The 113,044-nt window shown below is 40.6% G+C and overlaps 1 long non-coding RNA gene across 2 annotated transcripts; it reads left to right on the top strand.

Moving 5' to 3' along the window:
* The first annotated feature begins 669 nt into the window (after positions 1-669).
* On the top strand, positions 670-112,799 carry LOC113972760. 2 transcript variants are annotated; one of them, XR_003535997.1, is made up of 6 exons: positions 670-783; positions 1,781-2,019; positions 35,472-35,713; positions 97,949-98,023; positions 111,617-111,712; positions 112,618-112,799. It is a non-coding gene; the product is annotated as an uncharacterized LOC113972760 (long non-coding RNA). The 2 variants fall into 2 exon arrangements; XR_003535998.1 differs by lacking the exons at positions 111,617-111,712; positions 112,618-112,799 and adding an exon at positions 99,294-99,454.
* Positions 112,800-113,044: the final 245 nt, after the last annotated feature.

The following is a 113,044-nucleotide window of genomic DNA, read 5'->3' as shown; positions in this document are numbered from 1 at the left end:
CCTTTGGCAAAAGTACTTGGGAGATAAAACCCAGAAAAGCTGTTTAAAAACTCAGTTTCTCTTCCAATCCCTTAATCTTTGTGAAGAGAAAAATACACTAGCACAATGTTTCAAAAAATTTGTTTTTAGTAGGTCTACAGAGTTAGCTAACTATTTTTTTTAACCTGCAGGGAATTCTACACCCTGTAAAGTGCAGCAACTGGGAGAGCTCAGCAAGTGTTCTGTTCTGCAGCCTGTCAGTCCCACAGTCCCAAGGTAACAGGGTGTCACTGCACTTCTCACAGGTATTGTTTTCAAAGCCAGGATTGCAGAGGGCAGTAGAGTGAAAAAATTATTGCAGTGGTGTGCAAGTCCAAGAAGTCACATATCAAGGAATGGGAAAATCAGTGGAAATCCAAAATACTTTGTTTAACCCCAGTTCCACCTCTTTACCATCACTAGAGGAAGAGCAAAGCTCTTCTGCCAATAGAACTTCTTTTGTCAGAGCCCAAGTGATTTATCATAGATTTGACACTTCCCCCTCAGTTGAAGTTGTTTGGTGTTAAATATTTCTGGGTGAAACATTTAAGTGATGCTTAGAACACTTTTATGCAATACTTCTTCATTGAGAAGTCATTTAAAATAATATGATGAAACATAATTGTCCATTTTTTTATTCTCTAGGAAGAGGTGACAGAGTATTTAATTTTGAATTTTGAAAAAAACAAGTTGTTTCACTTAAAATCTCAGATTGCCCTGCCCCTCGTCACCCCCCTGCAATTTCCCTACATGTATCTGCTAAAGGTAAGTGAATCTCATTGTTTCTAAAATTAAACAAGAAGATTTGTTTTTGGGCAAGCACTGGGGGAAAAAACAGAACATGCCAATGAAGGAACTGTTAACTGCTTTGTTCCAAACAGAGCTTCCCCCTCTCCAAATAATAATACTTAATTTGCAAGCAGGTTTTAAACAAGGTTGTGTATAAATTAGACCTCATAGAGCTGGGACCAATTTGTTCCCCTTAATTTGATTTACTCTTTAAATTTGAGAGAGATTGAAGCGGTGACCACATACTGGTTAAGCAACGTGGAAAAGACCATGCCTGAAATGGAGAACTCTGTGGTTTCACAGGGGTTGCTTCTTAAAACTATGCTCTTTAAAATACATTACTTTAGTTAAACAAACACTATTATTAGCACTGCTGATAAGCACAGTCATGAAGATAGATGAAAATACCTCTGCCACTCAATTGAATTTTAGTAAAATTGATTGTATTTGAAGGTTCTTTAATCCTGTGCTACATTCTCTCAAATGATAAACAACACCCTTTTGGGCTGTTGCTGGTTTATGGAGTTATAGATAATCAGTTCCTTGACTGGAATTGCAGCTCTGTCTGTTTGAACAGGATCTGAGCTGGTCACTGTGTGGGCATGGCAGCACTGCTCAGGATACTGAGGACTTGGTGCTTCAGGAAAAGGACATATGATGCTCAGGAAATGATTTGGGGTTTTTACCTGAAAGAACTTGCATTGGAAGCAAAAGCTCTGTGAGTGTATTTGTATGTGCATGTATCTGTTAGGTGGAGAAGTGCCTTGCTTCCCACATATCTGAGAATATAAAGATTATTTTTCCCCCCCTTGATACCAAGCATAAGTACTTTAAAAACATGGAGGTGGAGGGGTGAGTGGAGGTCTGACAGACTGTATCTAAGGTCCAGAAAGGTTCTCTGTTGTGAAAATCTGTTGAAAAGCATTGATGGTAACAAGTGGCAAAATATTTCTTGCTTTTTTTATTTTTGCAGGGGTTATACTCGTGCCTTTCTGCTACTCAGCATTTGTTTAGATTAAAATTAGAATTACTAAAATACCATGGAGACTCTTATTCCAGTAAAAATATTTTTAACTGGACAAAAAGTGTATTCCAGTCACAGTTGCAGCAATATCTTTAAGATCCTGGCCTTGCTATAGGTGTTCATTGAGTTTAGCCACGCTTCAAGTATTTTGTTCCACAGAATCATCACCTACAGTATTTCTGATTTTGGTAAGTTATATTATTGTGCTGATTCTGTATATTGCATTGTCTTTTACACAGAGGAAAAATAGCTTTTTTAAAGAAAGAAATCTGCTTAACTTTTGTCACCCACAATAATCACTGAAGTATTCATTCTGCTCTTGATAAAGGAATGCCAAGCCCCCAAACCAGGATTTTAATTAACTCATGGAGAGTTTCTGAAGACCTGAACATCTCTGTCTTGGTGTTTCGTTACCCTTGTTTCTACAGTTCTAATTGGGTCACTGTAGACAATTGGTGATGGTGGTATTAAATAAACTTTCAAAGTTGCTGGCTAGTGATTTGAGTGATTAAATATGGATTAGATTCAGAATAAGCTGATAGAAAGATATTTTGTTTTCTGACATGCTTAAGTTTATGAAGATGTTATGTCACATTGTATCTTATCACATTATGTTAATTTAGCACTGTGCAGGCTTTTGATGTGATGTGCTCATTAGAATGTTTTCCAACTTTAGAGAAGTTTGTTACCAAGAGGCACAAGACTTGGCTCATTTGACAAAGCTATTACAGACTAATGGAGTGGCAACATTTTAAAAGCTACCCCGATAAAATACATTATGTGTCTGTGTGTGTGTTTACAACTATATAGCTTTAAAAGTAATTGCAGGAATGGACTTTATACTTCCCAGTAAAAAAGTCACTGACTATTCTGGTTTCCAGACTGGACCTTAAAAAGACAGGTCAATCTTACCAGACTTCTGCAGAGGTCAGGTAAGGTATCTGAAGTGGAAAAGTCAGCTGTTTCTTTTTTCAAGTCTAAGGTAATCTATTCTTTTCTCATGTCCTCAGTGCACATATTTTTTGTCTGAGTCATTGGCAACCAGAATTATTTGATATTCAATTGACAGGCATCTTGCAGGAATGGCCTTTGGAGCCAGTCCTTATTTGTTTAGTTTTAGCTAATATCCGTGTGTATGCACAATTTAAGAAAAACAACAGTAATTTAAGTGACAGAAAAGGGGAATTAATTCAGAGCCTGAAGCAAGAACAGTCCTTTCTTTTGATTACAGTTCTGGTGTCTGAATCTGAATCCAGCATGCCCTGGATCTTTCTCTATTAGTGTGCTGTCAGACATCTCAGGGTGAAATTCATCTCCCTTCTTGTTACAATGCTGGCAAACAGCAGAGCTAGGAGAAAGGTATTGTATAAAAAAGGAATTATTTTCTCTTGAGTATTCCTTTGTAGCATAAACCCAGCTTTCTCTTCAATTCTTCTTCCTCCAAAACCCCCGTTCTCCTGCGTTTTCTGTTGTCATGTTTTTCCTACCTGTAATCCCTCTTGAGGCACGAGATCCTTGGCAGTTGTGTTCCCACACACAGCAGTCTGCGTGGAGGTGTCTGGATTAAATACATACTGCAAAAAGCAGAAAATCTTGCAACAGAAGAGCAGATTTTTGGGGGGCAGTACTCAGAAGCAAGTTTGTTTTGTCGTGTGCTGGTGGTGTGGGCAGCACCATTGTATGAACCAAAGAAGAGCAGGTCCTGCCCTGAGGGCAGATGCTCTGAAGCTGCAGTGCTGCAGCACAGAGCCTGTGTATCCATGCAGGAATCACCTCCTTTATGCTTCCTTTCAGGACCCTGACAAGGCATTTCATAGCACTTCACTAAAAAGTAGCAGGGTGACTAAGTACAAGAGGCTTGACTGTAAAGCAGCATCAGTGGAGCTTGGGTTGGGCTGACCTCCGAAAAAATTGTGCAGAGCAAAATCTCTTAATGGATGTTGCTTTGTGTTTTGACATTTGTAATCAACTGATATGAAATAAAGAACTGCTTCGCTGTCTTACCTTTGTTGAGAGAACTTGTACAGGTTGCAAAGAACATTTGAATGTTTACAGGTGAACAGGACTGTAGTGAAAGGAGAAAATCTTTTGCCCAGAAAAGTGAACTGGCTGTGCATCCAGCAAAGGTTCCCTTTTTGTGAAATTTAAGCACTTCAGCCAACTGACAAGGGCGTGTGTGCCTTCTCTGCCACTGGCAGAGCTCTTTTCCCAGTGAAAATGAGGGTTGTGTGGAATCACATGTGAATGTTGAGCTGGGAGAATTGACTGAACCGAATCCATCCAGTGAGGATGTACAACTGTGTGTGTTTGAGGTTTATATGCTTTCTGAAAGTAATGTCTGATACATTCATGGGGTTATTAGGATTCTTCCCAAGAAGATTGCAATATTATCACAGGAAAATAAAAGCAATTTACTAGAAAATATTGGAATTGTTTTTAAATCAATATTTCTTGTTATTACCATAGACAATGGGAATAGAATGAATTCTAGAACTTTCCCTCCCCATCCCTGCCATGTTTGCATCATGTCCATCCTCCTGCTAATCCCAGGTATTTTCCTTTACCTCTTAGAGAAAATGACAGTAGAGACTATTTTTCTGGGATTTTTGTTATGCTTTGCTGTCCTTTTCAGTTTATTTACATCATCAACTTCTCTTTAACTTCTCTTTGTGAGCCAGCTGAGCTCAGAGAACACTCAACATGCACCATGAATGGCAGATTGTCTGTCAGCACAAGTAAGTCTGGAGTCAATAGTAACCAGAGGAAACAGAAACTGAGTATCCACAGGTAAACAGAAGTTCTTTAGTGCTCAATTGCTGCTCAATGCCAAGAACAGCCAATAAAAAGTGACATGAAAATGTTAGACATGAAAAAAGGAGTAAAATATAATCTCTTAAATTAATTCATAGCATTTATAGGGGAAAATAAGGAAACCTAACAATAGTTTTCAAGGTGAATTCATAACTGTTCTTCTTTCTCTCGGTATATATAGGGTTGAACCCAGAAAATTTTGTGCATGTGTTGTTGAGATGGCAATAAATCGTAAAAATAAAATTTGTGGCAGATTTATAGTTCCTTATGAAACATACCCTTTGAAGAACACAACTCATGGTCTAAGTTTGGCTTCCTGTTGTATGACTTTGCCTTCTTCTTACATCTTCATGCTTCCAGTGTGAGCCTGAAAACTGCACTACAAAGAGAGGGATGTTGAGATAGTGAGAGATTCCTTTTCTTTTACACTGTGCTTTATATGGTTTATTTCCCTGCTTTTGGCATAGTACGCTTATTCCTGGGAGTTTTGTGCCAATGTTATGCCTAAGTTGTTTCACCTTCATTGTAACTAATTCCTGTCTTGTCAGGTTTTGATTTATATTGGTTCATATTTTCTGTCTTTTTAGCTAAATGTATTTTCAGCTTTTTTGAAAATGGCAGGGCTGGTCTTTTGTTCCAGTTTGGGACTGGCCTGTAAGGAACCTGTACCCTGGATATATGTTCTTTCTGCTGCCTGTACTTTGCAGTCTTTCGTGCCTGAGGAGCTAATTTATAAGAAGTTTTGAAGCCAGAAACCAGGCCACAGGATGCCTTAAAGACAAAAATTGAGCCTGCTCTAAGGGTCTGTAGGAAGCCAAAGAAGAGAGCAGAAATGTTGTTCCTTCTGAAGTTTTCAAAGGGCTGATGGATGCATGCCAGAAATGTTGGATTCCTAAATAAAAGAAACCAAAAGGTCACAGCTGAGGGCAGATTGTTGGTCACCAGGGGGATGTTCCCAGTTAGTGCCAGCAGCACGGTCAATATTGGGTTTGGATGTTGCTGTTCTGAGAGTCTGATTTCGACAGTAAGTCCAAGAGCTCCTTTTCTCAATGAATTTGTGTCATGGAAACAGAATGCATTGCTATGTCCTGCTCTGCATTGCAGCCTTCTTTCTTCACCTGAATTCAGCTCCTGTCAGGTAAACATGCCCACAAGTGTTGTGTTAATGTATGGTCCTGTAGGGCATGTTTCACTGATGGACTTACAGCTGCTCCTGTGAGCCTTTGAGAGTGGGCAGCTTGATTAACCGTGTCAAAAGGTTAAGAGAGGTCTGGGAGGGTGAGAGCGGTGTTTGCTTATCATCTGCTGACATGAGGAGACTTCTGCTAATCCTGTGCCTGCCCAGAGCCACTCCTGGATCCGGACTGTGGTGAGGACAGTACCTGGATTCAGCTGCCAGCCCTTCATTAGCTTTTAGCTTGTTTTCCTATGACCTTTAATCAGAATGATAGTAAGGGACAGTTTGGCTGTGATTCATGTACTCTTGCTTTTTATGAGGGAAAAACTCTCACTTTTTGGAAATGTGTTTTTGAAGGATGAAAGTAAGATTTCTTCTCCAAGTCAGACATTGGCAGTTGTGACCAGCTAGGAGTGGAAAGGCAGGTGGGATCTTCTTGGGTGCACTCTCTGAGCCCAGGGCCATGGGCTTAGGACCTTTCTGAGCATAAGGTGCTGTCTTTGAGTTTTCCCAGTGGATTTTTCCAGTTCTTTTTGAATCACTGTACACCTACAAACACTTCCACAGTAGAACTATGTATTTGGGAAATAACTTTGTTCCTGCTAATTTTACAAGGCTCTTCGTTCTTGTTTTGGAATAGAAAGTGAATAATCATTCCCTCTCACATTCTGCACATTATTCAACACTTTAGTCTGTGAATTGAAGATTTTTTTACTTTTGTTTCTGAAGTTTTCTACTGATAGAGAAGAATTAACGTCTCACTTAAGGCACACCATTTACATTTCGTATTCCAAGAGAAAGGCAGTATAACATCTTATTTTTAGTGTCTACTTAGGCTCATGGTGGGTGAGAAACTCCACTGGCAGAATAAAGCAACTTATCAGAGGTTTTTGATGTCAGATCTTAAAAATGCTGTTTCTGGCTCTGTTATATTCCACACCTCTTCATAAATATGGCTTGTTTTAGTCATGAGAGTTGTTTATTCTGAGTTCCAAAACTCTGTAATCCCGCAGAACTGGCTCAGCTTTACCAGCTGTCCAACAGTGGGACTGGCTCTAGCAAGGCTTTCGTACAGAACTGGGAAGATATCTGAATTTCTGTGAGGAAAGGATGAATGTTCTCTTTCAGAAATGAGAAACTGTCATTTTCTAAAGAAAAAAAATTTAAAAAAATACTAGTATTTAAACTTTTCAACCTTTCACCCAACTTCTTCATAATGTCCCAACTTAATTTTTTTTTCAAGTATACAAATGCATAAACAGTTAATTTTCCTGAAGACACACACACATACCCCAAAGCAAACCTTAAACCAAACCTTATTTGTTATTCATGCAGATTGGAGATTGCTACAGGTCTCCCAGTGAACAAGGGATTAACTTACCTGCTTACATACAGGACTTAAAAATGTTATATCCTGATCAGTGATCCCTTTCTCCATAGCTATCCTGTGAATTTAGATCCAGAGGTTAGCTTTTGCATTTGGAAGTGGACACGAAAGGCTGACTGAACAAGGAATGTCGAGCCTCAGAAACCTGCAGTGCCCTTATTTTTCTTAAGCAGGGACGGGGGGGAGATGAGATTTACGGTGTGAGAGAAAATTATGGCTCAGGAGCTTTACCTCCACTTCGCTTAAGCAGTAAATGCCAGGGCCGTGGTTGTGAGAGGGTGGGACTGAGGTGGCTGTGAGCAGTAGTGGAGTGCTTAGTCTGCTTATTTTAACTTTTTAAAGTGACTCCTCTAATGCCTTTCAGATGCCTTTTCTCTTACTGCAGAAATGGCTTACTGTGCTCTTTTGATACGCTGCTTTTAGAGGGGCAGAGCCATCCCTCAGAAGCTGTTTTTGGAAGTGGTGCTTGTGGCACCACTAAGGGCTTGGAGCAATCCCTCTGGACCACAGCAAATGGGATGCACAGCACCTGACAGCAAAATCAGCTTGTACACAAATGCAAAGTGGTAGCAGGGTAAAGCCTGGTAAACAATGACACTTAAAGCACTACAATTAATTTACAATTTATAGATATATGAAACCCCAGCACAGTTAAATTTCTTAATCTGAATTCAGGTAGGACAGATGTTCCTTTATAATATTCAAATCTGTTCATAAAGACTGGGTGGGTGAAATTAGTGAGAGGGTGCGGAGCTTTATTTTGTTTTTATAATGATCAGTTTCCCTTTAATATCACCTTTTTTTTAAAATTCCTGTGTAAAAATTACAACAGAAAATAATTATTTATTCAAGAAACAAATTGAGGTAATATAGAGCACCTCTTTATGTTGCTGAAGACATTGAGAACTTCCTGTGTGACAGAACAGTTGTTGAACATGGTAAGCTCTCAGAGGGCTCTCCCTGTGTTATTTGATATCAAGGATCTTGTTGTACAAGGTGATTTTCCAGAAATTTAAAAAGAAACACCGGAGTTTGTGTATTCACTTCCGAGCTGTAGTTGCTGAACACATTTGCAGTTCAAACAGCTATACTTGGCAAGTCCCTGGATTTTGGATTCTACTTCCACTGCTCTTTTTTTCCCCAATGAAAACACCAAGGGAAGAACTGATGTAGAGCAATTGAGGATGGCCAATATAAACTATTTCTAGTGTGCCAGTTGTGAGAATGCTCTTTTGCTTGACATATTGTGATTTTTACTTTCTCTTCCTCCATACACTGCATAAAATGTAAAGGAAAAAAAGTGGAGAATATCAGAGAGGGAATATATTCTTTCTTTTCCTAAACTTCAGAAGGAGGAAGGAAGATAATAAAAAGAAAATATTTTACACGTTGTATTTTCATTTCAAACTCTCCAATGCAAATATAGTTGGCAATGGAAATTATTTTTTGTTTACCTGACATTTATGTTAGAGTTGCATTTATTACAACTTCTGAAAATCTTAATTTAATATACTGTGATGAAAACTTCCAGAGAGTTTGAGTTTGTCAAACAAGTTTTTATTTAAAATTTAAAACTAAGTAATGTCTCTCTCTCTGAAATTGATTTAGATGGAAGGAAAATTGGGTTTAACAAAAACCTATCAAATTTGTAAAACCTGTTGGAAATCTGAGGGCTCAAGAAATTAGGCTCTGGATTAACTAAATCACTCTATTAAAGATTTTAAATTTAAATTCACTTTCTATCTTCTGTTTTGTCTTATTAACTCTAACAGTGTCTTTTGACAAATTTATCTTTACATAAATCCAACAAAAAGAATATAAAATGCAATACGAGATCCTCTATCTTGGAGATCCTGGTACAGACGGGGGGTGGCAGGTGTGAGTCTTTCCAAGGGCAGCTTCCCAGAGAGGGGAAAAGGAACTTTATTTCAGCAGGCAGAGGAGGCTCTGATGGATCCTGCACCCCTGGTGTCAGGAGGAGGGTTGGGAAGGTGCGAGTTTTGTTTTTGTAGAGCTGACAATCTTTACTGTTAACAACATGGTTCTGTACAAAGGGGATGGAGCACCAGGGAAGTAGATGGTGCTTTATGTCCTTTCTGTTTGTTGGTTTTCTTCTTACCTTTACTGGTTGAGAGGCCAGAAATGCACAGAAATTATGGGTTAATGAGAACATCTGCTGGTTTTTTTCCAGAATTAAATTTCAGCTGGAACCAAATTTGATGTGATAAAGACGATTTGTTTTGCAATATGAGGTCAAATTATCCCTGTGGTGTCTGGTGCTGTAACACTGCAGAAAGTGTGGAATCCTTTCAGTCTGTGCTTCAGATAGTCAAAGGCTTGCAGACAAGACTATAAAGATGATGGAAAATCTTGTCTGAAATCATGTTGAATCGTACACCTGCTAGCTCTTATGTGGCCTGGCTTTTTCCTCCCTTTTTTTTCCTGATCTCCCCACTCTCCCTTTTATAAGATTTAGTGTCTTTTAAAATTTAGTTACTCACTCAAAGCTCGAGGAAAAAGAAAAGGCCAAATGTAGTTTGAAAAGCCAGTGAATTTTAGATCACATTTAATTTTCAATAATAGACCAAAGGATCAAAAATCCCCCTTTTCTACATTGAAGTTAGTCTGTGCTCCTGTGGTTTTTACCTTGTTTCACAAGCCACAATAATTTTGGTGGGTTTTTTTTAATGGCAACAAAAATATTTTTTCTGTGTGACAGTGGTGTGCTAGATGTATCAAAAGGCAAGTGCAAAACTCTTTGTCAGGGAAAGCTGCTTTTAATACCAGCTGAAATTTAGTTTGTTGTATTCCAGAGAGATTTATAAATTACTACCATTTGATATGGGCAGGTGTCCTTAGGAAGATCAGCATTACATTTCAGGCAAAGAAAAGGGGTATTTACATGGTGTGTGCAATGGGACCAGCAACCATGTTGTGTTTTGGCAGAGCTTCAGTTTGCCCAGTCTCACAGCTTTCCCTATTAATGTTTAATAGGAAAAGCAGCAGGACCCAGCACATTAATGCTCCAGCACTGCAAAACGGGTTTGGAAACTGCACTGTGGTTGCTGGCAAATTTTTTTCAAATACCTGGATAATTACTGTTAATAAGTCAGTACTGAGAACCAGTTGTAGGATAACAAAGTGTTATTTGACTGTAAATGTTCAGGTAGGGAGCAGTTGTGCAGTCCCAGTCAAACTCTTCTTCTGCAAAATGAAAGAGGACGGAATCCTGCTTCTGCAGAAACAGCTCCTTGGGATCCCCACGCCTGTCTGTGTGTCTGTTAGAAGTTGTGTGCTGAGGTGCTGCTAATTTAGCTCAAGTTTTGGCACTCCTAGGGATGATGAGAATATGGGCTGAGGAAGTGGGGAGAGCTGCATTTCCAAGGTTTGTCTCTTGCCATTCCGGACTTTTGCTGCCTGGAGCAGTCCATGAGCTGGTCCATCAGGTGCTGTTATTCCAGGGCAGTAAAGCTTGAGTCAGGCTGTTTTATCACTATAGTGTAGTAGAGTCTTTTAATAGAACAGTCTTTCCACAGGATGCATTTTTCCCAAAATGGCCACTGCAATGTACATCCAATGCAGTAATGTCAGTCTGCTTGTTTTTCTGCTGTCACTGATTTTACTGCTGTGGGGAGGGGGATTCTGATGCCATTTACAGTACCTGATTTAATTTTTTTTATAGGCTAGGACTGTTTCATTGACTTGAATTCTCTCCCTTCTCAGTTACTCCTGCTTTGCCCTATTTAGTATAATACCTTCCAATGTTTTGGTTGGGGTTTTGCTTGGTTGGCTTGGTTGTTTATTTTTGTGGTGGTTTGTTTGCTTTTTCCCATGTGTTTGATGCGTCCATTTCAATGAGATTGAATCAGTGGCACTGTATTTATGTTCAACTTTTTGACAGCATGTGAAACTGCAATAAGAGTTAGATCTGCATAACCCTTGATGTTGTAAACCATTGATTTTGTGTCCTGAAGTGAGACTAGATTTGTGCCTAAATCATCTGAAGTTTGAATCATTCATGTTTCTGTGCTTCTGTACTTGGTAGTCCACTGGCTTCATAGGTCACTGGCAATAATACCATGTAAATGAGATCTCTCTAGGTAGAGAGAGCATCCACACAGGCTTGACACCACTGAAACCATCCCAGAACCTGCCTGTGTTGTAAATTAAATGAATCTTGTGAAGAAATTCATAGTGTTGGCAAAATATTTGAAGAGTTCACGGAGTGAATGTGGCCTGCAGTTCTACATGAAGATTCAAAAAATAGAGAATAGATGGTGTAATTCAATTTCCTGGATTTCAGTAAACACACCGAGATGCAGTGGATGTATTCAACAAATGCATTAGTTTTAAAAATACAGCTGTGCATTGTAAGTGGTCAATAAAACTATGTGATCCCAGTTCGGGGGTAGAAACTGGAATATTTATTGAACACGCAAAACACAATTTAAGGGACTTGGGAGCAGGACATGTTAATGAGGAGGATGGGTTGTGCTAACTAGGGGATGGACTATGTTAACTAGGGGATTACACAAGTTTCTGCTACAGTTACACAATTGGTTAATATTTCCCGTAACAAGGATTACATGGAGGGAAGAGAACAAAGGGGTTTTTACATGGTCTGATAACATAATCACAAAGTTTTTCCGTATCTTGCTGGAGGAGACAGGACAATCAACAAAGCTAAATATTAGCAGGTCTTGTGTTGAAGGTCCTCAGAGTAAGGAGTTTCTCCCAGCTCCTGCTGTCCATGGCCTGCTACATAATCTCATCAGCTCCTTCTCTGCTGATAGCTGAGCCCCAGATCCCAACACTGCATCACAAGTTCCAGCAGTGATAAGGGATAGCATCTGGCAACAAATCAGGCCTCATCAATTCTTAGCCTAAGAAAGAAGAGAAATATGTAAAGCAAACAAATAAGCTGTGTGATTAAATATCTGTACAATTTGTGATGCATTCCCCTTTGGGATAACTATGGGGAAATACAGTATTTCAAATTACCTTGCAAAGAAGCAGATGTGTTGTTTGGAATCTACTGCATGCATCAAACAGCAGTGTGAACTGCTGGCAGTTGTTGCTAACATATGAGTATTCCTGTTCTTTGTCTTGAGCTTAATAATTCTGAGGGTTTTCCATTCTATCCAATGGGAGCTGACACCTATACAAAGAGTGTCATCAACAAGTTAAAAATCTCTATAAGCCTAGGAACTCCATGCAGATTATAGAATTTAGTGACGTTTCAGGCTGTAAGAAAACAAGGCCGTCTTTATGCCCCTTAACTGTACCACTGCTGAAGGTCACAAATATCATCAGCTCCTACTGAAACTGGTGGCACCAACTCAGCTTCCATCACCCAGTGTGTGTTCAGCACGTGTCATGTGCCAATAATCAAACGTGAGCTGGGAAACTGTCCCCACAAAATATACCTTGGAGCTTGGGAAATACAACTGCCTGGTCTTGCTAAATCAGAGACTCTGTTTGCTGTAATAGTGGCTGCAAGTGCACACACAGGTTATCTGTGAACTCCCGTCTTGTACCGACCAAAAGTTTCCCCACAAAAAGTAGGCTGGCATGAAGGGCCATTTTCAGGGGATCCTGAGGGAGAGGAACAGCTCATTTTAAATGTCATTACTTTCTACTGCTTTGCCATTATCTGATGACACAACTAATTATTCTCGGAAAATGCTGTTTATTTAAACAGTAATTCTTTAGTACCCTATGTTCAGAATATTCTCAATGGGATCAAATAATTCCTTATAATATTAATCATCATAGCATGGAATCATCCTCAAGAGTGTAATTATTGGTAGCACAACTAGCATGCAGCAGAAGTTCTTGTCAGGTCTACGGGTAAGGCAGATATGGATGTCTTCAAAAGGCATCATTAAAAGCAGCCATTTCAGCAGAAGAAGCTGAAATTTATGATCTTGGTTTAGCGACTTTGAACTGAAAGCAGTGAAGTCACTGAGCAAGTGGCAAATCATCCATGAATTTACGACTTGCAGCTCCCTTGCTCACCAAAGTCTAATTGTGTGGAAGAGTCCCAAATGTTGACTTGTTTTGATGTTCAGCTGAAAAAGCAACTTGCTAATCAGGAGTTGCAGTGCTGTTCGCCATCCAGAGGTCTTGACATGCTCAGTGAAAGGGAAGGGACAAGGTACAGAGAGAAGTTATTTTGGGTTCAGTCAGTTCTGCCCTGTACAAGAGATTGGGAGAGAGGTCTCTGAGAGGGAAAACCCAGCTCAGTCCCCCAGCATGAGCATGAAAGGCAGGTGTTCCTGCTTCCTCACTCCAGTCATCACCTTAAGTGCTAATGATTCTGCTTTTCAGAGTAATAACTAAAGCAGTTTCTTCCATCCCTATATTAACAAACTTAGTAAATCACATCCAGCATGATCTTTAGTGGGAAGTTTCGCAATTTATACCGGTACTTACAAGCCCAGTGAGCTCTGGGATATGTGCTCTCTACTTATAGTACAGTGGAGATTTCCTTGGCAGTATAAAAAGCGGTCCAGACAAATAACAGCTATGTTTTGGTTTTGTTACACCTCAGCATGTATCACTTCACAGTGACAAATATAAATCCCAGTTCTGATTTTGGATTCCTGGCCAAAAGCAGTAGTAAGTTTTGTTCTCTCATACAATTTGGTATGTCTCTTTTGAGATACATTTCCCCATAAGATGCCAGGTGCCTTGTGAGTGAGACAAGTTCTAGAGGCACTTGAGCTCTATGGGCACTTCAGCACAGCACTAAAAGCTGTAACAGCTGACAGGTCCTTATTTTCAGCTCATCTTCCCTTCTCGCTGGTGCATTGTGCTCTCCAGTGCTTTTCTGTAGCTGCTGCTTTATCCTTCTCAGCTGCCACGGGAAGGGCAACTTTTCACTGATCACCTTTGGAGCTAAAACTTGGGAAGGGACCTTGTTTCTTCTGAAGAAATGTATGTTGAGCATCCCAGTTGTTCGCTCTGCAGTACAGTTATTTTGTTCACTTTGCTTGTGAACACATTTGCTCAACCTTAGCTTTCAAGTGCATATATAAATACAGAACTTACTGAAGTGTTTGAAATGTGTTGGTAGTTATCTGTCAGTTGGCTGCTGAAGCTGCTGAAATCTGCAAATAATAGGGTCAGCATTTTCACCGTTAAGGCAAAAAGCAGTTTTTAAGGATGTGTTGAGTAGTTCTTTGCTCAGTATTAAACTGTTAGTTTTTCAATAGGGAGACAAGGCTCTAGCTGCATCAAGCTTAATGTAGAAATTACTGTATAGTTTTATGACCTGTATTATTCAGAAAGCCTGACAAGATGATACTAATGCTCTCTCCTGGCTGTAAATTCTCTAAGATGCTTAGATACCACATGGTTACAGCATTGGCATAAATATGCTGATTGATACAGATGTAATTAATTTTTAGATCTTTCTTGCAATTATTCTGGTGATAGATGTCTAAATTTGTCCATAACCTATTAGATAAAATGTCCCACTCTATTACTGCTACTTGTAAAATTTAATGTTTGCAAGGATTGAGGTTGTGGTTCTGCTGTTACTTTTTTGTTCTACAACTGTACTTGTGGATCCAGTAAAATTATGAGCTGAACTGCACACTGAAGTGTGGAGTTAGCTCCCAGGAACTGCAGAGAAGGGCTCTCTGGCTGAGGGAAAGGGATGACCAGTGGGGCTAATCCTGGGTCTGCAGGGCCCCAGGTGGGAGCAGTGGAAGAGTGAGGAGGTAGAAATTCAGTTTTGAGGCTGAGCATTGTTTCTTGAAGGTCTGCTTCTGAATTTTGGGAGGATACACAACTTCTCCTGTCCTCACTGAGAAGTTGCTTGTGCTGCTGTTCTACAGTAGGTTTTAACTTCCAGTGCATTCCGATGGTTTTCAAAGGAAGGAATGGAGACCTCATGACAAGTAAGTGTTGGCCTAGTTTTCTTTTTTAGTTGAAAAAAGCTATGATGTTTATCCTTTATTAAATTTGTTGTGGCGTCAAAAATATCTTTGGAGATGAAAGGAATAAAACAATATATGGTCAACTTAGTTATACATTTTTATTTTGCTGCAGCTCTTGATAAAGCCAGGATATCATCAGGGCAATACCACTTCAGTTGCTTTTCATTTACTTTGATATACTCTGTAGGTGCCAACAGCTTTTAAAAGTAGTACTGCTCCAGCAAGGGGGTTTGGCAGGAACAGGTCTGTATGTGTAGCCTGTGGATTCCTACCAGGTGCTGCTGTTGTACCTGAGAAAGGAAGTAAAGAAATAAGATGATGGTGGTGAACTTTGTCCATGTGGGGATACAATTGAACCTTGTATAATTTAAACTCCTGCTGGACTGAATGGATGAAGTTCAGAGGATGAATACGGGCCATGTCCTTAAATGTATTTTCCCAGCTGAGAGAATAACAGGAAATACACTATGAAAAGGGATCAGCCATCTGAGAGCCTTTGACCCATGGTGGGATTTTTATCATGTATATCTTGGCAGTCTGATACTCATTCAGTCTATCTGATTGCTGCATGGTAAAGATGAATTAAATATTTCCAATTTTTAAAGCATGGAAAAGACCTGAATGTTCTATGAGGAGCTTTGTGTAAGTATTACTGTTTCTTTAGCAAATAATGCATCACTCACATTTATCGTGGCCATAAATGAGTAACTATTTAAAGCCAAGAATTTATCGTTATTTGAAACAATGTTTTAATAATCTAATATTTAAAATTATCACTCTAGTTAAAATATACTCATAGTTCATGTTAACATAGAAAGCTTCAATAGTCAGATGTAGTTTCCTACAGGTGTTAGGGATGTCTAAACTGAGAGGGTGATTGGAGTTTGGAGGCTGAGTGCCAGGACGTGTTAAATTGTTTCACCTGGGTGTGTGCAGGTGCTCAAACTGCTGTTTGTTAGCAGCACCCTCAGAAACGGGGAGGCCTCTTTACAGGCATTAAGGCTTCTGGGCTTCAAAAGGTGAGTTTTTACTCTGGGCACAAATGAGAAAGGAAAAGGCCCCAATTCCAAATGTTTCCTTCTTCTTGAGAAGAGAGAGGAAAACTTCAGTCTCTAAAGCTTCCCCTTTAATTTTAACGTGCTAACCTGGTTTCGTGTCAGTAGGAACCTCCAACTATGTACTCTTGTACGTGTTGTTTTAAGACATTGACTTGAGACACTTAAATATTCTTGTTGTTGAACAGTTTATAGTGTATAAACCATGTCAATTTGCAAGGAGTTTTTTTCTAGGGTGATGATGACCCCTGAGAAAGCCTCCACTTCATAGGAGAAGCAAAAAATCTGTGTAAATTCAAGTCTTAATCATTAGGCAGGAGACTTTAATTAGGGTGTCTCTGTGAGGATGCAGGTGGGGAGCAGCTGTTGGCAGTGTTGGTTCCTTGCTCTGTGGTGGCTCCCTCTGTGTTACTGGTGTTTTATGGCAATCACCTTTGGCACTTGGGATCTGCTCTCTTTCTCTTCTGCCCTTCAACCAAAAGGACTTGAAATCTGCTACTTTTAATGAAAACTTGAATACAGAAGCATTGAGTAGCTGGAGATTAGCAAAGCAGTAAATGTTAGACAGTTATGTACTCTTCAGTGTGCAGTGTTTGCCAAAGCTTTCTCTTTGTCAATACAATGCTGTGTCTGAAGATGCACTTGCCTTGGAATTTGGAAAACAAATACTGATTTGTGCTTTTGAGCAAGTAGTAAGCCCTGGAGAAAAGCACTTGCCCATCTTTCTTGCTGATGCTCACCTTCATAGGATGTATATTTATAACCTTACTGTTCTAATAATCTTAAACAACTAGCCCTGAAGATAACTGAAGCGTGACTTTGTTGCAATTTATCCTTCTTGCTGAAAGGGATTAAATAATATAAATCAAGGGTTAGTGAAAGCATTGCCTTGAATTCTAGATGCTTTTCAGTGCATCTTTTAGAAGGGTCTCTTTGAATTTCTTTGTTAAAAATACTCTGTAGGAGGAAAAATATCGCTTGGGATCCATATATTATTCTGTGAATGTTGTGCTGGTAGCAACAGGAGACAGTGGATGTCAAAAGAACCAGGTGCAAGAATTGCTTTCTAGATGCATAGAGATACTCTGTGCACAAGATCAGGTCCGTGTGCTATATAATGCTTGGTGAGACTGGTGCCAGTCAGAGTTTTATATAACTTGAGTACTGGAGAGAATTGCAACTCACCTGCAATTAAAAGCCCTGTCTGTTGGACAAGAGAATGTTCAACAGATTGTAACATTTTCTTGGAAAACACCATAATTACACCTTGCTCTATTTGGTTACCTCGACTCTCCTGAGGCGAGCTGTGCTCTCTGTGCAGTGCAGCTGTGCTGCAGGTGACCCAGAGTGCTGGTTGAGAAAGGCTACTCCATAGATTCTCAAAAGTTTTGATGGGCAGCAAACTTTGGTGTGTCTGGGTTGCCCATGCAACTGGCTCCTGGGACTGCAGCTGGTACTCTTCCCTCTTAGACCATTCCTCTGGTGCTGTTCGGGTCGGGAATCTGATCACTCTGTCTCCAAAGCCAGGCTTCCTTCACGGGTGGAAGGCCTAACCAACTTAGAAGGGCTGTCCATGCTTCATTATTTGTAACAAACAAAGGTTTATTTTCTTCTTTTTTGTCATTGTTTTTTTGCTTAGCTGCTGACCTTAAAATAGACATCTGAGTGATAATGGAGATGAGTTGGAATGTAAACTGTCTTAAAAAGACAAATGCCACCAGAACCTTAAAAAACTGTCTTAATCAAATTCTGTTTTCATTATCTGTTTGAAGGATTTTTTGTTACTGCAAAATAAACTGCAAAGGGTGTTCATGGATCTCCTGGTATAGCCAAATGCATTAGTCCTATTGGAGAGCTTAATGCACACCATGGGTTGGTGGTGCCTGATCTTTCTGGCTGGGATGGACACTTAATTTAATCTTGAACCAGAGGAGCACCCTTCATACGTCCCTGCTAGGTGGAGTGGCAGTGGGATGGGAAGAGTTCTCACTGTCAATGTGAAAACTTGGAGAGTACTACTGCCATTTGTTTGGCTGCTGTCTGCTCCCTCCTTGGTGAATGGAAAAAGAGAGACCAGCGGAGTGGATGGCTCTTATAGGAGCTCAGGGTTTGTGCCTTTGGATTTTTAGGCTTACCCTGCACCTCTCAGTTCCCAGAGGAGAAGCATTTACCTATTGGATTTTACCTGCACAGTCAGGGGCTCAAATCAGGATCTCCAGGATACAGCTGTCTTGTCACTTGCTATAATTAAGGCCCGACTTCAGGCCAGAATCTGGAGTTCTTTTTAAGCACCATGACAGACCTACACTGGAACAGGGTTTTGCATCACAGTCCTACTTGTTTTAAACCGGAAGCATGTTATAAAGCAGTAATTCTCTACAGGTTTCAAAGCTTAGGGTATTAAAAAAAGTTAGTTACCTGCTGGAGTGCTGTGCTTTTTCACTTCTCAGGTTTATCAGGTTTTTGTTTTAAGATGAGTCTCCCTGTGTCCTCATACCAGTTCAGCTAAGAACAGTCCTGCTCATGCAGTGTATTGCTTCCTTTATTTCATGGCTTCACATTAGAATACAGAATTACTCAGAAAGCCAGAGGCTTTCTCAAGGCCTGCTTGTTAATTATTCCTCCTCTATAGACACAGCCAGCCTGGATTTTTCTGTTAGGTGATACAGACTCCATGTGAAGAGGCTGAACAGCTCAAATACCTGCTGCATTTGGCAGACCTCTGGGGTTTGAGGCTTCCGTGGTTTGTGTCTGTCGTGATTCCTTTCATTCCCTCTGGAAGTGAGGGAAGGAGCTCACAATGCGAAGGCAGTCTGAGTTCCAGATGAGTCTCATGCGATGCCCTTTTTGGGGTAGACTTTCTAGTAACTGGGAAACAATGATACAATTCTAATTACTCTTTCTAAAATGTAAAATAAAGGTTTTCTGAAGTTTGACAGCATTGAGCTGACTCGTGCATTTCTGCCAGTCATTCCATATTTCACTCACTAAAGACTTTTTTTCTTTTTAGTGAAAAGTACTTTATTTAAAATAAAGGTTGTGTGCATTTTTCATTTGTCACACCTTAAAACTTGAATTTGAGCTGGTGGCAGAGAAAACGTTCTTTTGATGTGTTTTAGGGGACAAAATAGTTGTCTTTTTCACGTACTTTTTTTCAGTAAAGGAAGGTGGTTTTGTTGTTAAAAATACATTGTATTAATTGTACACATATGTAGGAATCGATCTCTTTCCTAGAGGGATGGTAAAGAGGCTCCAGAACTCATGGATGAAGTGTTAGGAAGCTGTAGGTGTGGGTGAAAGTATGAACCAGATTTCTTGTGCCAGATCCACCTGCTTACAAAGGCCTCCAGCTGTGCAGGCAGGGATGTTTAGCACAGGGATTGCCTTGCTCCAAGTCATCCAGCTGTCCCTAAAAATGGCCCTTCTGTATGTGCAGAGAGTGAGGTGCATCCATGTGATGGTTTGGACATGTTGGATGTCCCATGCCCTGCTGCCTTCAGGCTGGCCAGACATGGGAGGTTTGCTCCAAACCAAGACCACTGCTGATCTCTGTGGAGGCTTGCAGGATATAACCCTCCCTGGTCCTGACTTACAAATATGCCTGAAATAATTGCTGCTTTTCAAACTGCCCTGGAGGGCCATGAGCAACTACAGTTCAAAGGAGTGAGCTGATGGCTGTTGAAAATGGTTCTGATTCTGAGGTTCTGCACTGCAGGACTGGCTTGCAGAAGGGTCTTTAATACTGAAGCACTTATGCTCTCCTGCAGGGAGTTTTATTTTTTTTTTATGCCAGCAGGATTATCTGGTTGCTGGTGCTATAAATGTTGCCCATGTGAATGTCCTGAGGAATCCTGCAAGACACCTTCCCTACTTAGTAATTTTGCATGGGATGGAGCTGGAACTGAAGCCTGGGATAACTTTCTTATGCCAGTGAACTGCTTAAAGAAGTTGTGCAAGGGTGTCAATAACTGTACAGGACAGGACTAAAAAAGAGGCTTTTTGGTGTTTGGTATATTGTGTTGGGGTCCAGAGACTTCCTATGTGAATTCACTCCCTGTATATCACCTAGTTCTTAGATTTACTGGGGATCCTGGCTGAGGGCTGACAGGGATTAAAATGTACCCCATGAAATGCTGGTCAGTGCAAACGGCAGAGCTGTAAGCAATTTATATTCTCTAATTATTAAAGATTCAGACATGCAATATGAGCTTACATCTTTGCAATTATCTAGTAAGGTAGAAGAAAATAAATTTAATTAAGCAAGTATATCTTGGAAACATAGAGTAGTGATTCCAGCTTGTTACTAATTTCAGAGTGTGCTTGAAATACTTTATTAGTAGAAAGACAATTTCCTGTCCTGCGGTAACCCTCAGCTGATGTGAAACGAACCCCAGACCATTTCTTGCCTACTGCTCTCATCACCAAGCTCAGCTGCTTTTCCCAAGCTGAAGATGCCTCTAACATATGTCCAAGAAGAGAAGCATGTTCCAAAGTGGAGTGTGCACTGGAAATGCCACGTTGCAGTGGAAGTGGTAGGAGAGTGCCTTGGTTATAACAGTGGGAATTGGAGCAGCTGCCTTGTTTTGGCTCACTGAGAGCTGCCCAGGGGAGGCCAGGCAGTGCCCTTGCCACGTGCTCCACTGGCCCTTGGAGCTCTAGGCTGGGCCTGGATATCCTCCACAGAGGCAGAAGGAAAGAGGCTCCAGCTGCTCCCCGCTGAGCTGGGCTCTCCTATTTCACAGTGGTGTAAAGGAAGGGGATTGCCTGGCAAAGGAACAGTCAGCTGCTGTGCACAGGAGAGTGGGGATTTCTTTACCAGAGTAAAGACAGAAAAGCTTGTTTTGCACACACCAACCTCTTTGCTTGAGCTGCAGAGATTGAAGCCGTGGCTCTCAACTTAGGAAGGAGGGAAAAGGGATGTTTAAGTAGTCAAGTCACCAATTCTGGATATATAAGCCTCAAAAATCACAGGAGTTGTAAAAACCCAGCCAAATCAAGCTTTGTAGTGCTATACAGCAAATTCTTATGTGCACAGTTGTGGATAGGTTTTCCAGCTCTAACGAAAATGTTTGTAAATTTAGATTTTATGAAAATTGAGTAAAAAATACTGATGGGACTGTTTATACATAGTACAACTTCTTTCACCAGGAACAATTTTCCATGCTTAGTCAGAAAGGTTAATTCTGGCTTTGCCATTTTATTTTTGTTTCTCCTCTATGGTCTCCTTTAGTCTTTCCCAGATTCTGCCCAGGTTGATGGATCCAGTGCTGGCAAAGCCCTCGGCATCACTCTGTGGTGGCTGAGGGGTGACACTGGTGGGGCTGGTCCCTGGCTGTGTCAGACCAGTGTGTGCAGGAGATATTCAAGCCAATCCATAAAATAAACTGCATTTCCCCTGCCTTGAATGGCAAAAAGTTGGCACGTTTGTAAACTTTAATAAGTTTAAGAAAACAAACATTTGACTGTAAAAAAAAAAAGGCTTTTAATAATTTTTTTAATAGAGAATTTGTTCTAAGTATCAGACACTGGCTCTCTGCTTCCAAGTCAGGATATCTGTGCAGTGGAATGGCATGTAATAGATGAGATTAACTCCATGTGACCTCAATGTCACCTTTTCAAAATTTGCAATAATTATATACAGCAGAAACCAAGCAGGGATGTCTGCATCTGGAGCTGTAGAAAATAATCAGTGGTCATTTATCATCTTGGTCCCTAAACAAGAAGCAGAAAAATTCTCAAGAATCTTTAAAAAAATATTTTCAAACAAAATTTAATTTCATATGATCTCAGAATGATTTTTCTTTTTTTCCTCAATAGAAGTAGTCAACACATGAAAAGCACAGTTGTATGAAAACAGCAGCATGTGAACAGCAGCTGAGAAGCTTGATAGTTTCTTAGGCAACTTAAGTGCTTTTAAGACTATTTCTTTGGAATATTTGTCTATGGTAAAGATTAACCATAGGCCAAATGGATGTACAGTGCCTTTTCAGTTGTAACAGAAGAGAATTTTTCTCCCACTGTTTGGCTTACTTTAGCTATGGGCATTGTTATGTTAGTTTGCAAATACACAATATTTTCAGTCTCTTGTCAGTAAAGAAACAGTTCTCTTGGCCTGAAAGCAAAACTGTGGGGTTTTTTTTCTTTATGGAGCATAAAGTTGAAGTACTATGTTTTTAATTTTTGCAAAGAGAAAGTTCTGTAAGAGTATTTGTTAATGTCATGTGATTAGAAACTTGCTCAGCACATATTTTTGGGAAATACACCTGGTATGCACATGCACAGCTGTTCTTAAATATGGAACAAGTGGGAGCTTAAAAGCCCTGGGCTTACATGGTTGATCCACTGTTGGTTTGAGATTTATTCTGTATTATTTAGAAGGTGTGACTTGGGAAGCAATTACACGGTTTTTTCCTTTCCTTTCATGCCCACTCTGCATTGGCCAACGAATAATTTCCTATATTTTAAAACTGGAGATGCAGTTTTTCCTGTCTCTGAGCTTAAACACCTCATTTGCATATGTAAATGATGTTTGGAAAAGGTAAGGTGCCTAATGCTAGATTAAAGAGCAAAATAGCTAATAGGTTGTCAAGTGGTAATTTTTCAGTTAATGTCCTAAAAACAGCAATTTTGTGTACCTTAGATATGAGTGCCATGGGCTCCTAAACTGTTTCAACTAAAACCCCCAGTATTTAGATACTGTTCATATTTACTTATTTTCTTCAATTACTCTCTGACATTTTATTTGCTTTTTGAAGAGGCAGAAAACAAATCTGTCAGCTATATCCATATTAGTTATCTGTTACTTAAAATGTAGACTCAATAATCTAGTTTTAGGAAATGTCTTTTTAACCCTTTAACACTTTTCTATGGCTTTAAACCATATTTCAATTATAAAGTAAATTTGTTATTTTTCAGCAAAAAATAAACGGAACGCACGTCTTGCCTTGTAAGTAAGGAGATAGGGAAGGAAATGTCCAAAGCAATCAAATCTGTTCCTTATTAAGACCATTATCTGCCTTAATGTAATCATGTTCAAGTCCAGACATCCCTTAATCAATGCAGTCTGGACAGATATCACTACAGCTCTTCAGAAAGTACAGATAACACCAGTGTCAGTTGTCTGACTTGGGGAGAGGCTTAAATGTGCATCCAGAAAGCAATGAAACCAAGAGATAAGAGAGAGCTCTGAACTGTGTCTCTGGTGACACAAGTAATATAGTTCCAGTGGTAATTTTTTGATAGATGACTGTACATTTTTCATCAATAAAGGCAGAATGACCAGAATGAAAAGTACCTGCTGCAAAGGCAAGGCTGAAATCTGTTCTGGGAGACTTAACAGTTAGTGGAGAGACCTTTAGGTGTTTCTGAGTAGCTTTGTTTGGGGGGCCAACATTTTTAACATTCTAGCAAAAGAAGAGTTAATTTTTTTCCCCTCCTTCAACTTTTTATATTTATTTAACATGATTTTCTCAGAGAACCCAGGATTCTGGACAACTAGGCTGTTGTGTGCTCTAAAGGAGTTCTGTTGACAACACTGAGGGGTCAGGAGGCCTGTGTATTTTAGAGTGTAGAAGTGAAAGATCTTACAACGGGCCAAGGAATGTACAGTGTTCTGAGTGGTGGTGTGACCAACAAATGGCACCTGACTTTGGGGTTGCCCCTGTGCCTTACACCTGCTGATTATGTGAGCCACGAGGAGAGCGAAGGAGCTTGTCCAGTGTAGGAGTGAGTGAGTGAGTGCCTCCCAGGACGTGCTGCAGTGTTTGGCCTTAGGTGTTCATTGGTTTGATTTTTTTCTTTTTAAGTCAGAAATTGGGCCAGTTGCACTGAAAGGAACAAGAAGGCTTCTGCAAGTGCAGGAAATCTCATTCATGTGGAGCTCTGAGGGTAACGACCTCCAAGGGGAATCCTTAAATGATAGGATGGGCCCCTGAGAGAATTGCAGGTGTTCAGGAAAGGATCTTGCCAACACCACCCCAAAATGAAATACTTTATTTGGAAGAAGTACAACTAAAATGATGCAGAAGAGGAGTCAAAATGGGAGAGTCTCTTCTAGTTGGCAGAAGAGCAAGCCAGCTGTTGGCTTGGGACTCCTTCCTGCCAGATCCCAAAGGGAGCGTGGGCCTCCCATCTTTGCACTGCTCCTGTCAGACATGCTCTAAAAAGCCAGATGAAACCTTTATTCTCAGTTCTTGTGCTGGATGTCAGGAGTTTTTAAAATAATGCATATGAAATGGATGTTGTTAATATAGGTGCTGCTTTGTGCGTCCAGCTGTCTTAACACTAATCCTGGAAATTTTTATCCTATGGAATAGGACTAGTGCCTAGATCTGCATTTCTAATCACAGTAATGAGAGTAGTCACATGCAAAATCCTGCAGGGTTACAAGCAAAGCCCTGAATATGTTGCATCTGAAATGCTGGTGAGACTGCCTTCTGCAGTTATTTATGCTTGGTTTTCCAGGGCTCACCAAGGCAGAAAGTGGCTATAGAGCAGCTATTACTTCTGCTTTTCCCTTTCTTCTTACCACCCCTTAAGTTAGACCTCTTCCTAGACCAGCAAGATTGATCAAGAGCCTGTTGTTGTGTATACGATATTCCAGAATGCTCTCTGTGATCCCCATTACAGTTTGTGCTCCTAGAACCTCCCGGAGGAGTAAATTTTTGATGCAGAATTCTTAGTTAGAATAAAAGATGATTTTGAGTTTCTTAAAAAGGATGAATAATTTCCTCTGTGACCTAATAGACCCAAGGCAATGAATGAATGTTTTCCCCCTTTACAAATGAAAAATATGAAAACTCCTGTGCGATGTTAGAGTGAGAGTCTTGGACAGTAGATACATTTACTATTTGTGCAAGACTTTCCTCTTGTCCTAACACCAATGGTGGAAAGAGAAAGAACTTTTTGACCTGACTCTTATTTTATTCTGTACGTTGATAATAATTCTACTGGAACAAAGATCCTGTATGAGGATGTCCAAGAGAGAACGTCTGTCATTTCCCTCTACTGAGTTTTTCTGCCTTCCTCTCTGAATCAGGTTTTTTTCTCTGTTGAGAAATTATGAGTGTAATTCCTGACAGCCCTGTTTGTTTTTCTCCTGTGATCTGGAGGAAGCACAGAGCATGACCATGGCAATAGCTGTGGAAGAAAACTTAACTACATCCCTTGTACCCTGGTATTTGAATGATCCCTCAGTGCTTTTGCTGCTGTGCAGGTTTAATGCCCACCTTGTGAGAAATCATTCTGTCTGGTTCTCCTCTGAGCTCTTACTCAAGTAGGATTGCCACTGCAGGGCTTGGTCCTTTGGATCCATTTGCTTTTCTGTGCCTGACATGATTTGTTCGGGGTCGGAAAGGAACCAGCTTCATGAAGTAGGAGTTGCACTGTGAATTTTAATAACTTATCTTCTGGCACTTTCTGGCTGCAGAAGGATGATAAAAACATTGCCTCAAGAAGTCTTCACCACTGACTCCTGGTTTCTGAAAGAAGTTCAGACTTTTCACCTCTTTTTCCTGGGGAAAGAGGATTGGCTTGGCTAAATTTAAAGGTACAGCACTGCTGGATCAGCAAGGGCAAGGAGGTTAATGCAGGGTTCTTGTTATTATTGTTTCCAACCACTGCTTAACCAGAGGAGTGTAGGTACTACACTGTATTTTATGAATTTGCTGAAGTGCACAGGGGTGATGCTTAATTAAACCTTCGTGATTATAGACACTGGCCTCAAGCACAAACAAAGCTGCAGCTGTTTGGGGTGATGTGGGTTGTGAGATCTCTACTGCATAGACCACACTCACTGCCAGAGGGGAGTGAAGGGGAGAAATAAATCACTGCCAGAGCACGATGCACCTTGCATGGGCCTGGAGAGGAGAGCAGTTCATTCCACAGCTTTCACTGGAGTGCTTTGTAACAGCCAGCTTTGGAAGGGTGCACATAGGAAATTGAGATGTAGCCAGCAGACCAAGATATTTTTGCTTTTTACTACTTGGATGTTGGTTGTTTATGTTCTTCTTTTGTAATTGCTTTTTTGTCTTGTATGCTAAGTTATTTAGGAAGCAGCCTACTTATTAGGTGCATCTCAGAAAAGGATTAAATTGTGGTTTAGCTCTCTCTTTAGAGAGTGATCAGCGTGAGCACGTGACTGGATAGCCTAAAATATTAATGGATTTCAAGAGTTTAGGATGAGAGGAAATAAGTCAGGACAGATCAAGGACACGTTGTGACAGAGGAGAAACAGACTGAATAAAGGAATTTAAAATACCAACCCAGTGCAAATATTAAAAAAAACATAATAGCAAATGGAATTTGATAAGGAGTTGATAGGGAAAGTAGGATTAATGGGGAAGCTGAAATAGCTGTCATAATGATACCAGTATGAAGGCACGGATGTGTTTCCATATAACAATCTCTTTGTAAGCAGCAATTTTTGTCTTTACTTAAAATAAATATTGTCTATTACTACATAAATATAGAACGTACATGACAAGCTGGAAAACGAAATTATCCTGATGAAGTTCTCCAACTTCTGAATTTATCTGCAAAATTGAAAAAGCATTAGTATCACTAGTGTACCCCAGTAAAGCTAAATCTGGCAGGTAAGCTGGAGCAAGGCTTGGGTTGGATTCTTAGTGTGTATGGCAAAGAACTGGGCCTTTGGTGCTTCTTCTGTTGTTTTATTTACTTTGCTATAAGATTCGTAAACTTGCTTAGTTTTCCTGTACCTTTGTTTACCCATCTTTACTTAATGAAAGGAAGATTCATGCTGAAAAAAACAGACAAACAAAAAACCAAACAAAAAAGATTGTGAAATTCACGGGCATGCGTTTTAACTTCTAATGTTTTCTTATCACTAAAACTTGTTTTAACTGCAGGTATGCCTTCAAATTATTTTTTATTAGAGAATTGCTTTATCACCTTTAAAAATTCTTAAAATCATAACATTTGAAACCCAAGGATTTACGTCTCACAATCTTTCAGGGTTGCCTACTTTGCTCTTAAGTCTCCAGGTAAGCAGTTTTAGATTTCTGTGCATTAGTTAAAAACCAGTGCACCAAAGATCAGTATTCTCTTGCTGCTTTATCACTGAGATAGTGTTTACTTTGTGCAAGTTACTTCTGCCTCTTTTTTCCCTCTGTTATATGGGATGAAATATTTTGTTCAGGGCAATGCTGTCTTCAAACCCTCTGCCCTAGTGAGAGACATTCAAATATTATAGGGACAGAACATGGGAAGACTGATACAGGCAATGCCATGAGTTAATGTTTGGTTCCCATCTCCTGTAAAAACCCAACCAGTTGAGACAGTAATTTAACATTGGAGACTTCTGCAGAGATTTGTTCAGATGTGCTTTGTTTACATTTCATTCAGGCTTGTGTGGTTTGAAATAACAGCAGCTGAACATGGATTGACTGAGGACTCAGGAATGTGAAAGCCTCTGGAAAGGGCAAGGCACAGGCCGTAGGTTCAGAGCTACTTGAGAGAAGAGCAATAACTATTCAGAGCAGAACCTGAACTAAAAACAAATATCCTTTTCCTTCCTCTTGTCTCCTCCCTCTCGCCTGGAATTTTGGTTAAAGGGGTGGGAAGGGGGTCATCAAAACCCATGGCAATATTTCTTTGTAAGTGTTCACTGGCTTTGGATGCTCTTTGAAAAATTTTTTTTTCTTTTAAAGCAATGAACTTTTCCCCCATGTATGTGCAAAGAAGATTGTCTTCCTGTCTCCTTTGCTTGTTTGGCAAGATACTGAGGAAGTGTGAAGATGGCATCTCCTGAGGACAGGTTAACAATAGAAATGAAGAGTGTTTTCCCAAAAATCTGATCTTTTCCTAGCCAGCAACAGGAAATGAAATTTTGAGAGATAAGTTAAGAAAAACATAAAGAGGAAAGTTTTTATTTCCTTGCTGATTCCAGACTTTTATAGTCAGAAAGCAAGGGAAAAGAAACATAGTGGGTTAGGGATGACCTAGGAAAATGGATGCAAGGAATATATTATTTGTGTGTGTGTTTTTCCCAGATTTTCAAACAAAGTAAAATGTGGGTTTGAAATGTTCTGTGAAGAATCACCTGGCAAATGCTTTTAAATGAACAAAACTATTATTTCCACATACTCCTACAGCTTAGAAAGCAACTGAGAATACACTAAGTCTGTTTGTGTCTGAATAGGAAAGCCTCTGTCATTTTAGTAGTGCTTCTTTTAATTTTTACATATATTACAGCACTAAGATCATGTCTTTTATTATAGTAAAACATTAAAACACGACTGGTAACTATGCTTTAGCAGTAAACCTTTGTATAACCCGAAAAGCAAGACATTTTTAGTGTGGTTTCATCATTCCTTATTAATACTATAAATGGGGACTATAAATTTCTCTCTTCTACAATATATGAAATAAAATACTTAATGGATTGTGAATGACATGTTATAAAACTTGGCATTAGGTACTACAATTTATATTTAAATGCATCTCAGGCATAAATACATGCTCTATAAATAGCAAACTCTTTGAATTCAGAATACATATAACCACTCATTTAGGTGTAGCAGTTTGGATGATGAAATCATCAGATAGTAATTTATTTCTGCAGGAACAGGTATTTGTTGTATTCTGAGGGGAGCTCCCCCAACTGCCCTGAGTAAACACTTCCAGGTAGGAAAAGATTTTATAAAAACTAGAGGTGTTGTATATATTCCTAGCAGGATTTTGGTAACCTATAAACAGAATCCATAATTTCAAAAGGACCAAAGCGACCTAACTGCTGCAAGTTAAACAATAATCACAGGGAACTTCTTCCAGGAGGAACCAGAAGAATCAGAGTAGGAGCAAACAGTTTTGCAAACACGTTAAACTTCTCATTCAGCCATGAAGTGAGGGCTGAAGGCTCTGAAGGACAAGTATGGGTGAAAGTGGCCTTATGCTGTGTTTCCAACATGCAGAGGACTGAAGCAGCAGTTGGAAAAAGGCCACTGAGTACATTCTAGATCATTCCCTTCAGGATTTTCAAGTGAAGACAGCCAAGGTATTTGGATGGGTTCAGGTTTGAGCCCTTCTTCCTCTTGTGAGAGAGATTAGTAGCCATACCCCTAAAACAAACCACACAGAATATCTACAGCACGGCTCAGACATGAATGAGATCATTGACCTGCCTTACTGCCCTCACTCTCTGTCTGCCTCTCCTTGCCAGCTGTGCTCTGGGGCTGTATCCTCCTACGTCTTCTGCAAAGGCTAGAAAACAGTGCTTGTAAATTAATGTAAGTTTGGGGCAACAACTGGAAACAAAAGAGGTTCTTGTACAGAACAGGTCTCCTGCATTGATTCTTCCAATTTTTGCAGGCCCTCAGTCTTGCTGCTGCTCAAGATAGGGAATTCAGGAAGTAGCTCTTTCAGTAGCTTGGGGCACAGAAAGGCTACTAAACAATTGTTTAGTGTTTCTGTGTTTTCTGGTGATATTTTTCCTGGGTGTGTGCAATGTGTGGTGCAGAACACGGAGAGCAGCTGCATTGCAGAAGGTTCCTAATGCTTAAAGCTTCTGTGATGTGTTTTGTGTTGGGCTGAACTTGTTCCTTGGGGAGCCAAGATTTGGGGAAGAAAATATACATTAAAAAAAGCAGCAGGGAGGCAGAGAAGACAGAAGGGCTGATTTCAGAGTTATCTGAGTGGGTGTTTCTGCCCTGCAGAGTGTGGGTGCAGTATACAGAGATAAGGTGTGAGCTCTTGGGCATGGGGAAGATCTCTTTTGTGAGATCATTATAAGGGGTTTTCTCCCTTGCCAGACTTATTTTCTTTAATGAAACTGGGCAAAGATTAATGTATTACCACTGCAGATGTTACCCCTCAGATACTACCTCTACCAGCAGCAGCAGTGTAAAGGAACATGAGGAAACTATTGGGTGATTTTCAGGAGCCAAAAAAAAAAAAAAAAAAAAAAAGAACAAATCCAGCAAAATGCTGGCCAGAAAGGCATTTTCCTTTCACCTCTGTCCTGTAAGAGAAAGTTAGAGGAGACGTAATTTATCTGGTCTGTGGCTCTAACTCTTTGTTGTATAAACCTGTTGTGTGGTTTTAGCCAGCAATACCTCTAAACACTAAACCCACTGGTACTGACTCTGCCACTGCAAAGATACTGAAAGAAGATGTGAAGGGTTTGAATATTTTCATTTTCATCAGATTGCAAGTACTTCTCTTGAGCATCAGTAATAACTAAATGTCTTTTTGAAAGGGCTCTCCAGAGGGTGAAAGTTAGTCTTCTGTGAATTTCCACTTTAGTGTATTAAAGACCTCTATTTCCTTTTTACAATTACTTCAACTTGAATAAATTGAGGATTTCTTTTTGAGATGAAGATCATTCTTGAGCACAGAGATTAATGTTAAATCTTTGATCCTGCAGGTCACCTGATGTCTGAGGCATTTGCAGTAAAAGTTATGTCCCTTGCATGCCTGGGTAGAATCCTCAGGATTTCTACACACAAGGTAGAACCTGTATGGCACCAGTCCTGTGAACTCTTGTGGTACCACTGAGATAATCTCTTTGGTATGTCTCCATTCCTTTATTTTTCAGACTTTCATTATGAGGAGTAGTGTGAGATGTCATTCAGTCCCCAGCAATGCCTGTGTGGACATATCTGAGTGCATCAGTAACCTCACGCTCAAATGGAAGACCACAGTACTTTGATCTGGATCTAATAAACTTTCCAGTATTTCTGCAGGACTCAGGGAAGACTCCATCTGTACTGGTAGGAGTTCAGCTGGTCTGACTTTGTCCAACGCTTGTCCCTGCAAGAGGACAACGGTTAAACCAGCTGTGAGATTTCAGTGCAAAGGTAGATCTCGAGCAGAATTTCTGTCCCATTTCCTTCAGCGGAGGAGGCTGTGGGAGAGAAGCTGCTGTTTGACTGATGTAGGTAAATTTGAAGACGAGTGGCTGCTACCCTTTCTGTTTGCATCTTTTCCCAGATGCTTTTTTTGTGTTCCCTGATTCTCTTATTCTGTAGGGCTAACACACAATTACTTATTTGATGGTCTTACTGCCTGTAAGGTAACTGGATTGGTTGGACTCCCTTTCCTTTAGGGGGAAGGAGTGCAACCAAGCAGGCCCTCCCAGCAGCACCCTTCATGGCTCAAGAGGCATGCAAGCACCAGAATTGAATTAATTCCAGATAACCCATCTTAAGGCCAAAACAAAAACTTGTCAAAACAAACCAAAAAAGCAAGTACTTTTCCTTTCATTAATGCTGCATTTCCCCTGCTTGGAGCTGGTTCATTAAACTGAAAATTGCTCAAAACAGGCATCTCTGTAAAGAATGCTTGGAGCAAAATTAATTAGTTCTGCTAGGTTAGTAATGCACCTTGCTTGGACCGAAATTGAAATTATTTTTTCAATAAAGCCACGACACTTTTTATCAGAATTGTCATTAGTTGTAGGAAATAGGAGTGTGAGGGAAGAATTTGTCAAGTCTAATTTATTTATACAGTGACCCTAAAAATTACTCATTTGCCTCATGAGATGCAGCAGGATTTAAAGTAATATCTGAACATCACCTGAGCAGTGCTGATGTCCTGATGTCTGTATCCAGTCTGAGGAATTTTAAAGCCATCCTTTCATCTTGTTAAGCAATAGATGGGTAAATCATGCCTAAGGGCATTCATAAGATGTTGAAAAAAATCTTAATCTGACCATGGTCATGTTTGCTGTTCTTTTTTTTTAATCTAGATTCATGTCCATTTTTAAGTTGCAGTACAGTTTGGAGAAGAGCTTTATTTTGTAAGAACTGTTTGTGAGGAGTGATCCACTGAGAAATTTTAATTCTGCAGCTGTTTCTTTGGTACTTTAAGTGGCTGGGTTTGATACTTTTGAGTGGCTAAGGCAAAACACAACTGCAAGGTCGGATGAGTAAATCTTCTTAAGAATTGTTTTTTTGTTCCGGCAGTGGATACTCTCAGAAAACTCTGAGTGCCACAGAATTGCCCATCACAGAAACTAGGTTACAGGGAGCTCATGGAGACAACACCCTGCTAGGTATTTAAAGCAGTTCATAAGTTTCCAGCTGATGTACTGAGAATTTTGGCTGGAATTTCCAAATAGATTCACTTAATGGTCAGTGCTTGCTTCTGGTAGCATTCCTAAGTATTTTTTTTTAAATGAAAAATGAGGATATATGGAACATATAATGTGTGATAACATCACTTTAGTGTCATCCCGTGAGAATATTGTCAAATTTCTAATTCTGACTGCAGTTCAGCCTTATCCTGGTTGTCTGGTTCCCTCTGTGAATAATTGAGATGTTGCTGTTGCATTTTCAACAGAAACAGCATGGTTTGGGTTTTGGGGGGAGGGGTTTTTTTTGTTTTTCTGAAAGACAGCTTTTCATGATTTCTTCCAATCAACTCTCATGGCATCCTGACTGTGTCTTCCTGCTTTGTTTGGTTTTTTGTAATCCTCTCCTTTTAGGTAGATCCTGGTGCTGAATTATCCTTTTCTTGCATGGCATTCTGCCAAACACAGAAATATGGGAATAATAGGGACAGTAAGTATCCAAAGTATTTATCACTTTGGACAATTTTATTCCAGCTGGAGTCCCTAATTTCCTCTTTTTTCCCATCTTACTGCTAATCTCTTATTTTGTTGATTGATATGTTCATTAGACTATGGTGAGGCTGTCCCCCTTTTTTACTTCCTCCTGCACAGAGAACATTTCTGCTGCAATATGTTATTTTTATGCTGTTGATCTCTCTCTCAGTAACTAATGTCTTTTTAATGTATTTAGATTTCTTTCATGGTACCAGATCCATGAAAGGAATAAACACTGTTTCCTCATTCCACTTTTACTATCACACTTCTGAAATTATTCACCCAGTTGAAAGTATCAAATTCCTTAACTTAAAAATCATGTTCACTGTGTAGGTTTAGATGTCCCATCAGTCTGACAGGATATTTCTCTTCATGGGTGACTCCATGGGACCAAAGGTACGGCCTGAGCCATGTCTGCGCAGCCTGAACTTTGTGGGAAAAGTGTTTTTCCTGTGTTTTCTGTCCACAGAGGTGGAGGAATTACCATCCAGAATTCCCTATGTACCTGTCTAATCACACAGTAGCTGAGGAGTTACAGGTGATGTGATAACAGTCAGTATAAAGATATTCCAAGGGTTTTTCTGGTGATTGCTGTTCCCTTCTCCTGCTCCAGCTTGGCAGCACCACATGCATGAAATGGAACACTTGTTTTAGTGTGATAGGAGACCTATCCCAGGGTTTATCTGCTGTATTAAAGCCAGTGTGTCCAGCCTGGTGTCTGAGCTCAGGGTACAGCTAACACAAGGGAGGGAACAGTTTGTTTGGGGTTCAAGGGCTGGCTGCAGGAAGGGGCAGAACTGTGTGAGGAGCTGATTTTGGGAGGGAGCATGGGTACTTTGGATGAGCTGAGTGATTTCTGATTTAAAGATTTTGAAAAGTCTGTTTTCTCATTTAAAGGATTTACTACCAGTGGTGCTAATTTTCAGTATTATTTTTCCTGAAATGGAGTTTAATTCAGTAGTTCTGAAGGTATGCGGACAAGACTCTGCTACATCTCTATCAAGTGACTTCTAATTTTCTGTAAACATTTTACAGCTATATTCTCACCCAATCTGTCCAGTTGCTGTGGTGCCAACACCTTGCCTCGTGGTGCAGCAGGTGTTTCGTGAGGCAGGCAGCAATTTCAACCTGCTCCCACTTCACACCACAGGCCCTGACAGCCCTGCTCCTCCTTTGTCACAGCAGGCTCTCTTCTTGTCTCCAGATTGATGTATCCATTTAATTAATGGCTTTGGGAGGGTGTTTGGGTCCACAGATGATGACAGGAAATAGGAATTTGAGGGGGGGCACTATGTGGGAGCTCCTCTGCTCTTGTCCCACTCGCCGTTTGTTGCAAAGCGGTTATAACTGATGTTAATTTAAGGCACTTGGCACAGGATTTGAAAAGGGAATACGTGCACTTGGCAAGCACTAGTTCTTGGAAATCTTGCTGCAGAGTAAAAGAAACAGTAACTCTGAGACAAATCTATTTATTTGACACAAACTGCCTCCATGAGAATTTTCTTAATACAATCTCTTCAGCAAATGCCGTTTTGTTTGTTTTATAGTATTTTGCCTTTGAATGGCTTAGTGTCTTTTGCAGAAGTGTATTGTGTTTAGGACTGCTTGACAGAGGTTAATCCTGGAGGAAGATATCAGGTCTGCTTTTCCTGTGGGTTGGGGAGGCGATAGAAACGAGAAAGGAATTAAAAGTCTTTAAAAACAGGGCATAAACTAAAAGAAAATAGTCTGACATAAAAAGTTGTGCTAACTAGGGAAACTGGGAAACATCAGAAACTATGATCCCTTGTATCATATGGGTCAGAAATGTAGAACATTTTTGTCAAATCAAATGTAATATTAATTGTTACTTTTAATTGTTACTTTGACAGTGAAGGTAAATAAATTGCTTATGACTCATTACTCACTTGCTAGAAAATGTACTGATTGTGGAAAAAATCTTAGGTGATGAGTGGGGGGATTGTTGAAAATGTTTCCATGTTGGGGGTGATTGACATCCTTCAAAAACTGAGCCTTTTTAAATGGACTTTTGCACTGGGAGTATTAAGTGAATAATTAATTAAGTGGATAATTCACATTTACTCCTAATAAACTGTAATTGATGTGTAACATGTGAAGTATGTGTTCTAAATATCAAGCAAGAATAATAGCAAGCCAAAGTTATCACAAGTAACTAGCCAAGCTCTGTGTTTGAGGAAGGAGAGCTAAAAAGGTTAACAAAAACCTGTAAATGCAGTTTTGCCTTTACAGTGGGAACTGAGCAACATTACTTGGTAAATGGTGAGTTCTAGCTGTTCCTATTGGGAAAATATGTATATGTAGACTAACCAAAAAATCCTAGCTATCAACAGGTAATTCTGAACTTCTAGTCTGACTTCAACCACTGCCAATTGCTGTAGCCAGGGGGAATCAATCATTCAACATTCATTGCTCACAAATGGCATTTAGACCCCTCAAAGAGATAATGAAAGTCAGTGGCATCTTAGAGTATTTTCAAGAGCATAGAAAAGGGGGGTAGTGGTGCTGATACAGAAGAGTAAAAGTGAATGAAATCAATACAGGAGACTGGGAGTTCAACAGCATCCAGAAAAAGCACATTCATGTGAACCAGTACATTGCTGAACACAAAGAGCTCTGAGAATCTGTTGGAGTGTTTATTTACAAAATTCAATATATCTGTGTTACATTTATCCTTGACAGGTATTGTTTTAAGCATGTGGTACCTTACTGCCTACTTCTGATCAGGATCGTCTTGGAAACTCAGCAGAAAAGCTCAGCGTTTGTCAGGGAGGAGTAAGAAAGTATACAGGATCATCTCGGCTCCAGCAGGGGTCACCTGCTCTTTGTTCTGGGCATCGTTCTCACAAAAGCTCCTTTGCACTGGGTTTTCCTCATGCTTCTCCATGCAGGAAAGTGTCCGTGGAGCAGCACATCCTGGGCCAGTAATAAGTTTCCTTACAATACTGAGCAAACATGCCAGGTTCTGTCAAATCACCATAAACTGATTACCTTGGCTTTGCACACTGTTTTGGCATAAAGAGTACTCCACACTGTTTTTCACATAGATTGTTCTTGCTGACAAAGTACCATGGAAAATTACTATTTACCCCATTGTCTGTCAACTGATAGGTATGAAAAAGAAACTACAGATCAATGTTCCTCCACTACTCAGTATTCCTCTGTAGTGCTGCTTAGGGATGTCGTTTTACTGTGTGTTGATGATGGTTGAAGTCAAGAACCAAATACTTAATAAGGATTTAATTACAGTAGTTAGTTATTTAAACATTTCTGGGACGCATTATTATAATTAATTACAGTTATTAATTACAGGGCTCGGTGCTTGGCTTGGAAAGCTGTGTGCTGCTAAGGTCTCCAGACCTTCTCCATCAGCCTGTGAGTTCTGGGGTTTTAGGGATGATGGGCTCTCCTGGGACAAGCACTGTCTCCCTACTGCCCTTTGTGATTGCTTGCTGTCGTGTCTTCCTATTCCCAGGGTGGCTTGTGCAACCCCTGGGGAAAGGAGAGGGAGTGGGGCAGGAGGCAAAAGGGCTTGTTTGCCCTCCAAGGCGAGCTGAATGCCCAGGGCAAGGCAGAAGGAATGCACGTCTGCCAAATTTACAGGGCTGTTCCAGCACATGGAAGTTCTTGGGAGGCTTCAGTGAGAAGTACTAAGACCACCAAACAAACTGGTTTTCTCAATTCATTTTTTCAGTGCACAATAGTTCTGATATTCCCTTTGGAGCCCAGTTGTAATGAAACTGTAACCTGTAACTTAAAGAGTATTAAATATGCCAGAATTCACTTTTAATCTACTTTGATTGCTGTTGGAAGGATATTCTACATCCTACTAGATATATGAAAGTGTTTGTTAGCTTACTATCAAGTAGTTGTTTCTGTGGAGTAAAATCAGCTCTTTAAAACTTGAGCTTAACCCTGGTCCCATTTCTTGAAATGAGAAAGTTTTCATGATCTTGTTTTCAAACCTACCTTTTTAAAATCATTTGTACTCCTAAGAAAAGGATGGAGATACTTTGACAGTCTACTTTTACTTCATGCAATCACTATAGTTTTTGAGATAGAATTTTTTTTGATGAAGAATCTTTTCTGGACAAAAATTGTTTTCAGACAGACAAGCTTTTCACGCTCTAGAGGTCCTCCAAATCGTACCTTGTTTCCCAAGATTTTAAATGTTTTTCTTTAAACAGTGTCAATATCTCGCACAGTTGATATTTTTAAGACCAATCAGAGCTATTTGGGCAGAGTTTGGGCACATAATACCTTGTGAAAGCCCCATGCCAGCCTTGCTGGGGTTTCATAGTTGTTTTCTAGGAGCAAATGACCTGTTGTTGTGATATCCCAAACTTGGGATTCATTCATTTACTAACAGAGGTTCACAGTGCTGTGCTGTGATCCTACAAAGACACAGGCACCGCTGATATTTCTAAAAAGTCATTCCTGTTGTGTTTCGTAGGAAATTAATTTTGATTGACAGCTTTAAGAAGGTCACATTCACTTAATTAGGAGTTGTATTCAGGCCTTCTACTGTTGTTTTATAAAGATTACTCACATTTTTGTGCAGTTTAAAGGTTTCTGTTTTCTCAGAAAACTTAAGATGCAGCAAAAAGACAGAACCAATTATCTATCAAGCACTTGCATAATCCTAAAATATTCCTCTCTGTAAGTATATAATGACAGTGTGCACTTTTAAATAAATTCTTCTAGCAGTAACAAAGCTGGGGATTTGATAAGTCTCACAGGCCAATTTCAAGTGAGCAGAAAGAGACAATTTGTCACAGTCAAGTGATCTTAGGACCTGCTGTCTTTATTTTTTTAAAATATGAAATATAAAAATTTAATGCTGTAATTTTATGGAGATGTTCCTAACTCAATTCATAGGGATTTAAAAACAGTAAAGTAGCAGTGTATAATCGTTTTTGTGAGAACAGTTTTGAAGTCAACCCACCTACATCTAAATAACTACCAGTCTGTAGAAGTTAGGGGAAAACATAGACATAAGTGCATGAAAAAAAATCTTTGGTTATTTTATACATCTGAGCTCAAAGTTCTTGAATTTTTTTTTCTCCCTCTTCTCTCTATATAATGGACTCTGGGTTGCACCTGGTTTACTCGTATCAAACTCACAAGAATTTGGGTTGTAGAGGATGATTTTTGGCTTCCCATTGGACTTTTTAAGTTGCTTTTTCCAGTCTCCCAACTTCATTTGTATGCTTTGCACAGGGACACCAAGCGTGGTCTGAGTAGGATTTTTGACAGAGTTAATGAACATGGTTGTCCTGCTCTTTATGCCTTTTAGGCAGTGGAAATGTTCTGCAACTGCTAAGCCACTATAAATAATGCAGGCAGTAAATAAATGGCAAATAAAGATTTTGGAGTAAATATAGTAGCATGATTAACCTTTTACATTTGCTGATACAGACGGTGAAAATGGGCAAATTGAATTTGAAGCAAACCTGTGCTCCCCTGTCAGATCCCTGATCCTCCCTTCCTGAGGCTGGGATTTGGGGGGACACTCACCCCCCTCACCTGCCAGCACCTGCATGCATCCCTTGGCTCTACAACTCCCACAAACCTTCGTGACATATTTCTGTGGTTCTTTTCAGTGGCCCTGAAATGAGTCACAGGATGTAAAGCCTGAGTGGTGTTGGGGGAGAGGGAGTGTTTATTTTCATGGATAAAAGGGAAGTATGTTCTGTAGAAGTGATTTGGCCTGAATAGGAAAGTGCAAAGTTTCTACTTAGAAGTGATTTGTTTTTCCTCCTATTGATGTACTTTTGTCCTAAACTTTTAACCTTAATTTATAGCAAGAAAAGTGACTTCTTATATTCCTGTAGTTCTTCCAGTCCAGCTTGCATGCTGGCAAGTGAGCCATGGCACCCATATATCCTAAGCAATTGGGTTTCCTTGTCCAGCGTAGCACTTCCAGTAAAAGCCCTCTACAAGAACTGGGTGCTGATCATGTCACCCAGTGCTTTACAAGGCTCTGTATTTTCTGTGTCTAAGCAAGTATTCAAATGTTGTCTTACTAAGTGGTTTTTTAATCATAGTATCTGGTGTGGAAACCACTATTAGGACCTGGCTGTGTTGCTTTGCCCGTTCCTTATTGACAGCAGCAAGCATGAGTGGGCAAACTTTGGTTTCTGGAATGATTTAGCATTACTGCATCATACTGTGCAATATCTTTATCTGCTTCAAGTAAATGAAGAGTGGCTTCAGTGAAGCTTCTAGATTTGATACTGTAGAGAAATGTCAACAGTTACAGTGCAGTGTGGCCAGATGTCATTTGTTTGACATAATGGTATTGCACTGATGACTCACTTATTACCTGCAGCTACTTACAGCTGAAAGAGAGAGGACTCATAATGTCTTTTCATTATATGATGAGAGAAAAGGTGAGTCTTGTGTCAGGTTGTTGACTTTCCTCAAAGAAATGGAGTGCAAAAATCCAGCATGAGCTGATGAAAGACAAAGTATTCTATAGGAGAAAAAAAAGGTAAAGTGTGAAAAATACCTAACTATCCTGAAATTGGGTGAAATGGAAGAAGATAGTTTCATGTGGATTTCTTTAACTATGTTTTATGTGGATTTCTTCACCTTTCCTTAAAAAACCAAAGAAGCCTCTCTCTCACTCTCTGTTCACAGCAGCACAGTAGCAATGTTACAGTGAGTAGTGTGTTATTTATGGCTTTCCTGGTAGGCAAACAGTGCACATTCTGCTGCTTTTATGTAGTCCCTTCTATTGCAGTTTATGAAGAAATGGAATTATCTTGGGAGTCAGAAATGGATAATTAGCATCAACAACAAAATGCAATTATACTTGGAAAATTAAGCTATTTGGAGAAGATTGGGTTCTTTAAGTCATGGACTAATTTCAACCAAAAGAGGGCTACAGAATGTGGATTCCAATCTTATATTAGTTATCCTTTTCCCGACTTCCCAGAGCAATTGATGGTAGCTGCAAAATTTACATATAGCCTTTGAATTCTTGCCAAGCAGAATTGTCTGCATACAGAAATTAAATGAGGCTCCATTTCTGTGTTAAAATACTGACTAAACGTGGAAAGGAATTTATTGAATTAATCCATGTCAAGCCTTTGGTTTAGTCTTTTCTGTTTTCACATTTCATTATTCTTGAAAGCTTTTTCACCCCCTTTATTACTCTGTTCCAGATTATCTGCAATTCCTTTCTATGTGAAGTCTTCCACCAAATGCCTGTTTTTTGCATTAGTACATTGTCCAAATCACTAATGGAAATATTAAATAGCGTTGACTACAGGTGGAGTTGCACCTGAACTGCACTTGATTAACACTTGCAGAGGGTAGGCTTCCAGTTGGGTGTGTGCAGCTGCATTCTCACGGTGACATTGATAGTGTCCCTTGGTATTTATGAGAACATCACGTTGGGGTAACATTGAGGAGCAGGGGGGGACTTTAGGCTGGGCACCATGAAACTGAGAGCTCCTTCCAGGAAAGAAAATGGGACTGATTTGGTGTTACACAGCTGCTTGTTCGTAGCTGCCTTAAAGCAGTGTGCAAAGGCCTGCAACTTCAAAATATTCTGGAAAGTTAAGCTTACTCACCTTATTTATTTTGGGATGTGGCTGGTGAAGTTAGGGAGTTAAAGATGAAGAGAAAGTTTCATGTAGTGTTTTATATCAAGTGCAGCGGCTTAGAGCAGGACCATCAGGTGACTTGGACAAAACTAACTTAGTAAATATTCTTCAAATGATTCTTCTTGTGCAGGTGAGTAAAGCAACACAATCAGACCCTGTCCTTCCATGGGTGAGGGTCTTTATCCCTGATCCAGCACAGCATTTTAACTGTCCCTAGTGAATATCCCTCTGAAGTTAGAGAAGCTTTATCCTGCTAGAGGTGAATGCAGTCCTTGTGCACCACTGCCAGTCCTAGAATTATGAAAGGTGTTGGGTTTGAAAACAAAATGCTTGCTTTAGCTATTGTAGAGGCAGCTGTGCCCTAAGGGTGAATCAGTGCTTTGGAAGCCAGGCAAAGTTTATCATGTGATTTCCTCAGGAGTTACCCAGGAGTGTCCATTTAATCTTGATCAGTGGCTTCAGAGGAGCCTTGTTATTAGATGCAGCCTTGGAATGTGCCCTGCAGGCAGAAATGGATGCTGCTGCTTGGGAAAACTGCCAGATTCTTTTAAATATTTAAGCAGAAATAATAAAAATCTTTGGAATGTCTCATGTATTCTAAATAATGTTAAATAATTTGAGTTGCAAAACTGGAAGAAGAAACGAGGAGGAGCTTTTCCTTCAGCTAGGTAATTTGCTGATAGGAAAAGTCCTATATGAAATGATCAGTCAGCTTATGTACAAGCCTGTTGCTTAGCAACTGCACGAGTAAACTTTCACTTCTCACTACATTTTCCAGATTTCATTAGATTCAACAAATAAAATTAACTTTAGTTTCAAAATACAGAATAAAACCTCGCAGTGTAGAAAATGCAGTCTTCCTCTCATGTTATATATTTAAATTTACATCTTAGGAGCAACAGGTATAGCAGAAATGAATTTGTAATCTTCATACAAACTGCTAGGATAGTGGCAGTTCACATCAGTAAATATTAGCTAACTGTGTTTTCTAAAATAACATTTTTAGGTGGAAAAACATTTACTCCTTGTCCTGATTTCACCCCAGCCAGCAGCTCAGCCCCACACAGCCACTCACTCATTCCCTTCTGGTGGGATGGGGAGAGAATTGGAGGCGTAACAGTGAGAAAACCCATGGGTTGAGATAGACAGTTTAATAAGAAAAGCAAAAGTAGCACATGGAAGGAAAGCAAAACGAGGAATTCATTTCCCTCTTCCCATGTGCAGGCAGGTGTTCAGCCATCCCCAGGACAGCAGGGCTCCATCACATGCAATGGTGACTTGGGAAGACAAATGTCATCACTCTGAACATCCCCCCTTCCTTCATCCCCCAGCTGTATGTGCTGAGCATGACCCCCTGTGGTCTGGGATGTCCCTTGGGTCGGTTGGGATCAGCTGTCTCGGCTGTGTCCCCTCCCAAATTCTTGCTGGCAGGGTGGGGTGAGAGGAAGAAAAGGTCTTGGCTGTGAAGCACAGCTCAGCAGTAATGAAAACAGCCCTGCATTATTCACACTGATCCCAGCACAAATCCAAAACACAGCCCATACTGGCTACTGTGAAGAAATGTAGCTCTACTCCAGCCAAAGCCAGCACATCCTTAACTGTTGATCATTTCACAGAACCACAGACTTGTGAAGGTTGGAAGGGACCTCTGGAGATCATCCACTGCTCTGCCACCCTAAACATACAGAAGTTCTACCGCATGTTGAGGTGGAACTTCTTGTGTTTTATTTTCTGGCCGTTTACTCATTTGGTTTCACATGCACTCCTTTGATTGGTATTGGACCAGACCCATACAGGAGCTGTTAACTGCACTCAAAGGTTTAAGCACAACGATAATTTGCAAAAGTATGTGTATCTTGCATTGTATGGTTTTGAAGTCCTCTCTTCACAGCTTTGGATCTCTCTTACCTTCTGAGGGCTGCAAGTTTACAGGCCTTTGAGTACAACCATGTTGCCAGCTGGTGAAAGTCCATTGCATGTTTCTGAGATGTTAAAAGCAGTTTAGGTGCAGATAATTTTGTATTTCTTTCTAACTGGCTGTGTACTGTTTAGAAGGGCTGGAGATCCTTACCGTCATCATGTTACACTTCACTGAAAGGGAAAGCCTCAAATGTGCCCTGCTTTTTTGTTTTCCTTTTCATTTTTCTTTAATATTGTGTGTTCAAAGGAGGTAGTAAACCCTCTTCAGGTGACTGTTAAATGGGGTGACAGCGTTGTGGAAGTGCTGTTGAAGAATTCAGGTTTTGCAGTGTTGTTGCTGGGTAAGCACTGCAGTAGAGACCCTTTGTTACACATCACTGTTGGTTTGCATCTGTGCCAACACCGGGACACTTTCAGTATCTGTGTGGTTCAAAAACCTTAAAGTTTTTTAAGAGGTCTTCTCTTGTTATGGCCAAGGATTTATCTTCAGCTCACAAACTGATGCCTTCATGTTAGGCAAATTAACACGTGAAATGGCATTGAAAAAGAAAGTTGGACAGGAGGGGAGGAACAGGAGAGTCCTGCTGTGGGGATGGGGCTCCATCGCAGAAAGCTGCTGTTCTTTACTGAAGCGTGATGGAAATACTAAAAAATGCAAACTGTGCTAAGGGTCATGGAGCAGGGTGAATCTAAGCCTTGCTTCACTCTACAGGTCATTGTCAGGTAGGAACAAAACAAATCTTGCTGCATAAAAACATGTGAAAACTAAGAAATAGCTCAGTAAACCTATACTTAGTATCTATATTTATAGATATACTGGTATGAATGTGATGTGTTTTCATTACACTCTGGTGAAATGATGCTGTAGGGTTCAGTCAGCAGGCTACACCTATGAAGTTAAGACAGTCCTGGACAATCACTTCATATTAATTAAAATCCACTTGTCTCTTGGAAGAGTTAGTACTGAGTTCTTCTAAAACTAACCTTTGATTCTTGCTGAATAAAAACACACTTCTGGTATATGCAGCTGGTGGAGACCAGTTAATGGCTAAGTTATAGAGATTTCTCTAGGTGGTGATAAGAATATTCCTAAATAGCATTTTCGAAACCTAGGTTTATAAAGTGAAGGTTGCACTGCAACTAAAGTTGTTTTTTTTTTTTTAACCTGTGCTTGAAGAACAAATCTTTGGATGGTCTGGAAATTTCTATTTTGCACAGAAACATAATGAAATAAGTCTTCAGAAAGTATCTGAAAGATATATGAAAGTTGCTAGTGTTTTACTCTGCAAGCGTTTGAAGCATTTTAAAAAGCAAAATGTGGTACATTCCTGTTTGAGGATTAGGGAACTGCCTGCCACAGAAACAGTGATGCCTGACACACCGTAAGAGGAGATGTCCGAAATCTAACAGGTTTGGCAAACCAGCATCATCAATTACAGTTAAGGTTAACAGTATGTTTCTATGTAGACAGCTATTAAATTGGTCACATTTAACTGGTTGAAGCTAATCTGCTTTACTTAGCAATTACATCAGGGACATGGCCTGTGTTTGGGAAGCCTAGGCTGAAAATCAGATCTTCTCAGAGCAAAGATCCAGAACTATTTAACATCTGGTACAACTGGAGAGGTTTAAGGTGGGTGTAGTGGGCTCTGAATCTGTAGCAAAGAGCGGCTGGTGACCTGGACAGGTCCTCATCCTCCTTGATGATTTCCTCCCCCCTCAGTAGGGCTATTCCTTTCCTCTTCTTTGGGAAGGTAGAGCCACTGTGGCTGTTTGTGCGTCTCTTCCATGGTGAAGATGCTATGGAGCTACAGTACTTAAGCTAAATTTACAGTTCCTGCATTTTACACTTCAGTGACTTTAATTTAATCTTAAAATTAAGCAACTCTTTAGAGAACAATTAAATTTTTCATAATACTAATTTGCTAAGACATTTACCAACACTTGCACGGGGTACAGTTTACAAACAGTTCCTTCAGGAAAGGTTTTTAGGCTATTTCTCAAGCCATTTTCACGTTGTGCACTTAAAGGGAATTATTTCCTTTATCAAGTAATGATCCTAAGATCTGAATGCGACATCACAAGGGGAAGTGGCTGGAATTGCTGAGATTTACCAGCTACTTAGGCTCAGATAAGGCTGCCGTGGCTTGCTAGATTTTCTAACTTCTCTTTCCCTTTTGTTGCTGTTATCCCAGATCCAAGGAATCCTGCTGGGGCCGGGGGCAGACTTTCTCTGTTGCACAATGTGACTGGTCAATGTGTTGCATCTGCTGGGCTGGTGGGATTTGTGCCTCTACCTGCTCATAAGAAGCGTGGCAGAGCTGAGCCTGAAGCTGAGGGTGTATTTGAATACATGCCTGGAGAAACATGAGCTCTGCTGTCTCTCCTGAGAGACTGAGGCATCAGACGTGGGTTTGATCAGCAGGAAAATGGGTGGTGTGGAGAACTGCTACCCACTGCTGAACAGTAGTGTGCTGATGTGGTGATTCCATCCTGGGTGACTGTGGTTTGAGCCACTTTGTAACTGTGCTTTATCCCTGACTGGACATGTTGAGTGAGTTTTAAGTGAACCTAATGGCAACATGTGAAGGCAGAGTTGTTACACTTCCCTTTGCTCAAAACAAATGGCCCACACAGTAGAGCTGTGCATTTTGTTTATGGAAGGTTTTCATAGATATTACTGCTCAGGTTAGTCACATCTTTTTTACAATCAATATAATATATTTATAATCAATATAAATAATAATTTATAATCAATATAAAGTACAGTAGGTGCTTCTCAGCGAGGCAGACCTGATGGGGTGTTTGCATTTCTACTGAGGCTTTGGACTATGAGTGCAGAGTAGTGGGAAGACTCAAAGGAGACAATATAATCACCTCCTAATAACATCTCTGCCTCATGGGAACAGAGTCCTGAAAAGATCATCGAGTTCCTACATCTTCCTCTTGTTAGCAATGAAGTCAGAATATCAATATTTGGTGTGATCATGTTTGTACAGATAATTGCATTTAAGAGCTTTTATTTATGTAAGTCTCAAGGAAGAACTTCGTTGTATTTGAGTAATTTCTTTCCCCTGTTTGTCTGAGACCAATCAGGCAGATAGAAATGTGCTTTCGTTCTTTCCCATCCTAATTTATCTTCTCTACTTTTTATCTTCTCCACCAGTTTCAATTTATTTCTTTCTTGGCTACAGAGGACTGTGATGAGCTTTTAGTGAAAAATCTGAAACCAGAGACAGTATTTAATCAAAACATTTGTACATTGAACTTCATTTCCCCGATTTTATTTATTTCCTTAGATACCCGATATAGGAGTTTAAGTGATAGCACTTAGTAAAAGCAAATGCTCACAGGGAGAGTTCTACTGGTTCTCATAGCTCTTGTCTTGGTTGATAGTATTTCATTAATTTCATTTGAGATCCTATATGACAGCATAATTATGATATAATAAGACTTAGCTAGGTGGCATAAAATTATCTGCCAGTAAAGTCTCAAAGACAAGGTCACACAGAGTACAAGTAGTCTTCAAAATTATGTTTCTAGAACTAGCTGTTCTAGCTACAAAAAAAATAAAACAAGTAACGTAATTTTTGACACTACTTATAGTGGCTGCAAAGCAGTTCACCAAAATGGTTTCTCTAAAGCACTTTAAAAAGCCATTAATGTTAATTTAGAGTTCATTTTTGTTTATGCAGGGCTATATTAAAAATGAGGTTTGTTGATATGAAGCTGGGAGTTAAGACAGCAGTAAACAGTTCTTCAATCTACTACATTCGGCAGGGCAGCTTTAAATTTGCTGTTCCTGGAAAACAAAACAATGCTCTGATCCTTTTTATGGGATCAATATACAGAAGTGCTTAGCACAGGTGCCTGTGGATAGTAATGTACCTTATGTAGGCTTTGCTGTTTCTAGATTGTTTCCCCAAATATTTTGTTTACTTTTAGTAATTAGGATAGTCCTATTACAGCTTCTGCATAGGGCCACCCTGTCAATCCCTATATGAATAGAGCTCCTGATGTAAAGACCGGAGTTTTATTCATCCCCATTACACAGCAAAGAAAGAAGTCCCCCTTAGGACTTCATGGCCATCAAATGCATTTGGCAAGACAGCCAGTAAAACCATTAGGATATTTGACATGTATTTAAGTTCTCTTCCAAGCAGTGCAGCAAGATGGGTCTTGTGACTAAAGCAGACCTGGAGCCAGATTTCTGTGACCTTGAGGAGGTCCCTCACAGCAGAGCTCCCCGGGGAGTGCTCTGGGAACAGCCCCCCACGGGGCTCTACTGAGGTGCTGGGCAGCCCTGGCTGGCGGTGATGTGAGTCGCCAGGTTAATGACAGGTGGAGTCATTTAGGTGTTCAAACAGAAAGGCTGCCCCGTGCCACCTTCTCCATCCCTTCCCTTGCCAATTAAATGAGAGCCCGATTCACTGCCTGCAGCCAGGGCTTGATCAACTGTGCCTTTTTATGAAGTGCCTGGAGATGCTCGGATGTGTTCTGTGGCATTGCAAGGGATTTGATGCTTCTAGAAAATGAAATAAATTTTAATTTTTTTTAAAATTGCTAGAAGAGTTTTTAAATTAAAAGAAATATTTGTGCCCGTTTTCTGACGCTGAGGTATGTTGTTGGATCTCTTGCCTTGTTGCAGGAGATAATGTGTTCTTATTTTGATCAAGAATAATTCTGTGATAAGATCTTCCTGATCACCTTGTACATATGTTTCTGTTTATATGGCTGTTTGTGTTTTCATATACATTTATTTTGTGGTTTATAGCATCAACTGAATTAACTCTGGAACTAGGTGGTTTCTGAGGTTTTTGTTTGTCACTGCTTTAAAAGCAATCCTAACTACTGTTCTATAGCAGTAATGTAATTCTTCTTTCCTTTGCTGTTTTTGCCTCTTCATTTAAAATTTAATTCGCTTTAAATTTTATATTACTCCGTCCTCCTTTGGGTGCAGCGTTTTCTTTAGTCTTTGCACTTTGACACTTCCCATGTGAACCTGCACTTACTGGTTTCTGCTCCTGCCTTATATGACATGAAAGGTAAACACATGTAACAGAGGTAACTCCAAGTACTTTGCTGATGGGGAAAGACTGACTTTGACAATTAAAAGCTTTAGATGGCTCTTTATCATCAAGTTGTTCACCACAATCAAGAGTGATTATTGCTCTGGGGTGATGCTGCCATTGTGTGTTCACTGCTTAGGAGAAAAGCCATCAGGGTACAAGTGGAACACGTCAGTCTGAAGGAGGTAATGGTTTCTCCTTCTGAGCTTTCTGACTTTATTTTGTTCTTTTTGTTTGGCCTTCTGCACGTCACTGAGAAACTTTAAAAATGTAATCACTTGTAATTAATGAATTAAATAATTGTGCAATGTTTGATTATTTTAGTTAATAGTGTCTTCGAAATGGAGCAAGCCTGTCTTGCTGTAAATAGTGAAGAATTCAAGGCAAAGAGGTGACCTCCTTTCTGTTCTGTGCCAGAGCCAGGAATAATACTTCTGCATTGCCTTGTAATTCCTCTTTACTGATCCTGAACTGAGAGCAGTTTTGTGTAGGGATGGAAAAAGTTACATGGTGGGGATCTTTCAGTGCACGCAGAGTTAGTAATGTTATCCTGAAAAAGGCAAAAGCCTTCCAAAAAATGGGACCTGGTTTGCCTTGATTCTTGCCATGGTTTAGTTTTACAGATGGCTACAGTCTGGCTGAAGGTTTGGGGTGTAAACAGTCTTTTCAATATGAACTTCTAACTTTTAAATATGATGATTGCCTAGAGTTGATGTAGGAAAGTGGAACAATTTGATCACAACCCCCCCCTCCCCTTTCAGTGCCCCATAAGCCCTCCAAAACAAAAGAATACAAGCGCCCTGCCCCCAGTTGTCCAGGCAGTGTAAGACTCAATCTGTTGAAAGAGCGAGGGTGTCTTTTCTCATTAATGCCACAGGGGAAGGGAGCTGATTTCTTCAGCTTTAAGTTTATTTCTACGCTTTATGGCCAATTCTGTGTTCAATTATTATTTGCTTTCATTTTTATTAATAATGATCTCTAAACAACGAGAAAAGACTAGTAATGTGAGGAATCAGTTTATTTGTGCTTGTGATCTTTTTATTTTAATTGGAATTATGTTCCTAACTCTAATTGTGAATCCTAGTTTAAGGATATTATATCCTTTTTCCTTATTTGCATACAAATTGCATTCTAACAAGCAGCCAGGTTTTCACGCTCTGCATATTTAAATGAAAGTTTATTTTAAAAATTTAAGCCAGTGTGCTTTTCCCCTCCCAAGATTTGATTCAGTTCACTAAGGGTATGGGGTCTGCTCTCTGATGGACTCCAGCACGTTTTAACAGGAGTTCTTTAAAAAGGAGGAAAGCAAGAAATAAACTTGGAGCTTCATTTATGTGTAAATGTCAGGGCTGTGATATTTTTATTCCTTCTTAGTCTAAACTTAGCCCAGTGTGATTTAGGGCCAGTGTGATTTAGGGCCAATGCTGGAAAGACAATGAGCTGTTGTTTTGGTTCCATGTTGACCATGAAGGCTCAGTCCAGCACTGAGAACCAGCAATGAGCATCCCCCAAGGAATCTGGCTGTCTGGTGTGCGGGATTGGACTTGTACATCTCATTGCCAGCTCAGAGCTTTTAATGCCAGAAGAAATCTTGTCCCTAATGGATCAAAGCAAGAATTATTTTGCTCAGTGTTCCATTTGCAACAGTGACAAGGAAGAGTGAAAGCATAGCAAGCAAATGCCTATTTCCAGCCTTCAGCTCCATTCATCTCTGTGGCCTTCCCGGGCTGGACGTGATTGAGGTCTCTTTGCTAACTCCTAACAGGAGTGTTTTCCATCACCGTGAGCCTTTGTAGCTTTTAGCATCTACCAACAATTTTCTCAGCATGTACTACAGTGTTTTTACCCAAGGTGTGCTGAACCAAGACCTCCTTGGTTCTAACCTGTGTCACTGCCTGTTTCTCCTAATTTTGTCGGTAGATACAAGGATTGTAATTCCCTCAATTCTGCCTTCTATCCCAGCTCCTATTTTTATATCTAATATAGGCACCTCCCACCCTCTGGTACATACCAGCATGATTAAAGCATGTGGCTACCTACAGAGCACATCAGATTCTCTACTTCACCTGACTGCTACGTTTTAGTGCTGGTGGGTTTGTTGTTCATTTTGCCCACTTACTCTATATCTCATCCCATAGTCGCTTTAACTCCAGACTTATCCTTTCAGTTTCTTCCACAGTGAACATTAATGAAAAAAATTAGTCAGCTTCCCTGTGGCAGCCCTGTTCTTTGAGTGCTCTTTGTGTCCTAGATGTTGGGTGTCTTTACTGAGCCTTGGTACTTCTGATGAGGATGGATTTCGTTATAGTTTTGGTTCCTTTTTGCTCGGCTGAATTTTTGCCTGTCTTGCTGTGGTTTTGCATTTGGTGTACCGTTAAATGGTACTATGTACTATGCACCATTTAATGCTTTCCTCATTTTGATACAATTTCAGCTTTTTAAGTCTGTCCTCTTGCTTCTAGTGACCCCTCAGTGCACTGTTCAGCTACTCTATTGGTTTCTTTCTACTTGTCCTCCAGCTCCTCTCCACGGGCAGCCAGTGTGCTGTCCTTCAGCAGCCTTCACAACTGAATCTCAGCACTCAAATCTTTAAAATGTCATTTTTAGCTGAATTTTAATACGTTTCTTAATTTTTACATAATCTGCCTTCCTGAAGTTGAGTATCACCAAAGGATTTTATTTCCATATTTTCTTTTTTTTTCTTTTTTTCTTTTTGTTACTCCTGCAGGGGATACCTCTAACTATTTTATGGTCACTTCCTCCATGGTCATTTCTAGTTGTGTGATTCTGATTGATCTGTCTTTCTTAGGACCAAATAAGGTTTTGCATCCTGCTTGTGAGCTCCCACTCACACTGTTACTGGAGAACATGAGCTCTTTTTCCTGTCTTTTCTGGTTTTGGGTGTTTGGGCTGGTTTTTTTTGCTTTTTATAATTGATTCTTTATTCCTGATATTAAAATGCCTTGCTTACTGTCTTCCTTCCTCCAAATTCCCTGCATGCTTTGTTTGTCAATGCCTTCATTTAGCACTAGACATTGCAGTTCTTCAGTCACTTATTTAAGATAAGAGAAACTATTAAACTGGATATTTTATTAAGCAACTCAAAGTAAGTTCATTTGTTATTAATTACTTCCATTGTGCACTGAAAAAATTTGTGCTACATCTGCATAGACTCAGAGGTTGAGTCTATGTCCTTTGTAACTCTGATGGATTTCACAGCATTTCTGTTTTTCTTTGACACTTGGGCTCCTTTTTTGTGCTCTGACTTTGCACTCAGGCTTTTCAAAATGCACGAAGATTATTTTTTGGACTCCTTTAAATTTTCAGAATGTTGTATTTGATTTTAATTGATCTATGGAAATTTAAATCCTTTGACCAGACCCAAGGCATTTCAAGCTTGGCTCTAAAATCCATAGACACGTCGAAAATATTGGCAGTTCCCCATTAGTGACTGGCTCTCAGCAGCCAATGCTCTGCTTCTGGCAGGAAGAGCCAGACAAACAGGGATACAGCTGCTCTCTCCAGAGTTTCTGCCCTCTTTCCCTCAAGAGGTATGTTCATATCTAACATCAAAAGGTGCAAAAGAGATGGTGGTAGTAACTTAGCACACACTTTCATATCTACCCACTTTTATTTCCAGCCAAGGAAGAATGGAGAAACATTCTTATGCTAATCTAGGTTCTGCAGTGCTTCAGATCTTGGTACAAATATATTTTAAATTACAAAACATAATGGTGTTTGCCATTAGTAAAATTCCAAAGCCCATATACATAGGTGCCACTGGTTGTCTGTGGAAAGGTTTGTCAAGTTGATTCCTTTCAGCACCATCAATGCTACTGTTTTAATGGGATATCTTCCAAATATATTCCCATTTTAAAGCTTAACTGTTGTCTTTCAGTTCTTTATAACTGAATGGGAAGTAGTTTTGTATCAGGAGATTTAGGTTATGGTCTGTAGTAATGGAACTGCCTTTTTTTTCAATTTAGCAAAATACCATTAAGAATTAATTTATGACCCAGCTACATTATTGAATCATAGAGGTATGTAGGAGCATTACAGTCTGGGTATTCTTTCCAACAAAGTTCTAAAGATAATTTTTAAAGTACAGACACTTTCCTCTTTCATTGAACGTATATATAAATATGATTTAGGGAACATGTTTTTACTGGAGATGCTGAGGTAGTAAAATGTACAGTTACAGATAACACTCAACAGTGTGACTGTGTGTGTATGGATGCAATTTTGCATTTCACAAGCAGGAAATGGAACAAAGGATGATTACTTTAAAGTAGTCTGAGTAAAATCCTGCCATCCCTTAGTGCAAATATCAAATCCTGGGAGGTAATTCTGCTTGATTATAGATTAGAAATAAGTGAAGGGGGCCAAAAGAAATATATAAGATCCATGAGGAACAATGATGGACTATACTGGAAAGGTTTCATTTGTGAAGGTGAAGGTTTTGTTTAGCAGTAATGTCACATTTATTTAAGTTCTTTATTTTTTTATACTTCATGACCATATAAATGGGATATGGGAGCTCCTTCAGGGGTTCCAGCAGGTATCTTAGAGCTGGGGCAGAGGCAATGCCTCCCTCCTCTGCACTGTTGGGCTGTTTTTGGAGAAAGGAGCCCTTTTGCCTTCACATTCTACTGAGAAGGAAATATTCCCTGGAGTGCTTTGTCCATTCTAAAAGATAAATCCATGTTTGTAAGTCTCTGTTCCCTTCTTCATTTGCCCTGAGACTTGTCATTTCATGCGTGCAAGGTGTCTGTGAAGTGCTGCATAGTGGAAATAGTAGTGCTTTACCTAGAGGTGTGAACAGCTCCTTGGGTGTCAGACAGTGGCTTATACTGTATTTAACTCAAGAGTAATTTATAATGGAAGCATTTCTGCCTAGTACCTACTGGCTCCTGATGCCCAAGAATCTGGGCTGATTTATGTTCAGAACCTGGCCCCATGCTGCTGTTTCAAGCTCTTTCTGGTGTGGATTGTGATCTGGATGTTAATTTATCAAAGTTGGGATTCACAGGTTGCCGTGTTCCAGCCAAGCTTAAGAGAGTCTCATAAAGAAGGGTACATTCATCTTGTGACTGCATGTAAATATTCTGCCTTCCTGTAGCTTTAGCTGGGTGACTGTATTATCTCATTAATCATTTTGTGAGGACTTCTGTGTTGTTGTTGTCTCTTCTCAAGGATAGACAGACATTTACCACTTCTGTGATCAATAAATGAGTTATTGGAAACTAGTACCTATAAACTGAAGTAGCAGCATTGCTGTCTGCTGCTTTTGTTGGCTGACTTGTACAGGATCTGCAGGTGGAAAGAAAAGGCCAGGATATAAGAGCTACCCCAAAAGCAACTTGCTGCATTTGAGAAATCTAATTTCAAAAATAAATTGAGTTTGGACTTAATGTCTTAGTGGCTCTAAGCAGTGATTTTTCTGTCCTTTCTTTTAACCTCTCTGGGTATTGATTCTTTGCAGGACCATATTTAACACCTGCTGTACAGGGCACCCAGCTCTTTGAGCTGTGGAGTCCTGCTCCGGCATTCCTGCTTTGGCATTCCTGCCCTAGTGTGGGAAATATCCCTCTCTTTAAATTTAGAAAGATGGCATAAACTTAGGGAGCAAAGAAACAAGGAAGAATTTATTCAATGCATTGGGTCTTTCTCTCACCGAGTTTCTGGGGAAAAAGACACCTTCGGTTTAAATTCCATACATTTTATAGTTTCACAAAATCCCACCCTTTTCAGATAAGTTTTAATGTATTCATTTTTACCTAAAAAGGTTTCTTTTCTCTGAAAAGGGGCTTTCCCTTTTTCCCAATTGGCTGCAAGCCATCTCCTCTCAAAGGTGATGAATCTTCCTTTGTTCTTAGCCCAAAGAGAAAAGAAACCTCGTGTACAAAATGGCCCTAAAAGATTTAATTTTTAAGAATTTTCTCATTTCCCTTATCCCGCCAAAAGAGACCCTGATACCCAAGTTCAGATCTTGGAACTTGGATATCTTACAACTTCACTATACGCCTATTTATATAAAAACCTGTATTTTTATTTCTCATACCAGCATTCCTGTCCCGGCATTCCTGCCCCCCGGGGTGTGCTGGAGCAAGGCTGTGGTGTGGGAAGGGCTGATACCCCGTGCAGCACCTTGCTCGTGGTGGGTAGATGTCTTTCACACCTCTCATCTCTCCTTACAATTTTAAAAGAAAACACAAACTGTCAAAATGACCTTACAGTTCTCAGAAAATGCTAATGAAATTTTTCTCATAAAAACAACAGAGAAAATCATAGTTACAAAATAAATGCCAGTCAGATATCATTAATATCCTCAAAAATTAAAAAGAACACTTATACTGACAAAGGAAAAATGCTACAATTAAGTTTGAGTAAACTGATCTATAGTGAATACAGGCAGAAACCTTGGGAAATCTCTGAGAAATAACTGACACTGTGTAGTAGTTCCTGCTCTCTAATGTAGATTTAAACTGTTTCTGACATAGATGGTTTTTCTACTGAAAATTTAGTGGTCTGGGACAATGATTTTTGGTAATGGTAGTGGATGTTCAGTGTAGCCTTTCAAAATGGACAATATGTACTTTTTTTGTTGAGCTGAAGAGACATGACTTGTGCCTTTGCTTTATTTATTTATTTATTTTTAAGTATTAAGGAACGTCTGTATTATGTGTTGAATTTAGCAATGACAAAGTTGTCTAGTCATCTGTATTCTTTATGCTGAGGGATTTTTGGTGATTTGGTTTGGGTTTTTTTTATGAGTTGAGTTTTTTTGTGGGTTTGGTTTTTTTTTCCTTCTTCCTTTCCCAGCAGTTTATATAAATAAATAAATATAAAAAATTCAGAAGAGTAAGGTGCTGGAGAAGGTGCTCCACTTCGCTATCCCAGCAAGAAGTTAATTGTGTCCACACAAAATAAAACTTAAAGGATAAATGCATTGTGTTTGTAGGGCACCTGTTTATGGCCACTGAATTATTCCTACTCTGAAATCAGATCCCGGGGCTATGACCAAAGCTGAATGAAAAGGAGAGTATTTCTCTCAATCATTTCTGGCCACAGAGGTGACTCCAGTTTGTAGAGCTGCTCAGGTGCAAGTGGTTGGGCCCGTGGGGATGGAGGGACTCTGCCTGTTCTCATCCAGCTCAGCACGAAGTGGGAACTTCGCTTACAATCCGCAGCTCCAAAGTGTGTGCGACAACTTAATTAAATGTGGAGAGCGGCTGTAAAGAATCCAGCCAGCTCTTGCAGCTCTTGGACAGAGCTTCCCTGCAGGGCAAACTCTCACTTGGCCTAATCCATCAGCCAAGGGATTAGTCCTAATCACCATGCCCATCAGAGCTGGAATACCTCGTTCTGCATATGCAAGCTATTCATTTGAAAGAAATCATTACAAAATTTGAAGTGCATTGTCATTAGGCAGCTGTCTGCCCTTTCCAGGTGGGAAGGAACCACCCTGCCATATGTTGGTGGCTTCCTAAGTTAGGAGAGGGCTACGGTGGCTTTAGGGACTGTAGTTCCTTTTCTTTTATTTTGGGAGCTCATTTTAATTTAACTTTCCTGGGTCATTTTAGCCTCAAAAATGTGTGTCTAGAACATGGGTCCTCGTAGCTCTGTGCCTGCAATGGAGGGAGAGGAGAGTGATTTGGTGGGCTTGCCACTCTCTGCCCAGTGTTTTTAAGGATAGCTTTCAGATTTATTAAAAACCCTTTTTTCCCCGTGTACTTGTGATTTGACATTTAAAGGCCATATTGGGTGAATTAGGGAAATCAGTGGGTACTGGAATGAGAAATGAGCTGAAAGAAAAATTGATCAGTAATTAGGAAGGTTAATCCACTCATGGCAGAGAGCCTGAGATTTATCCTGATGTACTGCCATTCAGTTAGTGTAGATATAAATAAAGCAAGTTGGAAAAAAGAATCTCAGAAATCCTAGTTACTATGGCATGGGTTGGGATCACAGGAAGAGATATTTAAGCGGAATACAGGTTTTATTCATTATATACATTCTCTGATTTTATGTCATTCTTATTTTTCAACTGCTGAGTGTTTGCTGTTTGAGTTGTATCTGCATCTTCCAAACCATAAGCCCACAAAAAAACCCCCACAACATTTTGAAGAGCTAAAAATGGGACGGAGAGAATATCAAAGACACCCACCTTCCCTGTCCTCATCAAGGAACTATTTCTATTGCTGAGATTAGATTTCAAGCAGGAATGTAGGCATAAATTTTTTTTAATAATTATTTTCTACAGTTTGGCGTGCTAAATATAAATGCAGAGATGCATTATGACAAGAATATTTCTCATAAGTATGTCAGAAGTGTATGGTTCTGTATTTGAAATTAAAGTAGCCTTTGGCAAACCGTCTGCACGGCTGTGATAAGGAAACACATGGAAATCATAGCTGGGTTTACATAGTGTGGTCAGCTCTACAAGAAGACTCAACTGTCCACAGACAGTGCCTTTTGCTCTCTTATTGTTGGTCATTTACTGTAAAGTTAAAACCAAAATGAAACATTTAATTTGAACATAAAGGATAGCAGAGAAAGGCGCCACAGGCAGTGGATTTTATCCCGTTCAGTGCCCGTGTCGTTAGCAGGACACCCATGGCACAAACTGGACCATGAGTGGTGCCTCTGCTGGGCCCCTGTCACCCCATGCCTGCTGTGCCCCTGGTCCCCCCATCCTGGGGACAGTGCTCAGGCTGCCTGCTGGGCTGTGGGGCTGCTGCCAGAGGTGGTTGTCACCTGACACTCTGAAAACTAAGCTCTGATACATTAATGCTTCTGCTTGTTCTCTGCCAGTCTCTTTGTTTTCTGACCAGGGAACAGGGGTTTTTTTAGGTCCTCTGTTTATTCTCAGACCAGAAACAACTTTTATATTCAGGGCCAGGAACTGTTACAAGATTTCCGCCCCATTTTTTTCCTTTCTTTGTTCCACGTTTCATCTGCAGCTAAATTTGAGCAAACTTAAGGTTTAGTTGGTAACTGAGCAGTAAATATAAGTTGGAAAATGCTGATAAGCTTAAGTTGGAAAATTATTGTAAACTTCGCTACTTATTTGAGCAAAATGATAGTTTGGCATTGCCAAACCCCGTAGATGGAGAGAAGAAAGAAAAGGAAGGGAGGGAAGAAGGCATGGAAAAAACCCAAAGGGTCTTGGACTCAAACAGAAGTTCCTGGCCTGAAAATTTCTAGGGGTATTACTGACTCATACATGTTTTATGAAGTAAGTACAATTCCTCTGTTCAGATTTTTGAAAGGTATTTTTGTTTTTCCTTTCTGTTAAGATCTTACTATCTTATGTTGCTTTGGACAGCTAGATATTAGCCATGAGGTGGTATATCTCATTTGGTAATAATGATCCTTTTAACAACCCCTAGAGGATGTAAGAGGATGAAATATCCCACTTGGGATATTCATTTTACTTGTGCTTAAAAAAGACTGTGACACAGGGTGAGAACTGGCACAACACAGAGCTTTTTATAGTCCAGGTTCCATGGAAAAGTAATGAAAAATGGGGCTGTGCTCTAAGTGCTCATTCCCAGAGGTGCAGCCTTGGGGTGGGACGAGCAGGGGGTGCCCTGTGACCTCACAGGTGCTGAAGTGTTGGCACCTTGGCAGAGCTCTTTGGGGTGAGGCATTTTGCAGACCCACCGGGAAGGAAAGAGAGGGTGTCCAGGGCAGCTGCCTACCTACCACCCCTCACTGTGGGCTTTATTTCAGGGTGGGCTGGGAGGCAGAAAAGGCCTTGGCTCTGTGTTACCTCTGCTCAGCGATAACGAAAACATCTCTATGTTATCAACACTGTTTCCAGCACAAATCCAAACCACAGCCCAGACCAGCCATTGTGAAGGAAATGAACTCTACCCCAGCCAAAAGCAGCACTGGTGTGTATGTATATAAGGCTCTTTCTGTGACGATCTCAGCCAGCAAGAGAGCTAGAAGGAGTATCAAGGAAATCTGCAGAGACACAATGATGAGCAGGCCAGCAGGTGGAGAATACAGGAGCTGGAAGATAATACCTGTACCTGGAAAGAAAGCACAGCAGAAAGAGTAGATATTCTCAAGGCTGGCAGATCAGCAGCCACAGGGAACAGCGTGTTTGCCATAGTGTGGAGGGATGGAGGGCTCACCAGGGACCAGCTCGAGAAAACAGCAGTATAACCTGGCAGTCACACCTGTAGCCAATGCCACGAATGTGAGTAACCATGATCCCAGTCCCTGTGAAGGGAACTCTAGTAGAAAAATCTCTCTGGCACAGGCTGGATTACTCCTTTCAGCCACTTCTCCAGCCTCCTGAACTAGCTGAAGTCTCAAGTAGAATAACTACTTGCAGAAGGATGCACAGATGGAGACAAAGCAAAGGACAGACCTTCAGGTGGAGTGGACTGCATGGAAAACACATGGAGCATCAAAGAGGAGGCTTCCACTGCTCCACAGACTTCAGGAGGCAGGAGGATGTGCCAGAAAAGGACAGTGCTGGCAAACCATGGTGAGGGGAACACAAGTCCTCTGAGCAAAAGCGTAAAAGGAAAACAAGAACACAATCCTCAGAGTGTCATTTTGGTGACTGTACACACACTTAAGGTAACCCTGGAATGCCTTCTCTCATCTTTGCCCTTAAACTTTAATGGGATGGCATTGTTGCTCTCAATTAAATTTGGTATTTGTGCTTTGCACAGTCTGCAGTGGTGTCACTTTGATAGACTGAAACTGGTGTAAGGAGAGACAAGCCTGCAATTTTGCATCACTTAGGAATCCTCTCAGGAGGCAGAGAGGAAGCAAGGCAACAGGAACGAGAAATCTTCAGACAAGAAGTTTACATCAAAGTGAAGAAATCCAAATGAATGATTCTGTTCAATTACCTCACAGATACCAAAACAGGACAGCAAATACAAGAATATAGAATTGTCCTAGTAGCAAAACTTGACCATTTGTGGAAATCTTAGACCTTGGGAAGTTGGTATCATCAGTGTCTCTTTATAGACATGAAATCTGCAGTAGAAGCCATGGAGTGAAGAGTTCAAGCCCTTAAGTTCAAAATGTTTTCCAGAGACTTTGCACAGACTGTTCTGGCAACTGAAAACTAAGATTTGGAGTAGAAAAAAGCATAGTCATTTTGTCTGGTGGATGTGTACTGACAGCACTAGAAGGTGGAAACTGAAAACAGCTTGGCCATAGGATCAGAGTTAACAGGCCAGGCAAGCACTCAGCTGCAGGGAGCAATCAAAGTGAAAAGGTTTCCAAGGTTAAAAATAAATAAATACATAAATCAGTCCTTGAGGGTAATTGCAAGCTAAATACCAGTCAGTACTTATAAGTCACAATCAGTGCTTCTAAATGCCACCTTAAGACAGTCAAGAGCAGGAAGATGAAGAAAGGTCTCAAAAATTCCCTCAATAACTAGTTCAAAAGACTTCTGTTTACAGGGCATGCATTCGTCTTGCACAGTAGGTAAGCTGATTTTATTTGCATTAAAGTCTGGTGTAAATACAGCAAAAGACAAATGTGACTTCTAAGTTAAGCAGAGAAAAGGGAGAGAAGCTCACAGCACTTGAAATGCCAGAGGAATGTTACAGGAGACTAATTCTGTTTTTAAAGCTTAAGTAAAAGAAAGAACAGATCAATCTTGATTCATTCTTCACTTCACCCCCACCCACTGCTGGTGTAGGAACTGGTTCAGCTCAGATGGGTCTTGTGCAGGTGTGCAGGAACAGCTTTGATTTCCATCTGTGTCCATGACCTGGGAGTGGGGTGGGAATGTCTTTGGGTGTAGCCTGTCTGTACTGGCAGTTTCTCCAACACTCAGTGCTTAGGATAAAGTGATGTGATGCCTAAGCTCCTCTTACTAGGCATTGAAAGTGGATAGAGGCAGAGGAAATTACTGCTTTTGAAGCAAACATCATACAGAAACTGGTGAAACACAGAGAGTTTAGTTGGGATGAATATATAAATATATGTGCATAAAACTGTCTTATTGCTTTATAGTTGGACTACTACCAGAAAGTTTCTCAACTTCTTTGGAGCAGGGGAAGTAAAAAGCATTTTAGAAATGATGAAACTCAGTGTTTCCAAGTAAAATATCTCACCAGGACCTGCTGCTCCTTGGTGAAATGAATGCTGTGTGTTGGAACACAAGTTTGTGGAACACAGGAGGTTTCAAAAGAAATCCTTCAGCCTTGGAAAAGCAGCACTTCGGACCCTCTTGGCTTTGGGGATCTTGCTGCAAGCTCCCTCTGAGAGCAGGGGATGCTGTGCTGCATCCTCTGGGAAGTACAATTTCACCCCTCTGCTGACACTTGGGTTCACTTGCTAGTAGCTGTCTTTCATTCTGCAAAGGTAATTGAAGGTAATTAATAAGGAATTCTGCTTAGCTGGATGATAATGAACCTAGTGGCTGTATCAAAATGACAATAATGGGCATTTTTGCTGCAGCATATAGTAGAAAACAATGGAAAAACTGGAACTGCCGTGAACTGTCACTGACAGAGTTGGTTTACAACAGTAGTTATAACTGGAAACTGTATTTATTTTTTCCTTAACTTCTTCCTTTCAAAGAGCATTATATTTTTGCTTTATCAGAAATGTGCTAGCATGCTACAAAGTCGAATGCAAGAATGACTGGAACAGTTATGACAAATGCAGTTTACTTGATAAGGACCCCGATGGTTAAGAGCCACAGAAGGCATCATTGGCTTAGAAAATTGGCATTATGAGGTTGTTAATCCTTCACTTGTAGACAGTGCAGCCTAACAGAAAGCACACTTGAGAAACCTGGCCTCTGTTTTTGGCTCTGCCCATTGCCTTCTGGTTATGTGTCTCATTTCTGCTTCTTTATCTGAAACAAGCCCTGGCCTCAGCCTGCTGCACTGGCGGGATGCTTATATTGCAAAGTATTTTGGGCACTGTTAGTGATCAGATGGTCTTATCTTCCTGGGGTGGGAGTCTGGTGAGTCTGAAGATGGAAAAGGAGCAGCCCCTGGCGTGTTGCAGTGTGGGAGGGTGGTGGCATTGCCAGCTCGTGGTGCAGACACTGCCCTGCACTGGCCATTAGCAAATGTAGTGATGTGTCTCCTCATCTCCAACTTCCAAGAGTGGCAGCAAACTAAGGATAGCACAAGCCACGAGCTATTTGGAGAATAACTGCACCAGTTAAAGGACTGTTGATAAAGTAGCTGGTATTTTCAGATGTTTCAGCCAACTTTAGAGCACTGCAATTAAGGGTGAGATCAGACCAGATTTCAGAGGTTGTGTTAGGAGATCTTGCATGTTCTAAGCTAGAACCTCCTGCATCTTTCTCATTTGACATTTCTTTCAACTTCTTATAAATTCACTCTTTCATTTAGTCTCAGCATGTGTGCAAGGCTGTCCCTGAAATGACTGTTATCCCGTGATTTTAGCTTCTGCAAAGAATTCCTGATGGTTTGTCCCCTGTTGCTAATAGCACTCCATGAGCAAAGAGGTGTTTCTAGGTCTGCTTGATGAAAGCAAGGTGACAGGACCCCCCTGAGAAGTCTAAGTTGGAAAAGGTGAATGAAAATTAAAGTAAAACTCTTAGTGGAACCTTTATCTACCAACTACATTGGTAGGATTGTATCAGAAATTACAGCTGTTCTGTTCTTTCCATGACATTTATGGCTCTGTCAGCATTTAAGCTTTCTTTCCCATACTTTCTGGACTTGCTATAGAAGTTCACACTGAGCTGAAACTTACTGCACATGTGCTAAACCTCAGTGTACAAGGAGTCTTACTAAAACTAAAAAAAAAAAAAAAAAAAAAAAAAAAAATTCTAGTAGTCTCTTTTAAAGTTATTAGAGAAGAATGAAGATTTTATGGTTTGAGATGCATGCTGTCCTGCTTACTGTCAGAGAAAAGCAGTAGTTGGAAAAGATGTGTCTCTCTAGTGCTCAAAATGTATGGAAAATGGAGGGAATGAATTTTTTTTTTAACCATTCAGTATATATTTACAGGTAAGTACTCCTGTAAGGAAGAATAACAAGATTAAAAGTAGCAGATGGACATCAAGGGTGTACTGATGGCTTTGGATGGAGGTGGTAACCATACCCTATTTTGTAACTCAAACCACTGGTAGCCAAGTGCAGAGCTGTGCAACACCTGACATTTCTATTCTGTAGAAAAATGAGATATTTCAGCATTTTTTCTTCCTATCAAATAGTTAAGATATTTAAAAACCTGATTTGGGAAAAATTAAAGTATTGACTTCCTTGGCTTTGCTTATGGCTAAATTAAAACTCCTTCAGCCAAGCTGTCAGCTCTGGTAGCAGCAGTGTGGGTGAACTTATCACTGCTTGTCATGACACAGACATGATGGCAGCCAAGGGAAGAAGTACTGGGTGAAGTTTTTGGTCAGCTCTAGGAGCCCATCCTGTGGGTGTGACAGGAGGATGTGGCTGTCCCAGTCTGCAGCGTGTGAGAAGCAGCACTTCACGGCTGAGCTGACTCAAAGCAGAATTTCTTCCTCACATCCCACCCACCAGAAACAATTTGATTTGATTCAAACAACTCGAAACAAGATATCTCGGTCTTGCTCTTCCATAAAAATGCACATTAAAAAATTAATGTTGTCCTGAAACTGTATTTTTCATGTAGGAATGGATTTGGTAGTTGCAAAAAAATGAAATAACAGTGTCTTGGTAGAGGCTTGCAATTTTCCTGCCTCCTGTGTGTTAATTCTCCAAATGTTTTAGTCTTACCTCCAAATGTTTAAAGACAATTTAATTAACAGCAAGGGCTTCTACTGTCTAGGAAAATCCCATGCAATTTTATAACGGGGAAAAATGGAAAAGGATAAAGATCAGGACTATAATTTTTAATTCGGTATCGCACTCTCCAGTGTCTCATTATCCTCTTTGTAAATGATTCATAGCCAATAATTGTCTGTGAAGAACAAATGACTCTCTTATTCCCAGATCTCCCACACTTATCCTTGAGATACCTTTATTCTGGATTAAGACTTTCCTCTACAAAGTCTACACAAATGTCTCTTTCCCCTTTGGCTGTCACCAGGCAGAAGACAGGGAGCTGAGGATGTTACCTCTGCTTCTTTCCTCAGGCTGGTGTGTGTCAGGGTTTGCACTCAGCAAAGTCCTTGACAGGCCACAAAGATCAGCCTGGGAGCAGATGCCAAAGCACATCATGGGGAGTTGTCTCCTGTTTTAGCACCTGTGGAATTCAAACCATGGTGTAAGCTCCTAAACTCAGCCAGGAAAGAGAGGCTGTGCTTGACACTTCCTTCCCATGCAGGGACACTGAGGAAAATTTCCCAGCGGGCACTTGACATCTTGAAAAAGGCTTTCTTTGGAGCACGAAGGATCCTTCCTCTGCCTGGCCCATGGATGCCTAAAATAAATCCTGCTACTTAATCCTTAGATTCAGACACTGTGAGGCAAATTTGCTGTGCCCTGGCTTAGTGACAGTTGATGAGTGTAGTGTGAGAACAGATGGAAACCCTTCCCTAAGTCCAACCACAAGACTTTTAATGAAGAGTCTTAGTCTGTGCCAGGGCTGTTTGTGTCCTGCTTGTTACAAATCACTGTAGGCAGGAGCTGCTGCCTGTTGCTCACCTGACACAGCTTTTCTGGCCGGTGATGCTTAAAGGAGGGTGATGTGGGTATGTCTCCAGTTGCTTCAGCACGACACTGCAGGGAATGGGGTGGCGTGAGGAGCCGTCTGCTCTTAAAATAGCTTTGTAAAGTGTCAGCGTGGCAGAAGGAGCTGCAGCCACTCTGCAGTGCTACTCTGCTCCCTTAAGGTTCACTCAGTGCTTTTTGATCTTCTCACATGCTCCCACCCTCTGAGATGGCTTTTCTGCATGATAAATTGCACATCATAAATATTTCTCCATTTGCCATCTCACTGGAAACTGTTTATTTCATGCTCTCTTTTCCACATGAATACCAGTGGATACCTCCTCACCCTAACTCTCATGTCATCCAACTTTTAGTCTCTCCTCACGAGAAACTGTTTTCTTGCTTGTTCATAGACCCTAATTTTAGTTATATATATATATATATATATACACACACACACACATTATCATATATATATATTACATATGTATTATATTTTCTGTATATTTCTATATTATTTTCTGTATATATGTCTAACCATGCTTCAGGTTTCATGGTCTAATGCTGTGACCAGAGTGGTCCCAGTGGTCTCCCCTGGGAGAGAAAGGGGTGCTGAGCTGGCACCTGTTCTTCTGCCCTTTGGAGTTCCCTGACTGCAGTGCTGCTTTGGGTGCCCTGCTCTCCCTATGTGTGGGTGCTGAAATGCACTTGTTCAGGTGGGCCCTCGGAGCTCGTATTTACAGACTCCTGTCTTTCTGTGCAAGTTCAAGGTTGCAGATGAAGAGCAGGGTGGGAAAAGTGATAAATATACTTTCTAGGGCTGGCAGGATCCAAGATGTGCATAGAAAGCTTTAAGAATTCCTCCAGGTCTCCTGGAGTAGGCAGGCAAATTACTGCCTCAGACAAATGTCTGGACTGCTGGATAACTCTTTGTTGAACAGGCAAGTCTGAATGGACTGGTAGTGTCTCAGATGTACGGAGGGGTTTTCCCTCCTAAAACATTGCCATTCTGTTAAACTGCGTAGTCTCCTTCTGTTGCTCAAAACCACGTGTTACTCTTTCTTTATTGGAAGTTGCAATGAACTTATATAAAGTATATTTCCTTAGGGGTAGGAAACATACTCGAATTACCTTAAATTTTTGAATACCAGCTTGTTATTTCTCTCAGCTTTACTTGTTATCATGCTGTCTTCATGTTTGCCTTCCCAGCCCTGGCAGCAGGTCTGTGTGTGTTGTTCTTGAGTGCTACCTTCTCCTGCGGCAAGGTAGATTATAGAGATGTAGAGAGATGATTATGTGTGTGAATCAATAAAATCTCCGCTGAAAGTTTTTGTCTGGAATTAAATAGTCCCATTTAAAATGAAATCTAAGTTTCCAAATGGATATACGGTTGCTCAGTGTGTGAGCTTGAGTCCATGGTATGTAGTATATCCCATATAGAGCTAACTCACTCTCTCAAGACAGTGAATGAAAAAATTTCAATTACAACTCCATTTCTTTCCAATAGGAATCATAAATGTATTTTAAGTCCGTCTGTGATGTTCATGCTTAGCTTAATAAATTGGTCCTCAATGGATTAATTTATTTTACTTGGAGAGCCTCAAATAATTATATCAATGGCCTTGGGGAAATACATTGCAGTAGAAGGGTTCACTTGGGAACTTTATGTGATAGAATAAGGTTGTAGAAGAGAAATTCATGTACTTCAGGTGCATCTCTCATACGCGAGTGTTATCCATGAGTGCACACCTGACTCCATGGAACCAGGAAACTGCTGTGATAAGGAAGCTGCCTTGGTGCCTCAACAGGGTGTTAGACATCAAAAGAAATACCTTCAGGATGATCCACACATTGTCTTGGCTGTTTCTAATCCTCTAATTATAGTGAGTCTGTGCCTGGATCCCACACACTCCCTGGACAGAACTGCCTGTTGACTGAGCTCATCAGTACTCCTCTCTTAGCTCTGTTATCATGCCACTCAACATGTGCACTGAAGATGAGGTCCAGGAGCAAAATGACCTCAATTAACAGATGAAAGGTGTACTAGTGCAAGGGCCTTCCTGGCTTTGCAACTGAAATGATCTTAAAAGCACAAATTTGCATCCTGTAATTACTGACCAAAACCGTAATTCCATAATTAGCGATGCAGCTCACTCTTTAAGATGGTAGTTGCCAAATCCCTGTCTCTGAGCACTCATCCAGGTCTCCTCCTGCCCTCCTGCACCAGCTTTGGTATTCCAGGAGCTCCTGCAGGACCTCCCTGAAGCTGCAGGACCCTTATTTTAAAAGCAGCTCAGAAGCAGGGGCGTGGCAGTAGCCTTGGCCCTTGCACTCACTGAATCACCTTTTGTTTCTGCCCAGTGTGTGATTTCTAATTTCAAATGTATTGGATGCATTGCAAAATTAATTCCTTTTTAATCAGAAATGCAAACTTTACTAGACAACAATAAAAAGCTGTTTCAAATAGAGGTATTAGGGATCATTAAAAATATTGGATCTCAGTATTTCATGCCAATATTTCTGTATTTCATTGTAATCAGATTGTGATTGTAGAGCTGTCATAATTGTCAAGTGTGGTGAATTTTAATTGTGCCTCATAAAATAGTATTTATTTTATTATAAGAGTTGGCCTGAAAATATGAGTTGTAATTTGTAGATTTTTGGAGATAGGTAATGCTTTAACAGCAATATCCTAACAATGAGTGTTTTAAATGTATCATTGTAAGCAGACACAACCTAAAAAACAGATGCATGAAAAGAACCACCTTTGACATTGTGAAGTCAAGCACATAAAAATCTGGAAAATGCTGCAGCTAAACCATTTGTGTAAACTACATTTCTGCTTTTTTAGGCAGATGGAAAGGAGCAGGTAAATAGGAGGAAGCTCCAGGATAGTATTTAAGGTTGTAGTAATTTCCACAGCTGCCAAACAATGTGTGGTTTGCTTGGCCTATAGAGCACTGACCAGTTAATGGAGCAAGGAAGGCTGTGTGTTAAATAAATAATTTAATTTCGAAATAGGGTGTTTGCCTTGTTTATTGCAGGATGTGAAGGGTGGATATGGAGTGAGAAGGTGCAGGACAAGGCAGGTGTGAGCCCTCAGCCAGCTGGATGCTGCACAAGGAAAAGGCCTCATTGCCTGGCCTTCTCCCCTGAGCTCCTCAACAACGGTGAGTTCAGTCACTTAACCTAAATTTTCTCATAAGCTTTTTGCTGAACCACTCTCACTTTCTGGACACTTGTAGTCGTGACTCAAACCAGGGCCTGCTTTAAAAATATGATTTTTTAATGATAAGTATTCTAAGGAGACATGGGGGAATGACTGTAGGTGCCCCAGATTATTCTGATGGGTATTGGAACCAGATGATCTTCAAGGTCCTCTTCCAGCCCAAACCATTCTATGATTTTCTGATTCTAGAGACTGCTGCCATGAAGGTACAATAAATTTGAGACACAATTGGAAAAGAAAGCTTGAGTGCAGTTGGCATGGAATGTATTTGTCCAGTTTAGGAGCAGCTGCAGTACTTCAGATAATGCATTCTTTTCCCTCATTTCCTTATCAGCTTCTTAATTTCCATATGCTGAAAGCTGTGTCATCTCATCCTAGTGGAATGGATCATGCAGTGATCTTTTACGCTTCATTGCAAAGTCACCTAAGTCAAATTAAGGAGGCTTTATGTTAAACAGCCACAAATTAACCCAGATGACTTTGTACTGAAGTGGTTGCATTAAGGAGTACTTTCTGCAAAAATTATTTGCGATGGTTGTCTTAAATTCTAACCTGAAAAGCACTCAGAAGAAGCTCAGACTTCTAGAGCAGTATTTAAATTGTACAGATTGGATAAGCAAAAGGAAACAGAAAATTGACTAGGTCTTCATTAGGTCCTCATTAGTTGAATCCAGTTTAATCTATGTAAAGGATGAAGTAGACTTTGAGTCAGGATGGCACAGCTCTGTCAGTCAAAACTATATCATAAATCACCTTTGTTAGCGGACTAAACTGGTGCTGTGTGTGTAATCTTGATCCTGGTCTTTCAAAAAGGGGTTTGGGTTGCACCTTTATGTTATTTTAGAACAGCTGAAAACTTGCATCAAAAAGTTTCTATTATTTATGAAAGGGGCGTTAACATTTCAGGCCTTCAGCCTTAAAGAAGTCTCCTCTGTGCTGGTGTGGAGAGCACGTTGTCGCTTACCCCCTCGCCTAATGCAGTCTGCAAACGGGATTTTAGGCTTGGGTGTAGCCTGGGCTGGAATATTGTTAAAGCTCTGTTGCATGTGGGAGTCTGAGGTGAAAGTGTATTCTTTTCCAGTGAAAACATTGCGATGCCTTGACAGGTGCATTTGGAAATCTCCCTTGTTGCTCAAGTTGGACAAACCAGTGGGGTTCACAAACATCCATAAAAGCAGTCAGGCAGCAGTCAACCCTCTTGTTAGCAAATTTGGCAGGAGGATCAAAGCTTAAACTGGTATAGGTCTTCCCTGCTTCTGCAGAGCACTGGTATCTGGACTGGGATTGAACTGTGTAGGAAGTTTGCAAAACTGCTGGATACTGTGAACATAAAAGGAGATTTTACCTCTGGTATTCTCTGTTTTGAACAGCCATTCCTTAGGCTGCACCACAGGAAAGAGACCTCTGTGCAAGAGTCATTTGAATACATTGGAAAACAGATTCCTGCACATTCCTGTTGCAAAGAAAAATCAAAACACGTTTCACAAACCCTTTTTGTTGGACAGCACTGTCCACAATGCCCCAGTGCAATGTTAGAGGGACGCTTCTGTGTACAGTTCCTCTACTGGGTTTTGGCACTGGAGTTGTGGGTGTTTCAAGCTGCCACTTCAATGGCAAGATTTTCATCATGTTCTGCAGCACAAAGCTCATTTCTTTTTCTTGTCCTCCTTTATTCCCCTTCCTGTCCCTTTCCCCCCCTCCATGCTAATTTTTGTTGTTGTTTTAAGATTTGAATCTCAGCTGCCCTGAGAGTGTTAATAAGGTTCAAAGACATATTCTGTTCATCTTTTTAACAAGCACAACCCCCTCCAACTCAGCTAAATTTAAGCCCAGTTCAAGTACAAAGAGGTATAATGCACAGATTTCAATCATTTTGCAGTGGATGCATAAAGGCATGGCACAGTACTGGTAATTCCTGGGGAGTGCTCAGGAACTTACTTGGAGCATGGCAGCCCTACCAGGTCTCCTGGGGGCTGGTGGCTTGGTTCATTTTCACATGCTGTCACACAGGGAATTAGATATTCACTCAGAAAGTGCATTTGTTCCCTTGTTAAACAGTAGTAATGTACTCAAGTATGAAAATCACTTTTAAGCCTGTAACAAGACAACCCTTTTAGCCTTTCAGATGCTGTCGCATTTGAAAAACAGTTATTCTGATAAAGCAATGGGAAGCTGTGTTTTGGAGGGTTTTTTGTAACCTTTTCAAATGGTCTGAAATGGAAGATTGAAAGAAAAGGAGGTACAATTTCTTGTCTGTTACAATTTTTGGTCATTTATATGTTTTTCTCATTACCAGAGTGTTGCATGTCAAGCATGTGGCCATTTTATATTTTGAGTTTGGAAAGGTTTTATTGTGGAGAGGAGAATCCTGCTGTGGTTACTGCTATATGCACAAAGATGTGAATTTATGGTTGCTTCCATTCCTGTGGCTACAATAAATCGAAGTGTAAGGGAGAACTCTCACCATGCCAGTCAAGAAATAGAAAAATGTGAGGAGGGAAAAGAAAGTTTAAGCAAGTTGGAAATCCCAAGGAAAAAGAACTTCCCTCTGCTTTTTGCAGAGGAGGAGCTTTCCTTGGATCTCTGTTAAACCACAGTGATCTTGTGCAATAGTGCTGTGCTTGTCCTGATCAAATGGTCTTCACACACATTCCCCTCTGTCACTGTGCATTTTTAAAGACTGTCTGATCAAAGCAACTCTTCTGAATGCTACATTTCTTAGAAATTGATTTACATCTTCTTGGTTCAGTAAAGTTCAGCGTGCTGGAAAAACTAAAAACCTATTTTTCATACACTGGTTTCTTAAAACGTATTTCCACCTCAGCTGTGAATGTTGTTTAGTTTATCTTAAGGACTGTATGACCTGGTGGGGTTTGTGCTGAAGTAAACCTACTGCAGTCAGAGCTCCCTGGAAGTGGGTCCTCCGTGGTCTGTGTGGGTTGTAGGTGTCGTGGTGGGGGTTGCTGTGGGGTTGGAGTTGAAGAACAGCCTGGGAGCCTGTGGCTTATTCCACTGTAGCATCCCCCTGCAGAGATGCAGTGGGGGCTCACTCTCTCCCTTGTGATCTTTTTTCTTTAGTGTCACGACAGGTAAGCTAGCCAACATCAAAGCCTCATTCCAGTTAAGCTCTGATGTATATTTCTCATTAACCACCTCTTAGGAATATTACACCTGCTACAAAGGCTCCTTTTATGTATGAAATAATTGGGTCAGGGTTTTTAATGGTATTTTTTCGTTCAAGATAGATAAATGAAACGAGAGCTAGTTAATTGAACTTGGTGCTTTTCACAGCTGTTCTGTTCAAAGAAGTAACTCAAGCCAATCCTGGGATAGCTCAGCAGCCCAGTGTACAGAGTGGCCTGTGGGGAGGTAAAGTACCAGTGTGGGTCAAAATCCTGCTGTTCCTTGGAGTGCAGACTGGGCTCTGCTTTCCTCTACTTCAAAAACAGACCCAGCCTTCTGGCTACTTTTCTCTTTGTCTGCAGAAGATATGTGTATGAACAACTATGTGGGTATTTATACATAATGAAACAGTTCCAGTGGGAAAGGTGGATGAATCAGAATATTTGAATTTTGCAAATAAATTTCCTGACAGGTATTTCTGGTGGCAGTCAACCTGCCTGTTAAAAACAGCCTCTGTTACACGTACCTTCTCCTTTGAAGGTGGAAGATGGTGTGTCCTCCCCCTGCCCCCTCTGATCTGGAATCAGAAAGACCTGCCTTCCACACTTCACAGCCCCTCTATCTGGGCAAAGGGCAGTTTGCTCATTTGTGGCTGGAGGAGAATTCTTCCAAACTTTTGTCTTTGATGCAAAATTTTCGACATAATAAAGATATAATTCCAAAAGACTGGTTGATTGTGTCATGCTAAGTGCCATGAGGAAGTGCAGAGTACATGGAGTACTAGACACAGCTAATGGTCCTTATGGTCTAATGTTCTGTGATGTCACCCAAATATCTCTCCTTCCAGGAGAAGCGTGGTTTGGGCTGTATGTGCCATTCTAACTTCAGTTCACACCTGGGTGGTACTAGGGAGGTTTCAGGGCAGGGTATTTAATGAAGACTGGTGAAATGTTCAGAACCACCTCAGCTCCTAAACTGGGCTGGTGGGGAGTGGTTTATTTCATCAATTGTTTGCTTGCTTTCCACCTGGCTCTGAAGTGACCAAGACAGATGCTTGTGCTGACCCCAAAGACCAGGGTGTGAAGGGACAATGTGACAGGCCTGAGTAAAGGGCAGGGGGGTGGCAGGTGGAATTGTGAATTCTTATGCTGGAATTGTGACAGCAGCTCTCTGGGGAGACCGTGGAAGGCTTTGCTTCTGGCACCAGCAGTGACCTCAGCAGGCAGTGGTTTCTGGGTTAATTCATCCTGGGCTTAGCTCCCAGGCTCTTCTGCCCTCTCCTGAGCTGGCTGCAGAGGATGGACTTCCAAACTTCATGTCTACCTCCCCTTTTCTTTTGGCTTGCTGCAAAGAAAAGCTCCTCAAGCTTGAGTTCTCCTCCTAAACCACTCCTAGGCAGCATGTTTTCTACCTTTATTAGTCTCATTTAAATAAGAAAGAGATTACTCGTGGCAGTGAGCACAGCTTATAGTAAACAGCTTTTGCTTTAATGCTTTGTTGAACAAGAAACAACGTAATTATTAGCTTATAGAGAAACATGCATGTGTGCTGTATTGAATCACTCCATGTACTGGTGATGGGAGCAGGTTCATGCACTCAGATCGTTCTCTGAATACTGATAAAACAGGAAAGTACGTACCAGAAGTGAAATTCCCATGGGGTTTTTGGAAATTTGTTGTAAAAAGGGATGACTGAAAAAAACCCGGCAAAAGGCTTTTTGAGAATTACTGCTTTATCCTTTTTATGAAAGGACGGATTAAAGCATTCAAATTAAAAATCATTAAAGATTAATAAAGAAGAGAGGCAACAGGAATCATTTTAATTTCCTTCGTTACCGTATGTAATGATAGCCTTAGGGTAGAATGGGAAAAACATGGAATGGGTGAATAGAAATGTACCCATTAGAACTGTACTATTTTTGCTTCCCTTGACATGAATACATAGCTAAAAAAAATACTGTTACAGTACAAGTGCTCACTCTGTAAATAATTCAACTGTTAGCTGTCATAATGTACAGACCATAAAATGGCTGTGGGAGGGGTTCTCTTTCTGGGTTTTAGCTATTTGAACACCATGTTCATTGTCAGCTTAAGCACCTGCACCAGGCTCATCCCTGTAATGGAACCAGGAATGGATTTGGCTCCCTGACCTGCTGCCAACATATCACAGCACTTTTGTATCTGCATAAACAAAGGTGAGGGTGAGCAGGGCATGGTTTGGGGGTGAGAGCAGGCTCTGCAGCACAGGGGCCCCAGTGTCAGGGCAGGGGCAGAGCATGCTTTTTAAGGTTTTTGTATTACTACATTTTACAGCCCACAGAAAAGCACAGTTAAGCCCTGTGGATGGAAGGAGAAGCAGAGCCAACTGACTGGTACCTTTGTCTTTAATGAAATCCACTGTGCAGGAGGAGAGTGATGCCAAGGTGACGGTGGTAATGAATGGTTACTACACTGAGCTCTCTCTTCACTGACAACCCTCTGCTTTGGTAGGCTCAAGTCCCCTTGGTTGTGGGCATATTTACAGTGAAAATTCCTTTTTTCTTGATGTAGGTCTTGTACTCTGTTTGCTCTAAAGGTGCTTACTTGCAGCAGGCTAATTGCATGCTTCAAAGTCATTAGTGTTTATGACACTGAGGAGCTGTAATGCTCTCGGGGCCGTGCTCATGACTGTTTGTACATGTATTTCCTGGCCTGTGTCATAATATATCCGGGTTTATGATTGCTAATGAACACAGAAGGCCAATTTGCAAAGCAGAGCAGATGGACACATAATCAGTCTAATGACTTAATGTCACAAATGAGATGACCTTGCAGCCACCTGTAATTCATTTCTGCCAAGACTGTTTCCGAAACCTTAATACAGACTCTAAAGGCTGCTGCTCCTTCCCTCCTCACAGCAAATGCTGCAGCTGTACCACCCTCGTCACATGGGTGCATTTCAGAGTCCTGACCTGTGGCAACAGGAGGATGGGGTTTGCCTAAGAAACCTCCTGCTGCATTATGCCAACCTGCTGTTTTGTATTATCACTATGCCACACAGATGATCACTTTTTTCCTTGGAAGTTTAAAATCTTTCCTGAACACCTTGCTGTTGTGCAGTTGTCTTTGTGTGTGCCACGTGTTCTGGCATTTGTTTTTGATTTTAGCACCTTTACTCCTCCTTTTCCTCAAATGTGTGTCACATCCTGTTGTGTAATTTTATTCACAAAAATCGTCCTTGTCTTATCCCTTTCCCCTTTAATATAGGACAACATTTAGACCTGTGATGGAGTCCTCATTAAATCAGTAGGACTTGGAGAGATGTTTAGTTTTTATGTTGTTTTGCAGCAATTTGAAAAGTTAGGGGCTCAGAAACCACCATGACCTTGCTCATTCCTTCTGAGTGACCAATTTTTTTTTTATTTATTTATTTTAAATCCCTCAAAGTATCTTATTATTAAAATAGTTGCTTTTATGTAGCTTTTCAAAGAAGCATACTCGTATGTGCCTGTTGGTTTGCAGGGAGAAGTCAGGTCTCAGTTTCTATGGTGCTTTCCAGTGGATTTGTGAGAAGGCACGAAAGGGCCTCAGTCATTCTGGCCTGAGGAGTGTTTGTTGATGTTTGTAAAAATGAATAGCTTTTCAGCTGGTATTTTCAGACCTATGAGCTTCTGCCATTCCTGTGTGGCAAAAATGTTCCTATTTTCCCTGTCGAAAAGAAAGAATCAATCACCACAAAAAGTAATTGCTCATTAGTGCAGAGGGGAGTGGGGTAATCATGTGGCAACAATTACTTAATGAGTTTCTGGTCTATTAATGTTGTCCTTAGTAGGTGCATTACTGAAAGAAAAGACATGAGGAACTAAAACTCCTTTCTAGGTCTCTATTTTATCTTTGCAGTTTTTCAGAAAGTTATAAATTAGGTTGTTAACTAACTGATTTATGGGATATGCTTATTGTGCCAGTAATTTTCTGCATCAGTTGTAAATTACCTTCTTTTATTTTGCCATCTGCATAATTATATTTTACCCTTTTGCCTGTGTGCATAATTTGTTACCCTGACAACCTTTATCATTTCAACATTTTTGTGGGTTTTGTCAATTTTTTCTCATGTGAATGGGATACTGAAAAATAGATATATAACCCAGTGATACGAAATTTTAAGTGACAGCACTTTCTCCATCATGGCTGGGCTTTGTGAATGAAGATTTGGGGAGGGCTCTACCCACATTTGTTACAAGCGCATTGGTGGCTAAAAAGGCCAATACGAGATAGACACGTCCGGTTGCAAAAGGCACAGCAGAAAGACTCCTTAGGTGGTATATTCTGCAAGGCTCGATTCTTTCTGCGTTGTCTTTTCTCCTCAAGAGTGATCCTGCGTGCTTTCTCAAAGCATCAGCAGCATTATAGGTGGTGTGTCTCCAGACCTCCCAATTGGAGGCCAGAGCAGACCAGTTATGTTGATCAATGTGGCTGAGGCTGGGATGTTGCTTCAGGGAGTCCTTGTACCTTCTCTTTGGGGCTCCTCTCATGCGGCAGCCGGTGGCAAGTTCACCATAAAGCAGGATCTTAGAGAGGTGGTGATCCTTCATCCTAGAGATGTGCCCTGCCCATCGCAGCTGTGTTCTCAGCAACATGGCCTCAATACTTGTGACTGCTGCTTGTTCTAGAACAGATGTATTGGTCACACAATCTGACCAGTGGATGTTTAGGATTGTACGGAGGCAGCGTTGATGGAAGCGTTCTAGGAGTCGCAGGTGGTGGCGGTAGATGACCCATGATTCAGATCCGTATAAGAGAGCAGACAGCACTATGGCTCTGTAAACACTGATCTTGGTACTTTTCTTCAGGTGTTTATTTCGCTAAACTCTTTTATGGAGTTTTCCGAAGGCACTGTATGCCTTTGCTAACCTGTTGTCTATCTCCCCATCAATCTTACCATCCAAGGAGATGAGGCTGCCTAGGTAATTAAACTGCTGGACTGATTTGAGCTCTGATTGGCCAATGGTGATATGGGGATGATGGAAGACTTCCTGAGGTGCAGGTTGATAGAGAACTTCTGTCTTCTTTAAGCTGACTTCCAGCCCAAAGAGCTCAGCAGCGTCTGCAAAGCAGGATGTTAAACGCTGCAGAGCTGCTTCTGTGTGGGCAACAAGGGCGGCGTCATCAGCGTAAAGCAGCTCCCGGACAAGATGGTTTAAGGTCTTGGTGTGGGCCTTCAGTCGCCTTAGGTTGAATAGGCTTCCATCAGTACGGTATCGGATGTAGAGACCGTCCTGATCCTCGAGGTCTGCCGTGGCCCTTTGGAGCATCATGCTGAAAAAGACTGTGAATAGAGTTGGTGCAAGAACGCAGCCTTGTTTCATACCATTGGTAATTAGAAAGGGCTCAGAAAGTGTGTTGCCATATCTGACTTGGCCGTGCTGATCCTTGTGGAATGAGATGATCATTTTAAGGAACTTGGGGGTACAACCTAAACGTTCCAAAATCTGCCAAAGACCTTTTCTGCTCACAGTATCGAAAGCCTTAGTGAGATCAACAAAGGTTACATAGAGACCTTTATTCTGTTCCCTACACTTCTCTTGCAGTTGTCTGAGAACAAATACCATGTCTGTGGTGCTCCTGTTGGCTCTGAAACCACACTGACTTTCAGGTAGAATTCCTTCTGCTATAGCGGGTATTAATCTGTTCAAGAGTATTCTTGCCAGGATTTTGCCAGCAATGGAGAGCAGACTAATACCATGGTAATTTGAACAGTCTGCTTTAACTCCTTTCTTCTTATACAAAGTGATGATGACTGCATCACAAAGGTCGGATGGTAGTTTGCCTAGATCCCAACAGCGCACCACAAACTCGTGAAATTTAGCATGGAGTGCAAGGCCCCCATGTTTCCAGACTTCAGGTGGAATTCCATCAACCCCAGCTGCTTTGCCAATTTTCACCTGCTGAATGGCCTTGAGGGTTTCTCCTAAAGTGGGGGCAGTATCCAATCCAGGAGCCAGCCCCCTCCCCGGCGTGGCTGGCTGGGTCTGCGACAGCATTTTCTAAGGCTAAAATTAGTTAACATGCCTGATTAAAATAAATGGAAAAATTGTTCTGTAACTGCACAAAGCTACAGGTAAAGTAGCCTTTTTATAAACTGGAGTTCATATGAAAAAATTGGCACTAGCAGTTTTTTTTTTTAATAGATTCACCCAGTTGAATTAGTTTGACTTATGGAAATGTGGGCAACTGTAGTCATTGTAGCATTATGTAGATGAGTGATAATATTGCCATTGATCATCTCTTTTTAAACCAATCTCTTTATAAAAATATCCATGGGGATCTCTGGTACAGGTTGGCTTTTTTCAAAATAAGTTGCAAGACATCATTTCACATTTACTTTAATTTCTGCACAACTCCTGTATAGCCTGTTGTAGGAGTGGAAGGATAGAAATTTGCCTCTTGTGTATATCTCTAGATATTACCCTCTCTCTCCCTTGAGATATGTCTGTACATAGTGAGACAATAAACTGAAACAAAACCAAAACCAAAAGTGTCTCTGTTTTCCAGTATCAGAGGAGCTCATATAGCTTTACTGGAATTAAAATTAAATTACATGTAGGGGGCTTTGTTTGTAATTTTACTGGATAAATGCTGTCCCACATGAGGCATTGCCACATAAAGTCCATTGATATGATGTAATGAAATAGGCAATGATAATGTCCTAGGGCAAAAATGAGAAGATGCTCTCTAAAACCTGATGTGTTATATAGAATTATTCTTTTTAGCATCAAGTTACGCCACCAGAGAAAGCAAGATAGTATAAGAAAATAGACCTTAAAACCTGCTTATAAATTTTATTTCTTAAACATGCTACATTTAGAGGAATTATTTTAAACTAACTTATTGAAGATGTAATCTTGTCAGAGAGAGCAATTTGATTGTCTGTCTCCTCTGGTGGTCTGTTGGCTGAGAGGGCCAAGACCATGTAGGTCCATATTAGAGGGTATAGATGGGTGTTCCTGTCCCTGTATGTGGGTATGAAGCTGCCTGGGCCTGACCAAGTTTAGAAAGCCCTAAATATGATCCCATAAGAAAAAAACATTAGCATGGGCTTGGAAGTACAGTAGGAGGCACATTTATATATTTAACAGACATTTCAACGCCTCTGTGACTCTGGCTGGATTTACTGTATGCTGTGTTTTCTTGCACCAGTCTATGATGAGATTGTGTAAGACACATTTAACTCCAAAGTAGTGATTTATTCATTGGGTAATAACTCATTTTCCAAATATCTTGCTGTTGTCATGGTAAAGATTATATTTGTTGAATTTTTAAAACGACAGTTTTATAACTAAACACACTGCAATTTCTGCAGATAGATTCTTTTAAATGCAGCACATCAGTGGTTTTGTTCTTTTTAAATTCAGTGTTTTAATTGGTTTTGAGGGCAAACTTGCAGTTAGACTAACTTCCAATATCTTCTAATTTCAGTTAGATATTTGTATCGTCTTGCCTGTGTACAGCTCTCCTTCGTTAAGTGGTGTGTTATGGTTAAGGGCTCATCTCTGTGTTTTGGTGCTCGTTTGGGTTTGGTTTTGTTTGTGTAGCAACTGGATTAACAGGTCACCTTATGGCAGCTTGTTTCTGTTAGTCATAAACATGGATCCCAAATGTCTAATCTGGATGGAATCCAGCTGGTCCATCCATGACCTTGGCCAGTTCCCTGTAATTATCTTCACAGCGAGTTATTCTTTATTCCTCTAAACCTTCCTTGGCCTTAGACTATTTAACATGTCAAAACACTAAAACTGTTGTTCTTTCACACTCTGTTTTCTGTGAATGTGTCTCATTTGACGTCTTTAAATGTTGCAGATTTCCAGCCTAACATAATGTCAGCAACTGTCAACAATGCATTTTGGAATCAATGCATTACTGATTTGGAAAGTTGGCAGGAAGTCCTGGATTTGGAGATACTCAGGTTGAGTGTGTTTACTTAGCTGGAAGAAAGGGCAGGATGAATTTTACCAGTGTTCCATAAACCATATATATCAGATTTTTTTTTTCTTTTATACCAGAACTCCACTAATCTGGAGTTTACAATCTATTAATGGGATGTAAGAAAAAAAATTTAGCTCTTCATATTGATTTAATAATGAATTATAAAACCGTAGCTGAAAGAGACTGGGTGGGTGCACTATTAATCTTTTAGGTCTTGTTTACTAAAGCTTCAGAGATGGGATAAGAAATGAAGAAGCAAAGTTCACTTACAAAAATAACTTCTGGCAGGCAGGATCTTAGAAATTTTGTCAGCTGGTGATTTTGGAAGGTAGTTGCATCAATATTGCCAGGATGTGAGAATCACTTGCTAGACCTGAAGTTCAAACAATTGTGAAGTATCAAGGAAAAACCAGCAAGCACAATTAACATTAAATGCCCTCATGCATTTCTTTCACCTCCTGAAAAGTTACTATGAGTTGTCTTTTCTTGCATGTATCTGGTAGGATTTAGAACAACTTCACTGATCTGTGATCTGAGCATTGGTCTGTAGTGTTTAAATATAATCCTGACATGGGTGACAAGATCCTTTGAGATACACAGCTTAACATTTCCATTTAATGCCACAGATTGTAGATTTTACCATCAGCAAATTACTGTGAAAGAATACATGTTGCTTCACACACAAAATAGTAACTAATGATGGTAGATAATAGATTAAAGAACCAGACCTGCAATTAAAAAAAGTACTAACGTTCACAAACTGGAGGTATTTCAGAAGCTGATGCAAACGGGCACCTCTTGGACTAACGTGCTTGTTTGTTTGTATATAACATGGAAGGGACTCCTGCACCCGGTTCTCCAACATCAGAGTAAAACCTTTGTTTAAGTGTTTGTGCCTCGGAGATGTAGATAAGTGAACTTGCAGGGTTGTGGATTAGAATTACTTAGTTGAGTGTGCAGTAGCATAGGAAAGAGGAGAAACAAGAGCTGCTAAAGACTTGGCATTTGGATAATGCCAGGCCAGTTGGCAGCTACCAAACCTAAATTATTAGAAACAAACAATCCCTTTCTTCCTAAACGAATCTGTTGACTTCCAGTTAACCTTTATGCTTTGGTGACTACAGCATAGCACTTACTGCTTATGTTAAGCAAATTCTTTATTTGCATCTGGGTTCCGTGTGCAGTAATGTAAAGCAGCTCAATTACAACACTTGGATGAGGTGTCTTTGTAGCTCCGTGCCTTGTGCCACTGAGTTTTAGTATGTTTTTTGCCTGCATGTTACACAGCTACTAAGGAGTTACTCACCTGTAAAGTGCTGGTAGCATGGTCATCCCTGCTCCCAGCTTTTAGGGATGGCCAAAGGGAGCTTGGTGAGTGCATTTACATGAACTTCTCTAGGTCTGTCTGATTAGAGCTGAAGTTGCCCCCTAATTTATTGCCTCTAAGCAAAGTCCATTAGTGTTCTGAGAGACTCTAGTTTGATATAAGTGGGCTCTACATAGGGCTTCATGTCATTACACAGCTGTGTTCTCTGGTTCTTGGAGGGAACACACTGAGACTGGAATTATAAACCTGATGCAGGAATTAATGGATGGTATTCTGTACTGTAAGTTATAAGGGAAATTGCAATAGAAAATGATAATGGTTCCAAAGGGCCTCAGTAGTTATTAGTCTTATCATCCTTCTTCCTTCTGTCACCTCCCAGAGTCAGAAACTGATGTGGAAACAGCAACCATAATAGTGGGGGAAAAAATCAATAACTGCAAGCATCTTGGTGAATTCAAAGCTGCCGTGGCTTTGTGAAAGGTAGGTAACTGTTCCCTGTCAGCAACAATCAGTGTAAAGTATATTTGTGGGCGAAACCAACAGCAACAACACTTCGAAGCCTCAAAGCCTGATGGAAAAGAATTTGAAAAATCCTTAGATCAAAAAAAAAGCCCATGTGGTGTACAAAATGATCACGAGAGCTTCATGTAGCTATACAAATAGAAGAGTTTTCTCATAACACTGAGGTGATAGTAAAGAAGCCTCTCTCTATAAAAATTTATTGTTTCCTCAGAAGTTAAGGCGGATTGTGTTTTCTACAGGAATTTCATAATTCTAAATACTAAATTTGAAGGGGAAAAAAAGACATTTAAGGTAACACTTGAATTACAGTGAACTATTAGGGAAGATGCCTGATTTGACTTTTCATTCTTTAGTCACCTTTTTTTTTTTTTTTTTTTTGAGAAAAAAGTCTAGAGTTGTGTTAAATGATACTGCACTGGGTTTTCAGTGACTCTTCTGCCCAGCTGAACATATAAGCTGCTCTGATCCCTTCCCAGATTTCTGTGTGGTAGCAAAGTCGATGTCCACGAGATCTCAGCTGCCCACGATTGCAGATGGGTACAATGTATAATATCTCCTGAGCATTTATAAAATGCATGGCCCATATAAAACTGTGTTTCCCTAAGGTATTTACACATCCTGAGCGTTCCCATTGTTGTGTGTGAGAGCTTTGCTGCAGTGCCTACCTAAGCAGTGACACTGCTGCACTGGCACTTGGTAGATGGCTTCCCTGAGCAGGCAGAAGGGCTTTTGGGGGTTTTGTGATGCTTGTTTCTTGGAGAGGGGAGCAAGATCATATTGAACTCAAGTAGTTGTCTTTTCCCTTCCATGTGGTGTCTCCTTCTTGTCTTTCCCTCTGCAGTTTTATCCTATGAAGTCTATTCAATAGCAGAAGCCAGAGAGGACTCTGACTGATTTGCAAACAGGAGTGCAGGCAATGTATTTTTCAGATCTAAGTTATTTTTTTATGTCCTTGCTAATTTTTTGCAATCTTCACCTTAAAACAAGTACATCTCAAAAAAGGTTAATTTTGTCAGTTAACTCGATGGTACAAGTTCTAATCTTGCATTCTAAGCATGTGTATAACAAAGGCTGTAGTACAGAGAAAATTAGAGGTGTACTAGTTTTTCTTTATTCTTGATTATAGAGTTCAGTGCTTGCAATGCTCCCTTCGCTGAAAGAGCCCTGTAATCACCCTCTGCACTTCCTTTTTATGCTCTCCCACTACTCAATTAAGAACTCATTAAACTGCACACCTGCAGTGTCTTTACCCTGAACTGTAGTTTTTAACCCCCTACTTCTGCATAATTATAATGCAGCCTGTGGATTGCCAGACTTCAGCCAAGTAAAAATGACAGTAAAACTTATTTATGACAATAAAACTTCTGCATTGTTTAAAGCCAGTTTATAAACAAGAACTGAAAGGGGTTTTTTTGGGAGCACTGAAGACTAGAAGTTTCATATCCCTTGACTTTCTGAGTCGATAGGACAAGGCAGAGTGCTGACTGATGCTTGACTATAGTATGTGGTGAATAACTGTAGTGGGGTGATGCTCCCATTGGATTGAGGTGACAGAACAGAGGCTTAGGGATCTGCTGTAATGTTTTTGTTGGATGTAACTTGTGAGATGACACTGGTTACTGCCTTTTTTTGTGTCCATTCTTGGCATAGAAGCTTTGTTAGATCTTGGAGGAAATGTTTTGATTCAGGTTCATCTGTTGCAAATAGCAGGAGTTTAGGGTTTTACCATGGTGTTTGGCGGAGGTTCCCTAAAGTAGCACTGCCTGTATGCTCAGCTGTGTTCAAGGAGCAGTGTAAATATATAGGATTCACTGGGAAAACATCAGTACCTCATGGCCCTGGCTTTTTTCTCGAGCCATAAAATTCCATAATTTCCTAATGAACACTTAGGATTTGCTAGTACAGCAAGAGAGGCAGCAAGAATAGTGAACTTACAGATTTGAACAATACAACCCTCAGCACTGAGTGATGTTTGCATCTGAGCTCTGGGACTTGGAGTATTATTTTATAACATACATGCCTACATTTATTTCCTTCCAAGTCCAACATTTAACACAAACATAGAAGGTTTTATAATGCTTCCTTTCCAAAACTCTTTACTTACTGTAAGATCCCAATGGTAAAGGAGCTGCAAGAACTATCTGTTTTGCTTAAATAATGGTTTAGCATCCTAGGATTGGTTTCTACCATGTGCATCTCTACAGTGTACTTTATGTACTTTTTCTGTCTACTCTGAATAAATTTTATGCGGCACTGCCAGGGAGTCATTTGAGTGCTTCCTTCTCTAAAGTTTTAGATGACAGTAAAATGAGGGATAGCAGGAGGGCAGAAAGAAAGAGGAGGTGATTGCAGGTTCTCATTATTTAGTAAGAGACAACAAAGACAGCTCAGAAGCAAAGGACAGCTGAAGGAGGAGTCCCAGGAGGGAAGACACAGGTGCTTCAGAAATGGGGAAGAGGAAGAAAGAGATGGTAGCAGCAGCCCAGACCTAAACCATATTCAACAACATGCTGGTTCCTAGGCAAAAGGACCAGATTGGTTTCAGGGGTATTCAAAGGATATTCAAAATCTTTAAAGTTCTCAAGTGCTACCGTAATCAGCCTGCAGGAGAATAAAGATTTCGAAAAGCAGCCAGGAAGAAAGGTGTAGGAAGAGTCTCTCTCCCCCATAGGCTGGCTCTGTGTGTAATAACTGATAGTTCCCAATAGATGGCTCCCGAAATCCAGAGGGGACGGCAGTGCTGAGTGCACGTACCAGGTTACTGTCACGACCAGCGATTCTATCGCATCGAGAGCCAATGCTACAAAGTACAACAGAATGATAACCTTATACAGGCCCCAAGGGCGATAAACATCACCTCAGGGAACACGGGCTGCAAGGGAGGAACAACAGAACACAACCCTGAAAGCAGCAACTTGGAGAGCAAATAAATCAACACTGGGACCAGCAACTATTAAACCAGTGCAGTGGATGCTTAGAACAAATCAGTTCTAACGTGCTCTGGTCAGATCTGTTGTTATATCACACCTTTGAGCCCTACACTGGGTGCCAAAAAGGTCTGTTGTGGTTTAACCCTGGCAGGCAACTAAGTACCACACAGCTGCTCACTCACACACACCCCCCTGCTCTGGGATGGGGAGGGGAATGAGGGAAGGGAAAAAACCCACTTGTGGGTTGAGAAAAGAGCATTAATTCAATTTAGTAATTGAAAAGAGTTAATACTAATTATGATGATGATGTCATCATGGCTGGGCTTCGCGAACAAAGATTTGGGAAGGGCTCTACTCACGTTTGTTACAAGCGCGTTGATGATGATGATAATAATAATAATATACAATACTACTAGTAATAGTAATAATAATAGTAATAAAAATACTAAAACCTAACAAAAAAACAACCAACAAACAAGTGATGCACAATACAATTGCTCACTGCCTGCTGACTGATGCCCAACTTGTCCCTGAACAGCAATCAGCCCCTTCTGGGTAGTTCCTCCCTCAGTTTATACACTGAACACACACTGAGAAGAAAATTAATTCTATCCCAGCTGAAACCTGGACAATTCGTGAGGCCTGCAAGACATCCCCCAAATGTCCAGTAACATCCACCAGTTGCATTTCTTATAATAATAATGTCTATGTCCAGAAGAGCACAGGGATGTCTTTCCTGGCTGGTTCTGGCAGGGAGCTGTGCTGCCTCCGATGGGAGCAGCCTGTGGGAAGCGTGCTGGAGCTGTGCCCTGTGCAGGGGTAGCTGCTGTCTCTGGCAGGCTGGGTGGCACCCACAGGAGCAGCCTGGGGGATGTACGTGTGCTGCCAAGGCTGTGCCTGCTCACAGGTGAATATTGCCGATGTTGGAGGGCAGTGGTGCCCGGTTCTGTGCCTGAGGTGGTTTCCCTGCAGAACATATCTGTACTGCAGATACATGCAGTGTAGAATAATAATCACCTCTCCCACTACAAAACCCTATCCAGACTCTGTAACCTTCACTGGGTGTAGCAGATAACAAGTAGATCCCCTCTGCCAACTGTTATTTTTACAGATCTATCAAACTTACCAAGAGCTCTGAAACCTGGTTGTTGCATGAATTTTGTTGGGGGGAAAGGGTAAGTGTAATTTAATGTGTGATTAAAAATACACGTAAGAAGGCAGCAGTTAAAAACCAGCTTAATGTTGTGGCTAAATGAGCTTTTATCAAGGACATGAGCAAACACATAATTGTCAGGTTGATTGCAGTTCACAGCCAGAAAAAATTGTGAGCTCTCTGTGCTCTGTCAGGAACACCTGTTAGCAGGAGGGATTCCTCTCTGATGGAGCTGAGAACTCCTTCCCAAAAGGGAGATTTTTTTCAGATGCTAGTAAGCGCTTCCCCAGGCTGTTGCTGTAGCTTGCAAGCTCCAAAGCACCAAAGGGAATCCTAACAAATGGGAGCAGACTGAGGCGCAGCACTGAGCAGCGAGGGAATGCAGGCAGACAGCAGGAGGCCATCCAGCCCTACACACGAGGTGGGAGAAGGGACACTGTGCTAAACCAAAATGGGAGCAGAAATCTACTTCTCTGCATTGGATAACCCAGGTTGTGATTTGGGGCCTTTGTGAGGTGTAAAGGTAGATTTAGCTGCTTGTGTTCTCTATAAATGTTTGCACATATGTGACGTTATTAAACACATCTCAGGGTAGGCATTACTAGTGGCATGAATTTTGGAAGGGTTGCAGGGCATGAGGCTGTAAAGGAGTTATGCCCATTCTCTTAAAGAAAGGGCTGTAAATCTTGTGGAATTTTCCAGCCATGTAAAATTTACTAACAGTTGATACAACTGCTTGAATATTACTTTTCTGTTGTTAAGAGTTTATGTGAAATGGTTCTCTCTTCTCTCTTTGGCTATTCATTCCACTGTCTCAGTCAAGTAGTTGTTGAAATAAAGCTCTCCTGGGGTGGCACAGTTGTTTGCAGCACGGGCAGCGTGGAGCAGGATGTATGTGACTTACACAAATAACAATAGCAAAGAATCCATTGCCTTTAAAAGACAAGTGCCTGGTACAGAAATTTGAAAGCACTCAAAGAGTGCCTAAATGAGTTTTCTTGGCCTACTCAAAATGTCAAAGTTTTTAAGGATATTGTCTTTGAGTCCTTTTACTGCTAAATATGTATTCCCAGTTTCTTTGGCTCTGGGGGGAAGTTAGTGTTCGCTCAGACTCTGAGATGTAGAGTAAGAGAGAAGGAAGATGAAGAATTTCAAGTGGCATGAGCAAAGCAAGTGATAATTATAACAATAGTTTAGCAGACAGAACTTTATGGACACTTGCTTAGTCTCATAATGTTTTTTTTCTTTGCAAATCTGTCCCACTAAAAAATTATACAAACTCCTGGAAGATTTTGTTGAGAATGTATCCTACTTCTTTTTCTTTCACAATCAATAGTAAAGAGACCATCCTCTCTGGGAAACCGAAGAGTTACTGAGTAGATTTTTATAGCAATATTAAATATATTTTTATGTGTAAGAACATTTGTGATACCATAAACCTGGATTCCCTTGGAACACTGAGTTGCATCAGAAGCTCTAAGCCAGATAAGTAAAACTCTGGCATCAGAGAGGGACTGTTATTGTACAACAAAAGTAACACTTGGGATAGACATTTTCTTAATACTGGGTGAGTTATGACTTAATCAGATGTACATCTTTAAGCAAGTATTTTTGTCAAATGGAGCAATATTTATCCTGTTGTAGAACGGCTGTGTTCATTGGCATGCCTTGACTGTAAGCTTTGGTAAATGTGATTTTTCTGTGCTCAGCTTTCTCCCTAGTGGATGCTGCTATTTGTCCTCCTGCTAAAAATTCAAGTTGGCTTTGTATCACTCAGTGTGACGTTCTGATATTTTCTCCTGAGCTGTGACTAGAAAGGAGATAATTCAGGAAAAGCAAAACCGAGGATGTTTCTTGGTAAACAGGATGTGCTCGGAAATGCAAAATGAAAACTGCCCACGATTTCTTTATGGTGCCCCTCTGTATGACAGTCCTGCATGTTGTTCTGCACAACTGCTGCCCTGTTCACCACTCGTGCTGCAGCACTTACAGCCTTCCCTTGGGATTTTATCCAGTCAGAAGGGAGTTCTTGCCCTATTCACATTACACCTGTGCTCAGGAACGCAACAGGCGTTGTCCTCCTTAAATTATTACCGACTTTAATTGCCTGTGTTTGGTGACAGGCAAATTCAACAGGCACTGGTGTCAGGTCAGAATTGGCTCGTGGTGTAAATCTGTAATCGGTGCAAAAAAAGGAAACTGTTTTATGAAGGCTGAATGCACATTGAATTTGCGCAGAGTATGCGATAATGACATGTAATTCTTACAATGTAAAAAAGAAACGGCAATGTTACAGTTCTAAATTCCGTGTTGGAAGTACTTTGTCCTTGAAAAGCCTGCCAAGGGCTGCCTCCCGCAGAGACTGAGTAATAACTGGTTTTAAAAAAAGGATTAGCACATGTGGTGTTTCATGGAATGGGACCTAATCTTGACTATGACTTTTAGGTTCCACCAAAGTGCAAATGCTAAATAAGATGGGAAGCAAATTGAAAATCTCCTGAGTAGCATCAAAATTGTTGTAGTAAGAGGAATATTATGAAAAGACAAATAAAGTTGGCAGATACTGAAATGTGCTTTTCATTGTAAGTCGACATAAGTTTTTAATTGCACTCCTAAAAGGTGCAGCATAACAAATGAGTTGTTGAGGTCCCAGAAGCAGCTGTTGTGTGTGAACAATGTGTGTTAGTTATGGTGTTGTTTTCAGGACTAACTTGTGGCTTTTACAGCCCAACATAAAGCCTTCTGGGAGCCTCTGCTGGAGCTGCTGCCCGTGTTCAGTTCCTGGGTGGGAGGGCTCCGTGTGAGATGTGCATTCTTAGCTCACCTTAAGAGGGACCCCACAACCTGAGAGCCCCCCATGGTCAGGTGGAGCTGGAGATGAGCTCTGGCTACAGGAGAAGTGCCCCTGCAATGGAGACCCCTGAGGTCCAGGTACCCACCACCCCCACAGATGTGTGTGTGCTCCTGCTCTGTCTGTAAGGCAACGGAGCCAACATCTTCACTGTTCATCACCCCACTGGGCTTTTAGGTTGTCCAGGTGTTTAATTTGATGGGGCAAACACCCACCTTCTTCTCTACCTCCTTTTTTGGAAGGCAGGATTTATGGTTATAATTGTGCTGACACAGTATTTACAGGACCAGTGTGTACAGTCTTTGATCATCAAAGTAATTTATTTTGTTTCTCACTTTTGACTGCATTTATGTTGAATGCAGAGTATATCCCACACATAGCGACATATTTTTTGAATTTCAAAATATGGCAGAAATATTATTTGGAAAATGTGAAGGTAAAATTTAGCTGATTTGCATCTGCGCAATTTCCAGTAAGGTTGCATGTATATAGTCAAGACTCAAACTTATCCCCATATTTTACCATTTTAATCTTATATCTATATTGAAAATATTTTTCAGTAGTGTAAGAGATTTTTATTGCATTTTAACCCAAAAAATTACCATAACACTGCAAAAATGATTGATGCCTTTCAGTTCCAGCGCTTGCTTATGAAAAGCTTTTGCAGCTTATTTAAGTGAAAGTTCAGATGCTGCTTTGATCTGAATGTCTATTTTTGGGTTTGTGTAAACACAAGCTAATAGAGAACCTGTTTCCTTAAATCAAAATGTGTTTTTCCCTTTCTCATCTGAGAACATTCCTTCAAGGAAGCCTTTAGAAGACTTGCATCAAAATTCTTATCTTGATTGTAGGTAAAAATGTTATCTGAGGCTATTACAGTGGAATCAAATAAGGTTAAATTCAGTGCTTAGTGATTATTTTCCCCTTCTTCTTGTGGGGGGAAATTATGTCTGATAATTTTCCATATGATTAATTGCTAAATCATTAGGAAACTATATCCATATGCTTTTACATTCCCTAAGAAACTTACCCTGCCTCAAGCAAGAAGGGACAGCTGAGCAGAAATGGTTGTGTGCAGCCACTACGGCATCCTTAACCTCACAGCACAAACCTGCCTCTGGAAAGAGAGCATTTCCCCTTCTGTCCCCAGAAGACTTGGAGGTTCTTGTGTTTGTCCTTATTCAGTTGTTTCTCAACACTTACACAACTCACCTTTATTCCAAATGCTGATTGGAGTGAGGTGGAGTGAGGTGGAGTGAGGTGTAGCTGTGCCAGGCTCTTGGATGGTCTGTGTTTAGCAGTGACATAGTGCTCCCCTTTTTGAACGTGGATTCCTGACCCATCTCTGCTGCCTGCCCACAGCTACTCAGCCAAGTTACTAAATCAGCAGATGCCAAAGGCCAGGCACTAAGCAAAAGCGCTGTTGCTTGGCTAGGTGGGACATGGCTCACCCCCACGGCACCTGATAAGCCTTGTGATGCCAACAGATGTTTGGGATGTAACCAGAGCTGTAAGCTGCCTGATTTCTTTGAGCAAGCTAAGCAGCAGCCCCTATAAAATTGTCTTGTCAGAAGCCCAGTGACAGTTGCAGAGTTGCTCATGAACAAATATGATCAGTCCCAGGATGTGTGTTTAGCACACTGTGCTCTCTACACAAAGTGTAACGACTGAGGAGGGCACAGAGCAAACGTGAGGCATCGCAGGGAAGACGGGCAGCTCCATCCTGCTCCTTTGTGCAGGAGCTCAACCCCAAGCAGAGCTTGTGGGGCCAGGCTGGCTGATTTTAAAAAGACTTAAAATGTGTTGTTCAGTGGCACAGATGATAAAGCCCCAAATACATCCTTCAGTTCATGCTGGAAATTACAAGGGCAACTAATACATTTATTGAAAATTTTATTTGATTGTTGTTGTCACAGGTGTGCCTTATGGTGTATTTCCATATGTGTGTGCTGCCAGACTATGACCTAAATTCAGGAATCCCTTATGGTGCATTTCCATATGTGTGTGCTACCTGACTGTGACCTAAACTGACTCTCCCACCTTCCACATAATTAATGAAGTTGAAATGACTTAAGTACAAAGTCAAGTCATATTACTGAAACGGTATGTGTTGTTATTAACATGTTATCACATTTGCATAATGAAATCAGATGGCTTCAGAATGTTTAAGCTTTCTTATTTTAGATGTAATTGTCATTGTGTCTTTCATTATTAACTAACGAAAGTTACACGAATGATGTGTATGAACTTTTGGAATGATTGATTTATAACTAAAAGCCAGAGCAAATTAAGTACTTTGTACTGATGTGATCTGGCACCAATGAAGGACAGTAATGGTTTTAAGACTGATTTATTTAACCTTAAGCTTGTTTCTAGGTCTTAAAGTAAGACTAAAAGCTTAAGCTATAAGACAGACATGCCTTATTTAGGACTCACAAAAGTTCCCTTCATACAGACAACTGAGTCATCTTGTAAACAACATAAAAAGCAGATAATTTTTGCTTTATTTTACCTTAACAGTGCAGTTAGTGGTAAGAATTTGACTTATTCTGAAAATTCGTACGTTCGAAAAGTGGCTTTTTCAGTGGGAATCAATGAGCACTCGGCTGTTTAAGTGTGGTAATTGGAGAAGCAGGTGGTTGACAATGTATAGCTATTTGTATTCAATCTCCAGGTGAGGTGCACGTGTATTTTTGCACACGTAGTTCCTGTATTCTGCTTTATAGTGTCACCTTCTGAGTGTAATGTCTTTCAAAAATGTCTCGTGGTCCTAAATGTGCTGCAGCAGAACTATGCTGCCCCATCAATAAGTTGCTGACAATTTAGAGGCAAAATTGTCCTGCCTTTTTCTGGAGCGTTTCCTAAAAGGCATTGAAAGAACAGTTAAAAACCTAGTGGCCCTAATGGAGCTGGAGAAAAACCTTTTATTACTCAGCCTTTTGTAGGCTCAGCTCCTCAGGCAGCACTGGCTGAGATGAACTGCAAAGCTTATTACCAAGCTTCTTACAATCCTGTGAAAACTACTTTAAGTAAACCTGGAAAACTGAGACTTCCCAGGAAATGGTTTGAAGCAAATGGCATTGACAAGAGAAGAACACCCACACCAAAACCTGGGCACAGAAATTCTTTGAAGAAGTCCAGTGAGTTGGCTGCAGTTGTAATTTTGCAGTGTGTGTATCTTGGAGAGCCAAGGGCCTGCCTTAACATGGTAACTAAACCCAACAAGAGGTGTAGAATCAAAAGGGAGGTGTGAGTGCTGAGGGGCAGAAATGCCTGCAGGGCAGCCCACACTCCCTGGGGTCCAGGAGTCATCTCAGACCCACCCTCTGAGGGAGAGGAGCAGGGCTCAGAGCCCTCTAGCCACTCATTCACCTGAAGGCTGAACAGGGCTATCATAATTAGCACCTGTTTACTATTTTTTCTCAGAACAAATTGACAGCTTGTAAGGAAATTATTGTGTTAGAGTTCAGCACCTGATTTGCCTTTAGCAGTCTACGTGTCTGCTTTCCTCTCTCAATGGAAGTTCCATTTTTTACAATTAATCCCAAAGTTTGCAAGTTACAGTTGAAAGAAATGGTTTGCTTATCTCTAATATAGTCCACGGGCTGAGGCAAATCAGCAATACCAATTCAATCAGGAGAATTCTTGAAAATTAGCTTATAGAAAAGATATTACCAAGAAATTCAACCTAAAATGTCCAAATGTACCTCATTTTTGATGGACAAGCGCTAGCTTTCCTAAGAATTATTCTGAACTCTGTTGAGGTAATGTAATTCAATTTTCAAGAGCAGATAAGTTTTAAAGTTAGAATGAAAGGTGTTTAAACAGGTATTACTATTATGAAGATAAAGAAAATAACTTCTGTCAGATACTGCAGATTTCTTCCACCCATAATTTCTATAAAATTTTGAAAAGTTGCACAAGTATTTTGACTCACTAAACAAAAATCCTAACTCCACAAACTCCCTGTGACTTTGAAGATGAAACAGTGATCCAAAACTCCAGCTGTGACATTAAAGAGGAAAATAAGATTGTGGGCAACTCCTGCTCTCTAGGAGATACTAAATCTAGAATGAAATTCCTTGGCAAAGTAGTGATCCCAGCAGCTCTGCACTGGTTCTATCCAGGAGCATTGTAGCCAGGGATTGTCTAACTGTGCTGATGTAAAGCTGATTTGGCTCATGGCACTTTGATCTGCTGCGTTCTTGGGTCAGTGTGTCTCCAGCAGGTGTGTAACAGTGCTTTCAAGAACATGGTGTAGTTCTTGGGGTGTCCTTTGCAGTGCCAGGATTGGACTCGATGATCCTGATGAGTTCCTTCCAACTCAGGATATTCTGTGATTCTGTGATAACAGACAGTGCATAGGATTTGCTGCCAGATGTGATTTCCCTTGCTCTGTGAGGTGGTCTCACCTACCTGTTCCAGTGCTTAAAATGACGTAGAACCATGTATTGCCCTCATTCTTCCAGCGAATATTGGGCTGCCCCTAGAGACGTTTTAGGATACAGCCCCTTCTAAGGGAGGGAAGCTTCCTGTGTGGAAGCATTGAGTGGGAGGCAGATGAGGTTCAGGAAGAAAGGACTTGTAACAGCCTTCTGAGAATTTGCAGCTCGTGCAGAGAAGCTGCTGAGGTGAGCAGGGAGCTGACCCAGCCAAGCCTCAGAGGTGCTGAAGAGAAAAACTTCTAAGGACCACAGGGACAAAATGTGTCATTTGCTGCCAGCCAGAAAGCCAGAGGTTATTAAACCTCTGCCTGGAAGCATCCAGCTGCTTCTGCAAAAGCTAAACTCTCTGTTCCCCTCAGGTCCTCATCACACCTGGTGTAAGGTATAGCTCTCACTTCCCTGGTCCAGTTGTATCATGGAGAGTCAACGTGCTCTGAAAGGGTGCAGCCAAATTTTTTATCTGGTTTGGACTAAAAACTCAATTTGGAGCTGAGAAATCTTTGTCAGTAGAAGTCTTTTTTTTATTCAAATTGGTTACTTTACTAAAAGGTCAGGCCTCAGTAGAAAAGTGCTTAAATAAGTTGGTGCATTTGCAAAGAAAAAAAATCTTTCAAGAGAAGTTCTCATTCAGCTGTACTTCTGTTCTCCATATAGTGTAGGAGGATGGTTTTTCTAAAATAGGTATTTTTATATTCCAAGCTGGTGAAAATAATAGTGCTTTGAATGCTTTACCTTAAGGTTTGTTCTGTTTTTACAAGTAAGTATTTTAAAAGCATGAAATCTACTGAATATGAAGGAACAGCTGCTATAGCAAATGTACCCCTTGATGCAAGTGGCATAAAACATGAGGAGGTCTGGAAACTGAGGAGTGACTTGACTTTGAGGTGTCACAGACCCAGTAGGAAAACCCCAAACAGGTCCATTAACAACCTGTTCTGAAAAAAGCAGGCCATAAAGACAATCCTTTTGAAAAGGTTCAGGCATATGTTTTCCAATAAATTAGGAAGTGACATTGAACGTTGCATTCACTGTTGGTGGAGGAGAGGAAGAAAAACTGTGGTTGGCAAAGGTCTGGGCTGCAAGTGGAAGTTAATCCCCTCAGTTGTGTTTCCCCACTCAGCTGAGGTCTGAAAGCCAGTTATCAGAGTGTGTAAAATGCACAGTGTTAGGGATGGTCCCTTTCTCCACGTCTGTTACCAGAGTGAAGTCCATTAAGTGTAAACAATGTACAGAAACTGTTGGGACACAAACTGCCTGTTTGATTTATATGTATGAACCAGAACGTTAAATCTAGTAGCATTTGCAATAAAGTCTAACTGAAGTTTTGTTTGTTATCTGTTGGCCTCAGAAAATAATTCACATCTGAACTTCAATTGTGTTTTCCTTAGAGGAGAAACATAAACCCTTGTCCCTCTGGATTAGCTTATAAACTACAACAGCTCCCAGACAGACTTGTCTTTGACTTCAGTGGGAGTCTCAGGTGGGGGAAAGGTCTGTTTTCATGTCTTCTGGAAGCAGTTGCACAGAACCTGATATGATTTTTCTGTTGTTTTAAACGAGACATTCCATTATTTAGATGCCCTTCTGGCAGTTATAGCATAGAGACATCTAAGCATAGATGCATCTATCTATAGAGTAATTTCTAGTGCATTTTATAAAATTTACTGGAAGCAAAAGCAAGGAAAGGGAAGAAACACAGGGCAATAACAGCATAAAGAGACCCAGCTCATTGCTTTAGTCTCTTTTTTTCCTTTGAAATAGTATCTCCTACACTCTGAATGTGGGTGAGCAGCCTTTATGTGGATTACCATAGCAATTTTCAACTACGATGCCTCAGTATTTCCCCCTAGGTGAGAACTGGGTTGTAGTAATCACTGGAGACTGATACTAGTTCTAATTAGTATTTACTGAGAAATTTTAAGTTATATGGGTGCATAAGCCAACAGGACTGAAGGAAAACATCCATTTGAGGTATTTAACAGGGGTCCAGAGAAGATTTCTTCCCCACTTTGGACTGTAAAATCTTGTGGTGGTTGTGGAACCTGGTGAAATGACAGACTGATGACAGTACTGCTGATTTAAATGAAAATTTACAGAATCATCTAATTACTGCAAGATAGAGATGACCATTGTACCAGAATCCTTGTTTTGTTTTGTTTGAAGACATAAATAAAAATATCTCTGCATTTGTTAGAAAACAAAGAACAAACCCCAAAGTCATGATTTCTTTATAGAATTAGAAGAAAACAGGAAAAGGCTTAATGAGAGTTGTGGCAAGGTTGCTGTGGAAACAAGGAAAGGAACGATGAAGAATCTCTTTGAGGAGATAGGAAATTTAAGTCAAAAATCAGACACATTTAATTATAGCCAAAAAAAATTTTAGGGGAGGATTTTTATCTTCATTTTCTGTGGAAAAATTAAAGAACAAAAAAAGGTTATTTGCTGTATTAAATGCATGCACTATCTATAAAGCTGTAGATGAGTTTATGCCAAGGAAGCAAAATTGGTGAAGAGAATAATTCTGTAATTGGGGAAAAAATGGTGAAATGAAGTTGAAGTTGCAATGATGTGCTGGATTGAAGAAAATGCTCTGTTTTCTTGCTGCTCACAGCATGTGCTCCGTGAAGAGATATTGATTTGCATGGTCAGGTACACCAGTGAACGTGTGAGGAGCACCTTGTGACAAAAATGCCTTCTGGGCCAGTAAATCTGGGCTCAGCAGTCTGTTGGATGGGGTGTGGAGGAGCAGAAAATGGCGTTGTGGCTCTCAGAGATGAGATTCTGCCCAGCGAAGTTATGCACTAGCAAAGCCAAAACCCGTATCAGGATTTTCATCAGGATATATCATGTGCTCATTTTTTCTATACCCTGGTTGATGTGCCGTAACAAGAACACCAATAAGAATGGTGGAAGAAAAAAATCAGGCTATTCATAAGAGTGCTGCTCAGGCAGTGCCATCTGAGAGCTGCGAGCACGAGAGCTCTGTGCCAGGATTTATGGGCTGTTCCGCACTCTGTTATTGTTTTGCGCCTTTTTTTGCAAAGCACAGTGACCATAAATTGGCTCAAAGCATCCAGATCTTATTGCTGTATCTGCTGTCAAGTTTTAATTTTGGATCTTGGTCGTGTTGTGTTTTCCAGCTTTTTCAAAGACTTTTTGGAGGACGTAGGGAAGTAATAAAAATATCCCGGTGAAGAGGAGTCCCAGTAAAGGGCAGCATGGATGGCACAAAGGAAGGAGACCACTTCTTTTAGAAACATAGACTATCTTGAGTTGGAAGGGACCCACAATGGTGCTCATGCATGAAGTACTTGGGTGTTTGTGCATGATATAATTGCCAATGTAAATTCCACAAGTTGGTGATTGCCCAACCTGAATTTGTACCATCCATCGCATAATGGGTTGAAGTCTTGGTGACAGTTTTCCTCCTGTCACCAGAGGTTTCAAACTCGATTTCTTCGTGGTCACTGTGGCCAGGACAGCCACTAATCACAAGAACCTCTCTGTTAACAAGCAACAAACCAGGGAGGGCACATTCCCCAGTGGGCTCCCTCAGCACCTGCACCATGTGGTTCTCATCCAGATGCTTTAGGGATCTTCTGGACCTGCTTGTACTACCTGTGTGGTGTTCTCAGTTAACACACCCCATCAGGTAGCTTTCCTCAAATCCAGTGGGCAAAATACAAGTGAAACCGGGAGGAATTTCACTTTATTTCACAATATTTCACTTCCTCTTTCACAATTAGGAAGAATTATGTTTAATGTCACTCAGAGTTCTAGGGTGGAGTTTTTCAAGGCAGTTGTTTAATGTCTGCAGACAAAATCCTCCACTGGCAGTTCTTTGCACAAGGCTCCGTTGCAGCACAGACATTGTGGTAATGAGATGAGACTTATTATGAGACTGAAATTAATTTCTTTGTTAAATTTATCTGTATAGAGCAGTTATAAAATTCCTTACAGCAATCAAGATCCTGGTAGCTTGCCAGCTTTTTTTTTAACAGATAAGCAGTTCGGAAATAATTATTTTCCAATACTGTCATTGAAGTTGAGAACATTTTTGTTCCTCCTACTCTTTCAGCTTTCTTTTTAATTAAGGGTGGGGAGGGGGCACATTTCTAGAAATGTGTAATGAACAAGCTGTGAATACCAAGTGTGAATATTGTACTTCTCTCTCCTTTAAAGTGTTCCTGTGAGACATTGCAACACTTAAGCAGAACAACTTCTGTACTGTTCTATTCTATTTTTAGTGATACTTGAGGTATGTTGTAACCCATATATACAGTGCTCTTAAGTAAATCTATCCATGTGTTATATGCATCTTTTTATTTAGCTGGGAAAGAACATCTATGCTCTAAAATTATGTGAAAACTAAAATTATGGAAAACTAATTATTGGACATGTTAAAATGCATTTCACATCTCTAATCAAGGTGGTCGTACCTCAATGCAAATTAGAGAAGGGATTGTAAAGAGCACATTACATCCTCATGGGGTTTTCCTGTGGTTTTTAAACCAAGATCCTACCCCAGTTGCTGTGTGGACCATAAGGTCACTCTGAGGTGCTGAGAGGAAAACTGGCCTGCCTCTGCCAGACTGGAAGGGGTAAAAGAAGGGATAAAAAAAGAAGACCAAGTAGGACATTGAAATCTGCAGGCTGTTACTTCTCAAGTTCAGTTACAACCTACTGAATTTTTTTACTACTTTTTTTTCCCTCTGTGTGGACAAAAGAGAACTGTGGGTAAGTTAGAAAAATTACTTGGGCGGCCTGTCGGTTTCTAAACTTAGTAACTTCTTAAAATATATCCCCGAAGTCAAGAATAAAAGGTTTTTATGAGAGCAACAGAATTACAGGTAGTATGTGATAGTGATTGATGAAATGGAGTGGGAAACAAAGCAAACAAAATAACTTTACTATCTTTGTTCTTTTTTCCTCTCATTTAGTTAAGAATGCTTTGGATTATTTGTAATGCAGTAGCTTTCAGAAGCAATGACTAAGTGTGGCAGTTAATAAGACATTATTAACAAGAAAAATAATTTAGAAATATTATCGATGCAATTGTATAGAGGCACCCATTATTTGGATTTTGCATTTCATTGGCAGAGCCAGCAAGGACAGGCCTCTCTACCCAACAGCCCTAGAATTGTTCTGGGCTGGCTTCAGAAGGAATTTTCCAGAAGAAATATTTCTGTGTGGATCTTGTGCTATAGAATTGAAATTCAGCCTTACTTTTCAAATTACAGGTCCGTAAAGACATAGAATAGCCAAAAATATGAAAAATGGACCGGAAAAGAAGTCAAGGCAGGCTCCAGCCAACGTGATGTGGGTTTGACCACATTAAATAGGCTGGTAAATTTCTTGATATTTTCCATTCCTATATTAAATCCAGGAGCACCCTTGAGTCCCTAAGATGCATGAGTGGGCGTCTTCTTCCGTCTCAGTGTTCCCTGAGCTGAGGAATAAGATCTACACTATGTCCTTCTAAAACACCCTTAATTCACATTAAAGACTCCAGAGCACTGGATCAGAAACTTCAAAGTAATCCCTGTTTTTTTTTCTGCATCGCAGTCTGCCTTTGGGATTTAACTGTCATTTCCCCCTTGCATATCTGCCATTCCAAAACCGGCACGTAACTCTTCTTTCCAGAAGAATTACCTGTACGAAAATGATCCTGCCAGTTCTGAACAGCTCTGTGGTCAGATGCCACACACACCTTTCCCACTGGCACACTCCAGTCGCTCTGTTGTAAGTCTCAGTGGGTATTTATTACAGTGGAACAGCTGTAAAGAATTAACTACCCTGACTCTTAAACCATTTAGTTTATAGAGATGCATTGTTTTGCAGGACATAAAGTTGTAGCTTCTTTAACATGGCAAAGGATAAGAGAGGAGGGAGAAGATGCAGGCAGGAGATGGGAAGTGAACTGTCCAAGGAGCAGCCACTGGCTTTGCCTTCTGCAGGACTGCTCAGATACCAAGGGGGTTGTGTCAGTGACAGCAAGGGTGCAGTGCTGGCACCTGGTAGGACACCCTTCCCCTGGGAGGGAGATGGGAAAGAGAAGCATCATTGGCAACATGCAGAGCCTGAAGGGCAGGCAGAGGGTCACAAAGTGGCTTTGGGGAGAAGCTGACGGATATTAGGGTGTTTTTGAGAGGTGGGTGCTGGTGGAGAGTGTGCTGTGCACTCAGGAGGGATTGAGGCTTCACGGAAAACACGGCATGAGAAAGAGCAGTGCAGGAAAACAGAGCGGACACGGGTAGGCCTGAGCAGAGAACTGCAGTGATGATTGAGTGGTGCAGTGATGTGGTCAGTGAACTTACCACACTATGTGCATAAGTTAAGCTGCAGAACTGGGCTGGTGAAAAACAGATTTCCAGGCAGGTGAGAGAGATTTTTAGATGAAAAGTGCAGCAGAGTAAGACTGCATCTAAAAACTCCTTTTGTCTCCCGTGTAGTTTGTGAACTAGTGATGTGCAGTACGAGAGACACTGCATGTGGGTCACCCTGGGGGCTTGCAAGTGCCTCTGGTCTCTGTGTGTGTTCACAGCTGCCTTGGCTTGGGAAGTCAGCAGGAGTGTTCAGACTACAAGCTATTCTGTTTCTGGCAGGCTGTATCTCCTTGCTGATGGCTTCCTTAGCCAGGGCAATAAACACAAGCAGGAATGCAGATGGAGGCAGTCAGTCTTTGGCCTGACCATAAGACTTTCTCAGCTGTAAGAATAATTTCAGAAGAGCAGACTAAGGGAAATATTTTTTGCTTAATAGGTTACAGCATCTCATCAGTCACATACCACACAACACACAATTTTATAAACTGTTGCACTTTGCCTGGATATAAATGGATTGTAACTGATAACCCATAAAAAATTAATAGTTTGCTGTAAGTTTTTTTAATGGAGTAAAAAATATTGCAGTAATGAAAAAGCTGACATTTTAAGGACTGCTAGAGCAGCAGATTCATCAGGAGAATGTGCTAGCAGAACAGCTACATATATTCTTTGCTATGTATGACAGACCTATCATCAGGAGACAGAAAATGTTTACAGAATAAGGATAATCAAAAATTGGGGGTAACCAAAAGTCCAGGAAATGGAAATTGGGACTACATGAATTTGTAAGAGATTGAGATTGAAGGGGGAAAATAAAGTGTTATCTAAAAAATGATTGAAAGCCGGTACTTTGGCAGAGTTTCATTCCTGGGTGCTCTTGGTCTGTTCATTAGTTTGTATGATAGATACTATGCCAAATGGTCTCACCATAGGGCTGCATGATCAAAGCAAAGAGCTGAGCCTGAGCTGTTTTATTGCCTTTTGCTCTTTGAGTATTTCATTGGCCATTTTCCATTCAATTAGATGGGATTTTTATAAACCTCAAAGTCGTTTCATTTTCATGACTCCTGCTTTCCTCTGCCCTACAGGAGAGGTGTAACCATTTCCTCATGACAGAAGGAATCACGGGGGAAGTGAAACAATGCATGGCCTAATCAATATTGGTAAGTGAATGCCATTGACTAATTGATCTGTGTCCTCCACAGAATTTTTCATTGCAGCCTGTTACCATAATGAGTGGTCTGCACAGCAGAGCTACTCTAAACAGAAGATAAAGGCTTCTGGTGAAATTTAGCCTTTTCAAATGTAAAAGTACTGAAAATACTGGAGCCAAGGGCTATTTGTTTTTTATTAGATGCAGCTGTCTTTCTAAATCGGCACCAGTACTTCCTTAAATTAAGATATGCAGTAAACACTGGAATTATTATTGACATTGTTTAACTCTAGCACAGGTAGTTATCTCTGTCCCCCTTTGTTATTTCTGAGGACTTGTTTACTGAGTTCAACAGTAAAATCCCATCAATAATTAAATGTTAATTTTCTTCAGAGAGAAAAAATAAGGTAAACAGTATTTTCTTAGGTAATTCATGGTTATGAATTGAATGACTTACTTAAAATCAATGTTTATAAATAATGAATAGGATTCTCTTCAAGCCACCCTATAAATACTAAGCTGATTGAAAGAAACAGAGAACATACTAATGGAAATATGTCTTTAGGCAGTGGTAAGATCTTTGTGTGTATGTTCCAATTTATATGAAATTGATTTCACACTTTCACTGGTGAATGAAGCCTTGTATCAATCAACTGAACACACACACGAGCAGGTGTTCTCATAACTTCCCTCTTGCTCAGGTGCTGCTCAAGGCCCCCATTGCAAGGGTCTGTCTGACATCCCTTTGCCATGCAAACGTCCTGCATGTCTTTGTGGGATTAGGACCCTAGTTCCCAACTGTTGGTTCAGGCAGCTCCTTCTACACTGTATATGTCCCACCAGGTCCTCTTGTTGTGCTGAATCTGCACGTGTGCCCTGCATCAGGGTGGCACCTTGTCTGACTGAGGCAGAGAAGGCACTACCCAGTTACTGCTGGCAGACAGTGGCTGTGTTGGAAGCAACTTATTTTATAAGGGCAGGAGGAAGGATGAAATTGTTACGTGTTTATGGCGTAGAGTTAAGCAATTTTGCCCTTAGGTGACCCAAGTAACTTTTGTTTATTACATTAGGCATAAGAGATGGTGCAAATCTGGTCAGGAGGTTCTTCTGTCTTCCCTTCTCTGTATCCTCATTCCAACCCCCCAAAGAAATCAAGTAGTATTACCTAAGGAATAAACCAAATAGCAAATTGAATAGGTACATTTTCCTCAGCTGTATATGCACAAATCTTGCCAACATGTCTGATTGCGTTACTTGAATCAATGTAAAACTAAATGCAGGGAAAATGATTCCTAACTGGCCCCGATCAGCGTAATGTGTGGAACAGCCTGTGCTGTCAAAGAGGGGGAGTCACATGTGGCAGCCTTTGAAGCCAAGTACAGTTCATCTCCTGGAACCTGCAGCAGCTTTCCTCGGAGAAAGTGAAACAAATACTCTGTTTTCTGAGGTAATTTATCTTTACAACTGAAGGTGTATGATATGTAAACCTGGGGGGAAGCTGGCCAAGGACTTCTGCTCAGGAGCTGGCTGAGCATCAGTCGGTGGGCGGTGAGCGACTGTTTTTTTTCCCGGTTCTCTCTCTCCCTATCCCACTGTTGGGGGGAGTGAGGGAGCGGCCCTGTGATGTTTAGCTGCCTGCTGGGTTAAGTCCCAACAAAGGTGAAGGGCCTTTCTTTGTCTTTCAAGAAGGAATTAAAAGCTGGAGAGAAAATGTGAATCCCTAGAGATGGGAACTGTGGTGTTCAGCACTGGGGGCCTGCTTTCGGCTGTGGAAGTAGATGGTTGGTTAGGAGGGAGTATCATCTCTGAAACAGTGAAGATGACTGAAGTGTGGGGTGATGTATCATGGATGAAGAAGGAGTTTCTATGTTCTGGCTGCAGTGATCCTGAAGCTCTGAGAAGGGGGTGAAGTGTTAAAATGAGGTCTGAAAGCAGCAATAATACTGAGACCTGCTGAACAATGCAGTATTGAAGGAAGGCAATAAATTGCATAAGGTAATGAACAGATTTAGAGACTTGGAAAATGGTGAAGAAGAAAAATGCATTTAGGTTAAAAACAAGCAATGAGTTTCTGGATGAGTATGAACATACATCCTACCCAAGGGAGAGGTTGGGAACACTGTGTGAGTGCCTGCTATTAAGACCAATCTCTGACTTGGAAACCCTTTGGAAGTGATGTTAGGCTTAATTATGTGAATGCTCTGGCTGTTTTACTAAAAAGTTTCAGCACAGTTTGTGAAACACTCACTCCAGAAATCACTTCAGACATGAAGTGCTCCAAACTCTCATCAGTCTGTGAATTTTGAATGTGCCAGGCAGTGCTGAGCCTGTCCCTTGGGTGAGCATGTGGGCCTTGGCCTGCAGGGTTCATTAATTGAAGAGAGGACTGATAAAAACATCTGTGGAGAAAATGCACCGAAAACCAGTGGGCTTGATAGTCTGTGTTTTCACAATATACTTGTAGAATGAGGTAGGGTGGACACATAAGTAGCAGTGCTAATTCCGGATTCCCTTCCTGCACTGATTTTTGCCTTAGAGTATTATATGAAAAGACATCTTGGGAAAGTTGGCATGTGAAGATAGGCAGCCTTGTGCTGTTATTAGGTGCTCAGAAGATATTCTCAGTCTTCTAAGGAGCAATAGCATATGGTATAAAACAATAAAAGAGCAGTTCCAGACAGGCTTGGGAGTCACTGCGAGTAAATGAAGTGGGCTGAGCAGAGCCACAGAGAAATGGCAGACAGGAGAGAGTAACACAAGCTATAGGAAGTTGATGTAAGGACCAGAGGAGAGATATCAGTTATGAAAAACAGAGATGAAGATCTCTGTTGGAGCCTGGGTTTGGTGAGTATTCCCTTTGGTGAGCCAGAGTTGGAGCAGTGTCTCCTAGTGCAAGAGCCAAACCAGTGAGTGAGGCTTTGGGGTATGAGGATTTGGAGGTGGGAAGCTGAGGTCACCTGGAGGTAGTATCCCAAGAATGTGATATGATCTCAACTGGAGTGACTTTGCAATGGCGAAGAAGTTTTGTTAAAACTAACAATATATATCTCGTTTTCAAATGTTATACAGATGTTTTCTCCTCAGGATGTTGCTTACCAGTTGATATCTGCTCATTTCTTTCTTTGCCTGGAATATTCTTCAGTAGTACTCCATCTTTTGCTTTTGTCTTTTCCAAAAGTGGAATTACAGAGACATGACTGACTCTTTCCATAGGTAAAAGCAGATCCTATTTCTATTCCAAAGTATCATATTACTGATTTGGATCATTTTTGCTCTGATCTCTTTCTCATCTTTAACTGAAAGCTCTCAAGGACAAGTGTTTTTCTTAAGTAGTAATTATTGTATGATTCTTAATCATTACTACTAATTACATCCTTTTCAAGCATGGAATTTCTCAGCACCTTCATGCAGAGGTCAGTAGGAGGGTTACAGCATGATTGTTCTCTGAAGTGAAGCACTTCTGTGATTTCCATTTTCAAAGCATTGAAGCTGAACTAAAAGTTAGGCCTCTATTTTCTGTCATTGCACTTCCTTTCACTTCAGTGGCAACTAAGCATGTGACAGCTATGGCCCCAAACCTTGAGGACTGTTAACACACATCTTGTCTTAGTGACTCAGCCTTTTTAGTTTATTTATTTGCCTCTCTCGCACCTTTTTAATAAGCTGCATTTCTTTCAAAGGGAAAAAATACCAAACCCATACACTGCTATCAAACACAGAGGAATGCCAAGTGAAATTTTCAGAGAAGCAGAGCACAGGCATCCCCATCTTTTAGATCACTGAAAGATCAATTTTGTTACTTGATAAAGGGTAATATCATCAACTACCAGATATACCAATGAGATAATGCTATGCTCTGAGACAGCCACCTCTTCCTTAGGAAAGGCATGGGGGAAAAGGACATTGTCACATCAGCTTTCCTGTAGGTAAACTAGAAAATAAACTGTCGTGAAATTTGTCTCTCATAGAAATAGGAGGCAGGATGCTTGTGTGTGTGATATATCAAACCGGGCTCAGTGCAGAACAGTGGGTTGTGTCTGGGGTAATGTGGTTCTGCAGCACTTGTTGAGTGCAATCAACAAATCACTGAAGGTGATCTCAGAATCTCTCTCTCTCCATTAAGGATGCTCTGGAAGAAAGCCATTTTTCTCCCATTTTTTCCAGGGAGAATGAGGCTCAAGCCTTTATCTCCTCGTGCATACTTTTTACTGTCGTGATTTTTGTTTCCCTCTGGTCTCAGACAAACAAGGTTTTATGTGCCCACGCAGGGGAACCATCATGGTGGGAAATGACTCCATCAACCTCTCCTTACCCACCCCACACACTGTATTTTCCAAAGGCTCCTCTGCAGTGTGTCCCAGAAGCTGACAGAGGGGGAGGAGTACAATTGTCACCCCGGCAGAAATCATGGCTACGTCAGGCTCTGATGTTGTGGCTGGTAAGGGAGTTTTTGTGGCCATTTCACTCTGCTGTACCCAGCAGCTGCTGCCTCAGTTCTGCCTGCAGTCAGCTCTGCAGCACCCAACCTTATGGGAGGGATTGCAGAACTGAAGGAAAAAACATGTTTTCCCCTCTCTCCCAAGGCAGACTGGGATAGAAGTTGACTAAAACTGAAGAATCCCAGGCAGATTGCCTCAAATGTCTTCACTGCTCAGTTGTTCAGTATTCAGCTTATTTCACTGGCAGGGCCAGAATCACTGTCCTCCCCCATCCCATCAGCAAAAGCAATTTGTCTAAATGTGAATTAAGGTGGGGGGAAAAAAAAGGCTTTTAAATGTTTGTTTTACAGGAAAGTGGACACAAAAGGCCACAAGCATATTTTTCACCTTAACAAGTTACCTCTCAACTAAAATTATTTTATTTGTTAATGTTGTTTTTTTTTTTTAATCTGGGAATCTATTTTGTTCGAGCGGTTTGTAGCCCTGAGAGGGATTTGCAATGCAGCTGCAGAAAACACCAACCACAGTCTAATGGTGTGTCAAAGAACATAATTAGATATTAAGACAGATGATATAGGCATCATTATAGGCAATTTAGAAAATAGCAACCTGGTAAACTCCCCCTCAGTTGAAGATTAGTTATAGTTGAATGTTTCTCACAAAAAAAAAAAGCAGGGAAGGGAGAATGTTACACATATTGATGTGTCTGGGGGTTTCCTGAGGAGAGCTTTGATGAGAGAGTTGCTGTGGTTTAACTGAGACACCTCCCTGCTCTCAGCTAAGAGGGATGGACTTGGGAGCCCCATCTCTGCATGGAAAAACACGGGTGACCTGCCTCAGGGGCCAGGGAGATGCTTGAAGCTGATGGGAGACTATGCAGCTACCAGGATATCACCATAATCCTGTTCATCTTGCCTAAGCTAAGAATATGCCTTTATATTGTTGACAAAGGACTTATTTTCTTTGAAATTAAGTGATAAATTTTGAAAAAAAAGTTAATTTATACAGATAGCTATGAAAAAGAAAACATTTTATGATATCTAGTGTTTCACCATTTATAGGATTTTAATTTGGAATTTCAGATTAAGCTCTTCATTTTTCTATTTTTATTTTTATATGATGCAGGTTGCCATCACGTGTTTCAAATTAGACTGAATTAAATGACCAACTGTCCTCCTCTGCAGGTGTGCTACCTTTTCTGACATGCAAGCTTGACAAATTATAAAATACAGAATTTTCTGAAGCACAGGAGAAACCACTTATTTTAGACTGAATTTTGGTGATGTTTTGGGTTAGTCTTGTATGTTTTCCTTTGTAGGCATAAACTAGGAAATAACACCTGGGGATATAACAATCTGCATGTGAAATACAGAGAGATACAACGGTTTCATATGGATCTGAAGCTGGCGACAGGGGCTTTGAGTGATTGCATTCTATTTCTTATATGCTGATTGTATTTTGGATCAGTAATTAAAGGGTGATATCACTCATGTATGCAGAGCCAGAGCACTGTTATGCAAACAATGGGTGTGCTGTCACACAAAGTTTTGAAAATCCTGCAAAACTTGAATCACTGGTTCCAGTGCATCTCCATCAGACTTGGCAAAGCACAGGTGTTCAAAGCAGACTGTTGTTTGCTTGGTGTTCTGTCAAGTGCTCCCACATCATTAGATGGGCTAATGCTGCATTTGTTGAAGGCAAGGGAAGGTAAAATTAGAGACAGCTTGAAATGACACTTCAGCCAACTTTCAGTCAACATTTTCTTCAGAATGTTCAGCCTGTGTTTTCCCATCCCATTTTACTTTACCTGGAGTGAACATAGTTGAAATGTCTTATACCATAACCAAACTTCATTTATTTCTCAAAGGGGCAAGCCTCTGTGAAACCAAGAGAAATTAGGAACTAATGTGACAGAGAGCTGTGACTAATATATACTATTAAAGTATTAATTTCTTTGAAGCAAAAAGGTTTAGTGTGAACTGTAGAGTAAGTGCCAACATCTTAAAAGACTGTAGTATGAAACAAAACTCAGTTCCATAGCATTTGATAGTGAAACCTTCTAAGAGATGTTGTCTTCTGAAGGCTGATCCCAAGAATAAAATTAAAATCTCACTTGAAATAGCAGAACTATGCAGCAGGAAGGAATATTAATTCCAGTTTGAAAATTATTAGAATCTTGCAAAAAATAGCAGCTATGATTTCAGGTATAAGTCTATTAGCACACAGTGCTGACTAATGTATAAGATCTGTGAGCAGCTTAATAAAACCACTGGCAGGGCAAAGTAAAGTAGTGGTATACATTTGTATGAGTTCTCCATGTTGTGCACACTTGAAAGGCAACAATGAAAATGGAGCAATAGTTTTACCAGTTACAGCTTGAGACATGGCAGGAACAATGCATTGCTCAGTAACATCACCCAAACCGCTCACTCTCTGGGGTGCTGTGGAATTGAAATCCTCTCATCCTCCTGCTCCTTTAGTGCTGCTGAATTTCTCATTGTCCCATAAGAAAATAAACATTCAAGAGGTTACAAATGCCAGCTTGCTGGTTACCAGAATGTTTTGCAATACTGATTTGACTGTGAAAAGCAGTAAGAGCTTAGTGTGAGCTGAGCAATGTGATCAACCCCATATCTGACCCAAGATGGGATCAGAGTCCTCCTGAGGTCCCTTTACAGCTTCAGTTATCCTGCAGTACTAAGGACACTTGCACTGATTTTAGTGTGTGACAGCTATGCTGAAATGCTCTGGAGATGCTGAGCAAGGAAAGCAGACTGATAATGGCTTCCTTGCCAGAGGTGCTGCAGCACCATTTTCCTTTCTGGGTTTTGTTTTTTGCCTTCTGTTTTGAGACCTAAAAAATTCACTCATTTGAAACAAAGGTAACATAACAGATAATGCATTAAGATATGTTTCCTTTTTTCCTATTAGATTACATCAAAATCCCACAGGAAATAACCCTGTCTGAAGCTTTTAGTAAAGCTTATTCCTAAATTTCAGTTAATACAGCACTGCTGTGTCATACTTTTGATCTGGAAAAACATCATGGGTTATTGGTATTCAAGCGAGTGCACCAAGCGTGCCATCCTTACTTTAAATTAATATCTGATAAATTCCTGAGAAGCAGTTTTAAAATTGGACTTGCCTTGTGTATTAATTAGGATTTGCTCTCAACTGTTCTCGTAACACTTGTGATGAAACAAATCGTTCCTCCAGGCCAGATGGTGCCTTTTGTCAGGTTAACTAAAATACCGTGCCTGCTCTATGGGAACACTTATGCAAATAATTAATTTGTCAATTCTTTGACCAAGCTAAGGAAAACAAACAAAAAAAATCTACAAAAGCTCTGCCCAAGACTTTAAAAATGGTTTATGGAGCTGTTGGATTAGATTCAAATCCTTTTGCTCCTGTGGATTTGTACTTTACTGTCGAGACTCCCCTGGCTTCAGTGGCATCACTTGCAGAGCAGAATGACATTCTGAAGTGCAGGAGGAGTGAGAGTAAAAATTTAATCACAGGTGGAACTTTGGCATTGGCCAGCAGTGATTTTAGCTTTGTTTGTTTGTTTGGTGAGCAATATAATATCAGGAATGTAATTCCTTCCCCCTAGCAAGTAGAGAGCTCAGCAGTTCACAGCGTGAGAGCCTTTGACTGGAAACATTTTTAAAAGCAAATGCAAGGAGATGAATTTGTTCTCTGATGAGGAAATGCATGGTGCTGGCCCAGAGCAACAGAGACTTCCACGTGGTGGGGCTTTACCAGAGTCGATCTGATCCTGTATTACTGCGTCCCTGTAAGATGATGCTCCAAAAAAGGCAAATGATCCATTACAATTTACTTTCCCTCCCATGATTCTGGAAGCATTAAGTACTGTAATTTATTATCAACACTGCAAGGGAGAAGCTGGGAGGCTGATGCAGAAAAATATGGTGGGAGTTGGAAATTCTTTTCTCTCTCCAAAGATTAAAAAAACCCCTAGCCCTGGTTCCACCCGGGCAATTAGCTTGTGCCTCTTTCAGTTGTCATTTTAACCTCTGAAATGATGAAGACCGTTTTGTTCATCAAATGTCTTTCAGGGCAACTGGATGTGTTGTTTTTAACTGTTCAAGAAATAGGTTAATTTTTTAGTTCTAGCTTTCTATCATCATTATGGTGGCTTTAAAACACAAGCCAGACTTGCCTGGAGATGACTGTTGTAGCACATTTGCCTGGTGTTCATGTTCACACCCTGTCCTGCCCTTTCTCCCAGCTGCTGTGTGAACACTGTATCACTGTGCTGAGAGTGACCAGGGGAAAGGTGTTTCATTTCACTGCTGCGATTGAAAACTTCCTTAGAAGCTTGAGGTGGTGAACTTTTGAGGGACTCACTTTCTTCATTAAACTGTAGGTTAATTGTGCATCCCAGTACTTTATCAAGGGCATCACCTTGTCATTTTCTGTTTCCTATGCATTGTTTCTAGTAATACTTCTGAGAGAGGTACCTCCTTCTAATTTCCACTTCTGAAGGTTAAGAATAAGATCTTTACACACTGTATGGGTCCTCAGTACGAAGAACAAAAGCAGTGTGTTTTTGCTAACACCTGCACTACAAATTGTGAGTTGTATTAACCCTCCATGTTTTCAGGGTGAAATACAACCTAGGTGTGGCATGGGAGGTTGGAGGACAAGTGATTTGGGCTGTTGCATGAAGTCCTTTAACTTTTTGATTAAATTTCCATGTGGCCCCAAGATTAAGAAGAAAGTAGCACAAAACAGTTAAGTTACGAATTTGAGGAAGCTTGAAATACTGCTTATGGAAAACTAGGGCCCTCATTCCAGGTGTTGATGTGCACTCAGGAATGACACTGGTTACCTGGAGGTCTGATATACTGCTAGCACAAAAACCTGCTCAACAGCGAGTAGCTTGATAACTCCCTGCACCACACATGAGCACAAGGTGGTGTGCTTCTGGAGCTCTACTCCCCTTTTTGCATCTAATGAATAATGGAAGTGGTGTTTTTCATTGCTACTTACTGTTCAATGAATAGCAGAATGATGTGTGACCTGAATAAATATTTAGGTGTACTAGTGTCTGTGAAATTTTCTTTTTGCTATAAAATGCATTTAAGAATTCGCCAGGCAATTCAGAAAGGTTAAAGCAGTGAACTGGGATTGTCCCAGAGTATATGATGGAAAACATTTGTAGTTTACTCAGCCTCTTCTTTAATGTATAGGTTAAAGAAGTTTCTGATGAATAATGACACCTTCATACATTTTAGATTGCAGGTGACTTTGTTAAATGTCAGCCAGGCCATACAAAACGATATGGAAGTGGGTACAATAACGTGGGCAGTTACGTGTGGAAGTCTGGATGCAAAAGATGAAAGAAGGCCACAGTGGGACTAGTTTGAACATGGCAGATCATAAATTTGTTCAGTTAATGCCAAGAGAAAGATGGGGAATGGGCACTTTTCCAAACATGGGGGATGAAACTATTTCATCTAATTGTGGAAGTACAGCAAGGACAGATATCTCACCCTTTTGAGCACTTAACTAGGAATTTTGTTCAGGATGGGATGTTTGTGACAGCGATTCACTCTGTCCTAAGCCTAAAGCTACACTTATCTTAGGCCCAGTGAGCTTTATGGTGTTGGTACTTGTTTGGTTTTGATGCTTTTGCCATGAGAAATGTTTGCCTCTGTGGGTTATAGGTGGTGCAAGATGCTTCTGACAAATAGCTGCTGCTGTGGGTCTTTATCTGCAGGTGGTTGATGCATCATCTCCCACAGCCCTTTATCCCCCTGCTCATTCTTCATCCAGGAAGGCAGAAAGTGAAAGATGGCTGCACCAAACATTTTCTCTATATTGCTTCACCTGATTGTTTCTTCCAGTGCATCACATTTAGTTTGTTAAAACCTATGATTTTCTGAATAGTACTCAAAATAGCAGAACTTCTTTCCTCTAAAGGGATTTTTTGCCTCCTGCAATTCTTAATGTTGTTTTTACTCATCTTAATGCCCATTTTTGGATCGATGTTATGCGTTTCAGGTGCACAGTGAAAGCACAGCTGCTAATTCGTTCTGGCAAATTGGCTGGAAATTGCCAGGTACTGAGCACTCCCAGACGTTTTAATGGAAAGTTTCAGCTGGACTGTCTCAAGGGCGTGCTTATTTTGTTTAAACTGGTTCAGTAATTTTAAATAATTTGAGAAGCTCTTGGCCTTTTCAAGTGCAAATTCAAAAATATGTTTGTCTCTTGTTAGTATTTTTTATGAACAACTACTAAATAAACTGACCATTTCTAAAGTACAGGAAGAATATTTGAAATTGGTGGTAACTTTAAGAAGCAGGAGAATCAAGCTGAGATTTGTTTTGCTGTTATGCTAAATTTCACTTTGTGGTTTTGTCTCCTAGTTCATTATAGGAAAAAAAAATTATTAGGTTGGCAGCAACATAAGGAAGAGATCCAGTGAGGTATCTTTTCCATTCTCTCTTAATGAGCAGTGTAAAACCCTGCACCATCAGGTTGTCTCTGTGTGTGAAGCTGTCTGATCAGGGGGCTAGAAGCCATCCTGTCTCTCACAAGGCAGGTTGGAAGCTCGAATTGTCCCACAACAAAACTGTGTTTCAGTCTCTTTTCCGTGCAGGAGCACCTGTACCGTGGAGTGTGTTGGCCGGTCTGTTTACCCTGGGCATCCGAGCCTGACCATGTTATGGCATCAGGGGATAATTGGGAGCCCATATATTGGTAATCATCTCTTCTAATCAAGGCTTTAGAGGAAAGCATCTGCCAATTTAGGGGTGAGCAGTAGAACCACAGGGTGCCTGATCTTCAGTAGCGTCTGCTGGAGACCAGCCGTGAGAGTCACTCTCTGCCACTGAGGTCACATGTGCAACAAGGGCACAGAGCTGCTGACTCTGCTGTGGATGTGTGGTAGTGGTGCAGCATCTTTTAAGCATTTAGCAACCAAATAAACAGGGTTTTGCCAAAAGTTTTACAGCTCAGAGTTTGTCACAAAGAACAACTGCCTAAACTCTTACGCTTTATAGAGCATGATGAGATATTTTAGCGTTTGCAGTGTTTTCTGTGTTTCATATCTCTTAAAAGGGTACGCATGAATATATGTACTGAAAGATATGCAAATTTTGGTTCCTTTTGGTATTTATGGAAGGATGCATCCAACTTTGGAGTGGGGTCTGGAGTACTATGTATGTGTGCCATAGACTGCATGAGGGGAGTAATCTGCAAAGGGGTTTTAGAACAAGCAACAGTGAAAACAAAGTAATCTGGGGCTAAGTAACAGTAGATAAGTAACAGTATATTGGTCCAGTTCCACATCCATGGAGGATGTGGAATTCAACATGTGGGATGTTGAATTCAGACCCCTGTCCAGAAAGCAGATAAAGATGGACTTGAGCATGGCCTAAGCACTCAGACAACAAGGGCAGCTGTCTTAAAGGGCAGAACTCAAAGAACAATCCCTTGGCAGGGGCATTAGTATCTTGAGTGGTTTGTGGATCTGTAGAAAATGCTGCACCACAGTTAGAAACTTGTGGTCCAAGTCAACCAGTGTTTCATTAAACACATCTGTTGAATTTCTTGAGAGAAATCTTGATGTCACTGAAATCGATAGCAAAACTTCCTCTGACTTTTACTCAGAGCAAGATTTCTTCTCTCTTTTTCGGTAAGTACACAGAAACAGTAACACAAAGGCCAAGGTTTTCAAAATTACCAGCAGGACTTAAAGTGCCCTGAAAACATGAATTGTGGGTGTTTGTTTCCCCTGGGCAGCCTATGCAGTCTGAACTCTATGTTGGTGTGAAACCCTGATGAAATATTAAAGACCCTCAGAGTGAGGACACGCAACATTCACTGCATGTGGATTGCTGAGCTGGCCATTCAGCAGGGGCAAGCCCTCGTCTGTCAGTGCACAGAACTACAAATCCAGGGCATGAGATTTGTAGTTTGCCTGCAGTTGGTATTTGCCTTGCAAAAAGAATTTGAGTTGCAGAATTAGCAGACATAAACAAAAACCATGAAGGAGAAGTGCACGCAGGCACCCCGGGGTTGCTGACACTGAGTCAGGCTGCCCAAGGGCACAGCTGAGTGAGAGTACAAATAAACTCTGTACAATGATGAAGTTTTTTTTCACACATGAATGCTTTTTGATCTTTCCAACAGAAAACCAGGTGAGATTCTCAGTTAGTGAAATGTCAGATTAGAACCATGGCACAACCTAGTTGAGCACTGATCACCTGAACATACTGGTAGTAACTGCTGAACAGCTTTTGTTTTCCCCTCCCTTCATTCTAATCCATTTGTTGCTGTTACAGGGTAACTCTGTCTTTGAAACAACACAACTTGTGTTTAGGAATTTGGTGAGGATAGGACTGAGTTCAGCTGTGAACTGTAAGAGGTGTATCCATCTGCTGGAGATTATCAACTACCGTAATGCTACACATATTCTTTTTAGGTTGATAGGGCAGGGTCATAATTTCACCAGCTCACAAAAAATGCTCCCATCATAACAGAAAGCAGCAAAGGGACCCAAAGAGAGGAATGTAACATCTGTGTCTGTTCCCTCATTCCAGGGTTCATAAAACTGTTCTTGTCTTATTACAACAGAGAAAAGCCAACACTTGAAAGTTTTGTAAATGATCTAAATCAGTCCTTGTTCTGAGCTGCTCTCAGGGCTGTAGATATTTGGCAAGTTTTTGTTCAAACAGAGACATTTTTTGTTAAGGAGAGAGGAGAGGAAAATTCTCTACAGTCCAGCATGTAGTTGGCCTGTCCACACAAATGTTTGTGCTGGGCTATTAGAAACAGGTGCTCTTCAAACTCTAAAATAGCTCCAACTTTTCCTTTTTGAACAAGAGTGAACTATCACTGTTTCTGCCAGTCTTGAGCAATGTCTTCCAGGTTGAGTCTGACTGGGACATCATTCTCCTGTCGTGCTCTGGTGGCCTCATCTCTCAAGGGTAATGTTATCTTGTTAGTCATTCCTTTGCTGAATCACAAACTGACTTTGTGTTTCTTCCTCTGCCCTCTCCAGTCCCAGTTTCAAAATCTGAACAAAGCTTATAATTCCTACTGCCAAACTTCCAAGAAAATAAAACAAAGAGAGTTCTGGAGCTGTGAGAAGTTACTAAAAAGCCATTTCCATTATCTTCTCCTATTTGTGCCAGAGGATCTGTGTGGTCTTTGAGTGCCAGGCTCTAAGGTGTGCATTCAGAAAGACAGCCTGTCCTTTACATATTGTTCTGCAGCATAGAGCAGTAATGGTAAATGTGTATTTTCACTTTCCTCAGCCTGTTCATTGAGATTGCAAAGTTAAGTAATATGTGTTTGTAAATCCCACCCATGTGTTTGTGAAAGGGGAGACATTTACTGTTTTCTACCTTTGCTCATAGAAAAGAATTGAAAAATAATCCTATCTGAAGTACCCAAATGATAGAAAATTGTTTTCATTTTTTGTGTGCTTGAATTGCAGGTTTTTTTAAATATATATTTATTGTGCTAACAATACAGTTCTCCTAATTAATATTAATCATTAAGAAATAGGAATGGTCTTAGTGGTTACCTTGCTCCCAGACTAACTGAAGTAAGTATTCCCACAGACACTAGACAATCCTAAACTAAAATATTAGTTTCAAAAATCCTATTACGGCAAATCCATAGACTTGATCAAGTGAAAATAGGCATGAGTTAGGCATTCAAATATTGATGGTTCTGTATTTACATAACAAAAGAAAGTAACAATCTGAACACAGAAATCTCTTAGAAGATTTTTGTTTGAAACTGGACATGAATTAAAAGGACCTAGTCAGAATTTATCACAAAAGGTGATAAAACTTTGAAATCTGAAGTGTTGCTGTTTGCAGACCTTGTACTTGCTGACTTCTTTCATGTCGTAAATGTAGCCAGCCTGGCCAAGTGTGGTAGATCAGCTTTAATCTCTGGAATGGCCCACACCTTGTATCCTCTCAATCTACAATAAAGAGAGAGAATAACTGATTTCTGTGTATCTTTAAATTAAGTTAAAAAAAATATAGTTAACATGGAGGCCAGCTACTAAGCAAGGATGCTTATCCCTCCAAAGAAGAAGGATTAAGGATAAATACACAGAAGCATTGCCAATGCTTCCTTTGATTTTTAGACTTATTATTGTTTTTCTCTTTGTTTTCAGGTATGGGTAACATAAGACCTGCAATTATGAGAGCAAAGAGAATGAGAGAATAAATTAATGAGAGCAGAGATTAAATTAACACAACCAGTGTCACCGAATGACACACCTGAAAATTCACAGCTGCCAGAAAACTTCCTGCTACTGGAGGGAGACAGTCATTTAGCCAGGCAGTTCCTCAGTTTTGGTTGAATGAGTATTTTGTTGCGTTTATTGAGATAATATTTTATTGCGAGGGGGGATCACTCAGTTTGGTGAAAGCTGTGTGCCACATGCAGGTGGGAGAACTCAACAGACGTGGCAAAAGACAAATGCTCTTGTTCAATCAACAAAGGCATCATGGTTTGAAGTATCAAGGCCTTGGGCAGCTCTGAGCACTACTGTTACTGATAACTAACTTCTTTTGGCAGCAAAATGGTGATGTGATCAA

Source organism: Neopelma chrysocephalum, unplaced genomic scaffold, assembly GCF_003984885.1.
Source record: "Neopelma chrysocephalum unplaced genomic scaffold, ASM398488v2 Primary Assembly neopelma1_96, whole genome shotgun sequence".
Classification (NCBI taxonomy): domain Eukaryota; kingdom Metazoa; phylum Chordata; class Aves; order Passeriformes; family Pipridae; genus Neopelma; species Neopelma chrysocephalum.
Note: the sequence above shows the minus strand (reverse complement) of the source record. Positions and strands in the feature narration are given on the sequence as shown.